The 144179-nt window shown below is 43.6% G+C and overlaps 1 protein-coding gene, 1 long non-coding RNA gene and 1 pseudogene across 6 annotated transcripts; all 3 read right to left on the bottom strand.

Moving 5' to 3' along the window:
• Positions 1 to 25757: 25757 nt before the first annotated feature.
• On the bottom strand, positions 25758 to 82329 carry CCDC124 (coiled-coil domain containing 124). Of its 2 annotated transcripts, none has more exons than XM_088478552.1 (5): positions 82062 to 82329; positions 81311 to 81476; positions 38528 to 38699; positions 38326 to 38446; positions 25758 to 27010 (listed from the first exon to the last, which is right to left on the bottom strand). In XM_088478552.1, the coding sequence occupies exons 2-5, from the start codon at positions 81467 to 81469 to the stop codon at positions 26809 to 26811; spliced, it is 654 nt and encodes a 217-aa protein (XP_088334678.1). In that variant the 5' UTR covers positions 81470 to 81476; positions 82062 to 82329; the 3' UTR covers positions 25758 to 26808. The 2 variants fall into 2 exon arrangements, with proteins under 2 accessions (XP_088334678.1, XP_088334679.1); XM_088478553.1 differs by having other exon boundaries at positions 82008 to 82064.
• A 10388-nt stretch (positions 82330 to 92717) lies between these two features.
• LOC148517613 (uncharacterized) lies at positions 92718 to 95017 on the bottom strand (annotated as a pseudogene).
• A 12074-nt stretch (positions 95018 to 107091) lies between these two features.
• Positions 107092 to 138146, bottom strand: LOC148517612 (uncharacterized). 4 transcript variants are annotated; one of them, XR_015879277.1, is made up of 3 exons: positions 138012 to 138146; positions 121364 to 121447; positions 107092 to 108601 (listed from the first exon to the last, which is right to left on the bottom strand). It is a non-coding gene; the product is annotated as an uncharacterized LOC148517612 (long non-coding RNA). The 4 variants fall into 4 exon arrangements; XR_015879278.1 differs by lacking the exon at positions 107092 to 108601 and adding an exon at positions 111289 to 111416; XR_015879276.1 differs by lacking the exon at positions 107092 to 108601 and adding an exon at positions 118623 to 118696.
• Positions 138147 to 144179: the final 6033 nt, after the last annotated feature.

Raw genomic sequence — 144179 nt, 5'->3', positions numbered from 1 at the left:
ATACCCCTGGTCCCAAGCATTTTGGATATGGGAGACTCAACCTGTACTGTAAATACATTTAATATGTATACTGCAAACATCTAGGGTGGCGATCTACCAAAAATAAATACCATCATTAATATAACAAATTTAATTACCATCTTGTTTTATCACTGTTTGTTCCAAATTATGAAGGACTGTGGCTTATGCTGGCACTATCTAAATAAATGTTAATGAATTTAAATATAATAACTGTTTTGTTTTTCTAGAGAAACAACCATTTGTATTAAAAGATCTTATTTGACTTATTAAATATTATTGACATGGAGATACAACACAAGGTATAGGTACTGACTCTTATTTTGATGGGCTTCAAGTAAAATGTCTAAGGGGCATTGTTATTATTTTCATATTTTACCACAGAAAATGATTATTTCTTATTGAAGCATATCGCACCAATAAGAATTTCTTTGTTGGGGGTATGTATTAAATGTTTTACTAACACTTCCGGGTCGGCCTTGGCGTTCTTTCAGCACATGTAGAAATATAGCCCTCGCGCTACAATAGCTAACGCCTTCTACAGATGTCGTTACTTATCGCGATTAAGCTTGGTACAATTCATAATGTAGCAGCCCTCACAGAAACCTATGGAGGCTGCTTTTACAATCGAAAATGGAGGGACTGCAGCAGATATCTCCTATATCAGTATGCATTCTGGGGATACTCCATTTTTGCGGGAAACCTCAGAAAACAACAAATATTGTTATAGTTTTAACAATTCTGCTTTCGCAGTAGACGCAATTCGGTGGAATCTTATTGTGATCTTGTACAGAGAGGATGCATGTTAACTGCAGACACAGCACTATATTAGATAGAGGTCATAAATTGCTATTACTGTATGTCACAGTAGATTGGGAATGCCTCAAGTTGTGTATGTATATAGTGAGAGCAAAGAGTTACAATGCATGAGGAATGAATGAGTGAAGTTGCTATAGAGTGGCAGCCTGAGGGGAGGAGAGCGGGACGAAGTGAAGCATGCAATCTACAGAGGTGGGGAGGGAGAGAGGGAAATGAGTAAACAGTGGCTGGGGGAGACATAGATGTGAGGATAAGTGGGAGAAAGATGGGGATTGGGTGGGGGAGGGGGGCAGACTGGGAGAGAGAGGTCATAGGAGAGTAGATAAGAAGCAGCAACTCAATAAGAGCAGAGATATGGGGAAGGAGGCAGATGAGAAAGGTACACAGAGGAACAAGACAGAAGCTGGTAGGAGATAGATAAAGGCTAAGGAGAGATGGAGAAATAGGGAGACCTACAAGGTATTTGTACATGGAAAGATGAACACAGGACAAATCAGACATGCTGAATGGCATGGTAGGGAGACATGGAAAGTATGTGGGAATAGTACTTGAGAGGATAAAGGATGCAGTGAGCGGAAAGCAGTGAGGAGGTTAATGATGGCGCAGTTCCCTTTCCTCCCCCGCAGACTCAGGGAATCCCCTCTCCCCACCTTCCTCCTTCAGCTTCCCTTTTTTTCCACATCAAAGACTGCACACAGGCTCCACGGTTGCCATGGAGATTGGCCATTTTCCCTCCACTGACGCGTATACCAGTCTGTCAGGTGTTTTGTCAATAAAGCTTTGTAAAAATATTTAACCCTCACATCCCTAAAATTAAGCAAATAAGCACATTAGGGTTATAATATAAGTAAGACAAAAGGAAGGGTTAAAGGCGTCAAGCAGCCACACAATGAGAGACATCATTGAAATGAGGAGAATTAGGGAGGAAGAAGGAGGTGAAGTGTGAAATACAAACTGCAAAAACGTGTAACATAAATGTACGAGAAGCACAATGTAGAGAATGATTGAGAACCAGAGACTGGCGAAACGAACTGATAGGTGAAGCGCTGAGACAGCAGAGAAGAGACTGTGAAGGGCTAGATGTGCGTCTAGCAAGGTTACCATGGGGTTAGAGCTATCATTCTGCCCAGATCTGTGCCAGGTTACCTCAATTCAATCCATATATTCAAAATCTAATCATGTCACCCATTTTCTTGCTTTGCCAGTGTGATGCGATAACTAATTCATTTTCTATAACAGCTGCTGAGACACTAGAATGCCCTATTTATCTGCAGTTTAAAGGTTAATTACTAGTTAAGCCCTAGAGAATTGTTGCTCGTCAGCCCTCTCTCCCCAATCATCCCCTTTCACAGTCAGACATTGCACTGCAGTAGAGCGCACTTTAGAGAAAGCCAGAATATGCACAACTTTAACCTTTTGACATCTGATACGATAAATTCTGCTATAGTTTTCTGTTTTCCCGATTATCTGGGCATAATACTGATAAAATTAACAACATTTTTAAAACACAGAGGGATCTATTCAGCATCAATGTCGATATTGGCCAGAATATTTTCGGACTACAGTATATCGACTCAATGTTTATCCTTTTCACAATACTTTTCTCTTTTATTTAGCAATAATCTTCTTAGGGACAGCAGTTGCATTAACATGCGGTCCCTGCGAAATCCCTGCAGGCAGTCTTTTTGGTTGTCCGAAAAGACTGTCCTATATTGCCTATGCCCCATCTCTTTACAGCATATATACAGGGTGGTCCAAAAGGAAATGAGTAAGAATTAGCTCCATTGGGTTTCTTTCTGTGGGGTTACCTGAAGGAACGTGTTTATGCTGTGATGATACAAGATTGTTAGCATCTGCAACAATGAATTGCTGATGCCTGTACTCTGATTCAGCCAGACATGTTGGTTAAGGTTCATCAGGAACAGGAAAAGAGAATAGCCTTAACACTGAACATATCAAATAAACTTTATATCAAAACTGAAGAATAAAGATACGTTAAAACTAACACCATTGTTTTTCTTATGAAATTCTACATCTGATATGTCACATGACTAACTTCGCAATAAAAAAAATCAGAGTTGCATCCAAGATGGCCGCCATACTGGTGACATACCCTAAAAAGTTTTCCCCCACTGCCATATCATATGTGTAGACAATGGATTAGTACTTCCTCAACCACACTTATGGACCACCCTGTATATACAGTATATAAATATATATATGCAGACATTATATATATATATATATATTATATATATATAACATCTTGTATAAAACAGCACTTATAGGACTTACTATATATATATTATTACTTAATGAGGGCATCCTGGCATAAAACTCCATAGTAAAACTGAGTGCCTGCACACATGCAAATATATATATATATATATATATATATATATATAAAAATAGCCCTTCGCCTTTGTCTACCTTAACTTCATAGTGCTCCATCCCTCCCCCACACACTCCTCTGTCTCCTGGGATGAGTGTCCACAGTGGAGACTGTGGGGGAGGGACCAGTATGAATTTAAGGTAGACAAATGCCGGGAAGGGCTATATAAGCGTATATACACACACACACACAGGAAAAAAAGAGTGTTGTGCTGTTGACTCCGATTTCAATTATTGTCCTTACAATAAGACAGTCTACGTGTTTTTGACGTTTTCATAGAGTGCAGCTTCCCATTGAGATTATATCTATATAAATACACACACATACATCAAAGCTGTGTAATTATATTGCCGAGAGCACTGGCAGTGTAACTACCAAATGAGGGGTGGAGAGTGGGAGGAGCTTCAGCCGCCTGCATGGACTGATTAGACAAGAGCAATCTGTCCCTGCAGTTCTCGGCAGAAAATTTGAGTTATGGTACACTTACCTAGATAACTCCTTTTCTTCGAGGTCCATAGGATCCACAGGAAAACCATGGGGGCTATTATGGTTGGAAGACCAGGCACCAAACAGTTAAAGCTTCTGCTCCCAAAATGCTCTTGGTCCTTCCCCATATATACCCCACCCCTAGCCATAGGACTTCAGTTTTGTTAACAAGCCTCAAGGCAGGAGAAGGAAAAGAGGAGAATGAAGAACAATCGTACACCAGAAACACTCTTACATAAGATGAGGGAATCTGTGACCGAAAGAATATAACCCAATGAAGCCAGGTGTGTCAGGGTGGGTGCCCTGTGGACTCTATGGACCTCAAAGACAAGGAATTATCTAGGTAAGTCTACCATAACTCTAATTTTCTTCAGGGTCCATAGGGATTCACTGGGATACCATGTGGATGTCCTAAAGCAGTTTCCCTAGCGTGGGGGACACTCCTGAGCAGAAAGGAGAACTCGTTGCTCAAAGAAAGCATCCTGAGAGGCAAAAGTATCAAAGGCATAAAACCTAAGAAAGGTGTGGACAGAAGACCACGTGGCCGCCTTGCACAATTGCTCAGCAGAGGCACCACGGCTAAAAGCCCATGATGGCCCTACAGACCGAGTAGAATGTGCTGTCACCGTGCTTGGGACAGGGAAATCAGTCTGTGTGTACACCTGAGAGATAGTCATGTGTAGCCATCTCGCCAGAGTCTGCTTATTAGCTGGCCATCCTCGTTTGTGAAAACCATATAATACAAAAAGAGCATCTGATTTTCTAACAGAGTTTGTACGCTCCACATAGACACGGAGAGCACAAACTACATCCAGGGAGGCTTCACCTACAAAATGGTCTGGAGTCTGAAAAGCTGGAACAACAATTTCTTCATTCACATGAAAATGGGACACTACCTTAGGAAGGTAACCCTCCCTTGTACGAAGAACAGCTTTATCCTGGCGAAAACAAAAATGGGGAGCTACAAGAGAGCGCTGCCAAATCAGAGAATCTGCGAGCAGAAGAAATAGCAAGAAGAAAAAGTGTCTTTGCTGTTATCCACAGAGTCCAAAGGTTCAAGTTTGTAGTCCCTTAAGAACCAAAGACAAATCCCACGCTACTGGAGGATCAAAAGGAGGCTGAACTCGCAAAACTCCTTGGAAAAAATTGTAACATCTGGTAATGAAGCAATCCGTTCTGCCTTCCTGTTTGAATTTTCTGAGAACTCTTGGGAGTAGAGAAATCGGAGGAAGGAGATACGCCAGCTTGATGTCCCTTCTTACTGCCAATGCATCCACGAAGGCTGCTGATGGGTCTCTGGACCTGGACCCATATCTAGGGACCTTGCACCCAATTTGGAATCCAGAAAGGGTGCACTTTGTTTAGATGATCCTTCTCAGCCACCACAGAAGGGAGTGACGAACCTCTGGAGTGAGAAGGATACTCTGAGACCTTTGTCAGATAATGCTGTCCACTCCACCTGGAGAGAATCAAACTTTGTAGATGCCTGGAATGGAACTGAGCATACCCCACCATGTCGAAGGTGGATACCATTGATCCCAGGACCTGCATTGCTAACAGAATGGATACCCTTCGCTTGCATATTCGCAATGATAGATCCGCAATCTTGTCCTCTGGTAGAAACACCCTTTGTGCCTGAGAATCCAGAAATGCTCCCAGATGTACTATCTGCTGTGTTGGAGAAAGTGACGATTTGTAGGCAGGCCATGGTCATATGAATATGGTTTTGTAACATAACCGGAGTCTGTCCCAATATCAGAAGGTCATCAGATAGGGCAGAATTCTGACCCCCTGACACCTGAGATAGGCCATCATGACTGCCATTATTTTGGTAAATACCCGGGGAGCCGTAGATAGGCCAAAGGGTAGAGGCAAACCGTAAGAATTGTTGGTGGAATGGTATAATAGGAACATACAGATATGCATCCTGAATGTCCAGGGAAACCATGTAATCCCCCGGCTCCATTGCCAAAATAATTGACTCTAGAGTTTCCATACGAAACTTGGATACATGGATAAACCTGTTGAGGGTTTTTAGATTTAGTATAGGGCAACAAGCCCCATTCAGTTTCTGAACCAGAAACAGATTGGAACAATAACCACTTCCTTGTTGAGACATAAGAACTGGGACTTTTACCCCTGCTTGTAGCAGGGAGTGAATGGCTCCCTGAAAAGCTAAGGCCTTGTCCGCATCTGATGGAAGATCTATGCAAAAAAACTTCTGGGGCAGATGCCTCTTGACAGTGAGGGCATAACTCTGAGACCACTTCTCGGACCAGGGCAACTGTTGTTTGATACCAACAATCCTCAAACTGAAGAAGTCGGCCTTCCACCCTGGGATCCCCCAGGAGGAGGCCCGCTCCATCAGGCCCATGGCTTTTTGTCCGGCTTAGAAGTCTTGCCAGGCCAGACCTCTTAGTTTGTCGCTAAGACTTGCGAAAACTAGTTGGCCTAGAGGAAGACTGTTCCTTTGCTCATCCGTGAGGATGGAAAGACTGAAAGTAAACCTTCCTAGATTTAGTATTTGACTTAGATGGCAGTGATTATATTATCCAACTCTGCTCCAAAAAGTACCTTTCCATTGAAATGTAAGACTTATAGCAGCCTCTTTGATCCTGTATCAGCTTTCCAAGATCTTAACCAAAGTGCCCTGTGTGCCACTATTGATGCTGTTGATGCCCTAGAAGCTGAAATTTCAGCATTCACTGCAGCTCTTCCCAGATAGGAAGCTGCTTCCCATATGTGGGAGATATTTATCATCTGTTCTCTGATAGCATTTGGTAGCGAATCTTCCAATGCCCTTATCCATTCTTCAACAGCTTTGGTTACCCAGGCTCCTACCATAGCTGGACGAGCAACCACTCCAGATGATGAAAATATTGCTTTAAGACAGGCTTCAATCTTTTTATCTGTGGAATCCTTCAGCGAAGACGCTGATGGAATAGGCAATGTAGCATTTCTGATTAAATGTGGTACATGAGCATCCACAGTAGGAGGTACCTCCCACTTAGTACATACAGAAAGTGTGAACGAATACAATGATGTTATTCTTTTATTCACATAAAATCGTTTATCAGGGTTACCCCATGCCTCCTTAATAAGCTCTGTAAGCTGTTCAGATACAGGGAACTCCATTTTGACCACCTCCCAATGGTGATTAAACATTGGAGCCTTCTTACTGTAAGCTGGCTCATCATCCTGAATATCTAGGACTGATCTAACCACTCAAACCAAAGAAGGAACATCCACCGTGGACAGATGATCCTCCTCCCCAAAAGTGGATCCTGGAGAGGAACCCTGTGCATCATCTGATTCCCCTGATGATGCGTCTGAATCCATATGTTAGGCAGACTGATAGAAAGATAACTTGCTCTTATGCGCTTTGGTCACTACCGGTCTGTTATCAACATTAGATGGTGCCATATTCTGGCTAAAATGACCATAAACAACCTTCCAAGAAGGATGCATAGGAGGTGCAAACATAGCATACTGTGGCCACCACATCCAAGGAGGCATCGTGGGAGCAGCCATACGATCCACTACTTCATCATAACCTGGGAAAAAGAGGAAACCCAAGATGGTTCTTGCCCAGAGACAGGTAAACTGGACTGGTGAGATGGCTCTTTATAACAGACAACACACAAAATCCTTTACCTCCTGAGAGGACACATAAGCAGTACCTGATTTACATGGAACCAGCACAGACTGCCCCCCTCAAATTTCCCTTTATCTTTTGACATGTTCAAAGTAAAGGCAATAATTGTAATGTTATGTGACAGCCTTCACAAAATCTTAATGAATGTGAAGTACTCAGAAAGAAACCTCCACCCAAGAGGAAGGAGAGAAGTAATAGTTACAATTGACAGACTTAGAAATAAAAGACAGTGTCAATCAGTAGCTAGCAAAGTCACATACAATGCATATGTATATAATTACAATCGGCTCTAAATCAACTACAGCAACGCTCAAGAAATGGTAGGACATAGAGCACCATATACCTTAACCACGGGAGAGGTATACAGGGAGACTGACCCAGACCCTCCTGAGACCAACAACTACAGGGCACACTGAGCATGGACTGTGAGCATCTCATATGCACGTGGAGAGTAGGCGGAGCAACCCAGATGCACAAAACCCTTCGTAGGGACTGCGTCTAGGTCGGAGCTGCTGGGGGAGCGCCTACCTCCCCTAAGCTGCGTTAACCAGTCGGGTACGCTGGCCTCATGGCAACAGATAGCATCTGCTGCCGATCCATGGCATCAGATAAGGCTTTGGCTGGTGTAGTGAGGACGCTGACAATCCCTGGTCCTGACAGCAGCGGCTTCTGGTGCGCCTCTGACACCAAAAGCAAGGACTGCCGTGCACGATTCCTCGTAAGCGAGGAATGGCCTTACCTGACATCTACGAACATCCGGTGCAGTCCAGGTCACAGCATTGCTGCTAGCTAAGCTCAGCCACGACCCACTGATATCACCATCACAATTACTGATGTTGCGGCTCGGCAGATGGAGCCGCAGTATGAGCATCTTAAATCAGATGCTAGGTACTGCCAACTCAGAAAAATATAAAATAAAATAAAAAAGTACTGCTCTAAGCAGTCCTCCTGTTACAAAGGTGCGTCTTGATCCTGCCGCACAAAACGAACAATTGAAGTCCTATGGCTAGTGGCGGGGTATATATGGGGAAGGACCCGGAGCATTCTTGGAGCAGAAGCTGTTTAACTGTTTGGTGCCTGGTCTTACAACCATAATATACCCCATGGTATCGCTGTGGACCCCGAAGAATAAGGATTTACCTTATATAATGTCAATAGATGGTGTTATGAGGTCTATTTACTAAGCCTTGGTGGTAACTTATCTCTCTCAACTTTATCACTCTCCAAGGCTTAGTACATCTCCCCCAGACCCCAATATCAGGTACACCTTTAAGGATTTTTTTTTTTACGGTTTCCTGCTACCTGAATAGCAGAAAACGTTAACCACTGTAGAGTGCATAGACTTGCTCTCTACAGTGCGATATTATAGGAGTTAGCCAAGAACCCGTTCTTGCATAGCTGGGATACTTAAATCATGTACAAATAATATTAGTTTCCACATGATATAAGTAAAATTTTGCTTGCTGAATGGACCCCAGGGTATGATTATGTTCCTGGAGTCTGTAGCAGCAGAAAACCTTTTGTGCCATACCAGCAATTGACCACCCACACTTTTGAACTTTTACAGGGGTACCTTTGTAATAGACACAATTATATTCAATGTCTGTTAATGCTTTTTATGTCCAAGTAGATGCTCTGTCCAGTTAAAATAACATCAGAGAAATAATATAGCTCACAAATGTAGAAGCCTGTACTTTTTACACTAGAAGAGTTATAAAAAACTATTCCAGCATTAAAAGCTGCACTCCCAGGCTCAGTGAAAAATCAGCCAACCTATAAGGCCTCATTCACTTGTATCTGGGAGGCTACTCAATGCATGCAGTAATTTTGCTTGGGGATCTGCTGGATACCTTGGAGTTTTGATTGGTCCACACAACTCACTGCTCATCTACAGCCATTTTAAAGTGGTTTGAAAATAGAATATGCTGATAAATAGCTGGCACCTTGTCTAATGTGCAATCAGAGCTGGATTAAGGCTTTGAGGCACCCGGGGCACTTAAGACAAAGGGGCCCTATTTGGGACACTAGGACCAGATCATAGTATGTAAGCCTTTGGAGTGCACGTCACACCCCCATCTAACTGCCCCCAGCCCCCCAGATGACAAAGTTCCCTCCCTATCTTTCCTACAGCCCACAGGTGGGACAGTACACAAAGGACAGGACTGTCCCACAAAAATCATGGTGGTTGGGGGATATGCATATATACATAGTCACACACATACTGTATATATACAGCCATGGCCAAAAGTTTTGAGAATAACACAAGTATTGGTTTTCACAATGTTTGCTGCTTCAGTGTTTTTAATGTCATATGTTACTATGGTATACTGAAGTAAAATTACAAGCATGCCATAAGTGTCAAAGGCTTTTATTGACAATTACATTAAAGTTTATGCAAAGAGAATTCACCCTGGCATGCTGTCAATCAACTTCTTGACTGATGGCCGCCCATTCTTGCCTAATCAATGCTTTGAGTTTGCCAGAATTTGTGGGTATTTGTTTGTCCACCCGCCTCTTGAGGATTGACCACAAGTTCTCAATGGAATTAAGGTCTGGGGAGTTTCCTGGCCATGGATTCAAAATGTTGATGTTTTGTTCCCCCGAGTCACTTAGTTATCACTTTTGCCTTATGGCAATGTGCTCCATCATGCTGGAAAAGGCATTGTTCGTCACCAAACCGTTCTTGGATGGTTGGGAGAAGTTGCTCTTGAAGGATGTTTTGGTACCATCCTTTATTCATGGCTGTGTTCTTAGGCAAAATTGTAAGTGATCCCACTCCCTTGATTGAGAAGTAACCCCACACATGAATGGTCCCAGGATGCTTTACTGTTGGCATGAGACCAAAAAGTCTAAAAACACTGAAGCAGCAAACTTAGTAAAAACCAATACTTATTTCATTCTCAAAACTTCTGGCCTTGGCTGTATAGTTGCACAACTTATAAATACTGTCACACACATATATATTCATATGTACAGTCACACACTTATACACATTTATAAAGTCACTCCCATAAAACATACTTGCCTACTTCCCCCAAAAATCAGTTGGGGCTCTGGAAATTTCACTGACAGCCGACCCATGCTGAGCCGACCAGGCTGTCCCCTCCCAGCCCGACAGTTATTAGCTGGCAGCTACAAGCATGATAAAGGATGGTTCATGCTTACCTACTTTTTGCTGCTTCCTTCTAGGAGATACAGGAGCGATATTCCAGAAGCAGGTGGAGGGGGTCATCATGAAGATTTTAGTCATTGTGATATTCCCCTCTGCTGCCAAATTACTCATTTCACAGTATAATGCAGCAGGACACAGGGCTATAATTATGCCCTATTCCACCCACTTCATAAGTTAGATGGGTTCCATGAGGGTGGCCACACCTTCTTACTAAAAAAAGAAAAAACCTATTTGCAACTCCACGCTATCCACAGGGCGTGTCACTATACTCCTCAGCCAGTGGCAAATCTGGGGGGATATCCCCCTTCCTATCAGGTGCAGGCAGAGGAGTGTAGCAGCCTCTCTGTACACACTGTGCTGCTGCTGCCAGGACTAGGAGGGGGGAGCGATGGATCAGTATCCCCCTACTCTTGGTGCCTCTGGCTACACCAATGAGGCTAGGTAAGAAAACCACAAAACAATCTATGCAGCATACACTTAATTTTCAATGCAACATGAGCATTTTATTTGCACATTATGGGTTAGCATGTCTGCAGATTCTCTCATATAGTATATATATATATATATATATATATATATATATATATATACATACATACACACACAGTCAGGTGCATAAATATTGGGACATTGACAGAATTTTCATATTTTGGCCTCTATTCACCACCACAATGGCTTTGAAATGAAACAAACAAGATGTGCTTTAGCTGCAGGAATTAGGAATTACAATGGCTTCTATATGTGCCTCCCACTTTTTAAGGGGCCAAAAGTAATGGGACTATCAACTCAAAAGCTATGTCATGGACAGGTGTGGGCTATTCCCTCATTATTTCGTTATCAATTAAGCAGGTAAAAGGTCTGGAGTTGATTCTAGGTGTGACATTTGCATTTGGAATCAGTTGCTGTCGACTCTCAATATGAGATCTAAAGAGCTGTCACTATCAGTGAAGCAAGCCATCATTAGACTGAAAAATCAAAACAAACCCATCAGAGATATAGCAAAAACATTAGGTGTGGCCAAATCAACTGTTTGGAACATTCTTAAAAAGAAAGAAGGCACCGGAGAGCTCAGCAACACCAAAAGACCCAGAAGACCACGGAAAACAACTGTGGTGGATGACAGAAGAATTATTTCCCTGGTGAAGAAAAACACCTTCACAACAGTTGGCCAAATCAAGAACACTCTCCAGGAGGTAGGTGTATATGTGTCAAAGTCAACAATCAAGAGAAGACTTCACAAGAGTGAATATAGAGGGTTCACCACAAAATGTAAACCATTAGTGAGCCACAAAAACAGGAAGACCAGATTAGAGTTTGCCAAACAACATCTAAAAAAGCCATTACAGTTCTGGAACTACATCCTATGGACAGATGAGACAAAGATCAACTTGTACCAGAGTGATGGGAAGAGAAGAGTATGGAGAAGGAAAGGAACTGCGCATGATCCAAAAAATACCACCTCATCAGTGAAGCATGGTGGTGGTAGTGTCATGGCGTGGGCATGTATGGCTGCCAATGGAACTGGTTCCCTTGTATTTATTTATGATGTGACTGCTGACAAAAGCAGCAGAATGAATTCTGAAGTGTTTCGGGTATATTATAGGCTCATATTCAGTCAAATGCTTCAGAACTCATTGGACGGTGCTTCACAGTGCAGATGGACAATGACCCGAAGCATACTGCAAAAGCAACCAAAGAGTTTTTTAAGGCTAAAAAGTGGAATGTTATGCAATGGCCAAGTCAATCCCCTGACCTGAATCCGATTGAGCATGCATTTCACTTGATGAAGACAAAACTGAAGGGAAAATGCCCCAAGAACAAGCAGGAACTGAAGACATTTACAGTAAAGGCCTGGCAGAGCATCACCAGGGATGAAACCCAGTGTCTGGTGATGTCTATGCGTTCCAGACTTCAGGCTGTAATTGCCTGCAAAGGATTTGCAACAAAGTATTAAAAAGTGAAAGTTAGATTTAGGATTGTTTAGTTTGTCCCATTACTTTTGGCCCCTTAAAAAGTGGGAGGCACATATAGAAACTGTTGCAATTCCTACACCGTTCACCTGATTTGGATGTAATTACCCTCAAATCTGAAAGTCTGCATTTAAAGCACATCTTGTTTGTTTCATTTCAAAGCCATTGTGGTGGTGAATAGAGGCCAAAATATGAAAATTCTGTCAATGTCCCAATATTTATGCACCTGACTGTATATATTAGTATTACAAGGTACAATATTATGTTAGTTTCTTTCTTCTCTACAAATTCCTTTTATGACAGTACATGGAGAGTAGGAAAGGGGTTCTTACTCTCAGCCACTGGTGGTTTCTCCATTTGAAATCAGGCATGCAAGCTCCCTGCAAGTCACTGATTAGAAATCTGACAGTTTGGAGGAGAGATCAAAACCGCTGGCGATGAGAGTGGTTTTAAACCGCCACACGTAACGATGCTTAATAAGTTTAGAACTAGGGCATGCTAAAATCATGATCCATCTAATGTTCTGTATGAATGCATGGATCTACTGTCAGTGCTTTCTTTATAGGGTGGAATGATGCCTATCTGCAGTGCTGAATAAAAGGTGATTACTGAGGGGTTGAATGCAGCTAACATTTCAGAAGAGCACATAGAAGGCAATAAAATAGAGATATTGAAAGGTGGCCAGTATCTTCTTGTTAATACTTAAAATTCAAATGGTAATTTACTATTATAACTATTTTAATATTTTTTAAAGTATCTTCATTAACGCTTCATAGGAAAAATGATAAAATGTTGATCAGTAAGGTTTGATACACAGCAAAAAGTATAAAATATCTACAAGAACCAGCATGGAATAGTGTTTGGGGTCATAAAAATAGAAACTGAAACATCCAGCAGCAATGGCTACATGACCAGTAATACAGCAATACTTAATCTAACAGTAATGAAGCTATTTTTACATTTAAACCTAAAAGAAATAAACCCCCACGAACAATATCGGCTACGTCTGCTTGTCTCTAGCTTGCTAAAAATAAGAACACATCAATGCATCCATGGAAGAGGCCATCAAACCTGGGGAGATAGGTAACGTGCATTTGATTAGGTCAGAGGTTCCCAAACTCCGCTATTACAGTCCAGATTTTAAAGATATCCATGCGTGAGTCCAGGTGGTTAAATCAAATTGACTGAAGTACTAATTAAGTCACCTCTGCTCAAGCATGGATATATCTAAAACCTGGACTGTTTGGGAACCTCTGGATTAGGAAGAAAACATTCAATGGAGAAACAGTCAATGGATATAGGGCCTGCTTCAGAGCCACTCGTAAGCGGCAGTTCGTTCGCTCCGAGCGATGTTTGGCCAACTGCGCATGCGTACGGATCGTTATACGCATGCGCTAACCAGTCAGTGCGGCCGAAATTCATGTGCTCGCAAAATAGCGAATGCCTGCTATTTTGAGTGACAGAAAGAGGCGTATGTGGGTGGTAACAGGGGAAGGTGCTTGAAAATGGGGAGTGAAAATCAGAACGCAGGCGTGCTTAAAGGTCGAAACGGGCGTTTTATGGGTGTGCATATTTAAAACAGCAGCGTCATTGACCACGTCACTGGGTTATTTTATAGTCAGAACTGCTCGCAAAATTGTGGTAGCAAACACCAACCCCAAGAATAGCGAGCAGTTCATACCCATGTCGATGTACTCGATTAATCTAATAAATAGCGGACATGACGTAGGATGCGAGCGGCCAGGGGGCGTATCTTTCCAAAAAACGAACGCAAGTTTTGTTCGCTCGTTCAGACATAGAGGCGTGAACAGACCGCAAACAGCGAACGGTTCATTTGAATAGCCACCCCTTGTTTTAGAACGAACGACCGCAAATAGCGAGTGGCTCTGACTGAGGGCCATAGTTGGTTGGGCTATTAAATGAGTAGTATACCAGGAGGCATGTTCAAAGTCTCCTGGTATAAACAGTTTTAGTTTTCATGGGGATACCAATAGATATGGTAAGAACTTACCTTTGTTATTTCTGTTTCTACGAAGTCCATATGGTCCACAGGGTTGACCTTGGGGTATAGCTGGATCTGGATCCATGGGCACCACGCAGTTAAAGCTTGTGCTGCTCCCAGGATACACTTGGGTCCATCCTCCTCTATACCCGCCCCCGAGCCACAGGCCCCTCAGTTGGTAAGCAGCCAAGGCCGGAGGAGGAGACGAAACAGAGAGAAGGAAGACTGGAACACACAAGAAACCATACTCACAGAAATGGGAGACGGAAAACCGGTGACCAGCCACACAGCCCATATGAAGCCAGGTGCGTCATGGCGGGCGCCCTGTGGACCCTATGGACTTCATAGAAACAAAGATAACAAAGGTAAGTTCTTACCATATCTCTTGTTTTCTACTTCAGGGTCCATAGGGGATCCACAGGGTTGACCTTGGGGATGTCCCGAAGCAGTTCAACTAAGGACGGGGACACTCCTGTGCAGAAAGAAGAACCCAGCGCCTGAAGGATGCATCCTGTCAAACGCATAGAACCTCAAAAATGTCTGAATGGAAGACCAGGTGGCCGCCTTACATAGCTGAACAGCAGAGGCACCACATATAGCAGCCCAAGAAGGAGACCTTCTCCGGAGTCAGGAAGATCCTTTGCTGACGAAAATCTAGCGGGGCTCCCAAATGAACCATCCGCTGTGATGGAATCAGGGAGGACTTTTTCCAATTTATCAACCACCCATGCGCTTGCAGGCAAGCGATCGTCAGATGGAGATGTTGAAGCAGTACTTCCGGGGAGATCACCAGCAAAAAGAGGTTGTCTATTTACGGTAGCAGCCGTACATTCTGGTTCCGAAGGTGGGCGGCCATGATCGCCATCACTTTGGCGAATACCCTTGGAGCCGTGGAGAGGCCAAAGGGTAGCGCCTGAAACTGGTAGTGATGTTGTAGTATAGCAAACCTCAGAAACCGCTGGTGTGAAGGTGCTATAGGAACATGGAGGTAGGCATCCTGGATATCCAGGGAGACCATGTAATCCCCAGGTTCCATCACCAGAATGATGGAACATAATGTTTCCATCCTGAACTTGGGAACTCTGAGGAATTTGTTCAGAGACTTCAAATTGAGGATAGGGCGATGAGAACCATTTTGTTTCTGCACCAGGAACAGAGTAGAGTAGTACCCCATCCCCCGTTGTGACTGAGGAACGGGAACAATGATCCCTGCTTTCAGCAAGGACTCTATAGCTTCCTGAATCTGCAAAGCTTTGGTTTTGTCCTGAGAAGGACTCGTGCAGAAAAACTGATGGGGCGGTCTGTGCCGAAAGGAAAGGGCGTACCCCTGGGAGACCACTTCTCGAACCCAGGCATCGTGTTAGTATTGTGCCAGCACTGGCCAAATTGAAGAAGTCTGCTTCCCACTCCGGGGTCCCCCAGAGGGAGGCCCATCCCATCAGGCAGAAGGCTTATTTTCCTGCTTGGAAGAAGAGCGCCTAGCACTCCATGCCTGCTTCTTGGGCTTAGAGGCGGCCTTGGTCGCTGACTGCCTCAGGAAGGACTGACCTTTGGCCTTACCCTGAACCCGAAAGGCAGAGCTCCTGACCTTAAGATGCGATGTAGTCGAAGGGAGGAAAGCTGAGTTGGATTTAGCCAGAGTATCCACTATTTTGTCCAAGTCTGGACCAAATAACAACTCCCCATTAAAGGGTAAGACCCCCAGGCTCTCCAGGACCTCAGCCACAAGGACCGACGAGCAGACACTGCTGCTGCCGAAACTCTAGAGGTCAGCAGGCTTGCATCCAATGACGCTTCCCCAATATAGGATGCTGCATCTCTCATCTGTCCAATTAACGCTCTCTGGACATCCAGAGCATCGTCTGGAAAGGTATCCTCTAATGCATTGGCCCAGCTCTCAATGGCTTTAGCCACCCAGGAGATGGCCATAGATGGATGGGCCACTATAGATAGACTTTAAACAAGTCTCCACCTTCCAGTCCGTGGGATCCTTGAGGGAGGAGATATACGGTAAAGGCAATGTAGCACTTTTGATTAAGCGGGTGACATGGGAATCCACCGCCAGTGGGGTTTCCCATTTCCTGCAATGAGCCTCAGGAAATGGATAATTGGATGCCAGCTGTTTTTGTGGCTGGAATCTCTTACTAGGCAGCTGCCAGGTCCCCGCCATATGATCCGTCAACTGGTCAGACAGGGGAAAAACCGTCAAAGTCACCTTAGCCTTCATAAAATTAGGATACTTTGACCTAGGGGCCGGTGCATCATCCTCTATGTGCAGGATGGCCCGAACTGCCCTAACCAATGCCGGCACATTGATGGAGGACTTAGTCTCTACCTCCTGAGCCGTGGCGTCCGAGTTCAGTGTCCTCATGTACCTCCCCGTCATCTGAAGACACATCCGTGTCCGTTAAATGCGCAGCCTGTGCAGCCAGCACTGGGCACTTAGACGTATTTGGGGGCATGTCACCCTATAACATTGACTGAAAAGCCTAAGACGAGGCCGCCAAACTCTGGATAGAGCTGGAGAGTACATCCACCCAGGGTGGAGGAGCTGTATGAGGAAAACCCTGAAAGGGCACCACAGACTGTTGCAACACTGGGGTTGACTGAACATGCATAGGCAACCCTGTATACTGCCCAACAGTCTGAGACCTGGGGGGAGACTGCAATAACTGCGGAATACTCGGGGAATGGGGGATGGTCGGCTGGGACAATGCCCTAGCAGGGACAGCAGTCGGGACCGCTAGACGGTCCGCAATTGACACCAGCACCTGTGAAAACATCACCCAAGGAGGGTCCTGTGACGTAGGGGGTTGAGAGGGCCCAGGCAATAGCTGGCACCGCCCACACAGACCGTCCTGTTATAAATCCTCCCTCTCCACTCCTGCAGAACAGCGTCTGCAGGAGAGCAACACAGGAGCCACAGAGCGCTCAATCCCCTCATCAGACATGACAGAATATATATATTTAATGTATATAGATATACAGTCAGGTCCGTAAATATTGGGACATTGACAGAATTTTCATATTTTGGCCTCTATTCACCACCACAATGGTTTTGAAATGAAACAAACAAGATGTGCTTTAACTGCAGACTTTCAGATTTAATTTGAGGGTAATTACATCCAAATCGGGTGAACGGTGTAGGAATTACAATGGTTTGAATATGTGCCTCCCACTTTTAAAGGGGCCAAAAGTAATGGGACTATCAACTCAAAAGCTATTTCATGGACAGGTGTGGGCTATTCCCTCGTTATTTCATTATCAATTAAGCAGGTAAAAGGTCTGGAGTTGATTCTAGGTGTGACATTTGCATTTGGAATCAGTTGATGTCGACTCTCAATATGAGATCCAAAGAGCTGTCACTATCAGTGAAGCAAGCCATCATTAGGCTGAAAAATCAAAACAAACCCATCAGAGAGATAGCAAAAACATTAGGTGTGGCCAAATCAACTGTTTGGAACATTCTTAAAAAGAAAGAACGCACCGGAGAGCTCAGCAACACCAAAAGACCCGGAAGACCACGGAAAACAACTGTGGTGGATGACAGAAGAATTATTTCCCTGGTGAAGAAAAACCCCTTCACAACAGTTGGCCAAATCAAGAACACTCTCCAGGAGGTAGATATATATGTGTCAGTCAACAATCAAGAGAAGACTTCACAAGAGTGAATATAGAGGGTTCACCACAAGATGCAAACCATTGGTGAGCCACAAAAACAGGAAGACCAGATTAGAGTTTGCCAAACAACATCTAAAAAAGCCATTACAGTTCTGGAACAACATCCTATGGACAGATGAGACAAAGATCAACTTGTACCAGAGTGATGGGAAGAGAAGAGTACGGAGAAGGAAAGGAACTGCTCATGATCCAAAACATACCACTTCATCAGTGAAGCATGGTGGTGGTAGTGTCATGGCGTGGGCATTTATGGCTGCCAATGGAACTGGTTCCCTTGTATTTATTGATGATGTGACTGCTGACAAAAGCAGCAGAATGAATTCTGAAGTGTTTCGGGCAATATTATATGCTCATATTCAGTCAAATGCTTCAGAACTCATTGGACGGCGCTTCACAGTGCAGATGGACAATGACCCGAAGCATACTGCAAAAGTAACCAAAGAGTTTGTTAAGGCTGAAAAGTGGAATGTTATGCAATGGCCAAGTCAATCCCCTGACCTGAATCCGATTGAGCATGCATTTCACTTGATGAAGGCAAAACAGAAGGGAAAATGCCCCAAGAACAAGCAGAAACTGAAGACATTTGCAGTAGAGGCCTGGCAGAGCATCACCAGGGATGAAACCCAGCGTCTGGTGATGTCTATGCGTTCCAGACTTCAGGCTGTAATTGCCTGCAAAGGATTTGCAACAAAGTATTAAAAAGTGAAAGTTAGATTTAGGATTGTTTAGTTTGTCCCATTACTTTTGGTCCTTTAAAAAGTGGGAGGCACATATAGAAACCGTTGTAATTCCTACACCGTTCACCTGATTTGGATGAAATTACCCTCAAAATAAATCTGAAAGTCTGCAGTTAAATCACATCTTGTTTGTTTCATTTCAAAGCCATTGTGGTGGTGAATAGAGGCCAAAATATGAAAATTCTGTCAATGTCCCAATATTTATGGACCTGACTGTATATAGCACAGTAGAGAGGTATGGTGTTTAACACCCGCGCACTCACAAGATCTGCAACACAACAGCCCACAATATGGTACTGTTTAGCACCCAACTGTATGTGACTGACCTCACAAATCCGTGATATATATATATATATATATACACACACACACACGTGAGGTTGGAAAACGCCCTTCCCCCACACACCTGCCGGGTCGTAGGAGAAGGAAAGGGATAGGTATAAGCTGACAGTAAGTAGAAATCAGCACAGACAGGCAGCACTAGCAAAAGTCACATACCATGCTGAAAAGTTAATACTCACTGCACCTTTCACTACAATCAACCTGCCCAGATTCAGTGTCTGGGAGGGCTATAGTGCTGTGTACGCTGTCCTTTTGCAGGAGAGGTACACAGGGGGACCGGTCCACGCACCGCCTGGGAGATCTGCGTTGCTGCCAGTAGAAGATGGCCGCCGGAGACCCCAGAGGAGGAGTGGCCGCATGAGGAGAGCAGCTCAGCGTCGCCAGTACACGTGAGAAAAGGCGCGCTGACCTGAGGGGAGGAGCCGCTAAACCAGGGAAGGCTCTCTCCCCTGGCTAGTGATTAACCCCAGGGACGCTGGTTCCCGTCCAGCCATTACTCCCTGGTGGACCAGCGGACGCACGGGGTATGCCTGGAGAGAGGGAGCCCGCCGCCACCGGTCTGTCCCCAGAGACCAACGGCTAAAGACTGCAGTTACCCGCGAGCAACGCAAGTAAGCGCTACTCGCGGCTTACCTGTCCCCGGCGATCTGGCTGCAGTTGTGGGAGGTCCCGGAGCCTTGCTAGTACAGACTCCGGGGTCCTGCTGCGATCCCCAGAGCTGTACTGGCGTCGCAGCGCCAGCGGAGTGAAGGAGCAGCAGCGTGGACGTCCTAAAGGACAGTCTGTTGCTGCCGCTCTAAAGAATGAAAAAAATAAATAAAAATAAACTTCTTTTCTTCTTAAAAATAAATCAGCCCCACTGTGCAAGGGTGACCTGACTCCGGCACCAACTAAAACTGAGGTGCCTGTGGCTCAGGATATAGAGGAGATGGACCCAAGTGCATCCTGGGAGCAGCAAAAGCTTTAACTGCGTGGTGCCCATGGATCCAGATCCAAGGTCAACCCTGTGGATCCCCTATGGACCCTGAAGTAGAAAGTGTGGATACATTTTCCCCAACATTAAGTCCTTTATCAGGAATCCAGTCAGTCCAATTTAAAGAGAAATAAGATCCTACAAATTAGCATTGCTAAAGATGGAGGAATATTATGGATCCATTGCGGTAAAATTGCCTTCCTGCCTACTACTGCCAGAAGAAGAGGTTTTTTAGCATGGAGACCACAGGTTGGTCTGTGAGGTAACCTAGAATTGCCCACTGTGGGGGGGTTGGTAAAAGTTATACCCAGGAAGGTATTTGCACAAAAAAAAAAAAGAAAAAAAAAAAAGGCAATTGGGTTATGCCGCGTACACACTAGACCAGTGATTCCCAACCTCGGTCCTCAAGGCACACTAACAGTCCTGGTTTTAGTGATAACCAGGCTTGTGCACAGAAGGTTAAATCAATATAACTGTGGTACTAATAAAGTCACCTGTGCTCAAGTATGGCTATCCCTAAAACCTGGACTGTTAGTGTGCCTTGAGGACCGTGGTTGGGAACCCCTGCACTAGACAATAAAAGTGAATGTTAACGATATCGTCTTACGATTTGTCGTTCATATCGTCTAGTGTGTATGGTCCGAACTACGAGTTCTCCCGCGGGTCGTTAACGATATCCCCAGTTGGCTGTACATGCAACCCAATCTGGGGATATCGTGAGCGATGCCATGCTGCTGAATGCAGCAAAAGGTTGATATTTAGAATGTCGACGTGGATATTGGAGGTCGGCATTTACAATGTTGATAGTCGGCATGTCGTCCAATCGGTTTTCTAGAACTGTTAACTAACACTAAAATCATGTCCACATGATGAACGTATACCAGGTAAGTACAGAAGTCATTTTCACACTCCAAGGATATCACCTTCAGGGATAATTTCCTGTTTAATACAAAGATAAATGGTAGAAATTGAATAGGAACCATAACGCATGAGAGATTTGACCAAGGTTTCTGGAGTGTAAAAGTGAATAATGTGTCAAAAAAATAATGATGAGCTTGGATGAAGGAAAATTGCTGGTGAAACAAAAAGGGACATTTGTCAATCATTTGGACAAAGGTCATAGGCACATGTAAAGGACCGAACAAACCTTGGACTCTGCTTGAACTCATGTGGATACATGTGCTAGCTATATGAAGAGGCAAGTGAGTGGATGAAGGTGTTATGTAAGAGGTGTCTGAAATTTTTTTCTTTTAGTGGATGAAAGTGTTGTAGCCTTGGGATCAAGTAACTATGTTGATTTAAATGTTGGTAGTCTATTCACTGATATATTTTGTGGATAAAAGGGCTATGTCCATTCTTTATTTCAGTATTTAGTGGATAATATATCTTTAACTCTAAATATCTTCTTTTCGTCTAAACATAATACCACATTCATCCACTCGGAAGAGTATCACCTAAAGCATTATTTGTATTAGCTACTAGATTGACAAAAGATTTGTCTCATGAACCACACATGAAAAGTTACATGTAAATGAGCTCATTGTGAGAGCACTATCAACTTAAAATAGCTGGTCAGAATACAAATGATTACTGTAATATGATGTCATTACATTTTGCCATATAGTAGAAAATAAAAAATTTAATTTAACTTTTATTTTGATTTTTGTCTTTTATTAGCTGAACATTTTGCAACCTGCCACTAAGAAAACACAGTGCATAGACTAGGATTTACAAAGAACTTGTGAGAAGGGGCACTCATGGTCAGCAGTGCCACACCCAACTCAGCAGCGCCTCTTACCAAGGCAGCATGCCAATCTCATACTGGGGCCAAAAGTAGTAATTAGATGCAACTTGGAAAAGTGTTGATTTTATCAGCAATTTTGCTGCAAGATTTAAAAGGGTCATTTTTTTTTTAAAAGGACAAAACCAAGTTGGTGCCTTAAATCCTGCAGCGGAATTGCAGAAAAATCAGCACTTTTTTGAAATTGCACACTTTTATCTCTACACATTTGTCCCTGGGAGTGTGGGGCTTCAGTGTAACATCATAGTAACACTGACGTGGAGGAGGAGCAGCAGCAGCCGGCAACTTCATGTGAAAAGCTGCTGATTAATTCTCTTTCATATAAGCGGCCAGCGTTCCTTCTGGGGGTGCCACCAGGCCATTAAAACACTGGATGAGGGATATTCTATCACTCCCTCAGTGTTCTAGACACCCCTAACGAATGGCACACTAGACAACCACCTAGGTTCGCCTTATAGTAGACAACTTTGTCTAGACCAGTGGTTCTCAAAATTTTTTTCTGCCACGACAATGAATAGTGACACTCTTTTAAAGATAGAAAAATAAATGTGAAATAGCTTTTTTGTATTAAAGTAGGTTAGACATACTTAGTCCCAAGCACCTGTTTCCTCCCCTGTACTCACCTACCCCAAACCCACACTCGACCAGCAGTTCTTTATATAGGTTGGGTACGGGATGCTTTAGCTTGGGAACCCAGCAGTCAGTATCCCGACTGGGTCACAATGCCGACAGATGAAGGGAAGTATATTACTCCCCCCTGCAGCCTAAGCCTAACCCTCCCTCTAGTGCCTAATCCTAGCTCTCCCCCTAAACCCAATACTTACAGTCGGGATGCCAGCATTAGATTCTGGTGCTGGCATTCTGAGCGCCGGTATCCCGACAGCCAGGATAATGACTAGAACCACACCATACACACATTAAAACCACCTCCCCCCAGTTTTCTTACTTACCCCCAGGACTACGGAGTCTGCAGTGGCTACTGCCTGCTTGCTCGGTGCACCTCCTCTCTAAACCGGTCCTAATGAATGCCAAAGGCAGATGACAACTCATGACAGTGACTCCCGTGGGATGATGCAATCAGTGAAGCAAAGGGAGATCACTCTCTCCACCCCATATGCGCCCTGTATCCCAGTCAGTGGTGCAGGAGTGAGCAGGAAATCAGTCTCTCTTCCCCTTGATCTGCTGACTGAATGGACTCTGGAGATGTCCTTGTGCCAGACAACGGTCATGCAATGCGATAGCGAAGGCCCACGTCTGTGCAACACACTAATATGTTGCACCAGACACTTTAAGAACCGCTGGTCTAGACTTACACGAGTCAATGCAATTAGATGTGAGGGGGATAAGTTGCAATTTTAATGGCATGGAAATGTCGCCAGCGGCACCGTAACTCACCTCCCTCTCCAAGACCGGAGGGAGTTACTGAAAGTGCTGCATTCAGCAGCACTTATCTGCTCTGCAAGGGTACTCTCATCTAACTGAACTGACCCCATAGTACTCGAATGTCCAATATTTGAGAAAAAAAGAAATGGTCTATTGCACTGGAAGGTCTTAATATTGGCACATGTATAAATTATATTGAGTTGTTCGTAATACTACTCAGCATGTAGTATGACCTTAAGCGTAATTACATTCAATTGTATTGCACAATTTGCTGGGGCTATGTTCGTATAGCACAGTTTCCCTATTATTGGGGTATATAGTACAACCAAGCTAATTGTGCCGAAGTACGCGGCTATATACTCAAGGCCGGCTTAATGAGTACAAACACACTGTTTGCACTGATGATATCACTCAATACACGTTGTAGAGTTCAACTATGTAGCATAAAGTTTTATATATTTCCAAACACATTGGCTACAATCAAAATGATACATCAGTTTCCTTCTCTATATGGAGTGTTCAGATACAGTGTGTTTGTACTACTTCGCGTGTCAGCTCAGGGCTAGGCTAATTGATACTTGCACACTGCTGCAAAGGTTTGCAGTGCACCGTCAGAGGTCTGTTGTATAGACACATAAACGGCAGTAGTGTATAACCGTTATAAGGTATTCGGTTGATTATAGCATGCTCAGTCAGTGCCCATGGATTAGATATCAAACATTTGTTCCAACAACTATGACTGAATCCCGCTGATATATTTATGCGGGATAGCAGACTATCACTATATGGAAGATTCTCCTAATAGGCATGCAGCATGATTTTATTACACTTATTTCTTATCTGTTTTCACTAATTTGTAGTCTCTCTCTTTTATATTTCGCTAGGTTATATTTTATTTTAATTGTTCTAGTGCGCCACATATAGACCTTTTTTCTTCTGTGCCTACTCTAATGTCGTGTCACATGAAAATTAACATAAGTGGATGTGGTTTAACACCGCAACAAAAATTACACTTTCTTAAAACTGTCTTTTAATTGTAATTTGGAAAATTGGCAAAAGATACTCTAGAATGTAATTTAAGGTTTTTAATTAAGACACAAACTTATTTTTGCTTAGAAACCTTAATAGTTTCAATAAAATGTATGAACTATTGTTTATAACAAAGATAAGAATGTAAATATATTTTGGAGTAAAAAGTCAAGAAAATTATATTTACAGATATATTTAAATATTGGTTTGCAGATATCTTGTAGATGAAAAATCTAAGTTATTTCAATTACATATGGCACAATTCTTAAATTTAATATTTGTCCAACTGTTCTAAAGTAATCTTTATTTGCTGAAGCTAGATCATGTTTCAGAGGAGTCCATTTTCTCTGTAGAAACCACTGCAATTCTCTTCAATAGAGCAGTATCCTGGCTTCAGGGTGACCTACATCGTAATAAGTGACCAGGTTAGATTTTAGGGGCTGGTGGGAGGTGTCCAAAAGTGGAAACTCCTTTATTCCACTTCGCCCGTTACACTTTAATACAATACTGGCTGTTGCCTGCGGCTTCGCCGATTACATTTTGTTATTTGAGGTGTTCTAGTTGCATTGCATAGGGGCCTTGTCGTGGCAGTGGCGCATTTGACCAAAATGAAAACCAGTTCAGTAGTTTTCATGCCACCTTGGAACAAACAGAAAGACACAACGTTCTTATTATATTAGTATAGATTTCTCAGAGCACACATTTTCAGGATTCTGCAACCAGTGTGTAAAGCAGTGATTCCCAAACCTCGGTCCTCAAGGCACACTAACAGTCCTGGTTTTAGTGATATCCATGATGGTGCATAGATGGTTAAATCAAAATAACTGAGGTACTAATTAAGTCACTTCTGCTCAAGTATGGCTATCCCTAAAACTTGGACTGTTAGTGTGCCTTGAGGACCGTGGTTGGGAATCCCTGGTGTAAATGGATATCTGAGACATACAGAGAAAATGGACAGTGATCATGACCTCCAGAACACCATTATTGCTGAGGAATTGATGAAAATACATTTAAAAACAAAAAGCATCTAGCACTAAAACGTAATTGGCTGTGCTACTTTTCTTTCCGGATAAAGCATAGAACCATGACAAGTGGGAACAGAGTAGTGCATGGGAAGCAGTCAGCAAGTCTCTGTTCAACAAGACATTTTCCGATTTATCGGTTTCCTTAAGACAAGGTCAGTGTGAACCGAGGAACAGGGGGAAGATAATTTATCTGAAGCAGGTAGCAATTTCAGAGGTGGAAGTGTTGTCGAGAAGATCAGTGAGGCGAGGGGAAAGAAGAGCACCAAATAAAACACATTTATGGAGGCGTATACATCCATTTTAATGGCACTCTAACATCACATCCCTCCCAAATTCTATTTTGCACAGGTCAATGTATGTGAAACACCTGACTGTTCTTTGTATCTAGTAAATAAGCCTAGTGTTATGAGGTAGTCTTCATGTACACACATCATACTTTCAGCAATATGTTGTTTCTGACCTGGTCTTACTTCTTGTGTTCCCCCTCAGCACAGAATCTTTTGCATATACATACAATAAGTTGTGAGGAAGCACGGAGGTGGGTTCGGCCATAGGGAGTAGATGAAAGCAGGTTGGGCTTTAGTTTGAGTTATCTGTCCTAGGGACTGTAAAAAAAAATCTGACAAACTAGTGATCGTACTTCCCAGTTCTCAGTTATTTCTAATGGGAAACACAGGCACCTGGTAACAACTAACTAAAAAGGAAATAAATGAACAAACAATGCTATACTGACTTGATGAAATGTGCTGTACTGAACACACCTCTGCCAAGGTTATATAAAAGCAGCAGTTTTGTTTGTTTTTTTTTACACTCCTATTGCTTATAAAAGAAAAGTCAGATGAGATGAGATTATTAGTTATTTCTAACAGCAATGGTTGCAGCTGCACTAATAAATAAGAGTTTTGACCATGATATTTATTGAAAAATCAGTTCGGCAATTATGTAAGTTAAATAACTTTGCCTAGATTTTTTTTTTTTTATGAGAGCCTTGGAAATTGTAACCTTCTCTGATACCAAAGGTAGCCTGGTATGAAAAACTAATATTTTGGACATTTCAAAATCAAATTAACAATAATTCATTTTCCATATCAATTTGTCATCTACTTGGCACACACAACTTTTTTTGAATGCTCCTTTCCAACAGTGCATTATGTTAACCTGAATAACAGACATCACACCCCCTAACCCAAATTGTCTTCCACCCAACGTACATTTTACTACACATAGTCTGGCTTCCCTGAGAAGGTATGTCCAGTTATTGTCTTCTTTCTCTGGAGTGGTCTGAAGAAGGGTGAAAGCGCCATAAGTCCAAGCAGAATCTGGTTAGGGAGCATTGTAGGTGGCATGTCGTTGGTTCATGGGATTCTCAGGAGACTTCATCCATTCCTTCTTTAAGAGTTGTTTGAGCTGGGACAGCCTCATATTAGGATTCTCTTGCTTCAGACGTGGAAGATTTAATTCTTCAAATGCTGTAAAGGCAGCTTTAAGTCGTCGTTCAGGGTGACGGTCAAGCTCCTTGCTGACACTTTGGGCAGAAAGAGAAAGGAAAAGTTCACAGGAGGCTAAAAGTTCATACTCCTATTACAGTTATAATAAGCTAAATGATACACAGTGACTAGCCTGGGGAAAAATGGATCATCATATGGGAGAATGTTTCCTTCACAAGCTGTCCTATGCATTATTAAATATGACAGTGTAGTATTCACATGGATCCAATCATGATTAAAAATTTCCTCCAAGGACAAATAGTACATTTCTTTTAGTAGCATCTGGGAATAAAACATTTACATTATGAGCAATAAATGGAGGAAACTATTATATACACTACTGGCCAAGAGTTTTAGAACACCCCAATTGTTACAGTTCTATTGAATGTTAAGCCAAGTGAATAACCTGCTAGAGGTTAAAAAAAATGTTTAGGTTAGCAAACACGAAAAAAATATGAGATATGGTAAGAACTTACCCTTGTTATCTCTATTTCTACGAAGTCCATAGGGTTCCACAGGATACCTTGGGGTATAGGTGTGACGTCAGTCGCAGGGCACCAAAGAGTTAAGCTTTCAGCCTCCCAGGATGCACTAGGTCCCCCTCCTATACCCCGCCCCCGGGCCAAGGCACCTCAGTAAGTTACCAAGCCATAGGCCGGAGGAGGAGAAGGAAGAGAGAGAACAAAGATCTGGACACATACAAGAATCACATTCTCACCAGAGGGAGACGGAAAACCGGTGACCAGAGCAAAACCCATCTGCAGCACAGGTGCGACAGGGCGGGAGTCCTGTGGAACCCTATGGACTTCGTAGAAATAGAGATAACAAGGGTAAGTTCTTACCATATCTCATATTTTCTACTTCAGGGTCCATAGGGTATCCACAGGATACCTTGGGGATGTCCCAAAGCAGTATCCTTTAAGGGTGGGGACGCTCCTGTGCAGAAAGGAGAATCCGCCGCCCGAAGGAAGCATCCTGAGAGGCGAAGGTGTCAAACCTGTAATACCTCACGAAGGTATGGACAGAAGACCACGTAGCAGCCTTGCAGATCTGAACTGCCGAGGCACCACGTCGAGCTGCCCACGAAGGACCCACAGACCTAGTGGAATGAGCCTTCAGAGAAGGAGGGACCGGTAGGCCTTCATGAAGATAAGCTTCAGAAATAGCCATACGGATCCAGGCTGCCAAAGTTTGCTTTGAAGCAGGCCAACCCTTTTTACGGAAGCCAAAGAGGACAAACAAAGCGTCCGACTTCCTAAACGAAGAAGTGCGGTCAACATAAGTCCTTAAGGCCCGCACAACATCCAAAGAGGCCTCACCCACGGAAAGACCCGGTGAGTTAAAGGCCGGAACAACTATTTCCTCGTTAATATGAAACTGGGAAACAACTTTGGGAAGAAACTCGGGCCGAGTGCGGAGCACTGCCCTGTTCCCATAAAAAACCAAGAAAGGGGGTCTACAAGAAAGAGCCCCTAACTCAGAAACACGTCTGGCCGAAGCAATGGCCAGAAGGAAAACAGTCTTAGCTGTTAGCCATTTAAGATCCACTGAGCCCAGTGGTTCAAACGGCGGTCCTTGGAGAGCCCTCAGGACCACAGCCAAATCCCAAGGCGCCACAGGTGGAACAAAGGGCGGCTGAATGCGGAGAACACCCTGCATAAAGGTGCGCACATCCGGGATTGTAGCAATCCTACGGTGAAACCAGACAGATAGGGCCGAAACCTGTACCTTCAAAGAAGCAAGGCGAAGCCCATGATCTAGTCCCGCTTGCAGGAAGGCGAGAATCCGAGACAGACGAAACTCCCGCGGTGCATAACCTCTCGGTCGACACCACTGGAAGAACGTATGCCACACGCGATGGTATATCCTCGCGGAAGACGGTTTCCGAGCTCGTAACATGGTACGCACCACAGAGCTGGAAAACCCCCGGGACCTCAGCATGGCCGTCTCAACAGCCACGCCGTCAAAGACAGCCGAGTCAGGTCCGGGTGAAGGCAAGGACCCTGAGACAGAAGGTCCGGTCGTAGCGGCAACCGCAGAGGAATGTCCACGGACAGACCCTGAAGGTCTGAGAACCAGTGCCGTCTGGGCCACGCGGGAGCTATCAACAGGAGCGTCCCTCCTTCCTGTTTGAATTTCCGGATTACCCGTGGAAGAAGGGAGACCGGAGGGAACAGGTATGCGAACCGGAACGTCCACCGGACGGACAGAGCATCCACCAGAGACGCCCCTTCGTCTCTTGTGCGAGACCCGTACACCGGCAACTTGTTGTTGTGCCGGGACGCCATGAGGTCGATTTCTGGAAGACCCCACCTGTCCACCAGTAGTTGAAAAACGTCCGGGTGCAGGGACCATTCCCCCGGATGAACGTCCTGGCGACTTAGAAAGTCCGCCTCCCAATTGAGCACTCCCGGGATGAAGACCGCTGATATGGCCGGAAGATTGCGCTCCGCCCAAACCAGGATCCGAGAGACCTCTACGAGAGCCGCCCGACTGCGAGTTCCTCCTTGCCTGTTTATGTAGGCCACGGTGGTAGCGTTGTCCGACTGGACCTGCACCGGGCGACCCTGGAGAAACCGCTGTGCCTGCTGGAGAGCATTGAAGACCGCACGGAGTTCCAAGATATTTATTGGAAGCTCCGCTTCTGTCGGCGTCCACCTGCCCTGGAACAAGTGTGGACCCGAAACTGCTCCCCAGCCCCGAAGACTGGCGTCCGTTGTCAACAGGACCCAATTTGGAACCCAGAACGGACGTCCCTTGTTGAGGTGGGTCGTCTGTAACCACCACATAAGGGACAGGCGAACCTCCTGGGTGAGCACAATCGTCTGGGACTTCAGAGACTGAGTCAGCCCGTTCCACTTGGACAGGATCAGGTGCTGCAGAGGTCTGGAGTGAAACTGGGCGTATTCCACCATGTCGAACACCGACACCATGGAGCCCAGTAACCTCATCGCCGAGTGTAAGGACACCCGGCAGGCTGTGCAGACAACTGCGCACCCTTGACTGTAAAGCAGAGATCTTGTCCTCCGTCACGAAGATCCTTTGCTGTCCCGAGTCCAATAAGGCTCCAAGATGCAGAATCCTCCGAGACGGGATTAGAGTGGACTTCTGCCAGTTGATTAGCCAGCCGTGCCGTTGCAGCAGTGCAATGGTCAGGTCCAAGTGGCGTAACAGGAGCTCTGGAGATCCTGCCACCAATAACAGGTCGTCCAAATACGGCAACATGCGGACTCCCTGCAGCCGCAGAGAAGCCGCCATGACCGCCATCACCTTGGTGAAAACACGTGGTGCTGTTGCCAGGCCAAAAGGTAACGCCCGAAACTGGAAGTGGTCGCTGCTGATTGCAAACCTGAGGAACTGTTGATGGCGCCAAAGAATAGGGACATGCAGGTAAGCGTCCTGTATGTCCAATGACACCAAGTAGTCCCCAGGTTCCAGCGCCAGAATGATGGACCGTAGGGTCTCCATCCGAAACTTCGGGACCCGCAAAGACTTGTTGAGTGCTTTGAGGTTGAGAATCGGACGATATGACCCATTGGGTTTCTGTACCAAAAATAGATTTGAATAGAAACCCTGGCCCCTCTGGGAGAATGGAACCGCCACTATAACTCCAGCCTGGAGCATAGTGTGCAATACCTTCCGCAGCTCCGTAGCCTTGTTCCGGTCTGATGGGAGACCCGTGGTGAAGAAGCGAGCCGGGGGTCTGTGCCGGAAGGAGAGGGCGTATCCGTGGGAAACCACCTCCAGAACCCAAGTGTCTGTCGTAGTGGTCGACCAACACTGGGCGAACTGTAGCAGGCGGCCTCCCACCCTGGGATCCCCCAAAGGGAGGCCCGGACCGTCAGGCCGCAGGCTTGTCATCTGGCTTGGGGGCCGGACGTCTGGTACTCCATGCCTGCTTCCGGGGCTTGACCGATTTCTTAGGGCCAGCCTGTCGAGGAAACGACTGTGGTTTGGGCCTGCCCTGGGCCCTAGATGACCGAAAGGACGATGGTCCCGAACCAGAAGGAGCAGCGGCCGACGGGAGACAGGCAGATTTGGCTGCCGCCAGCGTGGCCACAATCTTATCCAGATCCGGACCGAAGAGTACTTCTCCGGTAAACGGCAACGCTTCCAGACCTTTCTTGGAATCTGCGTACGCCTTCCAGGATCGCAGCCACAAGGTGCGACGAGCAGCTACCGCTGCTGAAGAAATTCTAGACACCAGAGTACTAATGTCTAGAGCCGCCTCGTTGATGTAGGTGGCCGAATCACGGAGATTGCCAATCAACTCCGCCTGATCGGCCGGACAGTCGGATTCAAAAGAAGCCTCTAATGAATCCGCCCAGCGCTCCATCGCTCTGGCAACCCAGCAAATGGCCATAGCCGGCCGTGCTGCCCCCCCTGCAAGGGAATAAGCGGACTTCAGGCAGATTTCTACCTTGCGGTCCGTAGCATCCTTAAGGGAGGACATGGATGGCATCGGCAATGTGGCACTACGGACAAGACGGGTCACGTGAGAATCCACCTGTGGAGGGGATTCCCACTTAGCAAAATAATTATCCGCGAACGGATAAACCACCGCCAGGCGTCTCTGCGGCTGGTATCTTTTGCCAGGTTGTTTCCACGCCTCCTCTAAATGGTCCACCAACTGACCCGAAAGAGGAAAGACTGTGGCATCGCCCTTCACATCTTTGAAAAAGGCATACTTAGATTTAGCCACTGGGGGAACTTCGTCCTCAATCACCAAGGCTGTGCGGACCGCCCGAATAAGTCCAGGAATATATACTTTGGACTTAGCATCAGCGTCCTTAGTATGGAGAGGTTCCTGATCGTAAGGATCTAGAATCTCCCCATCATCAGACGTCCCTTCGTCATCCTCATAAGGAGCGGACAGAGACGCCACCGGCCTTTTATGAGACCGCATCACAGACTCCCCTTGCAACACATCCGACAAGTGCTGTACAGAACTCGTCAGGGAGTTAACCCACGCTGGCTCCTGAGAACCCGGGAGCGGGGAAATAGGGAGACTGTGGGGTACCACCAATTGTCGTGGGAACCCCTGCATGGGTGACGACACCACAGACTGCTGGGACAAACCCATCGGAGTAAACGCGGGCTGCGGAGCTAACTGGCCCACTAAAGCTGTTAACGCCTGAGCGAAACAAGCCCAGGGTGGCTCCTGTACCGGTGCTGTAACCGTAATAGGCCGCGCCATGGACAAACACTGCCGGCAAAGGCCCTCCGCGCTACCCTCCCCCTCCGCTAACGGTACTTTGCACGTGGTACACTGTAGCCGGAGGGGAAAATCACTTTCAGACATGATGGCACCACGTATGTGACCTCTCTCACCAATTAAGTATTAAATAGGCGAGAGACCACCCTGCAGCACCGCACCGCAAGGGCTTTAGCAGAAAGAACAGGGACAGTAATAAAGCTGACAGTTTAGAGAAGAAAAGATTACAGGCAGCAGCGCTAGCACAGTCACATACAATGCAGAAAAATAACAATTCCTGCACTAACAGCGCTGATCACTCAACTACACAGACACAGGGCCTGGTAGGACACAGCGCTGCATACACAGACCTGACCACAGCGGAGGAGAGGTATGCGGGGGGACCCAGACCACGATGCTTCCGTCCAGCGCTTCCAGCAGCGTTCACCATGCGTTCTGGAGAAGATGGCCGCCGAGGAGCAGAGAGGAGGCTGGCCTGGGGGAGGAGCGCTGCCACAGGACCAGTCGGCAGCATGCAGAGAGGGCTGTGTGCAGCGGGGGAGGCGCCGGCTGTGAGACAGGGAAGGCGCGCTCCCCTGGCATGCATTTAACCCCTGGGACGCCGCAGCGCTACCGCTCTGCTGCGGTCCGCTGTCCCAGGGGGTAGTGGAAGCGCAGGTTGGTCGCCTGGCTCCACGCTGCAGCCAGTCCCCAGGGAGCCCCCTGCCTGGGGACTTAGGACCATGTGATCAGCGGGGACCCACCGCGGGACCCCGCTGCTTACCTCTGTCCCCCTTGAATCCGGCCATGGTCCGGAGCATCTGGGGTCACCGCTAGCTGTGACCCCAGACGCCCACCAGCATCCCCGGATCAGTACCGGCGTTCTGGTACCGGCGGGGTGTAGGGAAGACAACATGGACGTCAGGACTGACTGTCCATGCTGTTCATCCAGTTGTGCAGCCACAGCTGCATGAAGAATAAGCTTCAGGGGCTCTTCTAGCCCCCACTCCAACAGGTGCACCCGACTCCGGCCGGGCACCAAACTAAACTGAGGTGCCTTGGCCCGGGGGCGGGGTATAGGAGGGGGACCTAGTGCATCCTGGGAGGCTGAAAGCTTAACTCTTTGGTGCCCTGCGACTGACGTCACACCTATACCCCAAGGTATCCTGTGGATACCCTATGGACCCTGAAGTAGAAATAATGTAAGTTTCAGATTTATAAAGAGGAGGCTTATTTCAGGGAACAAGTAATGGGATAAGAACTTGCATATAATAAGCAGCAACGAAAGAGACTTGAATGGGTAATTAAACACCGCCAGCGGACTACTGAAGACCAAAATGTAAAAGTGCAATGCTTACAATAGCAAAACACCCCATGTTTTGCCATTGAAAGAATGGTCCATTAAATTTCGGGGCTAAACACACCACAGTGAAACCAACTGTAAAACATGGAGGAGGAAGCGTAATGGTCTGGTGCTCTTTTGCTGGATTCCAAGTTAGCGACTTGCATGGTGACTGGTTCCCTGAACCAAAAGTGCTACCATAGCATTTTGAGCTCAGTGCAATCCCCCTCAGATTATTGCCTAGGTGGTCAAGGGTTCACCCTACAGCAAGATAATGACCCAAAACATATCACCAGGCTATTTAAGAACTACCTTCGAGGAAAAGAAGAAGACGCAAATCAAGGAATGACCAGCAGTCTCCAGACTTAAACTGCATTGAGGTGGTTTAGATTAACTGTGAAAGCAAAGTTAAACATTTGTGGAAATTTCCCAAACAAGATTTGACTGACAGTGTAATTCTGAATTATTTCTGTTCGTGACATGCAGAGTGAGAGCTGGAGTGCATACCTACACTGCGCACCCTGCTTACAGCTCCCACTATAAACAGAAATAAACAAGATGCCTTATCACACTCTTCCCTCACAGCTCACCCAATGCCATATGCTGTACTTCCAAAATAATATTTATATGGACCTACGCTTTTAAAAAGTCTTCACATAAAAAACGATACAGGGATACTAGCGGCATAAGGGCTTATTTCTGACACTGCCTTCTCGTTCCCCTCGATGGCAGAAGAGTACAGCAGTAAATCACCTGCCAGAATCTAGATTTGTATCAGATAAGCAGACTTTCAAGTAGTTTTATTGTGAGAGTGTTCTACCTACTTTTAATAAAATACTGTGGCGTGATATTATTTAAGCAATAATATCATGCCACAGTATGTTAATTACATTTCTTTTCGGTTATCGAAGGAACATACATCCAGTTGGTAACATATTGCACTTACAGATTCACCCACAAGCAATTGTATTGTTTTGGTACGAGACTTTAATAACACTCTTACTGTATTGGAGCACATAAGGATAAGTTGTAAGATAATGTGCCATTATCCAACTCGTGTATCAAAATAACACTGTTTGCTAAAGATAAACGAAGAAACAAATCCGTTACATAAACAGTAGAATATTAAAATATTGTTGGATAGAACTGTGGGCCTGATTCAGCTTTGGGAATAGAGTAAGATATAGCAAGTAACTGAACCAAGATAAACAATTTTGCAATGCAAGGGGTGCAAATACATACATTTTATTTTGCATGTGGGGTAAATACTGGCTACTTTTGCATGTAGCCCACAAATACCGCACAGCTTTATTTTTACACTGCAATTTAGATGTCAGTTTGGACACCTCCCTCACAAATCTAAATCTCTCTGCACATTTGAAGTCTGCCCCACCTGCAGTGCAACATGGGTTTACCAAGGTGATCAGTTACGTGCTATATCTTACTCCATTCCCAAAGCTGAATCAGGCCCTGTGTTCCTTAGTGCTCCAGTGGGTCCGCTGGTGGCATGAACAGTCCACAGCACCAATGATGGTCAAATAATATGAGATATGGTAAGAACTTACCCTTGTTATCTCTATTTCTACAAAGTCCATAGGGTTCCACAGGATACCTTGGGGTATAGGTGTGACGTCAGTCGCAGGGCACCAAAGAGTTAAGCTTTCAGCCTCCCAGGATGCACTAGGTCCCCCTCCTATACCCCGCCCCCGAGCCAAGGCATCTCAGTTAGTTACCAAGCCATAGGCCGGAGGATGAGAAGGAAGAGAGAGAACAAAGATCTGGACACATACAAGAATCACATTCTCACCAGAGGGAGACGGAAAAAAACGGTGACCAGAGCAAAGCCCATCTGTAGCACAGGTGCGACAGGGCGGGAGTCCTGTGGAACCCTATGGACTTCGTAGAAATAGAGATAACAAGGGTAAGTTCTTACCATATCTCATATTTTCTACTTCAGGGTCCATAGGGTATCCACAGGATACCTTGGGGATGTCCCAAAGCAGTATCCTTTAAGGGTGGGGACGCTCCTGTGCAGAAAGGAGAATCCGCCGCCCGAAGGAAGCATCCTGAGAGGCGAAGGTGTCAAACCTGTAATACCTCACGAAGGTATGGACAGAGGACCACGTAGCAGCCTTGCAGATCTGGACTGCAGAGGCACCACGTCGAGCTGCCCACGAAGGACCCACAGACCTAGTGGAAGGAGGAACCGGTAGGCCTTCATGAAGATAAGCTTCAGAAATAGCCATACGGATCCAGGCTGCCAAAGTTTGCTTTGAAGCAGGCCAACCCTTTTTACGGAAGCCATAGAGGACAAACAAAGCGTCCGACTTCCTAAACGAAGAAGTGCGGTCAACATAAGTCCTTAAGGCCCGCACAACATCCAAAGAGGCCTCACCCACGGAAAGACCCGGTGAGTTAAAGGCCGGAACAACGAGTTCCTCGTTAACATGAAACTGGGAAACAACTTTGGGAAGAAACTCGGGCCGAGTGCGGAGTACTGCCCTGTTCCCATGAAAAACCAAGAAAGGGGGTCCACAAGAAAGAGCCCCTAACTCAAAAACACGTCTGGCCGAAGCAATAGCCAGAAGGAAAACAGTCTTAGCTGTTAGCCATTTAAGATCCACTGATCCCAGTGGTTCAAACGGCGGTCCGTGGAGAGCCCTCAGGACCACAGCCAAATCCCAAGGCGCCACAGGTGGAACAAAGGGCGGCTGAATGCGGACAACACCTTGCATAAAGGTGCGCACATCCGGGATTGTAGCAATCCTACGGTGAAACCAGACAGACAGGGCCGAAACCTGTACCTTCAAAGAAGCAAGGCGAAGCCCATGATCTAGTCCCGCTTGCAGGAAGGCGAGAATCCGAGACAGACGAAACTCCCGCGGTGCATAACCTCTCGGTCAACACCACTGGAAGAACGTATGCCACACGCGATGGTATATCCTCGCGGAAGACGGTTTCCGAGCTCGCAACATGGTACGCACCACAGAGCTGGAAAACCCCCGGGACCTCAGCATGGCCGTCTCAACAGCCACGTCGTCAAAGATAGCCGAGTCAGGTCCGGGTGACGACAAGGACCCTGAGACAGGAGGTCCGGTCGTAGCGGCAACCGCAGAGGACTGTCCACGGACAGACCCTGAAGGTCTGAGAACCAGTGCCGTCTGGGCCACGCGGGAGCTATCAACAGGAGCGTCCCTCCTTCCTGTTTGAATTTCCGGATTACCCGTGGAAGAAGGGAGACCGGAGGGAACAGGTATGCGAACCGGAACGTCGACAGGACGGACAGAGCATCCACCAGAGACGCCCCTTCGTCTCTTGTGCGAGACCCGTACACCGGCAACTTGTTGTTGTGCCGGGACGCCATGAGGTCGATCTCTGGAAGACCCCATCTGTCCACCAGTAGTGGAAAAACGTCCGGGTGCAGGGACCATTCCCCCGGATGAACGTCCTGGCGACTTAGAAAGTCCGCCTCCCAATTGAGCACTCCCGGGATGAAGACCGCTGATATGACCGGAAGATTGTGCTCCGCCCAAACCAGGATCCGAGACACCTCTACGAGAGCCGCCCGGCTTCGGGTTCCTCCTTGCCTGTTTATGTAGGCCACGGTGGTAGCGTTGTCCGACTGGACCTGTACCGGGTGACCCTGGAGAAACCGATGTGCCTGCTTGAGAGCATTGAAGACCGCACGGAGTTCCAAGATATTGATTGGAAGCTCCGCTTCTGTCGGCGTCCACCTGCCCTGGAACAGATGTCACACTTGAAACCAATTCCAGACATTTTTCCTGCTTAATTGATAAAAGAAATAATGAAGGAATAGCCCACACCTGTCCATGACGCAGCTATTGAGTCAATTCTCCAATTACTTTTGGTCCCATTAAAAAGAGGCTACATAGTACACAGCTGTAATTCTTAAACTGTTCCTCAAATTTAGAAGTGAACATCCTCAAATTAAAGCCGGTAGTCTGTACCATAAAACCATATTCACTTTATAACTAACAGCTAAAATAACAAAAAATTGTGTGGCGTGCAAATACTTATAAACCTAACTGTGGTGTGTATATTTCTATATGTATATATTATACATACATTCATATAGAAACATTAGTGCAGAGGGTCTTATTGACTGAGTCACAGTGTAGCTCACTGCTCAGAGCCATCCCCGCCAGGAGGAGGTTCCAGGCTGCTCCCTCCATCTTGACTAACCCTGCACTGGAGGCAAGCATTGCAGTCTCTCCATCTCCTACCCAGAGCCGGCCAAACGGTAAGTGAGATGATGTGTGGGAGGGTGCACAATGGGCTGCTACTTACCTACTGTGATAGTGTAGGGAGACTAGTTAGGACATGGGAAGCTGGATTCCACAAAAAACACTGTATATCGCCAAATTCCCCCAATAGGTGACTTTTTTCACTATTTTTTTTTTTTTATGAAGGAAGTATCATTGGAAAGCTAAACTCCAACATTTGAGAGACAACAGCCACACAAGTGATGCATGTATGTGTATAATTCAATTAAAAACAATTGGCTCACTATTATTTGGTAAGAAGATAACTGCATACCATCATCTTCTGACTGTATTAACAGGCCACAGAGACAGAATTATTCTATTTCTTGGCACAGTACAATCTATGCAGCCTATATATGCAGTCTCTATGGACAAAGACCCTATACGTTCACCACTGGGGCAAGTGGGAGGACTGGCCTGTGCATATACAGCATTAGACAGATGTCACGGTGTAGACTAACTCCTGAAAGCTTGCCGGGCAATCAAGATAAAGATTAAGACACTGTGCACTTGTAATGGAAGTGTATTACCAACCTTAGTGCAGCAATGGCATCTGCTACAGAACGCGCTTCAACCTCCTCTTCTTCCAACATGCGACGGTTTACATTTTCTTCCAGCGGTATATCTAGGTGCGTCTTGGTTTTTTCAACAGGAACTAGAAAGAAAGTGCTAGTTAGTTTCAAGACTTTGAATGGGTAAGATAGGAACAGATGTGCCCTCACTATATCAATCTAACCTCTCTCTTCCTCCTCTTTGTGCAGAGTTTCTTCTATTTGAGCCCTTGTCACCTTAGTGGGTACTACAGGTTTTGCCTGTTTACTCTTAAGCCTGGCATCCTCCTCTTCTAGCAAGCGTTGGCTAGCCTTCTTTCTCTCTAGCTGCTCCAGACGACGTTTTTCCTTTTCATCCTGACAAAATAAACATTTTAATGCAATAAAAAAAAAATTAAAAAAAATAAATCAATCAAGAAAACCAGATGAAGTGCATTTTCCCCAAACTTCCTGGTTCTATAAATAGTAAAATATCAAGGAAAATGTATAAAGAACTGGAATCTGATATGAGCATTCAGTGTAAACAGAAGTCAAGTGATACAATGAAAATCTTACCATTTCCTTTTATTCTCTGCACAAATTTAATTCTACAAGAGTATCGCAAACATTTTGCTTCTTAAATCTCAGTTTTTGAATTAATAGATGGGATTGCCCGGGTTGAAGAATAGACCTTGAAGTACATCTGCAGCCTTAATTTTTTTGCACTGCAGACCAACATTGGAGAGCATGGCACATGAAAATGTGCGTGGAGGAAATGAGTGTCAGTACAGGTGCAGTGTGACAGTTGATCCTCCGCCTCACTGCTCTTCCGTTTGAGCTCTGATCAGAGACTCCACGGCCTAATTGGTGGGCACTATGTGGCCCTGACGAACTTCAAAAATAGCTGTTCAAACTACACCACCACGCCAAATTAGGTGGAGCTAGGTACAAAAACTGAGTTTTTCTTTCCTGAAATCGAAACAAAGTAAAAAATTGCATTTGCACACTGTAGTCACACTAGCAATTTTCCAAGCATCTTTTTCACATTAATCCTGCAAGGACGTTTTCACCTGGAATTTAGCATATGTTCTAAGAAATATAGAAAATAATAACAAGTAATCGAAAAAAAAGCTTTGTACAGCATGCAAATTGCTTAAATGCATAGTTTATATTGAGAGGTCAAGCTGCTACATTTTGCCTCCTTTCCAACATTATATAATGAGCTAAGTGCTTGATTCAGATATGGATGCAATGCCGATGGTTTCGCAAGTGGGCGATGTTTTTATTACTGCACGTGTCGCATGCGTTCCGATGGATTACCATTGTTGCTTGCAGTGAGGATTTATTTGCAAAGTGATTGAAAGGCAGCGACCGTTTGTGGGTGGCAATGAGGGGTAGCGATTCAAATGCAGGTGTGTCACAACAGTTTTCAGGGCGTGTCTCAGCCGGTGACTGCGATCCTGTATGCAGTTGCTCCAGCATATCAGTTCAGACAGCCATAGGGTTACTTCAATAATTGATCTGCGTCCGATGCTGCATCTTTGCACCCAAGCGGTTGGATTTGCAAAGCCGCTGGTAGGCATCTTAATACAAAAACTGGCAGCTGAAACATTTGCATATTTTTGCATAGTCTGCATTAAAAGACGCAGTCGCGACAGGATTTGCGTCCATCTCTGAATCAGTCAACAAGAGAGCTGAAGGGAGGTGCTGCCCCCTCCCCTCACAACTCTCAGTGGCTTGCAGGACACACAGCTCTCCTCCCTAGTCAATCAGGACATGCACCATGTGTCTGGCTGCGCTGACCCAACAACCAATCCCTAAACTATTATTGTTGGGACATGGACAATTTTGGGAGTCATGGCTGGTTGCAGCGACGCCCTCATGCAATGGGTGAGACTGGGGCAGCATTTGCATGGCTAGAACTGTGCTCCCTCCCAGCGGCGGGCTCAGACACCCCAATCCCGGGAGGACCGTCGCCAGCTAGCGACCTGGCGTAACTGATCCTAAAGAGCTTTTTTTAAAAAAATATCTGACAATGACCAGAACCATCATTACCACCAAAAATACCTCTGGAATCTCCACCCTGAGAGACCAGAAGCTAGGAAGAGATTATTAGGTCACGTTCTAAAATACACTTAAAGGCTCAACTCCCTCCCCATCTCTTATCCTGCAGAGCAGAGGCTACTATATACAGCCATTTTTAATAAAACATTATTTAGACTCCCAAGGATCAATTTTGCACACTAATTCATTTTTTTTAAATATAATTATGATTTAGATTGACCTCGGGATGCTAAGCATGTGCCACATTTAGGATTAAGCACAGTCTGTGCAGGCTAATAAGTTGATACATACACGGCCGGCAGACTGTATGTCCATGCATGCTATGTCAGTGAATACACATGGGTGCTATGGATACTGGGCGATCTGTATAATAAATCCAAACTCTGCCCTCCACAGACCTCTTCTTCCATCAGAATTCCTGGCATGCAAGTACCATACCCTTCCACACATAACTCCCTTCATGCTTAATAAGGCTCTGTATGGAGGACACTATACAGTAGGACAATACTTGAGTATATGAAATGCATGGATAAGAACTAGTATTTATAGTGCGTGAAATACAGTAGTTTGTAACTGGAGCATTTATGTTGTACTATGCGTAATAATGGCATTATATGCTGGCGGCGGTATTGGGACAGTGGCGGTAAACGAATATGGACTCTTCACTAGATTGCTATATTATATCAGACAGAGTCTCCCAAACTTGGTCCTCAAGGCACCCTTACAGCTCAGGTTTTACAGATATCTAGGCTTGTGCATAGATGGCATAATCAATCTGACTGAGGTACGAATTAAGTCACCTATGCTTAAGCATGGATAACCTTAAAACTTGGACTATTTGGGGTGTCTTGAGGACTGAATTTGGGAACCACTGGTATTAGAGATATATGCTAGATTTTGATTTTAGAATACTTCTGAGAAATGTAATGGAATCGAGGATGCGCGCACGCACACACACTCACACTCACACACACACACACACACAAAAAGGACATTTATAAAACAGTAACGAACATGATAAAGTTTTGGACCATCTATGCTAAACTGCTTTTTATCACATGTAAGATTGTTATTGAAGATTGCTGTGTTATTGAGAATGTGTATGGTCTTAAAATTATGCATGCAATCTTTTTCTGATGCAAGTACAGTATCTCTGCCCTTGTGGTGTGTCCAGGATCTAAGCATATACAGTACTCCTTGCACGTTTCATAAATGGGTTGGGTATGAAATCCCGGCTGTCAGGATGCCGCTGGTCAGAATCCCGACACCCATAGAGAACAGCAGTGAGTATTTTTCTAACAGCCTACTCTAACCCTCCCCCCCATAGTGCCTAAACCTAACCTGGACGTTATACTTTCGCTACTTGCACACCCAGCCAGATGCAACCTATGCAGTGCGTCCCAGATGGCTGCCTCGGATGGTTCTTTCTTGGGCAGGAGGAACAAACATGTGAATATTAATTCAGTGCATTTCATATTTCAAATGTATCAGTCACCCGTATATGTCATGCCCGAACTGCAGCACTGTTTGCTGTATTTACTAATCCGTGTTTTGTAAAATGTACTTCCACCCCACTGTATGATATACTGGTGTGCTATACATCCACTGAAGTGCAGTCTCCATGGACAGGATGTACTTCTTGTGGATCTATTCACACAGGGTATATCATACTGCCACACGTGTCACTTTTATGTATTTAATTTTTTATATATTATTAAATAATATGTTTGATAACATTTTCATTGCCTAGAGATTTGTGGTTAATATAGCCTTCCACTACCTATCCACCATCTAATATACCTACCACGTCACACTTTATTTGATTGATTTCTGGTTTAAATATATATTTAGTTTTTTCTGTCTATATACTAGCGCAGTTTCCTGCCCGTCTACACGTGTCACTTTTCCCATATATGCCTTGGGTCCTTGTATGGCTTATCTCCCACAGTGCAACCTTCGTAGTGCGCCCACCATGGCTGCCTCACCTTGTACACTCGTGGATGGGATGAAAAATACATGGACCTGACTATTATGGTGGGACCCTACTCCTAGCATCAGGACGCTGCAACCACCCATTTTGTGTCTTTTCTTCTAGGCGTAACCTATTCCACCCAGGGTAATCCTAGTGCGCCCAAGATGGCTGCCTCATTTGGTACCTTTCGTGGGTGCAATATATAACACATGGAAGTTATTTCCCAAAATATCTGCAACAACCCTGCAATATGCTTATTGTGCTCTCTAGGTTTCAGTTGATTTTAATTATCTCTGCGTGGTTTTCTATTATCTGCAACACCAAATCCTTTTACAATGTACCAAGTTTTTTGATGTCTGTAAAGCAACTGAGTCCTATGGGAGAAAAGAACTATATAAATAAAAATGATTATTATTAACCTCCCCCCTAGTGCCTAAACCGAACCTCCCCCTCCCCGATGCCTAACCCTAACGCCTAACCTAAGCCCGATACCTAACACCCAGATACTTACCTTCGGGATACTGGTGTAAGGATCCCGACCTTTCAGGATTTCGGCACCGGTTGATTGTGAATATATAGTGAAACATAAGTCTAACAATGTGTTAACTCAGAGCAGAAATGACTAGTATTTGTTCTATAAACTGGAAACTGCCTTTGCGAGTGGTTAAGGAGATTGACTATTTAATATAATTAAAGTATTGGCCCCTCTTTTACAGTTAATGCAGGAAAGGGAATTCAGACATCTTTCCTAGTACAGTTTAGAAATTGAAAGTATACCTGTAGACTAGTTTTAATAAAAATTTCCCCACTCTATTTATTGGTTGACTGAGCTACAATAATTACAGAATGCTCACCAGGCCACTTCATTATTGCATGGCAATACAAAGCAAGTGTTCTCCCATTTCTGTAGTCATTCAGCCATTGTTCCTTTGTGCAACTTAGCAACTCTGCCTTAACCCTGCAGAAAAAGATCAGTCCGGAATAACTTGTGTCCAGTTTCTTTAGTGGCCATTCCCAGAAAACTGTTGAAACCTGTGACGAAATGAGGGACTACCATTATTTATTTATTTATTAATTCATGTACCTCCCACTTCCACTGTAGTGAAACGGACACACTACTTTATATAGCCCATTCCAAGTTCCGCAGTTTCCTTAAAATATGATTAAGAACTTAAATGCTGGTTTACAACATATGTGCACCTTGGCAATGTGATGGATGAGAGTGTAAAGACACATCCCAGGGTAGTCTGGGCGCGTGAAGATACTTGTGTCTGAGAAGCATATAAAGGTGAGATAGATTCACAGGAAAGAGCTTGTGTGCTGTGATATGGTAACTGTGCTGTAAATATTTTCATCCTGCCTATTAATGCGCATTTAGGTATTAACTCTTCATCACTTCAGCGATGATACACTGAGGTGTAATAGTTAGACTTAGAACATGATGTTCCAACCTGACAGCCATGTCACCAAATCCCGCTCCCTCTGGTACCATAGGAAGCTTTGAACAGATGAAAGCCTGGTGATATCACAAAAGGTATGGGTTAAACTAGGGAGCTTCCCTTAAATCATAGAAACTAGAAATCTTTGAGGCTCCAAATCAGCAGTGGGTAAAGAGGGGAAATAAATTTAGCAAAGATGCTCTGATCAGCCCCTTTATTTGAACCAGCCAATGTAGTCATCTGGAATGGCCATTCATACAGGGGATCTCCGTACTGATCAGAACAAAAGGCAGGAGGGGGTTAAAACATTTGTAAAGAACGGAGTTTCGGCTTCGGTCTGGTTCTAGGAATACTAACCATGCAGCTTGCTGCATCAGGAGCCAACTGTAGACCAGTGGCCCTCTGTGCCCACAGCAGTGGGATGACGAGCAGTCACTCCCAGTACCTACCACACTGGTAGAGGGTGCATGGCCAAGAGTCTAGGATCTGGAAGATTGTCGCTGTGAAGATACATCACATCCAGCTCGCCCCAGGGTAGACCTCTCACCTAGTTTGTTCTGGTAAGCAATAACGGAAGTCGCATCCCATGGGAACCCTGCTTGCACTACAATGCTAAGTGAACATTAGAACTGTAAGGGGGTGGAGGGAACTCTGGATATACTGATATTACCTAGCATTATTGTATATAGTGAATAATTTAATGTTTACATGGTTACCTTGTGTGTTGTGTAATGAAGGTATAAGTGTGCAAGGTGGGTCTTTCTTTCTTCGAGGAAGAAAGGGATCACAGAGTATCCTCACAAAACCTACTTCTACACCTGAGGAGACAAACCATGACACTTCGTAAGCGGTGACACTACAAGTTCCATAATGGTACGCTTAGTACTTTTACCACACATGGAGTGCCACTTACTGAATAAAACTCATCTATATTATTACATTGAACTGTTGTAGACTTGCTTTTGTATAAGACCTACTTTAGACTTGCCTTGCTACCAGTTATTCAGTCTGTTTGCTAATTATTTATGCTACATCTATCTCTTGAATAAAATGTATTTTTTTGTAATAAAAATAAGATGTCAAATGTTCTCCCCCATGATTTGTTTTGATGCAAAATTCTGTTAAACATGATTCAAGTTACTCCTGTCAGGAAAAAACCCCTTTTAAAAGGGAGTGATTATTTGTTTTGTTTGCAACAACAATAAAGCTTTACAGCATTTTTAAACCACATTTTACAGACTCCATTTTATAAAACACTCCCCACACAGTGAAGCTTGCAGTTTTATAGAGAAGGTAAAGTAAGGCACTTCAATTATACACTTTTTTTTTTCAATCCCTGTAGCAGAGAACATTTGTGTGATGTAGAAGAGGAATAAAATTGCAGACAAAGGCAGTTTTAGAAACACCAGATGTCATTCTCAGTGTTTTGGAGATGCCAAGGACAACCATTCAAGCGGTACATTAGTGGCTGGAAGCTGGAGAGGAGTTCTGGGTCTGGCACAAAACAGGTCTGCCATATCAAGGAAAGTATTGATTCCATGCATGGCTTTAATTCTATATTTTTCACTTATGGTGCATACACACGGTCAGATTTCCCTTCAGATCTGTACAATAACGATTTAAAAAATCGTTCATATCTGAAGGAAAATCTGACATATCCGACATGTTTGTCAGATGAACGATGCGTGTTCCAGTTTGTCAGATAACGATATCGGACATCTGATGTGTTTGCAGTCAGATTTGGACGATTCCATTCATTTTAATACAGCCAAAAATCATTCAAATCGTTGGTAAATCGTTCATCTGACAGTGTGTATGCACCATTAGTCTTGGAATGTCCAATAATGCAAGAATTATTAAAAATATTCATGCTACAGGAATTTACCTAGTTTCTATTGTAGCACTAGAATGATTAATTGCAGAGAGAGCTCGCCAATTGGTACAATTCTAGTATATGTTCTTTCTTCACTATCTTCATCTCCTCACCAAATTATCCTGCCAGGGAGGTGTGATCATACATTCAAAATATGATAGTTTTGGAGTCAGGCTTGCTATCAAGACCTTTGTGATATTGTGATGGGTTGTAGCCATAATGTTGACATTCATAAACTCTACACCATTGTTGACAGTTATGATGTTGACTATTAACATGTCGGCATCTGCAGAATATCGAAATTTTCACAATATGGACATTCTGCATGGAACAGAGGGTTAGGGAGCGGTGGGTTAGGCACTAGGGGGAGTTAGCAATACTCACATCTGGAAGCGCCGCATGAAGTCATCGGACCCGAAAGACATCGCTCGAAATGCTGGACAGAGGTAAGACACCACTACCAGGGATGTTTTGTTGACACTCTAATCAGGTCGACATTTCATCAGTGTCTACAAAATATACTACACCCTATTGTGATGTTGTGTCACCCCCACAGCCATGTAGAATGGTATAATTATTTATATGCTGCCATAAAGGTGTTTGTGAACTGCAATATTGGATTTAATGGTCTTGACGAGCACAATATATCACTATTATTAAAATAAATAAAAAACAATGAGAGAGAGAGAGATACTCCTCATCCATTTAGGGTCAGTCGATTCACTTTTCATTTAATAAATGGCGATATTGCTTTTAGAGTATTCGTCTTGAAAAGCTTTGTACAGCTAAAATGTGACTCATTTGTACAAGGAATAAACAATGTTAAAAATCTGACTTAATTTATGTTTGAGTGTAGGGGACTTGCCAGATGGGGAAATAAATGTCTCTTTATGCCACTTACAGCGGTTTTGCATGAGCCAGTGTTAACTGTAAAGCTGGGTACACACAAGATGGTGCAACCCTGTGACAAATCACACGTACCGTACACACTGCATGAACTGGCATAAAATGGCCTTATGTATCGTAACATACTGCATGTAACAGCACCGCATCAATCATTGCATCATACACGAATGCTATGCAGGACAGCAGATGGGAAGATACAATGAAGGATGACAGCGAATGACAGATTGGACGTACACACTATACGATGTGAATAATAGATTGCACGATACATCGTATAGTGTGTACCCAGTTTAACTCTTGTATAAAGAGTGCAAAAAAGAAAGAACCAAGGAGGGCTTGTTGTTGGGGCACTCTTAAAAAAAATGTAAAAGAAGTATGAACCAGTCTTTAGTTGAAGTACGATTTGTTTGTTTTTTTTGTATATCATTTTACAATGAAGCATTTAGGCTCAAGAAGATGTTGGTTTGCAAAATAAGACACACAGAACCTGCAGACAGCAATAGTCAATGCTGGAAACCTCATTCTGCAAGCAGTTTAAAAGAAACACCACATCATTCTAGCACATGGGGGCAGCTGGAACTGAAGTAAGAAAACTGTGCGACGGAGAAACACCAGTAGAAAATCTGGCTAGCAACTTTTTCGAAACGGTGTATGACAAGTTTAATGAGGTTCTGAAACCAAGTAAGATTTCATACAAACATTGGCGGAAATACATTATTTAAGGAAGCTTTAAAGTTTATACCAATTAAACAGGTCACTGTCTTTAGAGAACATTGCTATCTGGTGGACCTAAAGTGATTCAACTTCCATCTGTATCCTGGTGTCAAATTGCTATGCACACTTAATGATGTGTCTTTTGCATTATTAATGCCAGTTCTATAGCTGTCTGATCAAGTGTTTAATAAACACTCCACTCCGAAAGGAGACAAAGGAAGCGATGACACGGGTAATGTGGTAAGCAATGTTCAAAGCGGAATGTAGTTTATCCAGGCATAAGAGTATATTGTGCAAGTTCACCAAACAAAAAAGTAACCAAATAACAGCATATTTGTCATATAAACAAAATATTGAGGCTAAAATGTGTTGGGCTAAATAAACAGTAGTTCGAAATAAAGAAGAGGAATTTTGCTAGTACAAATTCCAATTAGTTGTAAGATTGTCTCACCAAAACTATAGATGGGAATCACCCTTCAGCCATTTTATTAATTTATTATGTAGCACATGGAGTAAAACATTACCATGAGGTTTAATTTTTCCCTCTTAAAAATCCACCAGTGTGTGAGTAACTACACCTAAATTGGAGTATCCTCTAACATTATATTACTTAACATTTTTTTTTTTTTTTTTAAATGCTTGTGATTTACTGCAGTTCAGTTTCAGAGCTGCCAGCTTTACAAATTAGGGGTTGATGTATCAAGCAGTAAAAAGAGTGGAGAGGTTACCCAAAGCAGCATTTACCAAGTTCGTTATATAAAGGGATAGTTAGAAGCTGAATGATTGCTATAGGCAACTTCTCCACTGGTCCACTTCTCTATTTTCACTACTTGATACATGAACCCCTAAATCTGTGTTACAGTAGATTGTGATATTAGGACACTACTGTGCAATTTAGGAAGCTGAGCCAAATGTAATGGGATCCCTGGACAGTGACTGTTATTAAATAAAAATTTATCCCTTTTGTACAACAGGCTGCAGCATGCCCAGGCCGCCATTAAGTGGTTTGGCATGCTGGCGCCTGGAGAACTACAAGCTCTAACATGCCTATTGCTGCCAGGACAAGTGGCACCTGTGAAACCGCAAGTGCCAGCATGTCCTGGCATTCAGAGCATGCTAGGACCTGTAGTGCACCAAGGACCATCCTTTGCCTTGAAAACACTACATGCCAACCACTAAAATGGGGAGTTTGCTTTCTATGTTAGGTAGAGTGTCTAAATAAAAATGCCCCTATAACATATATATGCAGCCCCCACTCTTACCCGGTGTTTTTGAATAACTTTCCAAGAGGTCTCTGAAGAGTATACATTTACTTGGATAACAAATCAAGGCTGCCATGGAGTACTTCAAGGAAAATGAAAATTATATATATATATATATATATATATATACACACACACACACACACACATACACACACACACAGAACGCTCTTTGTATATCTCAAAGACTAATTAAGATAATGTGATTCTTTTGCAACGGATTTCAAATCAGAAATAAATTACAGTATAAATATACAGTACTATGTAAAAAAAATCAACATAGCTAACCTGAAAATGTCACGATATCTACCAGAACACAGAGCTGGCACAGTGACCCTGGGGAAGCGAGATAGGGGTGACCGTCAGCGGCTGCTGTTCTCACGCACTACTGGTGGTCTGTGCTCTCATATGGACCCCGTGCCCTAGCCATGTGCAGACACTGTTTACGTTCTGCCCAGTTCGGCTCCTGATTTGCCACCTGGCTGCGTGACATAGCTATTACATAAAGAGGGAGGTCGCGATGGCGGCACAACATGTGAGGCTTCTGCCGTAGGAGGCGCTCTTGCCTCACCTACTTTCTCCAACACGTCGATTCCAGGCTTGCAACTCCCAGCCAATCAGCACCGGGTTTGCACCTCAAAAGCAATGCTTCTTTACGTTGATTCTACTATGTACCTTTACCTACCTTAGGGCTATTACACAAACACACACACAACACGGTTTTGTCCGTCCGAAAAAAAAGAGGTTTTTTTTCCGTGGTTCAGTCACTTTCACAAGCAAAGGTTTTGTGCCGTGTGTAATGTTAATGCCGTGTGTTTTCAATCTTTTTTCAAACTTTAAAACTGAGGACCATGGACGGCAGCCGGTCTAGTCAGGGGTTATTACAGGTGTAACATGGCGACCGTGCAGTGTTCATGCAGAGTGAAAGCCCTAATGTATTTATAACTTCCACTGAAATTAAACAGAAAAAGAAAAAAAAAAGTAAAATTTTTTTGCCGGATGGACAAATTTGTTGTGTGAAATAGCCCTAACAATATCTAAAACACAATATTCTTTAACATGCATAAATATGTACAGATTATATCAAACAACTTTGCCCCTTACCGGTGTTAGGAGGTATGGATTCTGGCAATAGCCAGCGTTGGATCTTTAGATTTGGCTTATCATGGTTAATCATAAAAGGGCACACTAGATGTGGAAGGCATATTCTGCCTGTTGTATTGCCTTCCTGACCTATAGCGTCTTTAAATTTCAGATATGATGGAGGATGAAAATACTGACAAATGGTTTGATTACCCTCCAGAGGACTTCAGTATATGGGATTTTCATTTGTCTCCAAATAGAAGAGCCCCTTCCAATGGGAGTTTAGTTAAACTATACTATGACTAAGTGTCAGCTGTGCAGGAGCTTGGAGAGGGATCTTCTAGCCACTGCTGCCACAGACCTTGCTGAAAAAGCAATGGTGTCCAAAGGTGCCTCACACGGGATTGCATTATTTCCACACTTTTTAAAAGATATTGCCGGTTCATTTTCTCTCTGAGCACTCTGGACAGAGGTCATGGCGACACTTGACTTCAATAGGAATTGTAGTTCTGGTAGACATGCTGGCTATGGTGGAATCTACCTTAGGGACCGAACTCCACTTCTGCAATTCCTCATCATTACATGGGGATGTAGTCTGGAACCCAACGGTCTAAATGGCGACCGCCGGCTTCCAGACGGCTTTATCCCAACTACATTACATGCATGCATGAGATCTACGGCCTGATTTGGAGTCGGACAGAATGCCGATAACTGCGCAAATGATTAATGTTTTTCACCTGTGCATTTAAAAAGTTGCAAAGGGAATGTGTCCCATGATGTGCAGTAGCGTTTGAGACACATGGTCTTAGAAATTTTTTGGAAATGCATAGGGCGTTCCTGGGTGGCGATAGCAAGGTGGCTAATCAGAAGAAAGGAGATGACGGGGCGCATTGCATGACTGGTTGTGAACTCAAACGCTTAAAAGCTAACCAATTTAAGGCCATACTCAAGAGATTCTACACCAGATGCTTTTAGTTGTTGTTCAGAGTCCTCTGTCTGCTGTATAGTCCCTCATATTTGGCGCATTTCAGAGAGCATGCATTTACTAACACTGGCATCAATCCAGATGCACACACTTAAGTTCAACAACCCGCAACCAGAGGTAGCAGACTGGCATTACTGGCTAGCTCAGCACTGTCCCAGAAAAGAGGTACCGAAAACAAAAACAACACTGCTTAACCTACACAGAAATACACGGGGAAGACGAGGAACTGCATTATATATGGTCTAGGGGCCTTTTTATGAAGTCTCACTATCTAATCTAAAGGGAAGCTATCCACTGTAATGTCTGCCATGGAGGATCAAAAATAAAATGAAATAGTAAAAAACAAAATAAAAAAAAAACCCTGTTAAAATGTAAAAAATATTTTATTACAAATACCCCTGCCCATAAACTTTAATGTATTGCCCACCTGAGACATAGGGGTATATTTACTAAAGGTCGATTTGAGCAACACCGATGTGTTTCTGGAGCTAAAGCACATATTTACTAATGCATAAAAAAAACAAAGCAAAAATTGTATGCATTAGTAAATATGTGATTTAGACCCAGAAACACAACATTGATGTTGATCGATTTTAAATCAACTAAAATTGAGCTTTCGTAAATATACCCATAAAGACCAAAGGGGGGGTGGTCCTTTTCATTTAATAGAAGCATCCATACTTTTGTAAAACAAACCACTTACAATGACAACTTGCTCATTATGGTTCCCCGATAGACTAAGGGGCCCATTTATCATTAAATATTTGAGGCATATGCCCTGAAAACACCAATTTTCGTGGGGATAACCTCAAATAATTAGTTTCGCCTAGATGTATTATGGAGGGACTGCAGCAGATATCGCAGATATTTGCTGCGGTCCATCTATTTCCGCCAGCAGCCACAACACCTATAGAAACCTATGCAATGCAGTCAGATTTACCAAGCTCCGGAATGCGAAAAGCTTGCCGTTGTACAGGCTAGACCTTGCAAAATTTACCAGGAGCGCGCTTCGGAGGAAACGTCCCCGGCAATGGCCGCGGTGCAAGCATGGCCTGTAGACTGCGAATGCACTTGAGTCCCAGTACAGGACTGAAGAGACCACTGACGCGTTCACTTCACTCCCTGCACATCGCAGGGACTGGTTCCTTTCGAAGCCTCTGTCCCGGCGTGTATTTTTTCATACATTGGGAAGATGTGTTCGCATCCTGCAATGCGATCACGGGTGCTCTTATTGCACCCAGATTGCATTGCAAATGTAACCACTAATAAATGAGCTTCTAAGAAGTGGATAATCACTTCCATTATACGTTTAATTTAAAAACACTCTCCCAGAAGATGAAGGAATCAGTGATCAAGAAAGGAAAAAAAAAAATAAAAAAAAATGGGATTTTGGTAATTACCGGTAAATCCTTTTCTCTGATTCCACAAGGGACACTGGAGGTGCTTACGCTGGGGTATAGAGGCGTGGTTAGCTGGAGCTGGCACTTTAATTAATTTAGAAGTGTGGAGCTCCATTCCCTCTATTCCCCACCAGCCCTCAGTTTAGAAAATGAAGACCGAGAGGAGATGGAGAACAGGAGTGAAAGGAGGAGAATATCACGCAACAACAAAACTATACAACATATGGTACAAACTGAACAGGCAGGCGAAGAGCGCAGAGGTGGGCATCCAGTGTCCCCTGTGGAATCAGAGAAAAGGATTTACCGGTAAGTCTAAGCCAACGTACCAAACCTGTTTGGACGCTGGCCAACCCTTCCGACCAGCCTCATGGAGGACCAACACAAAAAACAAAAAAAAAAAACAACACCACCACACACACACCAACTCAGACTCGAGTAAGGATGTCGTCCAAGCAACGTGGAGGCGGAGAGCTCTACCCACATCCAGGGTAGAAGAAATACCTGAGTCCCCTACCAAAGAAGGTACCACAATAGGCTGATTTATGCCTACACAACCTTAGGGAGTAAAGTAGCTTGCGTCCTGAGCTCCACCCTATCATGAAACACAAGGCCTATAAGACAAAGCTCCCAATTCGGAAGCCCTAAGCCATAGCGAGGAGGAGGACAGTCTTCCAAGACAAATACGTAATATCAACCTCTTGAGAGGTTCATACATGGAAGACTGAAGAAACAAAAATAATAAGTCTCAGGGAGCCATAAGAGTTACAAAAAAGGTGGCTGCACTCGCAACACTCCCTGAAGAAAGTCTGCATCGCAGGTAAGAGGGCCAACCTGTGTTGAAAGAAATTAGAAAGAGCAGAATCTGCACTTTTAATGATCCTATGCGAAGACCAGAAACTAATCCTGATCAGAGAGCAGTAAAAAAAAAACAGGATAACGAAACATCCTTGACGGAAGGCCCCGACTGTAACACCATATGATAGAAGAGCACCAGATACGATGATAATGCGCAGCCGAACCGGTTACCTGGCGCGACATAAGAGTCTGGAATGCCCTTCCGTCTAAAGATATTGGATTCAAGGACCACCTCATTACCCGGATCAACTGCCAAGAAGGACCAACGAACCAACTCCTCTGAGGCCATTTCGCTTCCACGGGAATGACTAAGTCCGACTCATGTTTTATTAGTTTTCAGAAGACGAGGAATTAGTGGAATCAGGTAAAACCATCTTGTAGGCCCATGGAACTGTTAGGGTGTCTACAGCCTCTGCCTGTGGATCCAGAGTTCTTGACACGCATCTTGGTCGCTGATGTTTAATCCTGACGCCATGAGGTCCGCCTGCGGACGACCCCAGTGTGTGAAACACGTGTGGGTGAAGCTTCCATTCCCCGGGATGGATATCCTGGCGATTTAGGTAGTCCGCTGCCCAGTTGTCCGCTCCCATGATTAATACTGCTGACAGGATTACTGACTGACTCTCAGCCCACTCGAGAATCTGAGATACTTCTCGCATGGCCAGGTGACTTAGAGTGCCGGCCCGGCGGTTGATGTAAGCGACGCCCATCGCGTCGTCTGACAGAACTCGTACCGGTAGAGAACTTAGAAACTGTGCTGCTTTTATCAGAGCATGGGAAACTGCTCCAAATTCCAACACATTTACGGGACACAGTCTTTTCTGTAGGGACCACCAACCAGAAAGTGATAGTCGAGGACCACAGCTCCCCATCCTCGGAGGCTGGCGTCTGTAAGCATTATTATCCAATCCCACACTCCGAATCTTCGAACCGCCAAGAGGCTGTTGCATTGTGTTCACCAGAGGAATGCCACCCTGGTTGCCGTGGTCAAATGGATCAGTTGATTTAGATGCAGGTGAGACCCTGACCGCTGTGTTAGCAGGGCCAGCTGGAACACTCGGCAGTGGATTCGTCCGAATGGTAGTGCCCTGAAAGAAGTTACCATCTACCCCAAGAGACGAAGACCCAGAAGCAAGGACACCCTCTTTGATCTGAGGCTAGCTGAAAGAGCAACTGGATATCCCGTGCCTTGTCTTCCGGAAGGAAAATCCTCTATAATGCCGTATCTAGGATCATCCCCAGAACTGGAGTCTCTGGGATGGACTCAGATTGTTAGTGAAAACATAGGGAGCCGAGAATAACCCAAACAGCAACACCCGAAACTGATAGAGTTTGCAAAATCACAGAATGCAATAAAGCCTGTTGCGGTTCCCAATTTGGGACATGGTGATGTGCATCTATTATATACAGAGAAATGAGGAACGCTGCTGGTTCCAAACTCGCAATGACAGACTGAAGTGACTCCATAGTGAAACTCTCCAACTTCAGATACTGGTTTGAAGACTTGAGGTTTAATAGTGGCCTGCTGTTTGAGTAAAACCCCATACCTGCAACGCAACTGAAACCTAGCACTGACGATTCTTGCAGAGACCGAACTGCTTCCTACAGAACCCTTGCCTTGTCCGTGGACACCAGCAGACTCGTAGAGAAGAACCAATGTGGAGGAGAAACCTTGAAATCTATTCAGAACCGCACAGAAAGCAGCTTGCGAACCCCCAGATCTGAAGTGGTCTTCCCAGTTTGTTGAAAAGTCTGTAAGCGAGGTCCCACCGCAGGAGATCCCGGTTGGGATGGGAGACAGTCAAGCCACCTGTTGGTCAACTGGTTTTTGATCCGGTCGACGTACAACTGTATGTGGGCGACCTCTACCCCTGCCAACGAGCTAATGTGCGAGTGGTACCTCTTGCCCTTTTAACAAAAGGGTTATGGAAGGAATGAAATGAGGGACCAGTGTAAGTGTTCCTGGGTGACGGAGCAGTCGAAGGGAGGAAAGAAGACCTACCCCCAGTGGCTTGGGATATCCATTTTTCCAGTTCTGGACAAAAAGGCATGTCACCTGTGAACTGTAGACCCTCAACAGCCAATTTGGATTCTGCGTCCGCCAGCCAAAAGCGTAAGCAGAGAACTCTGCGGACACAAATGGCTGCGGACACAAGTGGACATACAAGCATTGATCTGACTAATATCTCTGGAAACCCTGGTCAGGTAAACTGCTGACTCACGGAGAGTTCTGCTAGTAGGCTTAACTCTGCTCTGCAGGTATCTAAGCCCGTAATCAACTGGTCCGCCCAGGAAGTTATAGTATTGTTAACTCAGGCGCTAACAAGCATAAGCCTAAACTGGGCTCCCGCTGCAGTGTAAATGGATACCAGTGTTGATTCCAACCTGCGAACAGAAGAGTCCTTAAGCAACGTAGCACCCGGCACAGGAAGTGTTTCCTTAAAAAAAAACAAGAAACAACGCATCTACTGGAGAAGGTGTTTCCCACTGTTCCTTCATGGATGACGGAAATGGATAGCCGGAGGGGAAACTACGTGGATTCGGAACGGCTTATCCAGTAGTTTCCAGTCCGCAGAAAGCTGGTCTAGAAGCTGTTGCCCTCAGGTAGATTAAGTTCTGCCTGACCGCTAGAATTAAAATGCTCCACCCCCTGAGAGGCAGATTCTAAATCCTGCGGCTCGGAGCTGCGAGGGGTTCCTCATCTGACTGGAGGACAGTCGGCAGAGGAAGCTTAGTGCAGGCTTATGATAGGCAGTGGAGGACAATGTAGAAGCGGTACACATAATATGTACCAGTCCAGATTATGATAAGATACTTCACTGGGACCTGAACCCAGGATGTCCACACTGTGCTATGGAGCATTAGTCCATTGAGCTATGCTATTTTGGTTAAAACTCCTATTTGCCGTCAATTCTGATGTTAGAGTCGCCCTAACTCCTGCGATGTTAGTGGCCCATGGAGGAGTAGGCGTAAAAACATATCTATTATAGGGTTAGAACCAGTGATTGCCCTGGTCCAAAGCCAGCGGACCTGTAATATTTATTTTTTTTCATGTTGGTAGTCAATTAACCTACCAGTATATTTTTGGAGCGTGTGTCAGAGTACACGGAGGAAACCCACGCAAACACAAACTACACACAGGTGGTGGGAAACTAACCCATGACCTCAGTGCTGTGAGTCAGTAATGCTAACCATTACACCATCTGTGCTGCCCACTGCATTAGTCCCTTGAGCTATGTGATATGCTTCTACACAGAGAGATTCCTGTCATTGGTATACACACCCACAGCCACTCACACAGAATCAGACTCTATGATCAAACAGAGACAGTATATAGAGACAGAAGGCTAGTGGGAAACAGAGGAGGAGGTTCACATCACTTCCTCCCAACAATTCAGATTTGCTGCACTTTGTACACCCCAGTGTTACACACACAGCCCCTTTTGGAAAGGAGCCTGTAGAAAGGATGTGTGCCAATAGAATAAATCCTTCTGCCCATACTGTGTGGCTTCTGCACTCTCCTGTAATGAGGAGATATGCAGGTAGTGTGTTACAAACGACAGCCACGCTGATGTAACAGCCGCGTATAGAGAGAGAAAGAAACCCGTGCTCTTACTTAGACTCCGCCCCCTTCTGCTTCCTCCTGAGGCATGCAATATCGCTGCTTAATGCTGGCAATATAATACTTTCCCCTCTGACTGCCCCACTACTGCCGTTCTACTAGCGGGGAGAGGGAAGCCTGTGTAACACGGGGAGACCCATTATATAGAGAGCAGCGCCATAGGGCCGCTCTAAGCCAGCGTCGGGAAGTGGGGCAGTAGACGGGGGATGCGCAGCTGACTATACTCACTGCGCTCCCTCGGATGTCTCTTCTCCCGTTCAGCTCAGCACTACTTCCTTGCAGTCAGTGTAGAAAAGTGCTGTGGCGATAAGATGGTGTCAGTTGCTTTTAGAATAAGCACTGTGCACTCCTTCCTGCTTCTACTAAGAACAAGGTGCCAGGTACCCGGACCCCACCTTTAGAGAGGTGGCAAAGAGTACCTAATAAGTGTAAAAGATGTTAGAAAAAGAATAAACCTAAATTAAAATAAAAATGAAATGTAATGCTGGAGCACAGCTCCAAAGGCACATTTTCTAAACTGAGGGCTGGTGGGAAATAGAAGGGGAGGAGCTTCACACTTCTAAATTAATTAAAGTGCCAGCTCCACTTAACCATGCCTCTATACCACAGCGTAAGCACCTCCAGTGTCCCCTAGTGGATGAAAGAGAAGTCCCCAATGAGGCCAGGTGAGTCAAGGTGGGCGCCCCATGGATGCTATGGACTTCGAAGAAATAGGTTGGGTCTATTAGTATCACTGTGTCGCCTTCAGGCTTGAACTTTCGGGGGAACCCTTGGGAGGAGGGAGATCGGAGGAAAGAGGTATGCGAGACCGAAGTCCCACCTCACTGCCAGAGCGTCCACGAAGGCGGCTGAGGGGTCTCTGGTCCTGGACCCCTACCTGGGGACATTGTGGTTGTGACGTGAGGCCATGAGGTCTATGTCTGGCAGGCCCCATTTGTCCACCAGGAGTTAAAAGACATCCGGGTGGAGTGCCCATTCTCTGGCATGTATGTCCTGATGGCTTAGGAAGTCCGCTTCCCGGTTGAGGACTCCAAAAATGAACACTGCGGATATTGCCGGGAGATGACCTTCGGCCCAGACCAGAATGTTTGCCTCTTCCCGCATGGCTGTCCGACTTTGCGTGCCTCCCTGATGGTTGAAGTAGGCTACCACAGTCGCCCCAAACTTGCAAGGAACCTCCACTGTGCTTCACTGTTGCCTGCAGACACTCATTATTGTACAGCTTTCCAGCTCTTTGGTTTAGAGCTGGCAGAAACCAGTGGGAGCAAGGGCACATCCATCTACTGTGCGGAGAGTTCTGTCCAGAAGTGGTCTTCATGGGGACCCAGGACTGTGGCCGAATACACAGAAGTACAGGTAAGGCGATTCCCCGCTTGCGGCGAATCGCATGTTGTGCAGTCCTTACCTCCGGCGGTGGAGACCTGCCGAAGGATGCTACAGTGGGACGACTGGTTCGTCCACTCCCCCACTAGACCAACGGGGTAGTTAAAATCTGGCTTCAAGGATCATGTATAGGTCAGCGGCACCCGGCGGTTGTTGCAGCAGTGGGGAGGTGCCCCCATATGCATCCTCCCTGGATAGATATTTATGCCCACTCAGTTCAGAGTATGGCTCAAACGTCTGACGCTTATCGGCAAAAGTTACAGACAAACAGTTTGCCACCAAAGCACATGGGCGTACTGTGTCATCCTCTCAGTCTACCTAGCTTTCGAATTCGGACACATCATCTGAGGCGGCAGATGACACATAAGGTTCTCCGAGTCGCACAGTCATTCAACAGTGGATAAATCAATCCTGAATATAGAGGATGATGAACCAGCCCCAAAGCCTAAAACTCCAATGTTTAAACGTCAAAAGGTGGTTAAGGCTGAACTCCCTCAATCAGAACAGCTCACTGAGCTCATGGGAGAAGCTTGGGGTAATCCTGGCAAACTGTTCCAGGTCCCAAAAAGACTAGCATCTTTTTACCCTCTCCCTACTAAGGAATGTACTAAGTGAGAAGTCCCTCCCACTGTTGATTCAAATGTGGCATGGAATGTAGTCAGAAGCTCTACGCTGCCTTTACCATCTACAGCCTCTCTTAAAGATGCCACAGATAAAAGACTTGTCTCAAGTCCATCTACTCGCTTTACGTCGTTATCACTAGGCCGGCTATGGCTGTGGCCTGGGTGACAGACTATCAAAGGATGGGCAGAGGCACTGAAAGAGAGACCCTTCTCTGGAGACAGCTGTTCGGCGCAGAGTTGGACAAGATTCAGGCTACCGTGGCAGCCTCAAAGTCTGCTTTTCTGCCATCAGCAGCTGCCCCTAAGTCTAGGCTGTCCTCCTCTCTGTCCTTTCGCCCCAAGGGTTTGGCAAGAGAACAGGCCTTTCCCAGGCAGTCTAGTTCTCACAAGACCACCAAGCCGCGATACAAGCAGTCTTGGGCGGCCTGGTGCCCAGCTTCCAAGTCCTAACAACAAACCCTGCGCCTGATGGGACGGCCTCCTCCTGGAGGATCCTAGGGTGGGAGGCAGACTTCTTCAATTTTCCTACTCTTGGCGTCAAACAACAGATGCCTGGCTCCGAGAAGTGGTCTCTCAGGGGTTTACCCCTCACTTTCCTAAGGTGGTTTCCTCAGCAATTTTTTTGTACAGGTCCCCCATGCTAAAAAAAAAAAAAAGTGTTAAAATAACACATTTTAACCCTTCACTGTTTGTTTATTATACATGGCACTTCACTTTTATTTTCATTTTCTATATGCAGCGGTGGCTGCTCTTAACTATCTCTTTAACACTGCACTTTTCTTAATATGGCGGTGCCCTGGGGCGGCTTAGCGGGGCTAGTTTGGGGGTGTCCTGCGCTCTGGATTTGAACCCTAGTATGTTAGGGACCTACCCTAAAGAGGTTACCTGGATATGGTGGGTAGGTCCATAACCTTGGCCAAGATTATGCTAAAAACCTCTATTGATTGCAAAATTTTATTGCATTTATATATTATCAATAATTTGGAGTTGTGCACCTGAGATTTGTCTGTTTCTGTGCCTGCAATCATTCTAATCAGGTAGCACCTCCCATTATATATATTTAGGGTGTGCAGTCCAGGAACCTTTCCTATATACCCATTGACACTGCTGAAGTCAAATCTCTGCAAGGTCTTACTGTATATAGCATTGCAGTACTGTTGATTGTTTAACAAAATAAGCAGGGAGAAGTTTCCTGTACTTAGACACTATCCCCTGGCATTTTTTCCAGGCACAGCATTATTTAAGTCCTGCTATTAAAATTTTCATACCAGATTTGGCTAAATCAGTTTGACGTGTTGTTGAGGTCTCCACCGGCCATGCAACGAGCCATTTCACGACACTGCTTCATTGTGAAAACATATTGACCATTTACAGGTCCAATCCGGTGTTAGTCAATGGTTGCCCTCCTTCCTCGCACTCTCACTTATTGTGAGCAATAGAAAAGACTTATTTTTTTATATATTACTCTCCCCATCATTAATTCCTAGCGGGAATGTCCCTATCAACTATGCCATGATTGATTCCATTGTCATATCCCTCAGGCAGATTTAATACACTGTTATTGGACCAGTCCTCTCCTTGGCTTAGACACTTCTGGTTTTTGGACCAATAATTTTCATTAAATTAATTTAATTAACTAATTATTTACCCTTCTCTACAGAATAGGCTACAATTGGGATGATTCCAAATGGACAGAAAGTCCCTAAGGGTTGTAGAAAACGGATTATTGCCATTAACGCTGCTGCTAGTAAAATAATCTTACAAATCTGGATTACACCTACACCCCCCCACCCTAACCTTTTTAAGGCAAAATTATTCAATGTAGATTGTGAAAAATTTCATTAGATAAAGAAAAAATGGCACCAAAGTTCTTCGCTACATGGGAAAGATGAATAACTACTCTTCCATCTGTTTTCCAAATAAGAATCAGAGTCCATTATGGTATGAACAACATCTACTGTCCAATGACCCTCCCATGTTACTAGAGGTTTAAACAATGATTTTCCAAATCCCAGTGTGGATCATCTTTAAGATGTGGGCCTCTCTGTGCAGCTCCCCTGCTCCTATCTTGTCCTAATTTATCCAATCCAACAGGGCCATGTTTCCTCATATGTCCTCCTGCGGCTTAGGAGCACAATCTCAGCCAACTGCTATGTGCCAGAATTATACGTATACTTGTATTTAGGAATTCTGTTATGCACGATTTACTTTGCGGTGATAATTTCAACATAAGTATTCTTTATTTTCAGCCATTTGAGTTGCTTTGAATTTAAGTGCCCCATGGGGATTATGTTATCTATGGATGGTTTCTCAGTTATGTACCACTGTTATGTCTCATGGTTCATTGCCTATGTTACCCTGCCTTTCTTTTGAAAACTTTCCAGAATCTCTGTACTATTATTTTATAAGTGATTATACTCTTATTATTGTTGTACTGCAGTGCTTTACCATAAAAACATGTTGGAAAAAAACCAAAAAAAACCAGTAGTAAGCAAGCATGGCCTGAGCATAGATATACAAATTTGTGTCTTTTCAAACCCAATTACTTCCTGAGACTGCTCTGTCCAGCACAAGTTCCAGACCATCTCTCCCTAATTTATAACAGCTCTTGCACTGTTTTGAATGCTACCAACACTCCCTGTCAAAATATGATATAACATTTAGCTTTGACATAGCTGGCAAAAAAACAAAAACAAACACCCCTACGAAGTGCCTCCCATCTCCTCTAATTTCTCCATTGACTCCCTATCCCCTAAAGGATCCAGTTTAAACTCCCCACCATCAAAGCTATTTCACTCTCTACCACCTACATCTCCAACCTTACTTCCCTCCCTATCTCAGGTCATGACTCCCGTCTCTACTCACTGATTACCACCTCCGACTACCAAGACTTATCTTGCACTACCCTTAACATACGGAACGCTGTCCATCATTCTGACACTTGTCCAACATGCACTGCTTTGCATAAAACTCATTGTAACCTCTTGTATCTCCCTAATATCCACACTTCCTCCCCATTGCTTTTAGAATGCAAGATTGCATGAACAGGGCCATGTTTCCTCATGTGTCCTCCTTCCGCTTAGGAACACAATCTTAAGGCGCGTATCCACTTGCCGATATAAAAGGACGATTGAACTATTACGACATCATTAGCGTTTATTAATTGCGCAGTGGATATGCCGGCAACGACCAGCGATGCGTGCTCCCGCTGGTCCTTGTTGGCATCGCTCATCGCCCGAACATGAGTCATCCTGACGATATTGTCAGGTTGAGTATGTTCGGGGATGAGGGAGGGTACCTGCACTGAATGACATATCGTTCAGTGTGGGCACTGCACAGTATAATGAACGACAACGATATCGTAATCGCTCAGTCCTTCACTGTCGGCAAGTGGATACGCGCCATTAGCCAAGTGCTATATTTAAACGTATACTTTTAATTATGAATGTTATTCAGTTACTTTGTTAACCTGTTTTGTATCTTTTTTCTGTAAGCCACTGCAGAAATTTGTTGCACCTTATAAATAAATGGTAATAATAATAGAGGACAACTGAAAACAAAGAAATAATACGTAAGATTGCCATTACAAAAATCTGAAATACCTGTAACAAATGCGTTTAAAAAATGATTGAATCCTCCCCCCTAACACAACTTTTTATGAATCTGTTTAATGACAATCCATGAAGCATTGCAAGGTCCAAACCTGCAGGAGACTGGGTAGTAATCATGGGTTAAATATTTGAAAGGCATAGTGGGGCAGATGTATGAAGCTCTGGAAAGTGATAAAGTGCAGAGTGATAAACAACCAACCAATCAGATCCCAGCTGTCATTTTTCTAACACAGCCTGTAACATGACAGTTGGGAGCTGATTGGCTGGTCGTTTATCACTCTGCACTTTATCACTTTCCAGAGCTTCATACATCTACCCCGGTGTGTGAAAAACAATTGGCGCCACTAGAGCCATTTGTAGAAAGTAGAAATAAAGTTAAAGTGGACTTATTTAAAACAGAAGGAAAAAAAAGCCACAAATTGCAAATAAAATCAGTGACCTATTTCCAGCAACAGACAAATTTCGCTCTTAAAAAGTCAAATATCTACTACAACAGAACGGCGGGGTGGGGTAATAGGAAACTGTTGAGTGGTTTCTAATGTAGGCAGTATTGTAGTAGGGAATTTAAGCGGAGGATCCTGAGGGGGCAGGAAGATAAAACCTCTCTGGCTGTGTCTTTCTGAATGGCCACAGAACATGCTTTTCCAGTGCTTGTCCATTAGCTTAGCACACAGTCCAGAAAATCTTAGAAAACAAGTTTGACTAAACAATTTACCAGGTACAATGGTACAGTACCCTGCAGCAGCTGATTGTGTCCCAGTTAAACACTCAATATTTTTTTAAGCAGAAAAATGTCCTATATTATTTTATCTCTTAATAGGAAGAACAAAAATAGGACTTCAGTAGCTGTAAGACACATACCAATGTATATGCTACAAGGAACTGTAATTATGAGACCAAGAAATGGATTAAGTCTGCTGTGAAACTATAAAGATATAAGTTAGCTAGCGGTGAGGAAAGTATATAAACAGCACGTACACAAACTTCATTCAGAACAGTCATTACTCATGCTGCCATAATAACATATAGCCACCTGTCACCATTAATTCAACCATCCATCCCCTAAATTCAACACCTTTTCGCCACCAACTCTTTCCAGAACACAGAGCAATTGCATCTAGATAAAGGGCATAGCCACACGATCAACTAGAAATACTCACCTGAGTCGGGTGTGTATAAAAAACATGCTACACAAGAAAGAGCTTTACAGAGAATAAGCATCACGATCACCACTGACATTTGTGTAGAATAATTAAGTTGAACTCGCTACAAGAACATACTGTACTATGAACTGCAGTTAATCCAGGAAAATGAGAGTTATGGTAAGAACTTACCTCTGTTAACTCTCTTTCTTCGAAACCCATAAGGTCCACAGGGATACCTTTGGGTGTAGGTGATGGAAATCAATCCGGGCACCACAAAAGTTAAAGCTTTCAGTTCCAAGGATGCACAGGGTCCATTCTCCCTATACCCCACCCCCGAGACACCACAGTTGGTAAAAAGCCAAAGGCCGGAGGATGAGAGAGAAGGAAGACTGGAACACTCAAGAATCACACTTAGGAGACGGGAAACCGTTGACCAGTACGATAGCCCATATGAAGCCAGGTGCGTCAGGTCGGGTGCCCTGTGGACCCTATAGACTTCGAAGAAAGAGTTAAAAGTTCTTACCATAACTCATTTTCTTCTTCAGGGTCCATAGGCTCCACAGGGAGACCTTTTGGATGTCCCAAAGCAGTCCAATTAAGGGTGGGTACGCTCCTGAGCTGAGAGGAAAATCCGGCGCCCAAAGAAAGCATCCTGAGAGGCGAAGGTATCAAATGCATAGAACCTTAGAAAGGTCTGGTCAGAAGACCACGTGACCACCTTACAAAGCTGGGACCCACAGACAGAATAGAATGCACCTTAACAGAAGTTGGAACAGGCAGGCATGCCTGCGTGTAAGCTTCTGAGATAGTCATACGAAGCCATCTAGCGGTTTATTGGCTGGCCATCCTTTCTTGTGAAATCCATAGAGTACAAACAAGGAGCCAGATTTCTGAAGGGAAGTGGTATGGTCCACAAAAATCCTGAGGACGCGGACCACATCCAATGAGGACTCACCTGCCGAAAGGTCTGGTAATAGAAAGGCCTGTACTATAATTTCCTGATTAATATGGAAACTAGAAACAACTTTAGGAAGGAACTCAGGGCGAGTATGAAGCACCGCCCTGTCCTGGTGAAGAATCAGAATCGGAGGACGACAGGAGAGCGCTCCCAATTCTGACACCCTCCTGGCAGAACACAGACAGGTAGCGCTAACACAAGTCACATACAATGCAGGAAAGACCCTCTTTGGACTCTGACTGTTCGGCTGAACAGACCGAGTTGGTGGGCAATCTCCGAGACTCGGCCACTTACATTAATGAAGCGGCCTTAGATATTTGTATGCTCACCTCTAGGATCTCCTCTGCAGCCGTGGCTGCTCGTCGCACCTTATGGTTGCGTTCTTGGAAAGCGGACGCGGATTCCAAAAAGGGATTAGAAGGTCTGGACAGGTACTATTTGGTCCAGATCTGGACAAAATTGTAGTTACGTTGGCAGCAGCAAAATCTGCATGTCTTCCGTCTGCTACGATTCCTTCTAGTGCTGGTGGGTCGTCCTTTTGGCCTCGCAGGGCCCAAGGTAGGCCTAAAGTACAGTCCTTTCCACGGCAGGCGCGGACCAAGACCGAGGAGCAGAGAGAAGGCTGGCCTGGGGGAGGAGCGCTGACACAGGGCCAGTCAGCACAGTGCAGAGAGGGCTGTGTGCAGCGGGGGAGGCGCCGGCTGTGAGACAGGGAAGGCGCGCTCCCCTGGCATGCATTTAACCCCTGGGACGCCGCAGCGCTACCGTTCTGCTGCGGTCGCTGTCCCAGGGGGTAGTGGAAGCGCAGGTTGGTCGCCTGGCTCCACGCTGCAGCCAGTCCCCAGGGAGCCCCCTGCCTGGGCACTTAGGACCAGGTGATCAGCGGGGACCCCCCGCGGGACCCCGCTGCTTACCTGTCCCCCTTGAATCCGGCCATGGTCGGAACATCTGGGGTCACCGCTAGCCGTGACCCCAGATGTCTACCAGCATCCCCGGATCAGTACCGGCGTTCTGGTACCGGCGGGGTGTAGGGGAGACAGCATGGACGTCAGTACTGACTGTCCATGCTGTACTCCCAGATGTGCAGCCAGCGCTGCCTTTAAAAGAAACTTCAGGGGCTCTTCACAGGCACCGACGAAACTGAGATGGCTTGGCCAGGGGGCGGGGTATAGGAGAGGGACCCAGATGCATCCTGGGAGGCTGAAAACTTTAACTCTGTGGTGCCTGAAGACTGACGTCATCACGTATACCCCCAAGGTATCCTGTGGATACCCTATGGACCCTGAAGTAGAAAATCAACTACACAGACGCAGTGTCTGGTAGGAAATAGCGCTACATACGCTGACCCTGGGGAGAGGTATGCAGGAAGACTGGATCACGCGTTGTCCTGGGAGAACTGCGACTGCACCATGGAGAAAATGGCCGCCGGAGACCTCGGAGGGGGCGTGTCTGGAGAAGAGCAGCTCAGTGAAGCCAGACCGCAGTGGAAAGGCATGCTGAGTTGAGGGGAGAAGCCGCTTAAACAGGGAAGCAGTCTCCCCTGGCCGATTATTAACCCCTGGCACGCTGGTTTCCAGCACCAATTTGTCCCTGGTAGTCCAGTGGAGCGCGATGGCCGGAGCCTGTGTCCACACTCAGACGGTCTGTCCCCTGAGACTGGAGGTATCGACTGTCCCCTGATGTCCAGGTGCAGTCTGGGTCCTCTCTGGGTGCCCTGGCCAGTGCTGACACCCCCAGAACGCCCGCTGATATCCCCAGATCAGTACTGGCATCGCGGCACCAGAGGGGTGATGAAGCAGCAGCGCAGACGTCCCAGGGACAGTCTGCTGCTGTGCGCTCTATTCTTGTAAATGTAAACAAAATAACCTTAAGGGGCTGTTGAACAGCCCCGCTGCAAAATGGTGACCCGACTCCGGCCAGGCACCAACAAAGCTGAGGTGCCTCTGGCTCAGTGTATAGGGAGAGTGGACCCAGTGCACCCTGGGAGCTGAAAGCTTTAACTGCGTGGTGCCCGGATTGGTTCCCATCACCTACACCCCAAGGTCTCCCTGTGGGGCCTATGGACCCTGAAGAAGAAATATAACTAGAATATAACGACTTACTTCCTCACCTTGGAAACAACACAACCCAGTAAATTATTGGAAATAATCCTATTGGAGGAGTGCCTGACCCTGGGAAAAAAAAAATACAAGCTCCATTTTTAGGAATAGACAGCAGTACTACTTCCTTGACTAGAAGCAGACACTTTCAGTGTGAATTAGAAGGTTACATGGGCGGTTACAAACCACTCTTCACCACACTTACCAGTACGTTTATAAACTTCTGTATGCCAACACCAACAAGTGAGACGCTGCATATAAGGCCTTATTATCTACATTACGACAATGCTTATAAATACTTTTAAAGATTGAGGAGGCAAGAGAGGACAAGGGGATTAGTGGAGAAGTTGCCTATAGCAACCAATTAGCTTCTACATACCATTTTACAGAATGTAATTCTTAAATGCTAGCTAGAAACTGTTTAGTTGTTATGGGTAACTTCTCCACTTGCCTACTTTTTAGGCTTGATACATTTCCCCATGTATAATCTCTCTTCAGAAAAATCACTAAATCGCAAGTCGCAATTACATGGCAAATGAACGATCCATCATTTTAGGATACAAATAGTTGTGACCCACTGCTTGGTTCTGTGCACCTATACTTCTTGCCCTCCCCTCCCCTGAACAGACACCATGCATTAACACCATACTGGGTTTTTTTTTTTTTTTATCAAATCTCTAGCTACAAGAAAGTGTCTTGTGTCTCTCTACATTGATACACATCTAAATCAAACACTGTAGTCTTGGCCACACTCATTTATTAACTATCCATTGTGGGGGAATTCAATTAGCCACAAAACTAGTTTTCACGCTTTCAAGTATGTAAAAATGAATTTCTGATGCATTTTTTTCCGCCCTATTCAATTAGCCCACAAGTTAATGCGCGATAATTCTTCATAGGATTTAACGTGAATTTCTAATCACCGCCTCCTTAGCCAGTGAAAAGTTGGGGGAAATCCCTATTTTAAAGTGAAAATGTTGAGACTTGGTTCAGAACCACTGGGACACCCTACTTAATGACTAATTAGGCAAAAAAAAAAAAATGTATTAGCTTCATTTGGCCAGTGTGACAGGAAAATGGGTTAGTTGATGCGGGACAGGTATATGGGATTGCTATATGAATGGGACAAGTATTTTTAAGATTGCAGGTGGCTGTTAGAGGTGTATTTTGAAGTGGCTTAAGATGACAAATATATATACTTATAGGTATTTCTATGCACCCCTAATTTAAGTAGAACATTTATTTTTTGCAAAAAAAATCCTTGCTTTTTATAATTTTTTCACTGTTTTAGATAAATGCTTATAACAGCCATTTCAGACACAATTTAAGAACCACAAGTATTTTTATTATGGCCACTAATAGACTTCTATACTGTTATCCTATATAAGTTTGCATTTTTATGGGGGTACAGACAGATTTCTGCATTTTCACCTATACTTATCGCATGTAAAACCTCCAGGAAAATATTGTGCGGTCGCCAGAAGAAAACTTTACGAATTCAACTGTGCAAAAAACAGGAGTGTGCATTCAGGTAAAAAGTGAAATTAAAGGGCAATAGGTTCAATACGTTAACGCACAAAAAGTTTAAATTTTATCGTGGCTAATTGAATTCCCCTCATTGTATGAACAGTAGAAACAATACTAATACATAACAGAAGTAACATACTGTTCTCTCTAAAAGAGGCTGGACATCTTTAGCTGCAGCAGCTACTAAACTTGCCCAGGGTACAGTATATATTGCGAGTGCAGTAGAACCTAAATCCACAAACCTTTGAGACCAATTACTTAAAGATTACTCTAAAAATGTTCCTCTTTTTACCATTTTTGTAAGTATTGCCATTTTACACCTTTTGCTAATTTGACTGCTATAAACTCTAGGGGCTCGATTCAGTTCAACGCGAATTAAATAGCGGCGGTAAGGAGCTCCTGGAGCTATTCAATTCAGTGCGTTGTTAAGCCTAAGGATTTCTTCTCGCATTCCTCTAGTCTACTGGACACTGACTGGGTATGGAGTAGACATCATCGTGGATATGACTTTAGAATGGTGCATAGGGGGCCCTATAAATTTTGTTGCTGGGCTCAAAACATTAATGTGTACAATTTTGCCACTGTAAAAGTTCCAGTGTAATAGACCAGTCACCATTATAACAAGTGTAAAAAAATAAAAAATTGCAAATTTTTTAAATTACGTTTGACTGAATAAAAATCCCTAAAACTCCTGTTTACTAATAAATAAATTGACAAAAACTCCTATGAACCATCACCGTTACATAATAAGGGACTCGACTAACAAGAACTCTACTTCAGCGCTATCCATTCACTAGTGGCCTTTGTGCGACAAATCTGTGATTGGCAAACAATGAAGTGGAGTTATGGGATAGCCAAACACTAATAATTTAGGAGATTCATTCATCATTTTTTAAAAAGAACTTATTTTATTTTGCCCACTTAGATTGCTACAGATCAACAAATAAGAAAGCAATATTTTGTTTTATGTTCAGTAAAGTGGTGAACAACTTTTTATTTTTGAAAACTTGGTGCTTAATGTTTATAATAAACAATTGTTATAATGTTCAGTGATTCATCTAGCGTGCTTTTTCGTGGGGAGATAGAGGGGGAATATTTAGTAAGTTTCTGATAACAATCAAACTTTCTATATATGTTTTTCTGCACTAGTCCCCGATCATAAATGCTGGAGGACAATTTCATAGATCGTTTATGTTTTTCAGTCTTCCACCCATTTCAAAGGGATATATTTACTAAAGTGAGAGTTTCTAGAAGATAATAGCTCGAATATGATTGGTTGCTATGGGCAACATATCCACTTCTAAAAACTCACACTTTAGTAAATATACCCCATAGTGTATCCTAACGTGGTAAAAACTAATATTTTTAATAATACGGCCTTCATAAATGCTGTGGGGGGAATTCATGGTTTACTGCACACCCATTCTCAATGGGCGCCTAACAGAGCAATTCAATCATTGTAATTACCGCAGGGGCCCACATTTCTGATCATGCCCATTAGTTTAGCCGCTTTGCGAGGCTAAACCCGGTTATCTTGGGCGCTACAAGCATGATAATTGGTACACAAAACAATTGAATTTCTCCATCCCATTAATTATTGCCACCCAAAAAACAATTCTATCATATTACCACTGTTCTTTCTCTTCTCAAAGTTACATATGCTCAGTTTGAACTCTTTCATGATGAATTTTGTTAAGCAGTCAACCAATGCTTGTAGTCTTTCTGATCATCCTTCCTGCCAAGGTTGCACTTCTAATTGTTGACGCAACGAAAATGTGTATCCCATTTTCAATATATTATATTTTGATGTATTAAGCTTAAGATTCTACAACTTCATTCCCTGATTTTCTCCTAATAATTGTGCATTTGGTGTACTCCTTTGTGGCACATCAAAATTTGTTGGCATTGCGATGTCAGCACTATCATAATTCTCGATATGCGCAGAGAATTTCGTAACAAACTGTGTTTCCCCCATTGAGTACAACAGCCTATCTTTTGTCCTATGGTCAAACTTTATCCATGACATTAGATTTGATCCAAATCCATTTTTTTCCCGTTTGCAGACGATATGCTCCTGTATTTGTCTCAACCCAAAACTTCTATAACTTATCCATTATCTTTGCTTAAAGAATTTGGAGATATTTCTGGACTCCGGGTAAATTCGGAAAAATCTATAGCTTTATATCTACGGCCTGGGTTTACTCGCCCACAATGGCATGCCAATGTACCCTTTACCTGGCCAAAGGGGTGTTTTACATACCTCAGATAACTAAAAATCCCTCATCCCTGTATTATACCAATATATCACAGGCTATTAAAACTTTGCTTAGGGTTTTAAGTGGTTGGGGGCATCTTCGGCTCTCTTACTTGGGTAGGGCTAGTTTGCTTAAAATGATAGCGATTCCAACGGGGGAATTAATTTCCCAAATATCGTCCATTATAACCATTCTGCTTTACTACACCATTTACGAGATTGGTTGAATGGCACATCTATTTACACTGATTTAGCCCTGGAAGATAATTTTTTAACAGATTATAATCTAACCTCATTTTTACATCTTCATGACTGTGAAGTTACCTTGGATCAAAAAGCTAACCCTCTTCTATGGACCACACGCAGGATGTGGCACATACTAAGGCATAAGCAGGGATTGAATGCCCATAAAACTCTGTTTGTCTCACTACACCGAAACCCAGAATTTCAGCATGGGAGTGCTACATTCCCTTTTTCAATATGGGCAGCCCGGGGTATTCGGTCTGTACGATGTCTGGTGGATTCTGATCTTAGAGGTCCTCTCACGTTCCATAGGGCGGTAGAGAAATTTGAGTTTTTACCCTGTTTTCCTTTGGTTATTACCAAGTACAACATTATATAAAGCAAGTCACTAAATATTTTTTTTGAAAAAGATTGGGTCAACAATTTAGATGCATTACTATCAGTCCCCCCACCTTCATGTAAAGCGATATCCCACCATTACTTATTTTTGAGAGATAGCTTAGATTACAACACTCTTCAAACTGGTTTGCCCTTATGGACACTCCAATTCCCCCAACTCACACTTGATGTTCTGCTCAAGAATTTATATGACTTGTCGCCTTATCTCTGCTAGCTCTAATCAGGAATTATTTCTAAATGTCTACCACAGAACATATATTAGCCCACATCGTAGCTTCCTGATGGGATCCTCGACCTCACACACGTCGCTGCTGTGGGGAACACAACGCAGATATTTTTCATTGCCTGTGGTCTTGCCCCCTGGTCAGAATATTTTGGCTGAGAGTTCGCAAATATACTATGGATAATCTAGTCAATTTTGTGCCATTTGATCCCCTATGGGCAGTATTGGGTATTTTCCCCCAAGATCAACATATAACAAAAGGTTGTCGCAAACTGCTGCTGGCGGGTAGTGCGGCCGCTAAGAAAACTATTTTAGAGGCGTGGAATCAGCCAGGTACACCCCCCTTTTCACTATTTAAAGATAAGTTATTTTATTTGTTCCAAATATATTGGGTGGAGGCTTCTTTGGACAAAGAGTCTAGGGTGGAAACATTTTTTGAAATATGGGAGAGCTATATTTCTACACTCCCAATAACTACTCAACAACTTCTTACTAAATGTTTTTCTTCTTCTTCGTTGTACCTTTTACGTTCGCTTGACAATGATCCTCCAGTGGCTCCATAGCGATATCCCACACGATGCACCCTTCACCTATATTATTTACATTATCTATAATAATTTTATTTTCAATACAATGTTATCTATATATTGTATCGTATATGTCCTGATATTTTGCTATATCAAATTGAAATTGTTTGTCAATTTGTATCCACAAATGTGTCTATGACTTAATGCTGAATTGAATTGTTTGTGTATATGTCTCTGATTCAATAAACAGAAAAAAAAAAAATAAAATCTATTTTTTTTCAGTTTCTGAGTTAATTTAAAGTGAAATACTGTATCAAATACATTGACAAAATATAAATAAGCTATAACCATTGGGATCTCTTCAGTTATACTGTAATATTAAAAAAAACTATAAAAAAATCTCCAGATCTGTTTTACGTATTTAGTCTATATATCCCTTTTGAAATATTACTTCCATTAACTTCCCTATGGATGCGAGACTCAGATTTATAGTGATCAACTTCTTACTGCCTTCTCTGTGTATTAGATTTGCAACTTGATAGCTATAGTACCTAGTTATATTGTGCAATTCTATAGAATAATACCAGTCAGCAGTGATTGGTTAAAGGGAATGTAGTTGCCATCCCGGCAGTCGGGAAGCCGGCACCGGAATCCCGTCAGCAGTCGGAATCCCAGAGCTAATGTCCTGATCGTCGGCATCCAGACAGTAAATATTGAGGTTAGGGAGAGTGATAGGCTGCAGGGGTGGGGTTTAGTATTCTTACCCAATTGGGTCGGGATTCTGACCGTCGGGATGCCACTGTCAGTATTTTTAATGTGCAACTTCAAGGAACACCTCTGCTCTAGTCAATATATATTTGTGTCTACAGCACAATAGTGCAAATCTTTCCTCTCCAGTGCAGGTGATCCTTTTGAATTTTTAACAGCTAAAACAGAGCAGAAATATCTATTTGGGTATTCTGCTCTTTGCTTCCTACAGCATATCCATCCCGTAAGTTTTTAGAATTACTACTCATCCAGTGTGTTGTTTTTTTTTCATTTTACTAATAAAAAAAATATTTTAGCATTTCTTTTTCCTGCAAGAATGTTTTAATGCATTTAGTCTGTTTTAGCCTAGGTTTACAATCACTCTCAAATATATTTATTATATGCTGTGTCATTAGTACTTCTAACAACCATTTTGTCTCTTTTCTCCCTCTTGCTATAACCTGTGGCATTAGTGATTTCTGGAGGTACCAGTCCTGTGCTGCCCAGGCTTGGTTTTCACTATAGCAAAACACCACAATACGAGTGTCTAGTACTAGACTATGGGTATCAAAGGATGCATCAAATTATCTTCTAACACCAGGTGATTTCATTAGTTTCAACATGCTTTGAGAAAATCAATTACATTACCTAGTATATCTAATTTAAGAAAGGGTTGAGATCTTGTGCTTATAGTGAGAAAAGCTAAATATGCTAGCAACTACCATAATGGAGGTGACTGCGCATGAAGATGAATTTTAATGATGTGTGAGCCGCCACGCCTAGCAATTGAATAGGACAATATACATAATATAGCGAGTGAGCACAAAAGCGCAGAAACTACATCAAGATTCGGCCTCTTGCCAATCAATATACGCATTCGTGACACACCACTGTCCCCTTCTCTTGTTGTCTGAGTTTTAAGATAATGAACACATTTTCGAACAAGTGATTGGCATGTCATTGTAGCTCTACATTCATCGACTAACCTAAAATGAAGACATCCCAGTGGTAAGAGCTTTGATAGTTGAATTCTTTTTTACAGTGGCCCAGACCTTGCACTCTGATAGTTAAACAAGTCTTTCTGGTCCCTGACCACACTGCTTAAACATAGGCCTCTACCACCGCATTTCCCTGGTAGGCCCTTCATGACCCAGTCCGACACTGGTGGATACTAATAAGTCTCTAATACCACTGGCAATCCGTCAGTAGATGAATGATGCAATCTAATAATGATGGTAAGGGCCAAGTGTATGTGTGTGCAAGTGGTAGGGAATATAGAGTGTAAGCTTTACTGTGGCAGTATATGGTAAGCCATGTAACGAAAGATGCGGGATGCTGCACTACTGAAATGCACATATTGCTACTTCAATTCCATTTGAAAGACTGACATCGACCGATGAAAGGTTATAAACACCTTACTTTTCTTTGGTCCTTACCATCATTGCTAAATTCCATTATTTATTTAATCTTCTGCTACTTGCTTGCATGTAAAGGTCAATATATTTTTAGAAGTGTTATACATACTACTTCAGATCTCCTTCTTTGATCTCACACATATACCCTCAGCGCTCATTCGCTTTATTATATATTAGCAGCTACCCTAATTTAAACTAATGAAATAATAAAAAATCAGTTTGTTTTCACATATCAGGGTCAAATGGCCAACAAATCCTACAGTGGGTATACAGAGCAATGTAATGAACGACTGAACGATCCCACGTTCCGTCCTTCATTACCTGCAATGGTGCCGCATGCGATATTGTGCGGCTGGCTGCGCGGCCTTTCGGACGATATTGCATGCGACTGCGGGAGTGCGCAGATAGTCCATATACACTATGCGATCCACGTCAGAACGATAGATCGTTCAATGGATCTCAGTGTGTACCCGGGCTTTAGAGTATGCAAAAAAATTACATTTCCAACAGATGGGGGTGATCTAAAGTCCAGATCTCTCCCATTTTAGGGGGGAATTCAATTAGCCACAACAAGCCACATTTTTGCGAAAAGTTTTCACAGATGCTAACTTTTCGCACAAAAGAATAATCATTTTTGGGGTAAAAAATAAAAAAAGTGCTGTAAATGGTTTTAAAGTACTGGTGCAGGCATTCTGGGGAGCTTTATGGATGGGACAGCTGTTATTTTGATTGCAGAAGGGCGTTAGAGGCATATTTTGAATGTTTTTTAAGTGTCTTTAAAAAACACAAATATATCCTTATAATTAAGCAGAACATTTATTTGGCCAAAAAACACTTGCTTTCAATCATTTCAGTTTTTTAGAAACATGCATGCCACAGCCATTTGACCATTTTAAAAGAACCTCAAATACTTTTATCAGGGCCACTAATACAGTTTTAGAATGTTATCCTATATCAGTTTGCGTTTTTTTGGGGTACATGCAGATTTCCCCATCTTTACCTATAGTTATCGCTGCAAAATACACTAAAGTTATCCCGCAAAAGCCGCATCGCAACTTTTGCAATAGGATTTGCGAAATATGGGAGCGCACTTAGCCAAGAGACATGAAAATATCGCAGATAAAGTAGCGAAGTGTGCGATAACGTAACACTTGTTAGGTTATGGCATTATTACGCCTAACTGAATTTCCCCCTTAGTGAGGTAGGTTGTCTAGTGTATGGTAGACCTTGTTGGGCTACCATATACAGTCAGGTGCATAAATATTGGGACATTGACAGAATTTTCATATTTTGGCCTCTATTCACCACCACAATGGCTTTGAAATGAAACAAACAAGATGTGCTTTAACTGCAGACTTTCAGATTTAATTTGAGGGTAATTACATCCAAATCAGGTGAACGGTGTAGGAATTACAATGGTTTCTATATGTGCCTCCCACTTTTTAAGGGGCCAAAAGTAATGGGACTATCAACTTAAAAGCTATTTCATGGACAGGTGTGGGCTATTCAGAGAATATTTGGCCATTCATATCAGTCCCTGCCCCAGTGTAGCTTACAATCTATATTCCCTAACACATGCTCACACACATATACACACTAATTTTGTTGGGAGCCAATTAACATACAAGTATATTTTTGGATTGTGGGAGGAAACTGGAGCACCCGAAGGAAACCCACGCAAGCACAGGGAGAATATACAAACACCACACAGTTATGGCCGTAGTGGCTATTGAACTCACAACTCAGCGCTGTGAGACAGTAATGCTGACCATTATACTGTCTAAGATCTTAGATTCTAAAATTCTCTACTGGACACACACTAGGATTAACTATGTCAGAAGTGAATTAACCTTCAAGTACGTGTTTGGACTGCAAGAGATGACTGGATCTGGCAGCGTAATCTGGCTGGACAAAAAAATAATTTTTATAGACTCTTGCTGGCTGATATACAGATATAACTGTATCCAGCAATGCACGTCTGCACTCTCCATCTACCCCCTCGCAATGTTCCCGCCATCCAAACCGCACTCTGCCTCTTAAAGAGAGTGATTTCTGTTGTTGTGCCTGTCATAGTAATGTAGCTCTGATTTTGGAGCGTCAGACCTGTGGAAATCGCCAGGGGGCATGTAAAAAAAACTGGGTGGAGCGCCCATGAGATTGATCCTGGGGAGGACATTGGGATCACCCAAAGGAAACCCATGCAAACACAATGAGAACACACAAACTCCACACAGATAAGATCCTGGTCATAATCAAACATGACTGCCACCATGCTGCCGAAACTTCCTCTTTTTCACTTTCATCTATAAATCCCGGTTTGAAGAAATTAAATTCATAAGCAGATGGTCCTATTTGTGTTTCATTAGGTAGGGTAAGCACAGATTCTCTAAAATAGTAAGGTCTCTTCACAATCGCAATGTGTTTCTCTCATATACAGATGTGTCCTCATACACTATTGCTGCAGTCTTCCCAAACAACCCCTTCCAGCATGCCAGGTCCCATGCACTTCTTCTAGCGCAGAGAATCTGTTTTGCGCCTTTTTCACCTGTCTGTATGCGACTGAGTCTGAATCTGTATACAAAGTTCTGTGATGGAGAGGGAATCGGTATGATTTACCGCCGCATGGCCGGCGGTTGGAATCCCGACACCAGAATCCCGGCAGCAGTGGAAATCCTGATCGTCTTCAGGTAAGTGTCAGCTAACCTAATTCTACCCCCTAACTCTCCTTTAGGGGTGCCTACCCCTAACCTCCCCCCCAGTATCTAACCCTAATCCCCCCTCTAAGTGCCTAAACCTAACCCCCCCATTCCCCCGCTGCCTAAACCTAAGTCCCCCTGGGGAAGGTGCCTAACCCTCCCCCCCTGCGGCTATCCGTACTCGGCATCCCTTCGATCGGGATGCCGGGCGTCGGTCTCCCGATGTATGTCTAATGACAGGCGTCGGCATATCGACGCCCGTCTTTAGACCCTTGCCGGGACATAACAGTCGGGAAGTCGGCTGTCAGGATTAGGTCTGCCGGCTTCCGACTCCATACCATGGAGAGGGTGTGGCTTTTTTTGCCAAGTTTCATTGTGCTTTGTATACAGACTCAGGGTGAGATGTACAAAGCCCTGGAAAGTGATAAATTGGAAAGATGTGTAACTCACGTTAGCCCTGTTAGGTGAATACAGATGCCGGAAGGAGGGCGTGTTCTAGAATCCTCTCGCTGCCGTTAGCCGTGGAGAATGTACCACCCGCACTGCAACTAGCTGGTCTGAATATGGGCCGAATATGGCCGGCTATATTCAGCCCATCATTTACCGAACAGGCGCTTTGGACAGCTTTCAGTTCATCTCATTATCTGCCAGCGTCCACTGCCTTCAGTGCTTGGAGTCCAGTCTACAGCGGAAAAGTCTTCCGGAGACTGCTTCTGTGTAGTGAACCGAGGCCAGCTAGCTGCAGTACGGGTGGTACATTCCCCGCGGCTAACACCATTCTCCTAACCCAGCTGACGCGAGTTACACATCTTGCCCATAGTGGTGCAGGGAGACACCCCAACCCACTATAATTTCAACTTCAGTTGGCTAAAGGTGACTGGCATATTCCTGAGGCCAATTAATAACATTAAGACTATGAAAATATAGGTCTCTATGGACTTTTTTGTGGCGCATTAGGAAAGTATGCTGCTATACTATATCCAGTATATACACTTTTTATTGATCTAGGTATTATTTATTTACATTCCTTTATTATATGTAATGATGTATTCATGTGAATCTTATTAAATTGGATTTAGTTTTATCAAATGTGCACAGCGCTGCAATTTGTTGGATGTGGTTTACGGTGTTGATACACTGTCCATAAATAGTGATTAGGTCTGTGGGGTTGCAAATTCCCCTTAATTTGCATGCTGCAGGTAGATTTTATTGGTTAATAATTTTCCAGCGCAGATCCCACTTCCCTTTCTCAGAGATATATAAGTGCCCATTTCAAATTAATCAGTGCAGTTTCCTGGTGCGTCTTAGCCGCATCACATTGTGACTAAGATGCATTTTCAGCTTGATGGCTCATATAATTATCATGCTAACCAACAAAATGAGCATGCTGAAGAGCTAGCATGCTAATGAGGCTCAGTCGTCACTCTGCTCTATGACACTGCTCGCACCTAGCAAGAACCTGTGTTTTTGAGCAAGGAGCTGACAGGTAAGTCAGGTTGCTGATCAGCACACACGCAGGGCGTGACTCAGATGTACATAAAAATGAGGGCGTGTCAGACGCATTTTCTGGAAGGCCAGGGTCTGCACCTTCTGATGCAGATTTACTGGCCTCGCAAGCGGGCAGGAGGTGGCCATACTGAGTAAACTTAGGCTTACTCAAAATGACCGATGCCACAAACATTGCGACTGATGGTCAAGATGTTTATCCAATCTATCAAAGCCGAGGTGCTGGCAGGAGGAGTCTTTTCCCTTCAGATACCTCCAGCAGACATTAGCATATCGCAGCTGCTGTGCAAAAGCGTCCATCTCCGAGTCAGGCCTGTAGTCCGTCATGTTATAGTTCCTGAAGAGGAAACCTATGCAACTATTCTTTTTAACAGTTGCACACTGTACCTTGCATGTAATTTACAGCCAGCAATAATGATGGTCATTAAGGCAATGCCACACAGACATAATGGATTTATATCAAAATAGGGTTTAACAAAATACATGACCAGGTGTAGTTTTACATTTTTTTTAGTCTGAGGACCTAAGCAGTTAATTGTAGTGCAGGAAAATAGTTAGTTCATTCAAACCACAATAATACAAAGTCTGTAACATGGGAGATTTCAGGAAGGTGTTTTCCAAGATTAGTCACCAGGAAAGAGCATGGGGAATTTATTATTTTAACTACTTTTTATTTGCTAAGTGTTTTAAAATAAGATTCTGCCTCATCCATTTACCTAGGGAGACAAAATTGTAGTGCCTGATACATTAAACAGCACATGCCCTCTGCCGCTAACCCACCTGTAAGAAATAATGAAAGGGCTGTTGGAGACACTCAGCTCTGATTGTTTCACTTATCAGTATGTTAGTAGTTGAGGATCAGTCTTATGATGGATCCAGGTCTGTCCACACTCAGGGCCTGATTCAAAGCCGGTCACAAGCGCTGAGCGCTCGCAACCGGGTCGATGGTGGCCCACAGCGCATGCACACGACGGAGCCCCGGGTCTCGCACCAAAGGGGGCGAGCTGTCGATGTTGAGTGACAGCTTGCCCCTTTGGTGGGTGGCCCAGGGGGGTGGCTGCCCAAACGGAGGCATTCCCATGAGAACGCCTGCCGTTTGGGGTGGCAACACTGACATCACAATTGATGTCAGTGGAGAGCTTCCGGCTCTGTTACAGCCGAAAGCTCTATGGGGCTTGCGATGGGCGAGACCCTACCACAAGGGTCTCGTCGCAAGCCCGATGGTCTTGACCATCGCGACCATCATCCTGGCCGCTCGCCATAGCTGTGGGTGGTCACCCAGAGCTATGCGAGCGGCTAAGAGGCTCTGATTCAGAGCGAGACCTCTGTCAGAGTGAGCGGCTCTGAATCAGGCCCACTGTCCTCTCTATACTTGCTCGGTTGTCATAATCGCTATCAGTTGGAGCTGTTTGGGGGGTGGGATGTCCATTTCCCACTGCACATGTCAGAGAAATGGACAGCCACCTTTAGTTATTATATAGATAAGTTGAGAGGCACGTATTGAGTGTCCAGAATAGTCATCCTTCTGTAAATCAGCAATTATGGTATTGAGCATTTAAAGAAAAAAAGGATAGAAGGGCCATTGGAAGAGTGATGGTGATACCCACAGTTGCTGACATTCTGGGAGCTTGGCAAATGAAAGACATATTATATTTTAGAACACTTGATGAAAAACAGACAGCTTTTTAATAATCAAAACCACTTTTCTTTGCCTATAGGCCCATATTAGCCAATGAACAGAGGAGAAACACCATCCTTTTAAAAGTTAGGTGTTTTGTTGCTAAGGACCTTAAAGGTTTCTGTGCCATTTTTTAACACAAGGGGACAGCCAAATGCATTGTTTCCAGCTGAACTTGACTGTTGCATTGCTGGGCATACACCTACAGATAAAAATGTCTGCCAGACCAATTATTGGACATGCTGACAACATCCAATATCGTTGCCATAAACTGTTATGGCAACAATATTGGATGCTTTCATCCTGACAGATCAGAGCAGCAATTATTGGATCTTTTGGAAATGCTGGACGATTTTGCATGTCTGACAGACCGATAATTACTGCTCGGTCGCGGCAATACACTGTTTAATTATCGACCCAACCAGCTGATTATCCGCTGATCTGTCCAATAATTGAACAGTGTATGCCCAGAATAGGTTGCCACACAACCAACCATTAAATGATTGTTCTGCCCAGACAGACTGGAAATGTGTAGGTTCATCAAAACTCCAGAATGATCTCTCAGCAAAGTTACCCATCCTGTGTCTGACACAGATGGGGTTGTCAACTAGACTGAAATATTAAAGTGTGTAACTTTCTTTAAGGCTATCAGCTGTACAGGTCACTCAAAAACTTTTAAGGTGCGTACACACTGGGCGATTAAAGTGGACGACTGAACGATATCGTTATCGTTCAGTTGTCCACTTTATCGTCCATTTTTAACATCAAAACGATGAACATTAACGACGACGCGCGTTCCCGCGGGTCGTTCGTCATTATCGTTCGAGTAAACATGCAGGCCGACCTGACGATGTCGTAAGGTTGCTGCATGTTGGGGAATGGGGGAGAGAGCCCGGCGCTGAATTATATCGTTCAATGATATTGTTCAGCGGGTGTGTGTTCAATGTCATGAACGACATTGAGCACACCCTGCTGGGTACACACTAGACGATATCGCTCTAGGAGCATATCATCTAGTGTGTACACTCCTTTAGAATTACTTTCAAAAGATGTAATATTTGTAATAGAACTGTCACAAGTAAGGTTTAAAAAAATCTAAACATTTTCTACCTATATCTCCTTTACCATATTAGCAAACCAGTTGCTGTACCTCCCTAGGACTTCCACTATATTTACTATGGAGCTGTTCACTTGAAAGGCGCTGTGGGCCTCCGCTTAAGAGCTTCAAATATGTGAAAAGAAATGCAAGAAGGTGGACCTGATGCACGTTCTGCCATAGCAGCCAGTGTGCTGGACCCACATTTCCCATGGTTGCTGGACCCACATTTCCCATGGTTTTGTACAGCACATGTGAATCTCACCAAGAGAGGTCCCAAGTACATGCAAAAGGAGAAATTTTGTCTGGGGCAGGTGTTTTGGAGAATCCATTTAAGTGGTTTGTGTTTGTTGTATAAATAGAGATAAGTATTCATTCTAGCACCATGCACCTGTCACAACCCGTGCAGTTCCTCTTTCCTGCCTGGGGTGTTGCCCTCCGCTCTGGTGCTTCTAGCACACTGGTCTATATCTCAGCAGTTTGTTGCATAAGCTGAGTGTGTTAGAAGCACCACAGCAGATAGCGACACCCCAGGCAGGAAAGAGGACTGCATGGGTTGTGACAGATGCAGGGTGCTAGATTGAACACTAATGTATAACGAATAAAAAAAAGTAAAAGAAATTGAGAGAATAGGAAAAACATTAACCTTTTTCCTTTGAATCATCCCTATCAATACTCTCATACCTTCCTCTGCTCTTTGCGCATAACATGCTTGTCGTCATCCTGCCAAAATGCATCTTCCAGCGCCTGCTGACGTTTCGCATCAGCCACAGCCTTTGCCTCAGCCTTTCTGGCACGGGCAGCAGCAGACTTGGTGTTTTCACTCTGAAACTTTTTGGGCATCCCTTAGCTGGAAAAGTCAGATACAAGCGTTAGTTTTAGTCAAATAATGGAGGTTTTACCATCTTTTTCTAGTACATACTAGCCTTACATCACTTTATTATTACAAGTAACTTCCAAAAGCTGCTTAAATGGGGTTGATATCCAGACAGGCCATGTAATGTAGGTCTATGGAGTGGTTATAGGGCCATGCAGTATTATACTACATTACACACTAAACAGATCCTGTGCGGAACAAGGAGTATGGATACATGTCTCTCCTTGGCAAGTTGAGCTCCATATCCATTCAGAATACTATGAAAGGACAAAGAACATCCCACTTTTCTCTCGTCTTCTGATATATGCACTACATAAGGTCAGTGTTACCCGTACAGATCACTGTGGCTCAGTCCTATCATCACCACACAGACAGACAGAGTAACACCTGCAGCCATCAGGCAGGAGGGGACCTGTCATTGTCATCCGAGTCGCCTTCTGCTCTAACATAATGATGCCCGTTACTGTTGCTCCCCGCACTATAGTGATTGCCGAGGCTGCTCACCCTCCTGCCTGCCCGCCTGCTACTGCACCGGCACCTACTGTCAGTGATACACACCTGGGATTTTTCACGGCTTCCGCCCCCACTTCAGGTCGCTCAGTGAGATCAGCAGTCAGCGCCGGCGGGCAGAGCGAGGCGTTACACCGCACCAAGTACTTCCGGGGCCATCGAATCACGCTCGTCGCCGTCCCCACCGCAGCGCCCGAGTACAAGGGAGGCGCGCGCTACTGGTGCGCGTATACTCTCTCCCTGACTGGGGCTCGGCGACGCACGCTCCTCCTGGCTACTGCTGACTGTCTAGTCTCTGGGCTGGTTATAAGTAACTAGTAGCCATTGATGGCTACATATTATTTAATGGATGACCATCGATGGTTTAACCATCCGATGGCCATCCCTGTCTTGTGACTGACGACCGTGGGCCAATCAGAACCTTGGGGTGGGGCTTCACGGCACACTTGCCAACTCTCCCACATTGTCATAGGGACTCCCTGAAATAGTAGTAATCTCCCTGATTACACCTGCAGGTGCCCACAGACATAGCAATGTGATCACAATCCCACGATGTGTACGATTTCCCCTGAACTCTCCCCAGGCAGCTCCCCGGCAGTCGTGGTCACGATTTGGAGTGAAAAATGTCCAATCTGACTTAAGATCTATCGTGCATCCAGTGCATTGTGTCCCTGATTGGCAAATCTGCCCTACAGCACGGCAGATCTGTAGATGCGATGTACGACAAGCGGGGACGCGCATTGGCATCGTGATCGTGAGTAGAAACTCACGATTCGGGCATATTTTACACGATTTGAAATCGCTATGTGTGTGGCCAACTTCACCCCCATTATGAAACTGCAAAAAAAAAAAAAATCAGAGATATATACATTCAAATGGGATGATTAGTATCATTTCCCTGAATTGGTTATAAGGCTCTATGATCCCTATGGCTACATGTATTTTCTAAAAAGTATCAGTGTGTTTTCATCAACAAGTAGATCTTACTAACTGCTTTTGGGCTTATTTACAATTTGATGTAAGTAAATTTTATGGCACGCCTCTCAGATGTAGCAGTACATGCCCACTTTACTGCCGTGCTCATAAGTGCTGCTTTCACAGTCTCCCTGAAATGCTGTTTCAAAAGTAGGGAAGTATGAATCACGGGTGTGAGAGCGTAGCTATGCTCCGTGTCCTGTACTCAGCACCTTGTAAAAAAAACAAAAAAAACGGTTATGCTTCGATTATGAATCATCGATGGTCAATGGCCATCCCTACGGCTGGGCAGTGGCTCTCGGGCTATGATCTGCAGCGATGCACCTCTGTACAGTATAACCATACCTCCCACCATGACCATCTCCAGGAGGGACACAACGCTCTGTTCCTGGACTTCCCTGGTAATTTTTGATTGCCGTAATCTGTGTTGAACTAGTTCAAGAAAGGTTTCACCACAGCTGACGGCAATCATAAATGACCAGGCAGTCCAGGAACAGAGCATTGTGTCCCTCCTGGAGAGGTATGGTATAACCAGGGGCGGATTGGGATGGAAAACCAGCCCGGGAAATTTATGGAAGCAGCCTTAATGGGGGCAGGGTCTTTTGAGGGGGTGGTATCTGTCGAGGGGGGCAGGACCCCTCCTTATATGAAATTGATATCACAAAAGAAAAAACACAAGAAAGGGGGTGCTATACTAATTAAGGAGCAATAATAAGATATATTATGATAATGTGGTAATAATAATTAGTGGGAGCTTTAGAGATTGCTGCTACCAATGGAGGAGCTGAAACTCCTAAAAAAAGCAGAAGCAAGAAAACACAATAAAGGAACGCTATCTCTAAAGGACAGATGATGGATATATTATAAATCGTGATGAACAATTGATTGTAGAAAAGCATCAATTTAATATAAAAGACTAAAAAACACTATGGAAGACAATAGAGTTTGAAGTACCCCATAAGGAGGTTGGCGAAGCTCGGAGCGAACCTGGTTCCCATGGCAGTTCCACGTGTCTGTAAATAAAATTGTGACTCTAATACAAAATAATTGTGCTCCAAAATAAACTTTATAGATGATAGAATAAACTCACGTGATTTCTTTGTTAATCCCAGATAATTATACAGGTACATGTGTGTGTGTATGCATATGTGTGTTCATTTCCACTTTTTTTCAGCTCTCCTCCACTTAAGTTATGTAATTACAATATTTTTTTAAAAAGTGTAATTCCCATTAATATAACTATTTACACTATTTTAGATGTTAATCGTTCCATATTTACTCTAGCAGTATAATGTTGGACCGATTCTTGGAGAATGATGTGAAGATTATAGGTAGATTTATGTTTACAGCTGTTCTATTTCAACTTTGATTTATGCATTGATAACCACTATTGAGCATAATATTAAGGGATGGAGCATATATAAAATTGGGTTCTGACGCAAGCTTTATGACAACTTTTATTAATTAGCAAGGTGATTGTAATATTATATGTAAGAATTTAATTCAAGTACATGCAGTCCTTTCTGCTTTTTTATGCATGTATGTGTATACATACAGGTTGAGTCTCCCATATCCAAATATTCCGAAATACGGAATATTTTTTAGCATGACTGAGAAAGTGAAACCTTTGCTTTCAGATGGTTCAATGTACACAAACTTTGTTTAACGCACAAATTATTAAAAAATATTGTATAAATAACCTTCAGGCTGTGTGTAAAGGGTGTATATGAAACATAAATGAATTTCATGTATGTACACAAACTTTTTTTGATGCACCAAATTATGAAAAATATAGTATAAAATGACCTGCAGGCTGTGTGTATAAGGTGTATATAACACACAAATACATTCTGTGTTTAGATTTGGGTCCCATTCCCAAGATATTTCATTATTTTATGCAAATATTCCAAAATACAGAATATTCCATTATCCAAAATACCCCTTGTCCCAAGCATTTTGGATATGGGAGACTCAACCTGTATTTATGTGATTTGTGCTGTTTTTCTTTCCCTTAAGGTATTTCATTAGTTAGAGATCAATATTATTACTAATTGACATTATTGGTAATGTTGTGGTATGAAAACATTCAAGCAGGATATATTTTTTCTCATAAATTTCAAATTGAGTTATAACTTTAATGAATTTCCATGTGATGGGATGGAGATTTTTGAAGTTTTATATATATATTTTATTTATTATTATTTTTTATTATTTTTCTATATATCAATATCTATTTGTGATAATGATAATAAATCTGGTGTTAATTTGTTCATCTAGTTATGTTATCTAATATTATTTATATGTGGATTTACATCTATGACTAGCTATAATATGATGGAAGTCTCCCTATCTATAGTATGTTAACTAAATTGGAGGTATATACATGCAAGCTCTAATTAAGTCCCACTGCTTAAGAAGAAAAGTTTCAGGTGTGAATGACTTATTCTAACTGGACACCTGTGGTATTTATAGCAATGGACTCTCATACTGGGGATATTGCTTTTGAGGAAACGGCAAGTGCTGAGAAACGCGTCAAGCCTGCCCCTTTTACCTCCTGCTGCACATTGAGACCACTGAGAACTAATACTTGTTCACCGCCCAACACGGTCCTCCCACCGGCTTAAGCTACCAAGAGCATGAGACAAGCTCTCCGAGATGAATATTTCTATCACCGCGGCTCACTGCCTGTCAGCCCGGGTGCAGAGAAAAACCGTCTGAGAGGTCATCCAACCGTTTGGATGGTGTTTGGTCACGAGTGCACTCGATTTGGACCAGCCCCGCTGGGCTAACGGAGCCAGAATATCAAGGTACCTGACACTTATAAGCGATAGAGACATAACAATTTCCACAAGAAGTGATCAGATTAAAGCACGCGCTGACAATACTCTCCGTGCAGTCACTCCATGTCACCGGCTGTACAGACCGTGTTTAAAGCTTGAAATACGTTTTTTCATTTAAATTATATCAAAAAGAGAAAAATCCAATAACGTCAATACATTGGATAATATTGACTTTTGTTTAATACAATATTGTGGATTATCAGAAGGTCTCTGTGCATAAGGATTTTTTTAACCCTTCCAATCCTCCAATCACTGGCCAGTGTTTGTATTTATACCTATCTAATATCCTGTTGTTCAGGACTAATGCTGGCCATACACGCTACAATTATCGGGACGATCCGCCCGATATCGGCGGATCGCCGCGATAATTGTAGCATGTGGGAGGGCGACCGAGGGTTAAATATTGCTCGGTCGGGCATGCTGGATTGTCCAGCATGCCCGTCCGAGGCGATATTTCCCGTTAAACTGTCGGCCGCATCGGGCAGTGTATGCCCAGCGCAGCCGACAGACAGACATTTCCTGTGTTCCTTCCTACGGAAGGAACAGGGAAATGTTTCCTCCCCGGGGGCGGAGCGCAGATGTCGGGCTATATACTGTGAGATTTCTCTCACAGTGTATGCCGGCGACATCTGCGGCTGGCAGGCTGCCAGATAAAATGTCTGTCGGTCTGACAGACATTTTATCTGGCAATGTATACCCAGCATAAGCAGTAAAACAGGAGAGATTTACTTTGCAACCAACAACACTGCAAATAGAAACTGGTAACATTATCTGGCATTCTAATTAAATTGGCAACATAGTTGCAGATCAATACGATCCTGACACTGAGGATCAATAGGGTTTTGTAATTTATTTTATTTTTTATGTGTTTGTTACCCATATACCTATATATCAGGTTTCATACAGACTTGTATGTATGTTTTAGTCTTTATGGAATACCCATATCATTTTTCTGTGGTTTTAGTCTTTCCTCTACAATTCTTCTTATATTGTCTTCCATAGTGTTTTTTAGTCTTTTATATTAAATTGATGCTTTTCTACAATCAATTGTTCATCAAATTATTTAGGACGATTTATAATATATCCATCATCTGTGTCACATTCATGTCCTTTAGAGATAGCGCTCCTTTATTGTGTTTTCCCCCTCCTCATATGGCCTGATTTGTTGCGTTGGATGCAGTTGCAGGGTTTCTTGCGTCTTTTGCAGTTGGGTCTGCGACTTTATGATAATTATGCCACAATGCCCTTCCCTGGTTCACATACGTGCTTTTGAATATGCATGAACTAAGACGCCCATTGTCAGTGTCTACAGACACTGCAATTATGCTTTGTATTTCTTTAGACGCCACCATTGGTCGCGACTTTTAAACTTTCCCTATGCTACATACCAGCCCTATGCTAGATGCAGATCATCCGTCTGAGCATGGCCTCCAATGTGAGCAATTCAGCGTCTCTATAGCCAACCCCCTGTAACCATCCAGGAACCCCCAACACATTTCTAATACACTTCTTTGTGCTTGCGTCTGAATCCGTACTGCAACCCTGTACAAACATCATTGGGACGCATGCGCGGTGTAACTCAGACACATGCTCAGATGAAAAGCAATGCACAAGAAAAAAATAAAACACATTGGCCCCCACAGGAAAAAAAAACACATTGGCAGCACACAGGAAAAAAAACAATCACATTGGCCCTTACAGAAAGCAATAATACACATTGGCCCCCACAAAAAATAATGAAACACACTGGCTCCCACAAAAAAAGAATAAAACACATTGACCATTACAGGAGAAAAGAAACACACTGACCCCCTACAGAAAACAATAAAACACACTGACCCCCTACAGAAAACAATGAAACACACCAAACCCCGACCGGGAAAAAAAACCCACATTAGCCCCCACAGAAAAAAAACCCAATCACATTGGCACCTACAGAAAGCAATAAGACAGACTGACAGCCCCCCGACAGGTTAAAAAAAAAAAAATACACATTATCCCCCACAAGAAAACATAACACACATTGGCCCCCACAGATAAAAAAAAAATTGGCACCCGCAAGAAAAAAATGAAAACAAATTGGCCTCCACAAGAAAAAATAGGGTGACCAGTGTAAGTCCCTGTGGCCAGGAGGTATGGTGGGTAGTATATGTCCCTGGCCTGGGGGGATATTGTATATCTAGAGGGCCAGGGAGTAGGGTAAGATCTGGAGACCTGGGCGGGTTACTGGTATGTTCCAGAGGCAGGGATGATAGTTAGGATGTGTACTGTATTGTGAGGCCATGGGGAAGCCAGCTCCTGGAGCATGAGCTCCATATACTCTGCCACTGCTGGGGTCACAATGTAGTAGTAGCAGAGGGCAGGATGGGAGTAGTAGTAGTGTGGATAAGGGAGCAAGAAGGGAGTAATAATAGTGGGAAGCAGGGGGTTGGATGGGAGTAATAATAGTGGGAAGCAGGGGGTTGGATGGGAGTAGTAGTAGTGCAGATCAGGGGCAGGATGGGAATGGAAGTGGGGGCAGCATGGCAGTAGTAGTAATGCAGGGCGGGCTTGGAATAGTAGCAGGGCAGGCTAAGAATAATAGTAGGGACAGGATGGGAGTAATAGTGGAAAGCTGGGGCAGGATGAGAGTAGTAGTGTGGAGCAGGGGGCAGGGAGGGAGTAGTTGTGTGGGGTAGGGTGGGAGTAGTAGTGTGGAGCAGGGGGCAGGGTAGGAGTAGTAGTGTGGGGCAGGGTGGGAGTAGTAGTGTGGAGCAGGGGCCAGGGTGAGAATAGTAGTAGTTCGGGGCAGGATGGGAGTAAAAGTGGTCAGCAGGGGCAAGATGGTGGCAGTAGTGGTGGAAATAAGTACGCAGGATGGGCTGTGAAGAAGAAAGCTGAACACAAATTACCTCCACTCCGGGTCAGGGTCACCTTCTATCTGTATGGGTCCTAACTGCTGTCCCTATCACGCTGACAGCAGCCAGTGTGCACAGTGAGTGGATTGCTCCTGTCACTCGCGTGATGTCCTGCTACTCCAGCTCCTACTGTACACAGCTGATGACTGCACTCAAACCATGCCTTATCAACCCAGCATGGTCCACCTCGGCTCTCGCAGCCCCGGAGGATGGCCTGACCTCGATCATTGCATACAGTCAGAGGAGCTGATGGTGGATGGCTGAGGGGGCGGGCGGCTAGGCCTGAGGGGGCTGACGGCAGGCGGCTAGGGCTGACGGCAGACGGCTAGGGCTGAGGGGGCTGATGGTGGGCGGCTAGTGCTGAGGGGGCTGTCGGCGGGCAGGTAGGGCTGAGGGGGCTGACGGCGGGGGGTTAAGGCTGAGGGGGTTGACGGCGGGTGGCTAAGGCTGAGGGGCGGGTGGCTAGGGCTGAGCAAAAAGGGGTTTTATCTTGAGGGAGAGGAGGACAATGCACAGCACAGTGATGTAGTCGGGAGCTTCCGGTTTGCGTTCCTGGAAGCACAGCAGTTGGCAGGCAGTGTTGGTGAGCCCAGCAGAGGGATTCAAGGGACCGGCCCAGCGGGAACTTTCCCGGGAGCCCAATCCGCCCCTGGGTATAACTATAATTATGTTTGACCGTGATATTCCACCGTAGATACAACGGCATAGAGGAAATACCGATTTTCGTATCTCTATGGGGGAGATATACTAAGCCTTGGAGAGATCAAGTACCAACCAATCAGCTCCTAACTGTCATTTTTCAAACACAGCCTGTAAAGTGACAGGAGATGATATCTAACTGATATATCAGTCTCTGCCTTAGTGGAGTTTACAATGTATGGGGATCAATTCAAGAGTGACTTAAGATGGGTACACATGCGACGCACGAAGGTGCAGATGAATGACATATCAGACGGTCGGTGCACAGTGCACAATAGGGTGACCAACCCACCCAATATGTTGTTCACCGGCACCACTGAACTTGCTGACCCAGAGTTCGGGCAGCTGCGGTGCGCATAGTGGGTACACACTAAATGATGTGCCTGATATGTCAGCCTGTTCCGTGGGATCAGACGACATATCATCTAGTGTCTACCCAGCATGAGTCATGTTCACGAGAAAGTGCAGCTAAATGTTGCACTTAGGGTACTGATGAAGATGTGGATATTTTGTTGCATATAAACATCAACGAGTCCGGGGTAAGATCAGGCTGAAATAGAGCAAGTTCAGCTTCCATTGCAAAGGCCACTCACCCTCTTGCTCCTAATTGAATTAATCCATATATTCCCTATCTTATTTTTTATTTTACCAGAATGCAATTAGCCTGTAGGTACTGTATGTATTTTTGGATTGTGTGAGGACATCAGAGCACCCAGAAGAAACCTATGCAAGCACAGGGAAAACATACAAACTTTATCAGATAGGGCCTTGGTGGGAAACAAATAGTGCTTCCCATATTGCTGTTATCTGCTGAATTCAATAAGCAATTTTAAAAACTTAATTCTCATCTATTAATCCAGCCTATGTGACTGCAATAGAAAGTGTACTGGAAACACGGTCGGTGCCAGGTACTAAGGGGTCTATTTAAAAAGATTAGCAAAAAGTAATTTTAAGTATTTGCTGCTTCTCACATGTGAAAAACTACATTATTTATATACTTTGTAATGCCGGCACAGATCTTGCAGTAAAGGTCAATCTGTACGTTGAGAAAAGGAGCCTACAGTTGGATTTATTTGATTTCTTTCACAAATGCGAAAGACAGCACCATATTTCTCTTGCCCACTGCGACTCCCGGAACACTTGGAGAAAGAATTGAAAAACAGTAATTTGCAGGAATCTATGACCTGCAAACTTTCTTTGTTCTAGGGAATAGGATTGCCACCTAGCAACAGCTGGTGGATAGGTAGGCAAGCCTCCTGACTACCGCTGGAGTAGGTAAAGAAAATAATTTCCACTTACCTTCTGAGCTGGGTGGGGCAGCTCCTGTGACGTGTGTATGCACGCGCTCGGTGGACATGAGTGCTGATAGGCGCTTCTGAGCCAGCAAGGACGTGTGTGCACACACGATCACGTGCGTGCAATGACCTGCGCTGAACAGCCCGTCCCCTGCAGATTTTATGGAAGCTTACAGATGGCAATACTGAGGAGAACAATAGGTGGGAGGTGTGTAACCCCTAACATATTGCTAGCATACCAATAAGGACGAGAGACTAAGGGATGCAGAATGAACAGTATTTAATAGTAGTCTTCGTAAACTTAGTCAACCAGGAGTAGAAGAAGAACTGATAAATGGAAGGAACTGTTTAAACCTAAGAAACATCTTAGAACCAGGAAACATAGGTAGATTTCAAGCAGACTTTCGGCAATCGAAGAACAATGGAGTGGAGTCAGTTCTGTTGTTTAGGTGGTTGCGCTTGCTGTTTCTTTGGACCCTTTGGAGTGCCTGAAACCAAAGGGGAGAAGAGCCATTAGCAGTATTGGAGATAAAAGGAGAAACCAACAGACCTAGCAAGGTAAAGGGTGGGTAGGGTGGGTGCTGGTGCTAGGTGGCAATCCTATTGCCTAAAACAAAGAAAGTTTAGAGGTCATAGATTCCTGCAAACTACTCTTTTTTCATTGGGAGGCTTGCCACCTAGCAACAGCTGGTGGGCAGACTACCACATACCTGGTTGTTGCTCTGAGAAACTATCCTCTGGGGATCAGAAGGTCTCCAATAGTGCCTAACAAAGGTACGAGTGGAGGACCAACGAGCAGCCTGCATTATAGATTGCAAAGGCAACCCTTTTGCAGCTGCCGAAGTGACTGCCGCACTGCGGAGGAAATGACCCTTAAACAGTGAAGTGTCTATAACGGAATCACGCATAATAGATACTATCCATCTTCGTATTGTGGAAGGTCTGGCAGTACGAAAGGGTTTATGACAAGTAATAAAGAGTTGGGATATGTTGCCTCTGTGTGAAGCAGTGATAGTGAGATAAAAAGACAAACACTCCACTAAGCAAGAGAGGTATCTGACTCATCTCTAACAAGGTCAAACTCCATTAAGGGATTTTGAAATGAAGTGGTTTTTGTGTGTCCTCTGAGTATAATGTGGAAACCCGCTGCGGTTGGTGTCATCCAAGGGTGTGAAATGTCTATCAAGGAGAGTTCAGCTCAACTTGCTGCGAAAGCCAAAGCTAGGAGGGATGCCAGTTTCCTTGACAAACAGGAAATATTTGAGGTTGAAGACATACTGGCCAAGAAATCCAGAAAGGGTCCGATGCACATCAGGGATACGATTAGGTCTCACTGAGAGAGCAGCTGCTTGCATTCTGAATGGACTACCAGAAGGTCATCCAAATAAATTATGCAGCGAATGTGTTTTTGTCGGAGATGAGTCACTACCACTTTCATAAGCCAGGTGAATGTGTAAGGGGCATTGGACAACCCAAAGACCATCACCGTCCATTGGTAGAGAACATCTTTCTAAAGAAATCTCAGAAGCCTTCTGTGGTTTGGATGGACCTGAATTACATGGAAGGCCTCATTGAGGTCTGTCTTTATGCAATAGTCATTTTGAGTAAGGAGAAAAGGAACCTCTGCCAGACCTTCCATTCTGAATGTATGATGTCTTATGTACCGATTTAGGGATTTGACGTTCAATACGGGTCTGTAAGAACCATCATGCTTCCTTATGGGGAAGAAGTGACTGGTCCAACCTTTCTTGGAGGTGTCTGCCAATTCTATTTTTCCCTGAGATAATGCTAGGGTCGAAACGTCATCCAGCCGATGACTGGCATTTGTAGAGGAGAGAAATGTTTGGCGAGGGAATCTCAAAAGTGGGATGGACAGGCCTTTTTCTATGATGTTTAGCAGCCACTTGTCTGTATTAATCTCCCTCCACAAAACTATTGCATGAGAGAGACCAAGGTGGGAGGGAATTTGTAAACAACTTACCATGCCCTCTGTCTCTTCTAGAGGGGTTGGGGATAGCGGGTGCTGCACCTCTGCCACCTCGAATCCTGTAGTAGCCTCCTTTTTGTCCTTGTAGGGCACATCGCTGGTATCGGGTCAAACCCGCTGGATCATGCAGAACGACACTCCTGGCCGAAGGGGCCGTTTGGAGGACTAGTGGCCTTTAAAGTCCGCAAAGGATTTGCGGGCTTTGTAATTAATTTTAACTTCATCAATTCATTCTGGGCCAAAAAGATCAGAGTCTACAAGGTTAGGTACTTCCACTGGCTTGGGAGCGAAATCAGAAAGACCAGCTCTAGCCAGCCAGCAGGTTCTATGGGTATTCGATATGAAATCGAAAGGCTGTCCTACCATCAGGGTCGCTCTGCTTATAGCTTTAAGTAGAGCCTTCTTAGAAGCTACCAATGAGTCTAAGGATCTGCTAGAGGATCCCTCTTTTTTCGCTTTGTCCAATACGAACAGCAGAGGGCCAGCAGCGTCAGACACTTTAACCTGGATTTTTCTGAGTCATTTGTCAATAGTGTCACTCTGGGTTTTGTCACTAATAAGTGAGGACAGTGCTGGGTCAATTTCGGGGGCAAAAAGAGCAGGAATATCTGGAATCACTGTATGATTGCGAAGAACCATTTCATCCTCCTTTATGAGGGCAGTTCTGAAGGCTAACTGGGCATAATTGTACACCTGGGAGCATTCGCTCAGTGCCCAGTGAGAGGCGTAAACCTTATTAGGGGGTGTTATGCCTGCTAATGCCACTCTGGCCATTTGCAGGTCACTATATTCGCCTCTCTTAGAGGATGCTGAAGTCCTGGTGACTTCTTCTGATTCCAGGTCTACTGAGTGGTGACTGATGTCATCATATTGAGTAGGGGCCAGAGGGCCTGATTCAGAGGCGCTCGCAAAAAATGAGCGCTCGCTCTGAAACAGGGCGGGCGCAGGTTTTTTAGTTGCGGCCTATTTAGTTGCGGCCCACAGCTATTGCGTGGCCATGATGATGGTCGTGATGGTCAAGACCATCGCGACCATCGGGCTTGCGACGAGACCCTTTTGGTAGGGTCTCGTGGCCGCAAGCCCCAAAGAGCTTCTGGCTGAAATAGAGCCGGAAGCTCTCTCACTGACATCACTGGTGATGTCAGTGGGGCCGCCCACAAACGGCAGGCGTTTGCATGGGAACGCCTCCGTTTGTGAAGCCACCCCCCCGGCATGCCTACAAAATGGGGCGAGCTGTCGATCAACATCGACAGCCACCCTTTTTGTAGTGAGTCCCGGAGCGAGCGCTTTTTGCGCTCACTCCAGGGCCGCGCATGCGCAGTGCATACGCCGCGAGTGTGCACTGGGCCATCATCGACCCGCTTGCGAGCGGGTCTGAATCAGGCCCAGAGAACGCTGCTTACTGGGCCCTTTGTGGTAGCGCTTGGTGCCAGGTATTGGCTAGAGATAAATGCCGGCCATGTGCAGGAGATGGTGGTTTATTACGCACCATAGAGGTATTCCAGCTACGGGCAATACCTGGGAAAGCAACGTTTTGTCCTGAACAGGCGTCTCTTGTATTACTCACATTTTTCTTTTTTAGGGTACTTTTCCTCACAACCTTGTGTGAGAAAGGTGAAATGGAGGGGGAGTGAACCTCTAGAGGCATAGGGCCTCATTCAGAGGCGGTCGGAGGATGCAAGCGGTCGCTCAGAAACTGGGCGGCCGCTTGCATCCTGACCGCCCGCCTCTGTTGCAGTCGTTAGGCTGTGGGTTAACACCCACAGCTCTATCGACCGCTCCGGTGATGGTCACAGACCATCGCGACCATCGGGGCTTACGATGAGACCCTAGGGTAGGGTCTCCCTTGTCGTAAGCCCCGGAGAGCTTCTGGCTCTGTGGGAATGCCTCCGTTTGGGCTGCCACCCCCCGGCCCGCCTTCCAAACGGGGCGAGCTGTCAATCAACATCGACAGCTCGCCCCCTTTGGATCGAGATCCGCTACGACCGGCGCTGTCGGTCGTAGCGGGTCTCATGCATGCGCACGACGGCACCGGCGCTGTCGTGCGCATGCTCTGTGGGGGGCCATCGACCCGGTCCGAGCGCATCGGCGCTAACGACCGGGTCTGAATGACCCCCCTATTGTCTGCCTCAGAGCTGTCCCTGCTGTCTTCTGACCTGACAGGGTTCAGCAATCTTTTCCTTTTAAATATAAATTCCTCAGGTGAGAAAGAGTCAGTGGAGAATTTTCTTTTGTATTTCTTATTAATATGGCTGACAGATGGGGACACAGGCAAAGTATCTGTAGCAGACACGGAGACTGCGTTCTCCATCTTCAGCCACTGAAGTAAAATCTGCAGGGGGCGGGCTGTACAGCACAGGTCTTCGCACCAACGTGACCAGCGTGTGCGCGCTTCCTTGGTGGATCAGAAGCGCCTATCAGCGCTCATGTCTGCGCGTGTACCCATGCACGCAGCTGTACATGTGACATGCGTGCGCGCACTGAGTGCACGTATACTCACGTCACAGGAGCTGCGCCCGCCCGCTCCCCCAGCTGTGGAAAAGGTAAGTGAAAATTCTTTTCACTTTACCTTCTCCAGCGGCATTCGGAGGCTTGCCAACCTACCCACCAGCTATTGCTAGGTGGCAAGCCTCCCGACGAACAAACTATTGATTCTTCTTTAAATTGCGGAAGTGCCTGAACCCCATTGTATTCGAGGGGTCACCACTTCTACACAGCACAAAACAGCTGAAATCTAATGCTGGGCATACACTGACAGATAAAATGTATGTCAGACCAACTGACATGTTATCTGGCAGCCTAACACCCAGCAGATATCATCGGCATACACTGGAAGATATGTCACAGTGTATGGCCACACAATATCTGGCTTCCTTCCCTTGAGAGGAAACATTTCCCCATCCCTCCCCTGTGAAGGAACAAGGAAATGTCCGTCGTCGGCCACGGCACTGCATACACTGCCAGATGCAGCCACCTTGAAACTTCAGAATATTGCATTGGACGGACATGGTGAACGATTCAGCATGACCGATCGATATTTCCGGATCGGTCGCACACATACATTGTACAATTATCTGGGCAATCCACCGATATTAGGCAGATCGCCCAGATAATTGTATAGTGTATGCCCAGCATTACAATTTTGCCCGTTTCTGTTTTAAATAAATGATAAGAACCTTTTGTTCCTGTTGAATAGGAAGAGAAAAAGGGCCTGATTCAGAGCCGCTCGTAAGCGGCCGCTCGTTCGCTCCGAGCGATGTTTGCCCAACTGCGCATGCGTACGGATCGTTATACGCATGCGCAAACCAGTCAGTGCGGTCGAAATTCATGTGCTCGCGAACATAGCGAATGCCTGATAATTTGAGTGACAGAAAGAGGCGTATGTGGGTGGTAACAGGGGAAGGTGCTTGAAAACGGGGAGTGGAGATCCAATCGCAGGCGTGCTTAAAGGTCAAAACGGGCGTTTTATGGGTTTGCATAATTAATACAGCAGCGTCATTGAGCATGTCACTGGGTTATTTTATAGCCAGAACTGCTCGCAAAATTGTGGTAGCAAAAATCAACCACAAGAATAGTGAGCAGCTCATACCCTGGTCGATGTACTCGATTAATCTAATAAATAGCGGACATGACGTAGGATGCGAGCGGCCAGGGGGCGTAGTTTCCCAAAAAACGTCCGCAAGTTTTGTTCACTCGTTCAGACCTAGAGGGGTGAACAGACCGCAAAAAGCGAACGGTTCATTTGAATAGCCACCCCTTTTTTTTGAACGAACGACCGCAAATAGCGACTGGCTCTGAATCAGGCCCTAAGTCCTTAGTGCTCTTATAAATAGAGCCCTAAAATACTCTAGGCGAAGCTTCAGCCTTCAGTTCCCACATCCCAGGAATGTTTAACACCCCTGTGCACATAATTAAACTGTGCAGGATTATTTTGTCTGTATAGTAATATGCATTTAAAGTAGGGATGTGCAGGCTCGGATATGTTCGAGTTTGCACGCCGAGTTCGGATTTTTCCCTCCAAAAAAACGGAACTCAGAAAGAGGCTAAACGTCATCTTGCATGGACAAACATCATCATTCCTGTCAAGGATTAAATTAGCCATGAGGTTCAGCAGTGCACATTTTCAGTTATTATGATAGAAAAATTTAGCTTATTTTTGCTCACACCTCTATGGGATACAAAATAAACAAGCAATGTTTTCAATAGAACCTTGCTGCTAACTGAATCTGAATGGTACTGAAATACCGATGGCTCTTTAGCCAGCGGTTCAAATACCGACGCCAGAAGCCTGACAGAATGAGATCCCGATGAGCTGAGGTAAGTAATCTAACCCTCCCCTTTCCCCCTCTAACCCTAACCTCCCCGGTGGGGGGTGTGCCTAACCTAAGTCCCCCCCAGTGGTGCCTAACCACCCCTCCCGGCACCCTAAACCTAAGTCTCATGGGGGGGTGCCTAAGTGTCCCGGAGGGGGGGTGCCTAACCCTAATCTCCCCGCAGGGGTGCCTAACCTTAACCCCCCTCCCCGCATGCTAACACTAACATTCCTGGGGGGTGCCTAACCCTAAGTCCCCTCCGGGGTTACCTTATCCTAACCAACCCCAACCCCGGCTAACAGCGCATACTCACTCGCTGTCCGGACATTCGGGATTCTGGCGGTCGGGATGCCGACGCCGGTATCCTGATGTGCATCGTTTGCATTATGCCCGCACGGTGGGACTGCAACATCGGTATTTCGACTGCTGGCATCCCATCCGCCGGCATTATAACTGTATTCCAACTGAATCTGCTCATGGTTTCCATCATCAGCATGGTTCTGACACAAGGGGTGAATGGTCCACAATATATTTGCCACATGACAAGAAAATACCCTATATTGTACTTATGGTATATGTGACAAGAATGACATAGACTGGGTAAAATCCAACAGATGTTTATTCTCTCACCACAGGCAGAAATACAGGACAGTGCAATGTTCACAGGCAAGATGTTACAGGCTGGTACATAGAATCTTCCAAACAGCAATACAGTTCTTTTAGTGAACTCACAGGTCCCGGATCTCTAACACTAGTCACCCCCAGACCTATAACCTGGGCGACTATTTCACAGGCAAGATCAGTTTCCCAGTGTCTCTGCAGCTCTTTTACCAGCCTCACACAGGTGTCTGTAATCAGCTGCCTTTCCAGACTCAAACTAAAGGCCCCCATACATCAGAGATTGATTGCAGCAATCGTGCAATTTGCAATCGATTGTGTATAAAAATCTTTCCCTTTTTCAATCGATTGTGGCAATTCTGCATTCTGCAATCGATTGAAAAAGAGAAAGATTTTTATACACGATCGATTGCAAATTGCACGATTGCTGCAATCAATCTCTGATGTATGGGGGCCTTTACACACATAAACCCTGGCCTGGATCTGACAACCTGCAGTTTTGCCACTATGTCAGATCTATCCTGTCCTTGCCACATATCCTTAACTTACCCTTTTCCCCATTCCATATCTCTAAACATACAGAGTCTCAAATGTCAGATACATGTAAATATGAGTACAGTTTTCCATTTATGCATTTTTCTTGCATTGATATAAATGCAACAATATAATTGCAACTATACATCAGCCCCATTTGGCAAAAAATGTATATTAGTATTTTATAATTATTGTAATATATGCCTAATAAATATTATTTATCTAACTATATTATTAAAGTTTAGCACTGTAAAGTGTGGAAAAAGAGCATATTAGAACAATGTAGAGGAACAAGCAGATAGTGTACATCATACTCTGCATAACATGTTATTAAAAGTGTTTTAAAGTATCTGCAAAAGGTATATAATACAAGTAACCACTATCTAGTTACCAACATAAACCACTCTGCGGCCTCTAATAAACATTTTACTAGCATTCATACACAACTATCAATGTGGGGAATCCCATTAGAGATTTTTACCTGTCTCTAACAAATTTACTACAACTGAGGGTAAATTAACTACGATTCGAGTTTGGTCGAGATTGCAATCTCGGGTGAGTTTAGGCATGTTTTTCACCTTGCAAATTTACTAAAGACAAACTCGTGTGAGTTTGGGAGAGAGTTTTAATTTTTCACTGAAAAACTTGGGTGAGATTGCAAACTCGAAGCAACTCACCATCGGGCAAGCTCTGAAGTACTCTTCATGAAAAAGATGCAACTTGGGAATTTACCAAGAATCGAGATTACATTCTCGTGTGAGAATGCAGCAAACTCGCAGAGAAATTGAAGTTTCAAATAGACCACCTCCTGAGCATGCGAGTTTTGCAGAAAAATACACAGATCAGTGTGATTTGTGTATGTTTCTGCATGTGTACCTAATTTAAAGTGTTTTAATTAAAAAAATTATGTAGAGTCACCCCCCAATAGCATAACCAACCCCGGACTGCTCAGCCAGTCCTGGTTCCTAAAATGATAGGGAACAAAACAAGTAGGGTTCCCCCGTAATTTAGGAACCAGCACCTGGCTGCAGGGCCAGTGTTGGTTTTAAATATAGGGGTTAAAAAAAATGCATAGGGGTCCCCCCATATTTAAAACCAGCACCGGACCCAAACCGACCGTGTAACCAGCCAATGAGCAGCCGCTGCATGTGAAGTGGCCTCTGATTGGCCGGCAGGCCATGGGATTTCCCGAGGAGGCCCGTCAGCTTCTATTCATGAAGTATTGGTATGTGTGACAACACATACCAATACTTGTCCAATACTTTCCAATACTGGGTTTGGTTACTCGATTTGTTATGTTGCAAAGACCCCTGGATGCTACGGAGAGCAGCGCGAGGATGGAGGTGAGTATAGGATCTTTATTCCAGGTATTCCTAACGGATTCTACATGGAGGAAGTGGACCGACCAGCTGGCACAAGTATGTGTAAGTGAAGTAGGTAGGTGTGTAATAAAGTTTTACTTTAGATGGTGTGTGTGTACTGTTTTTTTTTTACTATTTATTTTACAGTGGAGGAGTGGGTGCTAGCCGCCTGCTGGCACTTGTGGTTCCACAAGTGCAAAAGGGCAGGCAAGCTGGCACCTGTAGTTTCACTGTAAAATACAATAGTTTATAACTATTTTCCACATTATTAACCCCGTACCCATAGCCCCGGACTTCAGCCCAATCATGGGGTTTCAGGAGAGGGGGACCCCATCTTGGGGGGGTCCTACCTCCCCTGAGATCCCCAGCTTGGGCTGACCGGCTTGGGGTGTGAATGCTTTGGCCATGGAGCCCCGGTGATAGGGTCTCTTGTCTGTGACATTGCACCCCAGTCGGTTTGGGTCCGGTGCTGGTTTTAAATATAGGGGGACCCCTAAGCATTTTTCCCCCCTGGTGCCGATTCCTAAACTACAGGGGAACCCTACTCGTTTTGTATCCCGTAATTTTAGGAACCAGGACTGGCTGAGCAGTCCGGGGCAGGTTATGCTTTTGGAGGGGACCATACGTCATTTTTCTTTACATTTAACTCATTTTTTACAGGTACAACACACAAGTAGCCTTCACATAACACTGATATGTGCAGGCTGCTTGATCGGGAGAGTTTTGCAGAGAGAAAACACTGCAATCTCGGAGGAGTAATCTCATCTAAACTTGCTACTCAGGGGAGAAATCTCTGCTTCACCATCAGCCATCTCACTTTCAGCTAAACTCACTTCATAGTAATTTTGTGAGTTTAAAAATGGGAAAATCACCAGAGTTTCGGCGATGCAAATCAAGTATAAAAAAAACAAAAACTCGATCAGACTCGATTCTTAAATTTACCACATGGAATCTGTTGTGCCTGGTTGAGGCCTCCACCACTGCTGTGGGTATCGTAAAAGCAGAGACAAATGGTGCATACACACGATCAGATTTTTCCTTCAGATATGAACGATAACGATTTAAAAATCGTTCAGTCGTTCATATCTGAAGGAAAATCGTTCATATCTGACATGCCTGAACGATGGACGATCAACGATGCGCGTTCCCGTTTGTCAGATAACGATATCTGACATCTGATGGGTTTGCAGTCAGACTTGGACGATTCCATTCATTTTAATGCAGTCAAAAATCGTTCAATCGTTCAAATCGTTCAAAACTTTGGTAAAATCGTTCAATCGTTCAGTCGTTCATCTGACAAATCTGACAAGTCTGACAAATCTGACCGTGTGTACGCTCCATTATGTGAGTCCCCCACGTATCTTTAAAATGGTAATCATTTTAAAAGCTACACCAGCTTGGTTTAGCCTTAAAATGATTGATGCTTTAAAAATACGGGGAGACTCGCATAAATCCCTGCAGTAGCTAAAGATTGCAAGCTACTACATTAAACCACAAGGCTATTTAAAACGGCATTTTGCCCAGCACAATTACTGCCATACCTGCCTGCATAAATGGGCTAAATTTTCCACCCTTCTTTGACCCAAACAAAACCAGTATACTACAATTATATGGATGAGTACTGTAGTTACCCTAGACCTTGAACATACTCCACTGGCACTGGGCTCCAGTTATACAGGACTCATTATTTACCAAATAGGAACACTGCAGCATTTAGAACTCACAAGATTTCCTGTACTTAAGGCAAAGTTTGAGCACACTATTTCTTGGAGCTCTTACCTGGTAGCAGGCAGCTGTTTTGTTGTAGTCACAGAGCCTGATTCAGAGCCGGTCGCTATTTGCGCTCGCTCGTCCAGAAAATAGGGGTGGCTATTCAAATACAGTTCTTTTAGTGAACTCACAGGTCCCGGATCTCTAACACTAGTCACCCCCAGACCTATAACCTGGGCGACTATTTCACAGGCAAGATCAGTTTCCCAGTGTCTCTGCAGCTCTTTTACCAGCCTCACACAGGTGTCTGTAATCAGCTGCCTTTCCAGACTCAAACTAAAGGCCCCCATACATCAGAGATTGATTGCAGCAATCGTGCAATTTGCAATCGATTGTGGCAATCCTGCAATCTGCAATCGATTGAAAAAGAGAAAGATTTTTATACACGATCGATTGCAAATTGCACGATTGCTGCAATCAATCTCTGATGTATGGGGGCCTTTACACACACAAACCCTGGCCTGGATCTGACAACCTGCAGTTTTGCCACTATGTCAGATCTATCCTGTCCTTGCCACATATGCTTAACTTACCCTTTTCCCCATTCCATATCTCTAAACATACAGAGTCTCAAATGTCAGATACATGCAAATATGAATACAGTTTTCCATTTATGCATTTTTCTTGCATTGATATAAATGCAACAATATAATTGCAACTATACATCAGCCCCATTTGGCAAAAAATGTATATTAGTATTTTATAATTATTGTAATATATGCCTAATAAATATTATTTATCTAACTATATTATTAAAGTTTAGCACTGTAAAGTGTGGAAAAAGAGCATATTAGAACAATGTAGAGGAACAAGCAGATAGTGTACATCATACTCTGCATAACATGTTATTAAACGTGTTTTAAAGTATCTGCAAAAGGTATATAATACAAATAACCACTATCTAGTTACCAACATAAACCACTCTGCGGACTCTAATAAACATTTTACTAGCATTCATACACAACTATCAATGTGGGGAATCCCATTAGAGATTTTTACCTGTCTCTAACAAATTTACTACAACTGAGGGTAAATTAACTACGATTCGAGTTTGGTCGAGATTGCAATCTCGGGTGAGTTTAGCCATGTTTTTCACCTTGCAAATTTACTAAAGACAAACTCGTGTGAGTTTGGGAGAGAGTTTTAATTTTTCACTGAAAAACTTGGGTGAGATTGCAAACTCGAAGCAACTCACCATCGGGCAAGCTCTGAAGTACTCTTCATGAAAAAGATGCACCAGTAGCTAAAGATTGCAAGCTACTACATTAAACCACAAGGCTATTTAAACCGACATTTTGCCCAGCACAATTACTGCCATACCTGCCTGCATAAATGGGCTAAATTTTCCACCCTTCTTTGACCCAAACAAAACCAGTATACTACAATTATATGGATGAGTACTGTAGTTACCCTAGACCTTGAACATACTCCACTGGCACTGGGCTCCAGTTATACAGGACTCATTATTTACCAAATAGGAACACTGCAGCATTTAGAACTCACAAGATTTCCTGTACTTAAGGCAAAGTTTGAGCACACTATTTCTTGGAGCTCTTACCTGGTAGCAGGCAGCTGTTTTGTTGTAGTCACAGGGCCTGATTCAGAGCCGGTCGCTATTTGCGCTCGCTCGTCCAGAAAATAGGGGTGGCTATTCAAATGAACCGTTCGCTGTTTGCGGTCTGTTCACGCCTCTAGGTCTGAACGAGCGAACAAAACTTGCGGTCGTTTTTTGGGAAACTACGCCCCCTGGCCGCTCGCATCCTACGTCATGTCCGCTATTTATTAGATTAATCGAGTACATCGAACAGGGTATGAGCTGCTCGCTATTCTTGTGGTTGGTTTTTGCTACCACAATTTTGCGAGCAGTTCTGGCTAAAAAAAACCCCCAGTGACGTTGTCAATGACGCTGCTGTATTAATTATGCACACCCATAAAACGCCCGTTTTGACCTTTAAGCACGCCTGCGATCGGATCTCCACTCCCCGTTTCCAAGCACCTTCCCCTGTTACCACCCACATACGCCACATTCTGTCACTGAAATTATCAGGCATTCGCTATTTTACGAGCACATGAATTTCGGCCGCACTGACTGGTTCGCGCATGCGTATAACGATCCGTACACATGCGCAGTTGGGCAAACATCGCTCGGAGCGAACGAGCAGCCACTTGCGTCCGGTTCTGAATCAGGCCCACTGTTTCTTGTAGATAGCCGAAAGATCCACATATAGATGAAATTCAATTTCGTTCACTTGCAGCCAAAACACATATCTCTGTAGGTCAGACACCTGCTTGAGATCCTGTGCTTTAAAAGTCTCTGCCCTATTTATCTGTCTTTTGATAAACAGACCAGTAAAATTTCAAATATACTCTAAGGACCGTATCAAATTTAAATTTGGAGCGAAAAGTTTGTTACCGGACTGTTCGCCGTCATTGGAGGTTTTGCCGTCAAACTTAATGCGCCCGTCCCCGCTTATCCCCGTATTCAATTCCAAATTGGCGAAAACAGGACCCGGCGAAAATGAAATCTGTGAAAAGTCCTGTTATTTTTGGGGAAATCAGCCTGACACCCCCCTAAAGATGCTCTGACATGGGGGTTCACTATGGGTACCCCCTGTATAGCCCTGCAAAAGGTATTTGGGGTCTTTGAATGGTCTCAATAGGAGCTATTTAGCATATTTGGGAGAGTGGTGAAGAATAGCATTTAGCAAGTTTTTTTGGGCAAAATAAGTAGTCCCATCAAATTTGGGATACATGAAAATGGGTGCAAGCATATTTAAAAATCACTAAAGTCAAGCATTAAAAAGCACCAAAAACGCACCTTCAGCAAACACCTGCAATTAAAAAAAAACACCTCCCCCATACTTGCAGACCCCCCAAAGGCTATTTTGCTAGTTTTGATTTTGTACCTCCACTTTGAACTTTTTCACCAACATTTTCAAAGTGCTTTTTTGGGGTGTCCTATGTGTTTTTTTAAGATGTTTTTGCCGCAGTTTGCGTCAAGGGGGGTGTACAATGGGTGCACAGTGGTTTCTGCACCTCTGCACCCCAAAACCGCAATTTTGCGCTTTTTCCACCAGGTATTCATAGACGAAACTTTTTCGCCTATTACATTGCATTGCGTTTTATGTACCGGCGAAAAGACGCTACAATTGAATACGGGGATAAGTGAGATCGGCAAATATTATGTCATCGGCGAAAAAGTTTCACCGACAACGGCTTTTCGCTCCAAATTTGAATAATTGGGAATATTTTCTCCTCCAATACTCTGCCAACTTTATCTCTTCCTCATTTCTGAACAGTGGTGACTGAAGTCACTTGATTTGAATTATGTTCTGCTCTTTCTCCACAAGAGGGAGCCTCCACACCATTCTCTCCTATTCACCAGCTTGAAGTACTTGTATTGGGGATTGGAAATATGTTTGCCATAAATTCTCTCCTTACCCGGCAGCAAAGTAGCCAGGGGCGTTTGTAGAGAGAAGGGGGCTCGTGTGCAGTCTCCGACACGGGCCCCATCCTCTCTTTCCGCCAGCGCACTGAGCTGTGCGCGGCCTGTGCCGGAGTTATAGACTCTGGGCACTAGAGTGCGCCCAGAGTCTATAGAGTATGTGCAGGTCACCGGGAAAATGGCCACGGCGGCCATTTTTTCCCCCTGTACTGCGCATGCACAAACGATGGGAAAATGGCAGCCATTTTCCATTCGTTTTTACAGCGTCGGATCCCTGCGCCGACATGGGACTCCGGAGAGGTAAGTAATACTATGGGTGCAGGGTGTGCGGTGCGGGGCCCCCCTGGACCCATGGGCCCGTGTGCCCTGCACACCCTGCACCCATTATAGATACGCCCCTGAAAGTAGCCGCCCTCTTAATCGCTCTGTTTCATTTCGGGTCTAATCTCAAACTGGCTTTCCAAGACTGACTTCTGTATGGACATGGACGACTTGTTACTCTCCGCATGAGACAACTATGAGACCTTTCGAGACACCTGCTTGCGAAGGCTTGACTCCGTTTCTTACAAGTCCAACTTCATGTCTCTCCTCCCAGACAAAGCCCACTCCTCCTGTTCCTAGAACTCCTGTAGAGACCCAGCTCACTACTGCATAATCTATGATTCCAGGACCAATCAATTTACAACCTTAGTAAATTCTAACTTTGGTGACAACATCATATAATCTACTTTCTGGGCTTGGCTAACTACTACCCTTTCACCCTCTCATTCACCTTCCTGTCCCTTTCCCCTCCATTCACCTCTCCCGTGTTTTGTTTTTCTTCTTTATATTTCTTCCTTTTTTCTCATTTCTATAGTAACTGGTTAACTTACATATTTAGATTTGCCTAGGCCGGGGTGTAGCTCTGTCAAATTATTGTTCTATATGCCTTTGTCCAGGGCTTAACTTCTCCCCTAATATTTATCCTTAATTGTTATCCCTGTTTTGCATTTTACTGATGTGCTGTACCAGTATTTTGGGCAGCACAGACGGTGTAGTGGTTAGCATTACTGCTCCACAGCATTGAGCTCGTGGGGTCGATTCCCACTACGGCCCTAACTGTGTGGAGTTTGTATATTCTCCCTGTGCTTGCCTGGGTTTCCTCCGGGTGCTCCGGTTTCCTCCCACACTCAAAAAATATACTGGTAGGTTAATTGGCTCCCCAACTAAAATTAACCCTAGTGTGTCTGTGTGAGCATGTGATAGGGACAGGGATGGACTGGGGCTGTATATCAACCCTGGTAGTCCGCCCTGCACTTCCGTGTAGAGGGGGGCGTGGCAAATGCAAGGGGGCGTGTCTTTTCAGCGAAGCACAGCCGCCGCCGGCCCATAAATGCCTCCACCCCTTCCGGCTCGGTGGAATCTTAATGATTTCGGAGCTGTTGGGTGGAGGGCGGGGGTCTTTTGCTTCACCCCTCCTCCAGCCGGCATACGCCAGAAGTGCCCGATGGCCAGTCCGGCCCTGGATAGGGAACATAGATTGTAAGCTCCACTGGGGCAGGGACTGAATGGCTAAATCTCTGTAAATATTCGCTGCGGAATATGTGTGCACTATATAAATAACTGGTTAAAAATAATAATAATAAATAATAATGTCTTTAAGCTTATGTTTGCCATCCTTATGGGGCCTATTTATCATTTAATATTTGTGGCATATTCCAGGGAATACCTGCAAATTTTAGTATTGCCTCAATGTATGAAGTTGGGGCCGCAACAGATATCAGAAACAGGAGTTACGGCACAGGAGTGCTGATGCGGTCTCTTGGTTTGTTCGCTCTAAGCACATTGCAGGTGTAGGCTCTTTTCTGAGCCCCTGTCCCTGCGTGTGCTCTATCATACACCCGACTATGATCACATCCTGCAATGCCATTTTGGGTGCCAATATTGCACCTTGATTTTATTTGCATCTTGCAATGCGATTTGGGGAGCTAATATTGCCCTTTGACTTTGCTATGGCTTGGTACCAATTTCCATTGAATAGTGTTTTTCTAGCTGATCATAACTAATTAAGTAACAAAGTCAACAATTCAAAAATATAAAATCATCTATATCTCAGGGTGCTTTTAATAAAGATTGGTGATAGGTATAAACAAATATTAAGACACTATACAATACGTTCCTTATTATTGCCAGGCAGAAGTCTCATATGTATTAATGCCAGAGACAATTTTTCATAGGAATCTTTTATTTCTTTTCCTGTTCATGTCTTTCTTTTGCTCAGCAGCATGCAGACATAATGAGGAAACAAACTGAAAAAGAAGAACTAATACATTCCATTCATAAGAAGATAGCAAGTGTTGTAATGACACCTTTTGATTTTAAAATGAAGCGTACACCACTCACACTAAGTGTGTGAGAGGACATATATCAAGGTTTCTTTATGCTAATACATAGAATCCTTCTATTCAGAAAGTGTACCCCACTCACTCTTTAGCATAGAAACTTCAAACACATAAAGGTATCTTTTGGCAATAGGGAATACACATAAAGGTTTGTTTAACAGGTTGACTGGGGATAGATGTGTACCAATCACTCACAGTGTTAGGATGAGTATGACTCCTATCAAGGTTTCTTTGTGTAACTTCCAGGCTCATATGTGGATCTCCCGTCTTTGCTTTCCAAAAAAGGGCCTGATTAAGAGATAAATGCAATGGCGATAATAGATACAAAGTAGAGTGGTTCACAAGCGCTGTTAGAATCGAATAAATGCCTTGATTTCCTCTTTGACGAATTTCCTATATGTTTCAACAAATCAAGGGAAAATGATGGATCATCAATACACACAGTTCTTTTTTTTTTAAATCTCAGTTGTATCCTTGTGTTTCCAGACTCACTGCAAACAAATAAAATGCGTACATCAAAAGGTATCTTTGATCTTCTCTATATGTGCATAACTATAACTAGGTACTCCCAATGGAGATGGACTCACCAAATGGTACGCCGCTACATGCGTCTCGATGGGCTTTTCATTAATCGTTCTTAGCTCATCCCAAATGAAACCAAAAATTAGGTAGTAATAAAATCGAAATGGAATCCTTATAACTCCACAACAAATATATTTTAATTATAAAAAAGTATATACAAAAAATAAAACACTCCAATCAATCTCCCACATATAATATGGCTGGTTCTCCTCTACTCCACTAAGGCTGAGAACACATTCCTCTCACCACTCATATCCCGGGTATAAGAATGGGAAATGGAACCGTTCTTAGAATAAAAAATTGCAGCCAATATTAGAGATGAGTTGATTCAAAACCTGTGGGATCCTCCCGCTCATCAACGCGTTTTGGAATATGTTTTCCTTCCTCAGGATGTGGAGGTGAACAATCCATAGTGGGTATATATACCCTAAAATCACATGTGACCATTATCCAATCAGCAAATACCACCTAACAAAAGGTGGTCAAAACGAAAAAAAATTCTAAAAAGTATATCTACATATACAGTACATCCATACTAAATACCCCAATACAAATTCTACACAGAAATCCTACATATATATTAAAAAGCATAAATCCACATAAATTGGTAAAAGAAAATGTGCGGAGAGTATACAGGATCGGATCTCCCAATGACTATTTGGAAGAAACCAAACTTTAAGTCCATAATCCCAATCCAGTCCATAATTTTGCCTTGGCCATCCCATCCATCCGATTGTCCAATTACAGGTATCATCCCGGAATCACGGTAGTTATCCATCTCGCTATTGGTGGAAAGAAGCGCCAAACTGGTGGTCAAGGGAACCGCTGACACTTCTAAACTTCACATTCATTTCCTCGATCTCCGTCTACTGGATGTGTTACTTTCGGACGCTTTCGGTGGGTGACCCGCAATACGGAAATCAACAGGAATAGTGGTGAAACGCAAGCACCATTGTTATGAATCGGTTCCGTCCACATGAAATTCAAAACAAAATAAAATTTAGAATTACAACATATGGTAAATAACACATTTAACTATCAGGGAGTCTGGGACATACGTAGATATTAACCCAATACCCATAAGAAATATAATTAAAAAAGTATTAGTATTATAGTAAAATACCATACATATAACCATATAAGATTATGGGACACATTTCCAAAAAGAAATGGTCACACATACCACGTTAACAAGATATATTCGGAGAGACGTTCAGCAGGAATCAAAGCTAAAGTGGATGATATCGAACACTATCTACAATGCATACTTCATATGAACCATTCAGTCTCAAAATCTGCATTGAGTCCCCTAGGAACCAGAGTTCTCAATTCGTATATGGTTCTCATTTCTGTAATTGCCAGTTTCTCATCCCTATCATCCCTTCTCCAGTTTGAAGTGATGCTACCAATTCCACAGAAACTCACCAAGTTTTTAATATTACATTGGTGGTGTGTTTAAAGTGTAGTGATACATTGTGTGTTTCCAACCCTTTTTTTACATTACACACATGCTCTGCTAGTCTTGTTTTCAGCATACGAGTTGTTCTCCCCACGTATTGAGCCTTGCACGAACATTCTAAAAGGTACACGCAATATTTGGTATGACAGGAAACAAAATCCTTGATCTTATACGTCTTATTGGTTTGACAAGACCTATATTCCATTATCCTGCTTTCTTTACTTCCACAGGTGCGACACATTATGCATGTGCCGCATCTGTAAAAACCTTGAGACTCAACTATTCCTGGAATCTTGGGGATAGTAACCACACTGCGTACCACTTTGTCTTTAATGTTCTTCGCTTTCCAATAGACGAATCTCGGAACTTTTGAGACATGTGTTTTTAATAAAGGATCTTTCCTCAGGATACCCCAATGCTTTCTTATAATGCATTCCACCTGTTTGTGTTGACTAGTAAATCTAGTAATAAATGGAATATTACCATCCATTTTATTAACCTTCTCCCTACATACATTCTTAAGGGCCACTGATCTATCTAATTCTAAACCATTCTTCATAGCATCTTTAACCTCAACTTCACTGTATCCCTTAGTCAAAAACTGACCCTCAAGTACTGCAGCTTGTTCTTTATACTTTTCTATATCAGTACAATTCCTTCTTATTCGTTGAAACTGGCTAATAGGTATACTACGCAGCCATTTTCTTTGGTGATTACTTAAATTATTTATGAAGGAATTGCAATCGGGTTTGACAAAATTCTTTGTTTTAATCTCACCTCCCTCTATATAAACACTTAGGTCCAAATAATTGACCTGAGAATCACTTATATCAAACGTCAACTCTATATTAGCCTGGTTATTATTTAAATGTATGCAAAAATCTTCCAAGGAGTGACGATCTCCTCTCCATACAAAAAGTATATCGTCAATATATCGGCTCCAGGACACCAGACTGGCACTGAACCCATGGCCGCTCCACACATGAGTTTCCTCCCAATGTGCCATGAACAAATTGGCATAGCTCAGTGCCAGTCTGGTGCCCATTGCCGTCCCAGTCAACTGCAAATAAAAATCCTCACCAAACCAGAAGAAATTGTTCCGCAAAATTAGAGATATCCCCTCCAAAACAAAGCTCTTCTTTTTATCCTCCATCATATCAGTGCGATCCAAAAAGATTTTAATAGCCTTCAACCCCAAATCATGGTGTATCACCGTATACAGTGATTTTACATCCGCTGTTACCAATAAAAAATCAGAATCCCACTTCATATCCGACAACCTATTGATAATCAAGATGGTATCACGTAAAAAGGAAGGGGTCGCTTATACTAGGGGCTGTAATAAAAAATCAATAAAGTGAGAAAGATTAGATAAACAGGAATTTGTACCGGCAACAATGGGCCGACCAGGCGGCTTCTTTCTGTTCTGCAATGGCGATAATGTACGCAAATCAAGCGATTGTTTACAATTGTGTATACATATAAGCTGCACTGCACGTGTGCTACGTTCACATTGTGATTAGGGATGCACTTCGGAATAAATTGCACAGTGATTGACAGGTTGTCAGCATTTTGGGGTGGTAACGGGGGTGTGGCAGAAAAACGCAGGTGTGCCTGTCCGTTTAAACGTTATATGATTGTGCATAAATTGGCCACTGCGATTGCATATGCAGCATGAGAGCTCTCTGCGTGAGAGGAGAGATCCTGACTCTGCTGCATGTCAGATCTGCTGCAAGGGCAAGATGGCCACCGATGTGAGTAGATGTTACCAATATTTACACAGGTATGCTTCGTCTCATGCAGGTAAGAATGCAGCAGTGGACGTATTAATTCTCAGGTGATCTTTGCAGACATTAGCATATTTTCGCAGCTGCATTGCATATGAAAACGCAGCTGCGATCGCATTAGTGTCCATCTCTGAATCAGGCCCAAAGTTTGGCAGTGACCATAAGATCCAAAATATTTAGTAAAAACAAATATAAGACACAAGGGTCCAAACACGGATAAAAAGTCCATAGGAAAATCAATCAAAAATTAAAATGTATCAGGACAACGTTAGTCATAAAACAAATCTAATAATCAAAGCAAAAAAATAACATACTGTAAGTAAAATAACACTTGTGTCAACGTTCTTTGCAGTAGAAACTCCTTTTCTTTAATGGTGTTCCAATTCTGCTTTATTATTCATGTTGAGATGTGTACTTGTAACTTTGTACGTAATAGGTGCTTTTCCAACACTTTCAGGAACTGATGATGTTTTTCATAATTAGTATGTGTAGGGAAGAAAAAACACATATAGCGTAATATGGTTTTGCCAAAGCATAAAACAACTTTTACTATAACACTCACAAACAATACAATAAAAACGTGCCATCCAGTAATAAATTGGCTGCCTACCAGACAAAGGGCCTGATTCAGCTTTGTACTTGGACAAACCATATTGCAATGCAAGGGGTGAGCGGGTTTGGATTTCTGAAATCCGAACCCCCCCCGAGCCCCCCCGATCCGAGTCAGGCTCGACTTTTCCCGCCTGACTCGGATCTGAAATCGAGGCAAAACGTCATCATCCCGCCTTCCGGGTCTCGCGGGTTTTGGATTCTATATAAGGTACCCGCGTCGGTGCCATTTTCTCACTCGGCTGTGGACAGTGAAGAGGGAGGGTGGGAGTTAGGGCTGGCTGGGCTGTGTAGTGTTGTGCTGTGCTGCTGTTGTCCATAGGGGCTGTGTCCACTCCTCCAAAGTCCTTAGGGGCTGGCTATGTTGTGCTGCTGTTGTCCATAGGGGCTGTGTCCACTCCTCCATAGTCCATAGGGGCTGGCTGTGTTGTGCTGTGCTGCTGTTGTCCATAGGGGCTGTGTCCACTCCTCCAAATTCCATAGGGGCTGGCTGTACTGTGTTGTGCAGTCAGTTGTCCATAGGGGCTGTGTCCACTCCAAAGTCCTGTGCAGTGTCCCAGTCCTAAAGGGGTACTGTAGTGTTGTCCAGGGGGTGCTCTGTCCATCAGGGGTGCTCCCCCAGAGTGAATTGTGTGCGCAGTAGCTGCACATGCATCAACAAAGGAGCAGCGCCAAGCGTGCACCTGTGTCATAAGTAAAGGGCCGGCTGGCTTGTCCGTTAAAGGGTGGTGTAACCCTCAAAGTGCGCTCCACAAAAAATAAAAATATATTTTTTTTCTGTCTTTGTGAATTGTGTGGGCTGTAGCTGCACCTCCATCCTCAAAGCAGCAGCGCCAAGCGTGTGCCTGTGTCCCATAAGTAAAGAGCTGGCTGGCTCATTTCTTAAAGGGTGGTGTAACCCACAAAGTGCACTAGTCTCCAACAAAAATAAAAAAATAATTTTCTGTGTTTGCGCCTTAGCCGCACGTATATATCAATATAACATAAATGGAGGACCAAACTTTCTCCGATAAAAATAAAATAGGGAAAGATCAAGAACCACTTCCTCCTAGTGCTGAAGCTGCTGCCACTAGTCATGACATAGACGATAACATGCCATCAACGTCGTCTGCCAAGGCCGATGCCCAATGTCATAGTAGAGGGCACACACAATCCCAAATGACAAAGTTCAGGAAAATGACCTTGAAAAAAACATTTAAATCATCTGAGGAGAAACGTAAACTTGCCAATATGCCATTTACGACATGGAGTGGCAAGGAACGGCTAAGGTCTTTCCCTATGTTCATGACTAGTGTTTCAGCTTCACATGACGATGGAAGCCCTCCTCCCGCTAAAAATAAAAACAAATGAGTTAAGCTGGCAAAAGCACAGCGAAGAACTGTGCGTTCTAAGAAGATATCACAAATCCCCAAGGAGAGTCCAAGTGTGGTGGTGGTTGCGATGCCTGACCTTCCCAGCACAGGACGGGAATAGGTGGCTCTTTCCACCATTTGCACGCCCCCTGCAAGTGCTGAAAGGAGCACCCACAGTCCACTTGCTGATATGCAAATTGAAGATGTCACTGTTGAAGTACAACAGGATGAGGATACTGGTGTAGCTGGCGCTGAGAAGGAAGTTGGCGAGGAGGATTCTGATGGTGATGTGGTTTGATTAAATCAGGCTCCGGGGGAGACAGTTGTCCGTGGGATGAAAAAGCCCATCACGGTCACGCCTGGGCAGAAGAGCAAACATTCCACCTCTTTGGTCTGGCAATATTTGTATCCAAATCCGGATAACAACGGTCTTGCCATATGTAAAGGTGAAATAAGTAGGGGTAGGGACGTTAACCACCTAGGAACATCTTCCCTTATACGGCACCTGCAGCATGTTCATAAAAAGTTACTGTCAAGTTCAGAAACTTTGGCTAAAACCTTAAGCAGTCCAGGGACACCTAAATCCCGTTGTCCTGTTGTATCCATGCACCTGCAAACCACACCGTCAACTCCCTCCTTGTCAATTTCCCCCTTAGTCAGGATCGGAAGTAGTCCTGCAGGCCATGTCACTGGCATGACTGACTCTCCTATCCGGGATTCCTCCGGAGGATCCTGCATTGCTACACCTACTGCTGCCGCTGCTGCTGTTGCTGCTGGGAGTCGTCTATCATCCCAGAGAGGAAATAGGAACACCACTACTTTTACTAAACAATTGACCCTCCAACAGTCCTTAGCGAGGAGGATGAAGTACGACAGCAGTCATCCTGAAGCAAAACGTATAACTGAGGCCTTGACTGCTATGTTGGTGTTAGACGTGCGTCCGGTATCCGCCATTAGTGCAGTGGGATTTAGACAATAGATGGAGGTAGTGAGTCCCCGGTTCCAAATTCCGTCTAGATTCCACTTCACTAGGCAGGCGATACCGAGACTGTACAGAAACGTCAGAAAAAGTGTCCTCAGTGTCCTGAAAAATGCCGTTGTACCCAATGTCCACTTAACCACGGACATGTGGACAAGTGGAACAGGGCAGACTAAGGACTATATGACTGTGACAGCCCACTGGGTAGATGTATCACCTTACGCAGCAACAACAGCAGCGTCACCAGTAGCAGCATCTCAGAAACTCCAGCTCGTTCCAAGGCAGGCTACGCTGTGTATCACCGGTTTCAGTAAGAGACACACCGCCGACAACCTCTAAGAGAAACTGAGGGAAATCATCGCCCAGTGGCTTACCCCACTTAGACTCTCCTGGGGGATTTGTGATATATGACAACGCCACCAATATTGTGCGGGCATTACATCTGGGCAAATTCCAGCACGTCCCATGTTTTGCTCACACAATAAACTTGGTGGTGCAGAATTTTCTGAAAAGCGACAGGGGCGTGCAGGAGACGCTTTGGGTGGCCCGAAAAATTTCGGCCCACTTTCGCCATTCAGCGACTGCGTGCCGAAGACTGGAGTGCCAGCACACACTCTTGAACCTGCCCCGCCATCACCTGAAGCAAGAGGTTGTGACGCGGTGGAACTCAACCCTCTATATTCTTCAGAGGATAGGGGAGCAGCAAAAGGCCATTCAAGCCTATACATCCACCTATGACTTAGGCAAAGGAGGGGGTATGCACCTGACTCAAGCGCAGTGGAGAATGATTTCCGTGTTGTGCAAGGTTCTCCAGCTCTTCGAACTTGCCACACGTGAAGTCAGTTCAGACATTGCCAGCTTGAGTCAGGTCATTCCCCTCATCAGGCTTTTGCAGAAGCAGCTGGAGAAAGTGAAGGAGGGGCCAAGACGGAGCGATTCTGCTCGGCATGTGGGACTTGTGGATGAAGCCCTTCATTCGCTTTGCCAGGATTCCAGGGTGGTCAATCTGTTGAAATCAGACCACTACATTTTGGCCACCGTGCTCGATCCTAGGTTTAAAGCCTATGTGGTGTCTCTCTTTCCGGCCGACACAAGCCTGCAGAGGTGCAAAGACCTGCTGGTGAAAACACTGTCAGCTGAAGCGGAACATGACACATCAACAACTCCTTCTTCATTTTCTCCCGCAACTGGGGCTGCCAGGAAACAACTTAGCTATCCTAAGCAACCCGCTGGCGGTGATACAGGGCAGGCAGGATATCTGGTCCAGACTGAAGGACCTGGCAACAATTTCTGACATGTCTACTGTCACTGCATATGATACTGTCACCATTGACAGAATGGTGGAGGATTACATCGGTGACAGCATCCAAGTAGGCATGTCAGACAGTCCGTACCTGTACTGGCAGGAAAAAGAGGCAATTTGGAGGCCCCTCTACAAACTGGCTCTATTTTACCTGAGTTGCCCCCTCTCCTGTGTGTACTCCGAAAGAGTGTTTAGTGCAACCGGGAACCTAGTCAGCGAAAGGCGTAGGAGGTTGCTTCCACAAAATGTGGAGAAGATGATGTTCATAAAAATTAATTATCAACTCTTCCAGGGAGACCAGCCTCCAGAACATACAGAGGGACCTGTGGTGGTGGATTCCAGCGGGGACGAATTAATACTCTGTGAGGATGAGGATGTACACAACACTGAAGAGGGTGAGGAATCGGTGGATGAGGATGACATCTTGCCTCCGTAGAGCCAGTTTGTGCAGGGACAGATTAATTGCCAGCTTGTTTTGTGGTGGCCCAAACGAACCAATCATTTCAGCCACAGTCGTGTGGCAGACCCTGGCGCTGAAATGATTTGTTTGCTAAAGTGTGCATGTCCTGTTTATACAACATAAGTGTGGGTGGGAGGGCCCAAGGACAATTCCATCTTGCACCTCTTTTTTTTCTTTGCATTATGTACAGTTTGGGACCTAGTTTTTCAAACTGCCGTCCTGTCTGCCACTGCAGTGTCACTCCTAGATGGGCCACATGTTTGTGTCGCCCACTCGTGTCGCTTAGCATAGTCATCCAGCTACCTCTGTGTAACCTTTTGGACATAAAAACACTATTGTGAGCTGTTCAGAATAGACTGGAAATTAAGGTTATTGAGGTTAATAATAGCATAGGAGCAGAAAAACCCACAAATTCTGTGACTTTAGCTGTTTTTACGCTTTTTTTCAAAAAAATACAGATCCAAAACACAAAACCCAGAACCCAAAACACGGAAGGGTGGTTTTGGCAAAACCAATCCAGATCCAAAACACGTAGAAAGATCCAGATCCAAAACTAAAACACAAAACATGAAAAGTGGCCGGTGCACACCCCATTTTGCATGTAGGGTAAATACTGGCTGCTTTTACATGTAGCCCACAAATACTGCACAGCTTTATTATTACTGTACAATGTAGATGTCAGTTTGGACACCTCCCTCCCAAATCTAAATCTCTTTGCACATTTTAAATCTGCCCCACCTGCAATGCAGCATGGTTTCACCAAGTTGATCAGTTGAGAGAGATATCTCTCTCTATTCCCAACTCGGAATCAGGCCCATAGATCTATAGCGGTGCGTATCACAATCAAGTTTAGAAAAAAATGGGATGCTCCACTTAAAAGTCTGCAAAAATGGTGACCCGCAGTCCAAGTGCCATCATGACGGGGCAAGCTTGCTGGTACCTGTAGTCTGCCTGTAAAGAACAATATTAAATACTATTAAGCCCACACCCACTGCCACCAGGGGTGTGGGGAACAGTCCTGGGCATTTTATTTGTGGGGTACCCGCTTTCTGAGCAATTCCAGTCCTTGGATGACCAGTTTGGGGCTGGTCAAGTAATGGCAGGGGGACCCAGGCTGTGTTTTCCCCTGCTATGGAATTAATGTCCTGACTGTTTCAGTCTGATGCTGGTTTTAATACATGTAAGTTTTTTCCCCTATTTTCAAATACCGGACCAGGCTCAGCGGTCCGTGGCTGGTTATTGTTTGGGGAGGGGAGTGGTACACACTTTTTTTTTTTTTAAAACAACTAATGATATAAACTTTAAAAAATACAAAGCAATGACATAACTACCATGGGTGCATGGGGAGATGTTGCTAGGGGGTGTACTGTGACACAATCCTTTCAGCAGATTGTTTCAGCAGATTGGTGGTCTGCTGAAAAATTGTGTATTCATAGATTGGTTGCAAAATCCGCTACCAGGTCTGCCCTAGGATTGTAAAAACAGTCCAATCTGGACTTTGATCTCCTGAAGATTGGACAAGTGTGTATCCAACTGTACTGTAGCCTGTATTGGTATTATCTAATTTGTAAGGGGGCACAGTGCTCAGCAGCACTGGTTCAAATACATGCAGACGTGAAAAGAAAGGGTAGGAAGGGTTCTAATCCTGGGCGGGATGTACAAATGGAAAAATGCGGTAAAACCCCATTTTCGGGGGTTTTACAGCATTTCCATATGTACTAAGCCCCGGGCACCCTATTATCGGTGCGGAGGGTAATGCCAGAAAATCCTATTGTTACCCTATAGAAGCCTATGGGATTCTTACCGCATCCCGCACACGACGCTTCGCCACCGCCCCGCAGTCGCCCAGCCCTGGCCCTCACTCACCTAAGTGTCCTGGTAGCCGTCCCGTGCTCCTCCTGAGTCCTCTGCCTCCTCCTCCTCCTATGCTTCTTTCGGGTGCAGGGAGGAGGTGGATTCTTTAAATTCTAATCTTATAAAGAGTTTATAATGTTATTACACAATGTTTGTAAGTCTCTTACAGGTGAAAACAGGTTGCCTACTCAGTAATTACCATGTGTCTGACGTTGGCTGATTGTTAGCATACTCTCTCACCTATGTCTATCAATATTGATGCTCCTCTCCATAACAAATATGGGAATTGGCCATATAGTTTATTCTCAAAAACCTACTCCCCTACACTAACAACAAAACCCGCTCAATGATATGAAAATAGTGGCACGGGTCATTAGCCTTGTGAGGCTACAGGGTTTATGTATATGTTATTTTGGCCTATTGGCCCTCACCGCCTTGAGAAAGGCTGCGGTTATAGAGTAGCTCTCGCACGATACCCCATTACCTTATTGGTTCAGGACTCACAAAGTAAGAACGCAAAAGCAAGGGTACAAAAGAACCTTTATCACACACTAGTTATACATATAATCCTCAAGCTACAATCTAAATACAGGTAACATTTATATCAATTACAGTTAAAACTAGAACTACTGTAAGATACCTCACAGAAACCCTCTACCCCTAGACAGTCGGCTTCAACCAGCACTCCAACCGCGCATCCGGGACAGCTATGGAAGGAGCATACGCCTTGGCTGTGTATCTTCTGCTGGGCTTTCTTCAGTGAAGTCCGTAGCTGGCAGGCTTGTGGGTAGCTCTGCCTGCGATCCTGGCTGGATCCGAAGGAACAGGAACAAAGAACACAGTCCTGTGCAGGTATTGGGTGGATTTTGAATCCAAGAATATAAATGTGTCTGAAGCAGTCTGGATTCCCTCCTGGGTTGGTGCATAAATGTCTCTGCAGTTCATAGTTCATGTCCAGCCAAGCATTCCTGGGGCGGGGGCTAGGGCTAGGAGTGAATAATAGGCAGGAGAGGTTCTCTGGTCACCGGACACAATTTAAGAACCAAAGTATTGTCCGCAAGTTTTCCTAGGAGAATTTTTACCTATTGCATAAAGACTCCTGTGGTTGTCCTTAGACTATGCTGTGCAATCCCCGTGTGGACAGTGGGATCATCACAAGCCAATGCATGGATTTTGATGAGCACTGTAAAAACAAGTGCAGTCTGGTGTTACACCGTATCCCATCTCCTGCTATGCGTCTTGAATCTTTGCAAAAATGTATATGTTATACTTAGTTCTTGTTTAAGCTCTGTGGCCACCAAAAGTAGGGTTTTTTAATAAATATTTGTATAGAAAACACTAGGCTCCAAATTTCTGTATCTCTCTTAAGCTGGGTACATACCTAAAAGATATATCTACAGATGATGGTTGTTCATACACACTGAACAGCCATCATCTGTTATCTGGCCGGGGGTTGCATTGCATCCCCCTCCCCGGGGCCTCTGCTGCAAGTGTACGGGCGATCGGCTGACCGCCCGTACACACAGCACGATGGACAGATATATCTGCCATCTTCTGTGCTGCACAGCCGATGCAATATGTCTGTGAACGACGACGTTCACAGACATATCGCTGGTACACACCGGCCGACGGGCACACAATATATTTGCCGATCAATTGATCGACCAATATATATGCCAATGTGTATCCAGCTTTAGGGTGTCATCTATTGTCTCACATGCTTTCAAAATAATTATTTTGGAACATGTGAATGACATAAAAAATGCCCCAGAAGATAATAGGAAGATGAAAACCCTGACAAGCATTGCTAAACATTTCTTGTTACAACATCATAAGGATTTGAAAGGATTCAATAGGATGATCTGTACTATGAATAGTTTCCTTGCTCCATGGCCCCAGTTAATATATTAGTTATACATTACTATGAAAATTTAAGGGGCCCATACATCAGCAATCACAAAGATTCACAGATTCTGATTTTTTTCCCCCCAATTTAAAGATTCCCCAATTCACTAATATGCGCCCATACGTTATATATTTTATATATGATTTACAGATCATTTTCTGGAAAGGCAGATATGCCAATTTTGAAAGGCCCATCATTTCACTAGTAACAGTCTGCAAAGTAGCTGATTGTTACCATACACTAGCAATCTACAGCCCCAATTGGTCTGTGAATCCAACATGTTGGACAACCTGATTCACCATTTGGTTGGAATCTGCAATCTGTAAACCCCATACATTGCAGATTTTTTTTAACACAATTATCTGCAAATCGCAGACTTGCGCCTTTACTCTAAACATCTCGTCAAATCATTAAGATATTAATAGTCATTTCAAAACATTATACTGAGATTACTTACAATAAATTATTTTGATTCACTTCGCTTTGTTGATCTTATCTGATCTGTGAAACATCTTCTGTTGAGATAAAGGGGTCTATTCATGAAGTTAATTATTGGGGTCCGAATGGCCGCCGGTCTCATAACTACATCCCATCAAATATAACTCTATCTATCTATCTATCTATCCATCCCATATCTATCCATCCCATATCTATCTATCTTCTCACATGTGACATGCTGAGTATTTGGATGAGAGTCAGAACTTAGGCAGAAGTGATCGTTGTAACAAACAATGCAACATCCGTTCCAAAATCACTTACAGCCATATGATCCCAGATAGTGCTCGAAGTGGGGTGGTATACGGTGGTTTGACATACCGCCACTTCCCGCCGCCACTTAATTTTTGCCGCAGTGGAGAATATATCAGTGTCGCTTCTGTTCCAGCGCTGGGATCCCATACTTGAACAGCAGCGGCACTGAGTGGAGATGTGTCCCGCTGGGGACACATCTCGATAGGCGGCAGGCAAGTGCTGGGATGGAGCTGGGAGCATCATTTCCCAGCTACACTTCAGTTAAAAGGTAACTCCCGGCTGGAGGACAGGCTGTCAATCAAAACAAGGGGTGGCTTTTATAAGCTGGTGCCGGGAACCACCAGCCAATGAGAAGCTGCCAAGTGGCAACTTCTCATTGGCTCGCGCCACACAAAGCACTCGATAACAATGGTTTTATTGAGACAGAGTCAGACACTGCCAGGAATGCCCAGACCCCCAGGCCCTAGTGTCCGCATCTCTGTGTTCTCTGGCCTGTCAGGTTACCTTGTGGTTTGTGGGAAAACGCAAGCCGCATTGAACACCAGTTGCTGTTGCTTGTAGTCCGAGGATTGAGAAATGACTTGGTTGAGCCAGGGGCTCCTCAAGTGAAAGTGGGCATATACTGACGTCGACATCAGTGAGTAGACTGCTTCAGCTGGCGGGGGGAAGGAGCTGAATGCTTTGGACAGGACTAGGTAAGTACAGTGGGTACAATTAAAATATAAATGAAGCATGAGGTGGGGGGGTTAACAAAAATATGTATTTTGAAAAAAACAAAAAGAGAAAAAGGAAAACTAAAAAAGTGGGAAAAACAGAGAATTAATTGTAATTCTAAATCCCCCCACCTCTAAATTCCCACTTTGAGCACTGATCCCAGAACACACAATTTTGAGCATACACACTATTGAATCCTAGGAATGACGACACAATATAGTTTGTCGGGTGATTCTATCCCAAACAATATGCAAATGTCACATCCGCCTGGATTTGTACTGAGACGCCCACCAGCGGCTTTGCAAATCCAAGCGATGGCATACATAGATGCATCATCGATCATAGATTAGTTAATTATCGGACTTTTGAGTAACCCTATGGTCAAGCAGAATGGGCGCGGGAGCTGAGACACCGGATCCAATTTTACTGTGTTTGGAATCACAGTCGTAGGCAGACACAAGGCCCAAAAACACGACATACCTGCATTTGAGTCTCCACACTCCACTGCCGCCCGCAAACAGCCCGTGTCTGTCAGTGGTCCTGCTCCACCAGATAACTGACCATCTAAAAGAGAAACAATGTATAATCTGAGGTCTGGAACCTGACATCTTGAAGAGGGAGTGGTCCCTTAGGCAGTGGGGCCCACCCGGGATTTCCCTTGTACCCCTGTGGGCCAGTCCAACCCTGCCTACAGTAGGTAAGGAGGGACAGCCCCATTAGTGATTAAAATACTATAAGATATACAGTATATCATTGAGTCTTTTTCTCTCTTTCATTTTGTGTACTTAAATCTATTTATTATTTCTGTAGCGACTCTCAATTTACAAATTTTTCTTCATGGATCTAGTTTCCACTATATAAAAGATCTATTAGTCATTATAATAATCTAGCCGAAAAGTAAACATGTACCTTTTGTTTTTCCTGAAAAATCAAGAATGACAATATCTGTTGCTGTTTTCTTATAGATTCCCTCAATAATACACTATAAATACCGAGCAATTAAGGATGTTCTGACAGTCCCATCATATTATACAATTATTAAAAGTTGAAAATTAAAAATGTATATAAAACAATTCATTCATAAACATTTGCATACATTTCTTGAGTTACAGGAAGTACATCTAGCCAAGGTGATACCAGCCCTCGAGGCGGATGCAGGACAATATCCTACAAATCATACCTCAGGCTTAACATTATCACCGGCCAGATATATTTTGTAAGGGTATTATTCTGATCCTCTATTATGGAGTGTTTAAGTTACCTTTAACAGGTGTTGTTCCATAATAAGTAATATTCTCCAATCCAGTATACTTAAGAATTTGTCATTTTATTAATTAATTAAATAATTAGATCAAGCCCTTTTAACTGGGACATATTCTCCCAGGGTTATAATATAATGCAGGAATAACAATGATTGACATTGTCACACAGTACTTATACATTATTACAATATTCAGATTATACGCCCCTTTCATACACCCACTAACATTATCAGATAGACAAAGCTTATTTTTGTTAACTCCTCCTTAGCAATCAGACTCGAAACTGAATTCCTTTTGAGTGATACTCATGGAGTGCTGCATCCCATATTTAGTCTGAATAGTTTCCCCAGCACAAGGACACATATATGGGCATGATCTCTTCATTGTGTTAGATAAACAGTTTCCCTAGGGAGTGGCCTTAAAGACATCACACTAGTTTCCATTTAAATCTGAGTTTGGACAGAGAAACAAAATGGAATTACCAATGCCCTGTTAAATCTCATGTACTGCTTCATTATACAGCATAAAGCATATGTAAATATGGAATTATGTAAATTAGTCTTCGACAGCTCCACCCTTAGATAAGCACATTAATTACTTGTGCTATATCTCATCTCCACCTCTTGTATGTTTTCATTTTTAAAGTAGCCATCTGAATACAGCATAGGCCAACTACAAAGAAAATCAGGATTAAGATTTCAAGAATAAACTTTGTCTGTACATAAAATATGTTAAAAAACATTTGTAAACCTGAAAATCAACAATTAGTATCTAATCATGATCATCATAAATCACTTTAGAGTCTCTATCACAATGTATACATAGAAATTCTTCTTTTATAGCATAAACCTCATTTATGCAATTGATAATAATGGTTTCTTCATCTGTAGTATTATTGGTCAAATAACTTCAACATTGAATTTCAAGATTTGTATAAAAAGTTCAATAATATCCTCCAGTCTGTACAATTAAGCAATCAATTATGGCGGTGTTGTAGTAATAGTTCATTCCGGAATATTTTAATAAATGTCCAACATATATGAATGTCTTATCATAGAAAGTCCAGTATCATTGTCAATAAATTTGTCCAGTTCAGTAATTTCATGTTGATTATTCAAATATCCCCAATTATCATACGTAAGGATGTTAGCAAAGTTGTTTCCAACATAATGTCTCACTGAAGTATCAATCAGAGAAATTTATTTTTATTCACTGGATCAATATCTCTTGTAAAACGTCTGGCATCCTGCAAAAGATCTTATCACAAATTATTATGAGTTACTACAATTTTATGTTATATCAGTTTGCCTAAAAAAGAAATATCTTTTGAATTAATTGGCAATAATTTGTAAGCATACTTTCCTCATAGGTAATAAAGAATATCTGGGGGTAGGGGGGGTAAGGTGCGCTCTTCCTGCTAGTACTGGTGATGACTTGTGCGTGTTTGTGAGTGGTGTTAATTAGAATGTTTCTTCTGGTGGTGGTGATGTTTTGGGAGTGAGGAGGGTGTGATTGGGTATGGAGTGTAGTTTGGAGTAATGTGAAAAGGGGAATGGAATAGGATCAAAATGAGGCCAGCGAGACACAGTAATTTTGGGCAAAATCTTTTATTGAGTAGTCACAATGCTGCTCTGTTAAGATCCCGGGCAGGTGGGTGGGGTTCAGTGATGAGTGGTGATGAGACTGGGGAGGTAGGTGGACCCTATTAGGGGGCTCCTTCCCGTGTGGTTCAGTGACCTTGCACGTCACCCCTGCTGGACCTATGGTCGACAGTCTAGGATGTCTCGGGGGGTGGGGGGATTTGCAGAGTGGGTTGGAACACCTGTGCGGCATCCTGGGACGACTGAACTATATGATCTGTATCACTATTTGGAACACTCAATATTGGAACTAATCCCTAGTAGTGTATAATCAAATACCTCATTGTAAAAAATACATAATAAGCATTTAGTCCTTTTAAAATCTTCCTTACATTGTTCATTATAGCAAGGAATTTAAGGTTTGTACTAGAGATGAGCGGCTCGGATTCTGTGGAATCCGAACCGCTCCGAACATTGGGGATCCGAGTCCACCCGAACCCTGTTCGGGTGTTCCCCGCCTGACTCGGATCCCCGTTCGGGTCGAACGGCGGCCGCCTGATGTCGGATTCTCACTAGAGAATCCGACATCAGGGCTCCTATTGTGTAGGGCAGAGCGCTGTGATAGCGCTCTGCCCTACACAGACACAAACACATAGCCGCCAGCGGCAGCTGTGTGTTTGTTACAGCAGCCAATGAGAGTCACACAGACTCTCATTGGCTGCTGCACGGAGGGAGCCGGCTGGAGCTCACACATGAGCTCCGTCTTCCGGCTCCATCCTCAGCGTGTGACAGCAGAGCGGACGGCGCGGGAGCGGGGATACAGGTAAGTTTTTTTTTTGTTTTTTTTTACTTGTGCAAGGGCCTGGGGCGCTACTGGGGTGTCTGCTACTGGGGGTCCATACTACTGGGGGGGCCTGCTACTGGGGGGGGCTATACTACTGGGGGGGGTCTGCTACTGGGGGTGGCTATACTACTGGAGGGGGCTATACTACTGGGGGGGGTCTGCTACTGGGGGTGGCTATACTACTGGGGGGCTTACTACTGGGGGGGCTTACTACTGGGGGGTGGTCTGCTACTGGGGGGTGTCTACTGGGGGGCCATACTACTGAGGGGGCATACTACTGAGGGGCTTACTACTACTGGGGGGGCATACTACTGGGTGGCCTGCTAATGGGGGGCATACTACTGGGTGGCATGCTAATGGGGGGCATACTACTGGAGGGGCCTGCTAATGGGGGGCATACTACTGGGGGCACTGCATAGGGGACCCTACTACTAAGGGGACTGCATAGGGGGCACCACTGCTGGGGGCATTGTGTAAGGGACACCGCTACTGTGGGCATTGTGTAAAAGGGGCACTACTGTGGGCATTGTGTAAAAGGGGCACTACTGCGGGCATTGTGTAAAAGGGGCACTACTGCGGGCATTGTGTAAAAGGGGCACTACTGTGGGCATTGTGTAAAAGGGGCACTACTGTGTGTCGTAACATAAATAAGAGACACTACTTTATGGTGTAATGTGAATCAGGCCCTATGTGCGGTGTAATGTGAATAAGATTGTGCACTGTGACTCCTTGGGCCATAGCCCACTATGTAAACAAGTACTGTGACTCTGCTAGCCGTACCCACTGGGTGGGTGCACTACTTTTCATTTCTGCCACTGCTGTGTGGCAATGTGTCATAGATGTGCTTTATACTGTGGTGTCTGTGTCGTTGTGCCGCTGCTTTGTCGCTTAGTAACCAGTCAGCTCACTGCAACCTTTGGTCAATAATGTTGAAAACAATATTATAAGCTGTGATATGGTCTAAATTGACTGGAAATGAATGTTATTGAGCTTAATAATACTCTAGGAAGAAAAAAAAAAAGACCAATTTATGTGATTTTAGCTTTTTTTGTCAATTTTTGTAAAAAAATCCAAATCCAAAGCCAGTCACCGCAGTTTGGCAAATCCAAATCCAAAGCCGGACGACATATTAGAACCAAATCCAAATCCGGCAAAAATGGTCCGGCGCACATCCCTAGTTTGTACACAGTAAAGATTTTATTACAATATTATGACTCATCATTTTCTACTTGTATTGGACTAGTAAACATTCCTGTAGTTATTCAGATCTGAAGTGTAGGCTGCTTCATTTCATATACCTTCTTATTAAAACAAAATGGAATGCGTTCACTTACATATGGAAATAACTATAACTTAACAAATCCACTAATAATTATGTTATCAGTAACCCCTTTTCCTGTTTACAACTTCTTTCACAATTCTCACATGTTTTTATGTTAATTATCTTAGTATTTTCAGTATATTTCAACTCAAGAATGGTTCCATTTAATACTTTACCCATCAATGAATATTTTTGTAGAATTGGATACTCTTTTGAATAATATCCATACACCATAGTATACATCTTTCTTCTGGTTTTAGTACAGTAAATGCCAATGCACTTTTCAATAGATGATAAATCAGATTTCTGATACCAATCATTTTCCCTGCTTAGAAAAGAGGAAGGAAAGGACTTATTAGAATAACCCCATCATCCACACTACTGGATGTGTAGTCATACCAGACCATGAACCCTTGCTCGCCCTCTCTCCAAAATAAAAATAAGTCTCAATGTTGCAATAAACACAATTGTTTCCATCATACAGCTAAGAAAAATTATGGTTCCTTTGTCATCAGTCTATATCATAGTCTATTGTGAGCAATAATCTCCATCTTGATTGAAGAGTTCTCAGTCTTATATCACAGTCTTTATAGCTCAGTCTCTATATCTGCACTTGAGTCTGAGAATAAGTCCCCTTTAAGCTCGATCTCTCTCTCTGACCTTTTTCAATGTGAGCCATGGATCCAGGTGTCCTTCTCAGTAACCTTTATAGCTGTATCTGTTGTCAGCATCACTTTGCCATGTTAAGGACCATCCCATTGATCTGTAAGGGAACCAGAATGTAACAAACTTCTCATCATACCATCATAGTCTCTAGACTGTATTTCATCTTCTGCATCAAATGCTGATGTTAGTTGAATATCCTGTTGAGCTTCCCCTAAAGTCTTCTTGTTGTAGCTGCTTAGACAATTGTATAAAATATTGAACAGTCAAATCATGTTGTAATCTCAAATCAGTCTTTGGTTTAGCAACACATGTTGATTGTAGTTCAAAAAACAATTAATAAGGAGAGATTGAGATAAGGCTCAGGTGTGATTCTATTACTATGAAGCACCAACTGTAGGCCTTCAAACAATGCTATTCCTGTCTCTTTTGTAAGTTTAACTCATTTGTTTTTTATAACACCATTGTGTGTAACTTTCATTTTATTCCCATCATTTCACTTATTTGAAAAACTTCCCCTGTAACTTTCAATAACACTTACAGTAAGCAAACTATACCTTACATACAAATTCCTCCAAAATCTCTTCTCTTAGCATTATGGAGCTATAATTCAGTAAACTCCAAGAACATGCTAACACTATATTTTACAACATCCCGAAACCTTAATAAGAACATACTTTAATCCTCTTAAATGACATGCCCCACTCCTTTCTAATCGACAAACTTCAAATCCTACTTCATCGACATTGGTAACTGAATAAAATCAATCATCAATAGTACTTTGAAAATGTTTTAGTAGGTATCAATTTTTCTTCATTATTTATCATCTGAATTACATAAACATTCACATTTTCACTTTCTCTGGCTCGAGCATACCAGTAGTATTGTACAATGTGATTCATATTATCTGCTCTTAAATGTACTAACCCATGAACAATCTCTATATGGCTTGTATTAATTTCAATTCTACTCAAATACCCATTATCTTCTCTTATAACAATGCTCTAATTTCCAGACATTGACCTTATTGTGAGAAGTATTTTCCTGATATTGTCTTAATTGGTCAAATGTGATATCCTTAAACACCATCTACTGAGTTTCTATAACTGGCTCATCATATGTACTTAAAATTACCTTTCATACTACCCTGTAAGCTAATATGTTACCCATGAAAATAATATCAATCTCTTTAGTTTGTACCCAACACTTAATTACTACAAGTTATTATTAGTAAACATATTGCTTCTTTCAGTTCTTTAACTGTTTGTACATGTAAAATTGTAGTTCCCAGAAGCTATGCGGTAACCCCTATGCTTCCAATTGCTACAATCAATACTGTACATTACATTCAGCTAACTACATTGATTGTAGTAGTCACTGTAATGCATACCCTGTGACCAAAAAAAAACATTATGTATCTGTCTGTAACAGTTATCATCAGTAAAGAGAACTAAGTCAAAATTATCTAATGAAACTTTCCATTACTGAAAAATAGTTATATTTCATTATTGCAAACATGTTCATTGTCTTCCTTTTTCCTCACCATTAACCATAATCAACCATATTCCCCCCTGTTGAGGATAAAGAAGATCAATGTAGCACAATTGAAATTATGACATATGTAAGATTGATATGAGTCTAACATATTATCTCCCATTAAGAAAAAAAAATTTGGCTGTAAGAAATGTTTAAGTTGAGTATTATTAAATATCTGAATAACAGTATGTAAAACCAATAGATGCAATTCAACTTAACAATTAATGCCACCCTTATAAATGTCTTCGAGATGGTGGAAAACAATGTCCTGTATATTTAAAATTATCAGTATATAGTTTGATTTTGTCCCATTAAACTTTCAACTTGCTTCTGCAAAAGAAACATAATTGTTTGTTAATAGCTCTTATTGAAGTTTAAAATAACTTTGAATATAACCACAGATCACTGTTAGATAAGGACAGAGTCATCTATTAGAACAAAAAAATTTCAAATTATTCATCAAATATTGTAAACTTTTTCAGAATATATCCTTTTGCTTTATTAAAACATTATGTAGATACTGCGTATATACTAAAAAGTATGTTTCATAACCTTCTTTTATTAGTACCCTAGCTGAGGTACAAAAGAAACCTATGATGCAAGAATACAGACACAGTTTCATGCTCTGAGATAGTTAAAGCATTTGTCTTTTTTTTTCTTCTCCTCTGTGCAGCTCTTTCTCCATCTGGGAGGGGTATAGAGAGAGTTAAACTCACACTGACGCACAAAGTTACACAGACTGACAGTTTCTCACTCTGAAAATACTGAAAGAACAAGTTAAACAGTTTGTCATTACAAAAGTTTACAATCCTGCTCTGAACATAGGAAGTATATAGGATCATGTTTATTAGTCCCTTCTAATATAGATGAAGTATCTACACTCTTCTCATCTCATTCCTAATACTCCACAGAAACAGCATTCTCTTCCTATGCAAACAATATAATCCCTAGGTTTTCAAGAGACATCCCTTCTTGATTGACATCCTACTCATATAATCGCTCTTATACTGTGCACTTTTCTGATTCTACCTCCATTCTTAGCAAACTAATCTGGTCCTTTGGTTTTCAATATCATCTGTATGCAGAGGATACTCAAATTTTCCTATTCTCCCCAGATTTGTCACTATCTGCACTCATCTGTGTCACTGTATATCTCTCCACCATTACATCTTGGAATGTCATCTTGCCACCTCAAAATTACTGTATCCACAGCAGAATTAATTATATATCTACCAACCAATATTAGTCACCATGCTGATATCCCTATAACCATTGACAACTTGATAACTCGACAATCACCCCCACTTCACAAGCTCGCTGCCTTGGTGTCATCCTCGACTATAAACTGTCTAATGTTTCTCACATTCAACTGTCTCTAAATCCTGTTACATACATCTAAAAAAAACAGTCAAAATTCGACCATATCTTACGCAAGACAATGCAACAAATCTAACACATGGAGTCATTATTTCCTCATTGACAATTGTAATAGTCTCATTATTGGTTTTCCCCACTATACGGCATTTTGAATATAGCTGCGAGGTTGATTGTTCTCAACAAACATTCAGTGTCTGCTAATCTAGTCTGTCAGTCTCTCTATTGGCTGCCAGTCTTCTACCGTATTTAATTTAAAATACTTACACTCACGAATGACGCTATTAACCAAACCAACATACATCTCTTCACTTATATCCAAATATCTTCCAACCCAACATCTCTGTTCTGCATAAGATCTGTGTCTGTACTCTCCTTGTTAAGTTGGCAATTATGTAAAGTATCATTCTTCCCACTCTAGATATTTAAATGCTGCCCTATTACGTTATGCATCATTCAATCTAGCCTTAAAAAGTCCCTTAAGCATGTAATCATGTGGAATCCTTTATGATTAGCAGCAACTGTCTTATTCTTATTTAGTCTGGTATAACATAGCATTAAACATTTGGCTTATGGTCATTAATAACATCAACACTATTTGTCTCATAAAAAAAAAAAATCACATTTCTGTAAAAATTAGCTGTTTCCAAACTTTCTCTATTGGTTTATGTAATAATGATAATGTAATAAATATATAAGCCTTTATAGTTCTCTTGCTTTTGTAAACTCTGTCTTTTGTCTGGGACATTCTGAACTTATAAGAACTTTTCTTGGCAAACAATACCGTAAACTCTGCCTGTACTTTTCAGATACTGGGACAGCGCTTTGTTTTACAGATACTAAACAATATTTTAAAGATTTTTAAGAATATTTTTAAACATTACTGACACAATTATAGAAATAGCAATAGCAGCTGCAGTCTGCCATTGTGTTCCCAACAACATACATCTGTTTAAGAAATTGTAGAGATTTAAAGACATACTTTACGCACGCGTGCGGACTGATCTCTGCATTTAATTTAGAATTACTTATACTAATTATGTAAACCTTACAAATTAACACTTTACGCTGAACTTTTTTTTATTTCCATCCACTGGAATACACATTTTATCATCTCTTGTCATTTGAACACTCACCATAGAAACGCACATAGTCAGGACAAGCTTTCTATGATCACCTGTTTTTCTCCAAGCAAATACAACCACATTTGTATTACATCTTGCGACACGTCTGTCTGTCGAAAAACAGGTACATCTCCACATTTCATACATTCATAATTCATACATTCTTCACTACACAAATATGAAATAAACCTTTGACTGTGAGTGATCAGATCACAGTATAAATTATTAAAGCATCTTAATACAGTTAACTCTATTTTTTAGTAATATTACTTAAATGCAACAACACACAATATAAAATCATATCTGAGTTCAACTTTAGCTAAACCACCTTCATCACGTGGTACACCATTTCCTCTCATTACATAACATCTCGGAGCACAGAAACATACACACACACACATACATACATACATATACATATATATATATATAATTAATTCTGATACTCACGATGATTTTGGAGATTGGATGTCCCAGCTGCTGGCCAGACAGCAGGTACAGCCACTCCTCTCCCATTGTTGAGGTAGTGAGGAAACCTGACAGGTGCACAGGTAGATGATGGATGTTGTAAAGTCATAAGCAGTGCCTCCAACTGTTTAAGTGACCTTTAACAGGTGTTGTTCCATAATAAGTAATATTCTCCAATCCAGTATACTTAAGAATTTGTCATTTTATTAATTAAATAATTAGATCAAGCCCTTTTAACTGGGACATATTCTCCCAGGGTTATAATGCAGGAATAACAATGATTGACATTGTCACACAGTACTTATAAATTATTACAATATTCAGATTATACGCCCCTTTCATACACCCACTAACATTATCAGATAGACAAAGCTTATTTTTGTTAACTCCTCCTTAGCAATCAGACTCGAAACTGAATTCCTTTTGAGTGATACATCCCATATTTAGTCTGAATAGTTTTCCCAGCACAAGGACACATATATGGGCATGATCTCGTTCACTTTGTTAGATAAACAGTTTCCCTAGGGAGCGGCCTTAAAGACATCACACTAGTTTCCATTTAAATCTGAGTTTGGACAGAGAAACAAAATGGAAGTACCAATGCCCTGTTAAATCTCATGTACTGCTTCATTATACAGCATAAAGCATATGTAAATATGGAATTATGTAAATTAGTCTTCGACAGGAGCCTCGTCAGCATCCGGATCAGATTCTGGCAGCCCAGATCCAGGTTCTGACACAAAAAGTGCAGGAACTCTCCCTCCGAGTGGAGGAAACTCCCACTATAGTAGAACCCAAGTTAAATTTGCCAGTTCGGTTCTTCGGGAACCGTAAGGATTTTCTAAACTTTAGAGAAAGCTGTAAGCTTTACTTCAGACTCCGGCCTATGTCCTCGGGTTCCGAGACCCAACAAGTAGGGATAATAATCTCAATTACTACAGGGTGACCCGCAAAACTGGGCCTTCAGTCTTCAGTCAACCAGTCCGGCATTACAGACAGTCAAGTAATTTTTTGCTGCATTAGGTTTGCTTTATGATGACATGGATAAAGCGGCTATGGCCGAAGCAAGTCTTAGGTCACTTAAGCAAGAGAACAGAGCCACGGAAGACTATTGTACAGAGTTCCGTAAATGGGCAGTTGACACAGGCTGGAACGATCCAGCTTTACGAAGTCAATTTTGTTGGGGTTTATCAGATGAAATAAAGTATATCTTTGTCCAGTATCCTGCTCCAAGTTGCCTTCTCAACCCCCTCGATCTCCGTTATGGATGGCTCCGTCCGAGTCTGAAGAACCCATGCAGCTAGGAGCGTTTCGTATTCTGGAGAAACAAAGGAGACGCTCGTTGGGTTTATGCCTTTACTGCGGCGGTGGAGGTCATGTTGCCCAGCTCTGCCCTCAAAAGCCAGGAAAAGGCAAGGTCTAGGTGAAGTAGGGGAGGTACATCGAGGCCTTGCATCCGTCTCCCTAGAAAATTCTGTCCATATAATTGCGAATGTCCATCTATCCAAGAAGCAAGTCTCCGTTCCTGCATTTGTTGACAGTGGCGCAGCAGATAATTTCATGGACATGTCCTATTTCCAAACTTGGGGTCTGACCCCGCTGCCATTATCCACTCCTGTGTCGGTGATTGGACTGGATGGGACCAGTCTTTCTGAGGTTCCAGTGCTCTTCAGGACTCCTCCTTTGCAGCTGTCGATTGGTGCCCTTCACCGAGAGGATTTGTTGTTTCTTCTCCTGCAGTGTCCATTGGCTCCAGTGGTTCTGGGTTTACCCTGGGTGAAGCAGCATAACCCAGTAATCCAGTGGCAGACTGATGAAATTCTAAAATGGGGTTCATCTTGCTTCTCTCAATGTCTGCCTCGACCTATTAGTCTTGCTGCTGCTGTCGCTTCATCAGTTCCGACCCCCTATCATGACCTACCCCAGGTCTTTTCTAAGAAAAATGCTGATGTCCTGCCGCCTCACCATCCCTTTGACTGCGCCATCGATTTGCTTCCCGGTGCTAGGCTTCCCAAGGGCAGGTTATATGCTTTGTCCATTTCGGAGGATAAAGCCATGCAGGACTAAATTCAGGAGGCTCTGGATAAAGGCTTCATTTGTCCGTCCAAATCCCCAGTGGGAGCAGGATTTTTCTTTGTCCAGAAGAAGGACGGATCCCTCTGACCCTGCATCAACTTCCGTGGACTGAACAAAATCACAGTCAAAAATGCATATCCCTTTCCACTCATTTCCATACTCTTTGACCAAGTGCGTTAGGCCTCCATCTTCACTAAAATTGATCTCAGAGGCGCATATAACCTCATTCACATCAGAGAAGGGGATGAGTGGAAGACGGCCTTTAACACCCATTCAGGACATTTTGAATATCTAGTTATGCAGTTTGGCCTTTCCAATGCCCCAGCCGTGTTTCAAGATTTTATTAATGAGGTGTTAAGGAATTTTTTGGGACTCTGCAGTGGTTTATTTAGATGACATCCTCATCTATTCTAAATCTGTGGAGGAACATCGGAGACATGTCAGGCAGATCTTGTGAAGTTTACTGGATAACAGTCTTTATGCCAAACTGGAAAAGTGCGAGCTTGACATTAAGGAGGTGTCATTCTTGGGCTACAGTATTTCTTCGCAAGGTTTTTCCATGGACCCTGGCAAGATGAAGGCCATCCTGGACTGGGAGCAACCCAAGACATTGAAGGCTATCCAACGGTTTCTGGGTTTTGCAAATTATTACCGCCAATTCATCAAGTCCTTTTCCTCCATAGTCTCCCCTATCATGGATTTCACCAAAAAAGAAGCTGAGGTTGCTAATTGATCACCTGGGGCCATTCAAGCCTTTGACACTTTGAACATGGCTTTTGTGTCTGCTTCCGTCCTCCGACATCCAAAGCTTCCATTCATCGTCGAGGTCGATGCATCTGAGATTGGAGTGGGAGCTATCCTTTCTCAAAAAGATCTCAAGGATGGTAAGCTGCACCCATGTGCCTTTTTCTCCAGGAAATTCGGTTTGGCGGAAAAGAACTATGATTTGGGCAATTGAGAACTGTTGGCCATTAAGTGGGCCTTTGAGGACTGGAGGCATTGGTTAGAGGGGGCTAACCATGTAGTGACAGTTCTCACTGATCACAAGAATCTGGCCTACATCGAGACTGCAAAAAGGTTGAATGCAAGACAGGCACGGTGGGCTTTATTCTTCATCCGCTTCAACTATGTGATTTCATTTCGGCCTGAGTCCAAGAATAGTAAAGCGGATGCCCTGTCTTGAAGCTTCTCTGTCAGTCAACCACCCAGGGTTTCAGAAGAGACCATCATTCCTACTTCCAGGATCCATTGTGCTGTCACCAGGACTTTGGCAGATTCTCTCGGGGGCTTGTCAAGCTAAAGCCCTTCTTGGTAAGCCATCAGGTGTGCTTTTTGTTCCCAAAAGACTCTGTAAAGCTGTTTTGAAGAACTTCCATTCTTTTAAAGCAGGGGGTCATCCTGGCATTTCTACAACTTTTGAACTTTTGTCTCAAGCTGTGTGGTGGCAGTCCATGTCTAGAGACACTTGTGAGTTCATCCTGGCCTGTGATGTATGTTCTAGAAATAAGACCCTCAGGACTACTCCGCAAGGGCTATTGTGTCCTCTTTCGACACCTTCTAAACCATGGACCCATATTGCGATGGACTTTGTCATTGAACTTCCTGTGTTTTCTCGGTGCACAGTCATCTGTGCCATCATAGACCGTTTTTTCCAAAATGGTGCATTGCATACCTCTCGTCAAGTAACCATCCGCCAAAGAGTTGTCTGCGCTGTTCCTACAGCATGTCTTCAGACTCTTTGGACTTCCAGTGGATATCATCTCAGATTGGGGGACGCAATTTGTGGCTCAGTTTTAGAGGTGCTTTTGTGCTGATCTAGGCATCAATGTCAGCTTGTCATTAGGGTATCACCCATAGTCCACTGGGCATATGGAGCGGGCCAATCAGTCCCTGAAACAGTACCTCCGCTGTTTCATCTCGAAGTGCCAAAACAACTGGGCTTCTCTGTTGCTCTTTACAGAATTTGCTTATAACAACTCCTGTCATTCTGCTTCCTCCGTCTCTCCCTTCTTCTGCAATTCTGGGAGCTCCCTGCAGCCAGTACACCTTCATCTCCATTAGTTTCTAGGCTACAATCAGTTTGGAGAAAGGTGCATCAGTCTCTTCTTCAAGCTTCAGGTCAGTCCTAAAGATGGGCTGACAAACATCGGAGGCCCTGCAATTTCAAGATAAGAGACTTGGTCTGGCTGTCATCAATCTACGAGGTCACAGAAGTTGGGGCCCAAGTTCATTGGGTCATTTTGTATTGTTGCCTAAGTGAACCTTGTGGCCTTTTCGACTGCGATTACCGAGGACTCTTAGGATCAGTAATACCTTTCATTGCTCCCTCCTGAAACTAGTGTTCTTTTCCTCCACATTTTCTTCTAGGTGTTCAGTCAGGCCTCCACCAGTGCTTGTCCAAGAGTTTGTCATGGAGAAGATCCTTGACTCCAGAATTTCTCGAGGTTGCCTTCAGTTTCTTGTCCATTGGAAAGGTTATGGACTGGATGAGCGCTCCTGGGTTCCTGAAATATCTTTACATGCTCCTACCATGAAGAGAAAATTCTTTGAGAACTTTCTAGACAAACCAGGGTCTAGGGGTTCCGTAACCCCTCATCAAGGGAGAGTACTGTTAGGATCTGCAGTTAGTAGGTCATCTTGGTTGCAGTTTACCAGTCTTGTTGTTACTGGGAAACTGCATGTAATCCTGTCTTGTCTGTGTTTAGCTCTTAGCCTGTCATTCCTGTCTGTCTATGTGCTGATCTCATGTGTTCATTAATCACTGTCTGCCTGTGTGCAGTATCAGCTGCATGCTAATTAATGTCTTGTCTGTGTGCACACTAGTCTATCATTAAGGAGGCTTGCAGGGTTGCTCTGATTGGGCCCTGTATCTGTTAAATTACAAAAAAAGAAAGGAAAAGTAAACTTTTGGCTGGGGGCACAAACTTAATGTAATCTATTAAAACAAAGTTTATTACATAATCTTCAACTTACGTACATAAAAGGCATAACACCATATATAGACAGACAAATTACACAAAGGTTCTATATTAAAGTATCACACTGTTAATTAAATTATTGTTGGACAAATGTATCGTGTTCTGGTCACTTAGTAGTCATCTAAAATGCTTATTGTGATCCAGAATATGTCCTCCAAGTATGAACTGCCGTGTTCATATGTCAAGGCAAAAAATATTTCTAAAAAACATATAGGATGAAGTATCTGTTGGGAATGTCACCAGACTGCCCCCTTACAGTATGGGGTAATATCTGTCAATGATTTGGACTGCCGAAAAAAAAAAAAGAAAGAAAGAATAGTGGGTATAAAAGAACTGCACACTTTGAGGAGTGAAATACTGCTGTTAATTCATCTGCATGCATCGAATGATATTAATGAGTGTTAACCTTCTCAGTGTCAGTTATAACAGTCAGAAAATTAAGATGAGTAATAGTCATATTGAAAAGAAAGAATCAAGAATGCCATGCGTCTGCTTTCAAATCTCTATGCTTCAGTGGTATCGTGCAGAGGAGATAATGATGAGAGTACATATATTGACAATAATTGATCCCTTTTAATAGATGCATCTGCTTTCGGTCCTACTGTGCCCGGCTCCTGCGGGCCAGTACCGATGAGAGTGCGAAGAAAGATAGTAAAATTCGGCTGAAGTCTGTAGTATTCCACATACATATGTGTACGTTTAGATACTTCAAACAATATTGTTCCGTTCCGACATGCCAGGTACCCAATAAGTAATTAAAGACATTTGCTAATGATATAATGCTCCATCCTCTATCATAGTATTCTCTCTAGTTTTATGTCTAAACTCCTAGCCAATGATATGTGCTGTGAGTGTTTATCCTGCTATCTATCCTGTGACTAGTGTCTTTCACTTTACATAAAGTAGTAGGCGAGAGCTCATGCCTTGTTTTGTACAACTGAGAGTAAATATAGTCACAGCACACCTGAGGATCTAGACAGCATTAGGTATAATAGAAAAACTCTAACACTATCGTTTGCTGGTAGATAGTGGTCTGGTTGATTTAATCGATGTTTCTCCTTTGACAATACCTAGAAAAAATCACCACGATAGACATTCCCCCATTAATTGGGTATTTCAACAATCGATGGTAGTAATGTTGTACTAGGTATCACTCAATATTATACACCTGTTATCACTGGCTTGAATATACGTTTCCCAATGAATTAGAAAGTATCATCACATTAGACATTTCCTTTGTGAAAGGGTGTGGCAACAATTAATGGTAATAACGCTGTCTCAGATATCACTCAATATTAATCAATAGTTGTCACTGGCTTAAATACAGGTTTCCTTTGTTAGACAATGTAATAGATTCAATCTATATTTCCTCTTTTATACTCACTACAAAAACATCATGATTTACATATCCCTTGTGAATAGATGCTGTGACAATCGATGGTAATGATACTGTCACAGATATCACTCAGTATTTGATCTAAAAGCCATCACAAGCTTGAATACAAATTTCCCTTGTCTCTGTCACCTCATTATTCTCAATTCTTCCAACTAATGGCATAAGGGTGAGAGACTGTATGGCAACAGTTGTCACTGGCTCAAATATAGGTTTCCCTTATCAAACAGCATATAAATATGGCAGGGAAACTCTCACAACACACGTCAATAAGTAAACAGAATTGATAGTAGCAGTAAAGTTGAGCATTGCAATTGTGTATGTGTAGTGAGAAGTACCCTGTCAGTAATCAGTGATGTGTTAATAATCACTTGATGATCCGACTGTGGGACAATCTAGATCCTGCATGGCAAGGGTAATAATTATCCCTTGTCTGCAAGAATCACAAACCACAAAATATGTGTTTATCAATTAAAAGTGTTAGCCACAAGGTGCAAATGATTTATTACCTTATGCGGCTATAATAGTAGGATGAAGCGTCACCTGGTCTGTAACAGCACCCGCTGTGCGCACAGCGGGAACGGAGGTGCTGCGTCTGTCTCCGACGATATCGTTTCGCCTCTGCTGGCTTGTTCACGGTACATTCAGAGTCTCTACCTTAGATCCTTCTAATAACAGACCACGGACCAATGAGCGGCTGCCTGAACGGTGTCCCGCCTCTACTGCTGATTACGAACATGTGTGCTAGTGTGGGCTTTCACTTGTGATGTCTGCATCAGGGCTCTGTGTTTCACTTAGCACTCTGCATGTGTTTGTTTTTAATTATACCTCTTTTCCACCAAAAACCCAGGTCCGACCTGGGTTTTTGGACATGGTTCCAACCCTGGTCAGACCCAGGTCAGACCCATTTACACAGCACCTTTGATCTGGGTTACTCCCAGGTCAGCCCTGTTCACACTGAACTGAGGTCTGCCCTGCTAAACCTGTGAGGTCATAAAAAGTGGGAGGTGAATGCTCCACAACCACCAATCCGCTCATTTTAGGCATGATCCAGGTCAGATAACCCGGGTTGCACCGTTTACACTGCACCATTACCTGGGTCCATCCCGGGTCCAACCCTGGTAGCTACCTGGGTTTGATTGCAGGGTCACTTGACCCAGGTTATTTTTCAGGGACCCTTTTACACTGAGCTGCGACCCGGGTAAACCCAGCAAAAACCCAGGTTTTTGCTCTGGTGTAAAAGGGGTATAAATGTGCCATTGTGTGCTGCGTGCAAGTTATATCAAATAGGGTATACATCAAAGCCATGTGCCTTTATTAGTAAATGGCACCTGTCCATTATTGTTGTGCCCTTCACTGCTGAACCACATGGTTTTTCTGTCTGTTACATAGTATCATCCCTGTATCGCATAGTGAATTAATCCTATGGCAACACTGCAGTTTGGAATGAAAACATTATATGTAGTTCGATGCATGCAGATGAATTGAGTGTTAACCTTCTCAGTGTCAGTTATAACAGGCAGAAAATTAAGATGAGTAATAGTCATACTGAAAAGAAAGAATCAAGAATGCCATGCATCTGCTTTCAAATCTCTATGTCTTGTATGTGTTTAGCTCTAAAGGTGGGTATCCACTAGACGATAAAGTTGAACGATAATGATATAATCATTTGATAATCGTTCGATAATCGTTCAAACATCGTTTGCAAATCGTGCAGTAATTGTTTCTAACGATGTACTATGCGCGCTCCCGCTGGTCGTTTGATCGTCTCCTCCATCGACTGAACATGCAAGTCAATTTCACTTGATTGCTTACAAATCGTTTACACATCATTTACACATCGTTTACACATCATTCAAGCTGAACTATCAAACAATGAACCACTATCTGCCCACTATATCTGAAAGCTCTCAATCACAGATTGAAACAACATAGTTTATTGTTAGATGTTTTGCAAATCGTTTGCAAATCTTTTGCAAATTGTTCAGAGTGGAAGATCAAATTTCAAGGGAAACTTCAAGGGAAAATCGTTAAGAGGTTGGACAGGGATAAAATTGTCTAGTGGATGCCTCCCATTAGCCTGTCATTCCTGTCTGTCTATGTGCTGATCTCATGTGTTCATTAATCACTGTCTGCCTGTGTGCAGTATCAGCTGCATGCTATTTAATGTCTTGTCTGTGTGCACACTAGTCTATCATTAAGGAGGCTTGCAGGGTTGCTCTGATTGGGCCCTGTATCTGTTAAATTACAAAAAAAGAAAGGAAAAGTAAACTCTTTTGGCTGGGGGCACAAACTTAATGTAATCTATTAAAACAAAGTTTATTACATAATCTTCAACTTACATACATAAAAGGCATAACACCATATATAGACAGACAAATTACACAAAGGTTGTATATTAAAGTATCACACTGTTAATTAAATTATTGTTGGACAAATGTATCATGTTCTGGTCACTTAGTAGTCATCTAAAATGCTTATTGTGATCCAGAATATGTCCCCCAAGTATGAACTGCCGTGTTCATATGTCAAGGCAAAAAATATTTCTAAAAAACATATAGGATGAAGTATCTGTTGGGAATGTCACCAGACTGCCCCCTTACAGTATGGGGTAATATCTGTCAATGATTTGGACTGCCGAAAAAAAAAAAAGAAAGAAAGAATAGTGGGTATAAAAGAACTGCACACTTTGAGGAGTGAAATACTGCTGTTAATTCATCTGCATGCATCGAATGATATTAATGAGTGTTAACCTTCTCAGTGTCAGTTATAACAGTCAGAAAATTAAGATGAGTAATAGTCATACTGAAAAGAAAGAATCAAGAATGCCATGCATCTGCTTTCAAATCTCTATGCTTCAGTGGTATTGTGCAGAGGAGATAATGATGAGAGTACATATATTGACAATAATTGATCCCTTTTAATAGATGCATCTGCTTTCGGTCCTACTGTGCCCGGCTCCTGCGGGCCAGTACCGATGAGAGTGCGAAGAAAGATAGTAAAATTCGGCTAAAGTCTGTAGTATTCCACATACATATTAAATAAAGTAATGTACAAATACATATGTGTATGTTTAGATACTTCAAAAAATATTGTTCCGTTCCGACATGCCAGGTACCCAATAAGTAATTAAAGACATTTGCTAATGATATAATGCTCCATCCTCTATCATAGTATTCTCTCTAGTTTTATGTCTAAACTCCTAGCCAATGATATGTGCTGTGAGTGTTTATCCTGCTATCTATCCTGTGACTAGTGTCTTTCACTTTACATAAAGTAGTAGGTGAGAGCTCATGCCTTGTTTTGTACAACTGAGAGTAAATATAGTCACAGCACACCTGAGGATCTAGACAGCATTAGGTATAATAGAAAAACTCTAACACTATCATTTGCTGGTAGATAGTGGTCTGGTTGATTTAATCGATGTTTCTCTTTTGACAATACCTAGAAAAAATCACCACGATAGACATTCCCCCATTAATTGGGTATTTCAACAATCGATGGTAGTAATGTTGTACTAGGTATCACTCAATATTATACACCTGTTATCACTGGCTTGAATATACATTTCCCATGAATTGGAAAGTATCATCACATTAGACATTTCCTTTGTGAAAGGGTGTGGCAACAATTAATGGTAATAACGCTGTCTCAGATATCACTCAATATTAATCAATAGTTGTCACTGGCTTAAATACAGGTTTCCTTTGTTAGACAATGTAATAGATTCAATCTATATTTCCTCTTTTATACTCACTACAAAAACATCATGATTTACATATCCCTTGTGAATAGATGCTGTAACAATCGATGGTAATGATACTGTCACAGATATCACTCAGTATTTGATCTAAAAGCTATCACAAGCTTGAATACAAATTTCCCTTGTCTCTGTCACCTCATTATTCTCAATTCTTCCAACTAATGGCATAAGGGTGAGAGACTGTATGGCAACAGTTGTCACTGGCTCAAATATAGGTTTCCCTTATCAAACAGCATATAAATATGGCAGGGAAACTCTCACAACACACATCAATAAGTAAACAGAATTGATAGTAGCAGTAAAGTTGAGCATTGCAATTGTGTATGTGTAGTGAGAAGTACCCTGTCAGTAATCAGTGATGTGTTAATAATCACTTGATGATCCGACTGTGGGACAATCTAGATCCTGCATGGCAAGGGTAATAATTATCCGTTGTCTGCAAGAAACACAAACCACAAAATATGTGTTTATCAATTGAAAGTGTTAGCCACAGGGTGCAAATGATTTGTTACCTTATGCGGCTATAATAGTAGGATGAAGCGTCACCTGGTCTGTAACAGATTATGTAATAAACTTTGTTTTAATAGCTTACATTAAGTTTGTGCCCCCAGCCAAAAAAGTTTTCTTTTCCTTTCTTTTTTTGATTCCATTGTATCTTAACTCTAGGGGAGCACCGCCAATCATGTATATATAAGTTGATGGCATTAGAATTAGTGACATTTCCAACTACAATTTGAGATTGATCACTCACTGCCACACAACTGTAAACATTTGGCAATACTAATTTGAATTTCTCAGCCTGTGCGGGGACACTCTTCTCGTTTCTTGAATACATCTGTTAAATTACAGCCAGTCCTTCACTCCATGCCGGTGATAGAGTATTCGTGTTTCTGGTTCTGGCTTAGTCTCCTGTCACCCAGTCGAGCTCCAGTTCTCCTGTCATTTGTATTGTGTTATTCTGCCTTTTGTGTCATACAGGCGGCATGGTTTGCTTATCATCTACCTGCCATTAGTGTCATCTTGGCAGCACGGTTCGCATACCTGTCCTCTGCCGTTTGAGTCATCCAGGTGGCATGGACAGTATTCTGTGTCCAGAGTACACAGCACAGAATCAGCTGCTTGTGTCAACCCAGCGGCACAGGCCACACAACTGTGTCAGCTGCTTATGTCAACTCGGCAACACAGGCCACACTCCAGCTTATTCAGTGCGCCATCCGGCGTACCAATGCCAGTGACTTTATTATTGCACAGATCTTCATCTGCCACAACCTGCCAAGTTACTCCAGCCCTCAAGGCTGCTACACAGCCCAGAGGCTGCTACACGGCCCAAAGGCTGCAACCTGCCAAGTTACTCCAGCCCGCAAGGCTACTACACAGCCCAGAAGCTGCTACCCAGCCCACAGGCTGCTACAGGCCCAAAAGCCGCATCTCATCTACTGGCCCACAGGCTACAGCCAGCCAAGTCATACCAGCCGTCAAGGCTGCTACCGGCCCAAAGGCCACATCTCATCTACTAGCCCAGAGGCCACAGCCATTCTCCAAATAAGCTGTTGAAGCTGTTACATGTATATAAAACAATTCATTCATAAACATTTGCATACATTTCTTGAGTTACAGGAAGTACATCTAGCCAATGTGATACCAGCCCTCAAGGCAGTTGCAGGACAATATCCTACAAATCATACCTCAGGCTTAACAGTACTTGGATGAGAGTCAGAACTTAAGCAGAAGTAAAGCTGGGTACACACCTGATCGATGTAACAAACAATGCGAAGGTCGTTCCAAAATCACTTACAACCATATGATCCCAGAACACACAATTTCGAGCGTACACACTATGTAATCTTAGGAATGACGACACAATATATTTTGTCGGGTGATTGTATCCATGTAATCATTGCCCCTGTATGTACACTATGAGCCTGATTCGAAGATGTACGCTAATGTCACAGCAGCTGCGAATATGTACCCAGCGCCTGTGCGAATATATGAAAATATCACATCCGCCTGGTTTAGTATTGAGACGCCCACCAGCGGCTTTGCAAATCCAAGTGACGGCATACATAGATGCATCATCGGTCGTAGATCAGTTGGTAATCGGACTTCTGAGAAACCCGATGGTCAAGCAGAATGGGCGCGGGAGCTGAGACACCGGATCCATTTTTACTGTGTTTGGAATCGCAGTCGTAGGCAGACACAAGGCCAAATAACATGACATACCTGCATTTGAGTCTCCCCACTCCGCTGCCGCCCGCAAACAGCCCGTGTCTGTCAGTCACTTTGCAAATAATTCCTCACTGTGAGCGACAACGCAAATGAAACTTGATGCATGCGCAGTGTGACTCAGACACTTGCACAGATTACAGATAATCAATCAACTGCGTAAACATCGGCATTGTACCAGTGGGCGACTCAATACAAATCCCCACTGCTAATATATAAATAGGAAGCATGGTAAACAGTGTTTTTAAATTACTATATTTTCCTTTTCTTTATTTTTCAATTTAAATATTTCGCTGACTGCTCTGAATGTACAATTAAAATGACCTAACAAACATTGTTTTACCATTAGATTATTATTACGAAATATGATGTACTGTACACTCCATTACAACCAACTTCTTTCTCTTTTGAATTATTTTGTAATCCTACAGTAGGTAAGGAGGGACAGCCCCATTAGTGATTAAAATACTATAAGATATATATCATTGAGTCTTTTTTCTCTCTCTATCATTTTGTGTACTTACATCTATTTGTTATTTCTGTAGCGACTCTCAACTTACATCTTCTCTTCATGGATCTAGTTTCCACTGCATAAAATATCTATTAATCACTTCAGTGGCGTAACTATAAATTTTGCTCCCCCCTGCCAAACATGTTTCTGTCACGCGCTTCCCCCACGACAGTAAGGATA

The sequence above is a fragment of the Taudactylus pleione genome, unplaced genomic scaffold (genome assembly GCF_031769625.1).
Source record: "Taudactylus pleione unplaced genomic scaffold, aTauple2 ptg000214l, whole genome shotgun sequence".
NCBI classification, from domain to species: domain Eukaryota; kingdom Metazoa; phylum Chordata; class Amphibia; order Anura; family Myobatrachidae; genus Taudactylus; species Taudactylus pleione.
The sequence above is the reverse complement of the archived record's forward strand: the minus strand, read 5'-3'. Positions and strand labels throughout refer to the sequence as shown.

Excerpts from the sequence above, each read along its gene's own strand:
- CCDC124 (XM_088478552.1), bottom strand. The coding sequence starts at position 81,469 with ATGCCCAAAAAGTTTCAGAGTGAAAACACCAAGTCTGCTGCTGCCCGT. Across the intron at positions 38,700-81,310 it reads TGCGCAAAGAGCAGAGGAAG|GATGAAAAGGAAAAACGTCG; the intron begins GTATGAGAGTAT and ends TTATTTTGTCAG. Across the intron at positions 38,447-38,527 it reads CAAAGAGGAGGAAGAGAGAG|TTCCTGTTGAAAAAACCAAG; the intron begins GTTAGATTGATA and ends CTTTCTTTCTAG.